The sequence below is a fragment of the Asterias rubens genome, chromosome 11 (genome assembly GCF_902459465.1).
Source record: "Asterias rubens chromosome 11, eAstRub1.3, whole genome shotgun sequence".
NCBI lineage: Eukaryota > Metazoa > Echinodermata > Asteroidea > Forcipulatida > Asteriidae > Asterias > Asterias rubens.
Window position 1 is genome coordinate 6,543,811 of NC_047072.1, and position 144,179 is coordinate 6,687,989.

General features: G+C 38.8%; 4 protein-coding genes, 1 long non-coding RNA gene and 1 other non-coding gene across 7 annotated transcripts; 4 read left to right on the top strand and 2 right to left on the bottom strand.

Moving 5' to 3' along the window:
• Positions 1-10,447: 10,447 nt before the first annotated feature.
• Positions 10,448-10,957, top strand: LOC117296661 (snaclec VP12 subunit A-like). Its single transcript, XM_033779689.1, has one exon. The coding sequence runs from the start codon at positions 10,448-10,450 to the stop codon at positions 10,955-10,957; it is 510 nt and encodes a 169-aa protein (XP_033635580.1).
• A 1,298-nt stretch (positions 10,958-12,255) lies between these two features.
• LOC117296662 (perlucin-like) lies at positions 12,256-12,741 on the top strand. Its single transcript, XM_033779690.1, has one exon. It carries the CDS (start codon positions 12,256-12,258, stop codon positions 12,739-12,741), a length of 486 nt encoding a protein of 161 aa, XP_033635581.1.
• A 454-nt stretch (positions 12,742-13,195) lies between these two features.
• LOC117296909 (S-crystallin 4-like) lies at positions 13,196-19,060 on the bottom strand. Its single transcript, XM_033780014.1, has 5 exons — positions 18,825-19,060; positions 18,081-18,173; positions 17,015-17,133; positions 16,012-16,122; positions 13,196-14,827 (listed from the first exon to the last, which is right to left on the bottom strand). Exons 1-5 carry the CDS (start codon positions 18,955-18,957, stop codon positions 14,669-14,671), a joined length of 615 nt encoding a protein of 204 aa, XP_033635905.1. The 5' UTR covers positions 18,958-19,060; the 3' UTR covers positions 13,196-14,668.
• Positions 19,061-21,075: 2,015 nt separating this feature from the next.
• LOC117296581 (E3 ubiquitin-protein ligase E3D-like) lies at positions 21,076-78,436 on the top strand. 2 transcript variants are annotated; one of them, XM_033779600.1, is made up of 10 exons: positions 21,076-21,212; positions 22,843-22,993; positions 23,601-23,767; positions 24,472-24,703; positions 26,467-26,530; positions 33,156-33,273; positions 37,410-37,521; positions 47,928-48,169; positions 53,438-53,576; positions 78,288-78,436. In XM_033779600.1, the coding sequence occupies exons 1-10, from the start codon at positions 21,097-21,099 to the stop codon at positions 78,330-78,332; spliced, it is 1,386 nt and encodes a 461-aa protein (XP_033635491.1). In that variant the 5' UTR covers positions 21,076-21,096; the 3' UTR covers positions 78,333-78,436. The 2 variants fall into 2 exon arrangements, with proteins under 2 accessions (XP_033635491.1, XP_033635492.1); XM_033779601.1 differs by lacking the exon at positions 78,288-78,436 and adding an exon at positions 58,785-59,269.
• Positions 78,437-95,031: 16,595 nt separating this feature from the next.
• LOC117296582 lies at positions 95,032-109,629 on the top strand. Its single transcript, XR_004519779.1, has 2 exons — positions 95,032-95,204; positions 109,271-109,629. It is a non-coding gene; the product is annotated as an uncharacterized LOC117296582 (long non-coding RNA).
• Positions 109,630-128,048: 18,419 nt separating this feature from the next.
• Trnac-aca lies at positions 128,049-128,121 on the bottom strand. Its single transcript has one exon. It is a non-coding gene; the product is annotated as a tRNA-Cys (tRNA).
• Between the last annotated feature and the right edge of the window lie 16,058 nt (positions 128,122-144,179).

The window sequence follows — 144,179 nt, forward strand, 5'->3', positions numbered from 1 at the left end:
ACATTTTACCAAGCCTTTGTAATGGCAGTGGGCACTATTGGTAATTACTCAAAATAGTTGTTAGCAGAAAAAATTACTTGGCAACGAGCAACGGAGAGCTGTGAAAATTGGCTCCCTCTGAAGTAATGTAGTTTTTGAAAAAGAAGTAGTTTCTCCTTAAAGTATCTGAATTAATTTCGAGACCTCAGCTGAGGTTTTGAAATCAAGCATCTGCGAAGTCTGTTTTGATTTTTTTCCATTATTTCACCCCCACTTTGACAATAAATTGAGTCAAAATTTCCACAGGTTTGTTATTTGACAATTACCAAAGGTGTCCAGTGCCTTTAACTTCTTGCAGTTACAATGTAGACTGAATAATCGTTCAACGAGACAACACATTACTACCACCATGAGAGTGTCATCATAACAAATCTTAATCTTATCAACATTAAGATTTGTTCTGTTTGTCCAGAATTAACCAAGCATATTTTATAATTTGAACTAATTTTTTTCAATATAAGATTTCAACAAAATGAACCTAAATCCATCCTACCGTTCATTGTTCTCTTCATGACAGAACTAAAAGTCTATCCAAGCATTGAGGTTGATGTAAATATGCTTTATTTATTCCATTTCTCTTCAAGAAATCAGATCATAAAACTGTTACAATCCTGCACTATTTTTTTAATTTTGTTTTCTTCTCTCTTAACCCATTAATTTACCAATAACTCAGAGCAACAAAACAAAACAATATTTATTGTCCCTGCTAGTACAGTGTACTTTAAAAAAATTAGTCATTTATTGTTATCGCTACTGGTGTTATTTGTTTGTCGCCACTAAGATTTATGACCTACTGTGATATCTTACACAAAACATGGGTTAGATCGTGGGAATTTGTGTTTTGGGTTTAAGAATTTCTATCGTTGTTTTAGTTTTTTAACCAAAAGCCTTTCATTTCGATCTCGACATCATGGTATTGTAAAACCAAAGATCAAAATGCTAGCATAGCATGGATGACTATGAACTCAAAATTAAACACTTTGTCAGTTGCACTGATTCAACAAGAATAGGTTGCTAATTCTTAGCTTGAATTAAACATTGGGTTGAGTGGACTTTTTGGCCGGTGAAAAATTCAATAAAATTGAGAAGAGATTTCTCATGTTCATAGGATACAAATATTTCGACAAGTATCAATCATGTGTTGGGTAGGCACATACAGTTAGCGGAGTTTGAATAAGGAGTAGGCCTAGTTCCTCATTATTCTAACAGATTTATGTGAAATACAGCATACAAATAAGGTGTTGTATAGGTTGAAAGAAGAGCAGTGCCTCAAACATTCCAACAGATATATAAGAAAGAAAGTATAGAAACAAAGGAGCTGTGGAAGGCTGACTGAAGAGTACTGCCTCAACATTCTAATAGATTTATAAGAAAGAAAGTATAGAAACAAAGGAGCTGTTGGAGGTTGAATGAAGAGTAGTGCTTCAACATTCTACCAGATTTATAAGAAAGAACGTAAAGAAACAAAGGAGCTGTTGGAGGTTGAATGAAGAGTAGTGCCTCAACATTCTAAAAGATTTGTTAGAATGAAAGTATAGAAACAAAGGAGCTGTGGGAGGCTGACTGAAGAGTACTGCCTCAACATTCTACCAGATTTGTAAGAATGAAAGTACAGAAACAAAGGAGCTGGGGGAGGCTGAGTTATGAAGAGCAGTGTCTGAACATTCTACCAGATTGTAAGAAAGAAAGTATAGAAACAAAGCTGTTTTGGGATTGAATGAAGAAGAATACTAGTGCTATGGAAGGATTGACTAGCACTTACAATTGTATACAAACTGTAGTCAACAGAATGAGGTGGGCTCTTGTGTGCAAACCAAAAAGTGATAGAACAGAAACAGACTGCTTATATTGTAATATACATGTGCATTTAATGATATAAACAGGTCTTATTTGGGATGGTTGAGATAAAACTTTACTAATTTGCAAGTTTAATAACATGTGATGGCTGACGTGTCCATCATTGTTGAAGCCTTTTGAGGTACGGCGGACGTGTAACGCCGCGCGTCAGACGCCGAGACTGATGCCACGCTCACCATGTTGGTGGTCAATAGGTTTACGTGTAAACGCCGCGTCGCCTAAAATGCGCACTTCACTGAACAACACGCGTTCTATTTCTCTGGTCAATACGCACAAATTAACCCAAACCTTATAGTGTTGTAGCATTGTGTCCGCCATACATGTATCTCAAAAAGGCTTATTGATTGGCTTGTACATGTAGCACTGGTGAATGGTTAAACCAAAATATTATTTTTGTATCCACAATGCAAATAATGTATTTAGTAACACTTGTAGTAACCACTGTTTATCACTGGATCCAAACTGGCCTCTTGTCCTAGGGCGTGTTTGGTGGTCAAGTGGTCCAGATATCTGCACAAGACTGCGTGCAGGGTTGTGCGTTTGAATCCCACCCAAGCAGGGCCCTGGATAGCTCTGGGTATACAGTGCTTATTACCCCTTGGAGTAGTAAGGCCTGGGTGACTTAATGTCTGGAAATACAGATTTTTTAAATTTCTTTTTGTGTATCCCACTTTAATAACGGTTGGAACATTAATTCTGAGCGCAAAATGTAAACATCCTCAATCCAACCAGTATCTCAAGTCACAAGTCTTAATTAGCACTACATGTTAAAATAAGTCTCATCATGCTACACGTAAATTATGGGGGTTGTGGTTTCGAATCTTTCCATCTCTGGAAAGCTTGAGCTGTATTCACTATTTCTTATTACATCTTGGAGTAAGCCTGGGAGACTTAATGTCTCGAAAGACTGTGTTTTATGTGTGTGAATCTCACTTTATCCTCAATCCAAGTAGTACCTCAAGATACAAGTCTGTAGCAGTAGGCCCTACATGTTAAAACTGCTTACTAATTAGTCTGATCAGGCTATGTAAACTTGAGATATAAAACAATGGGGGATAAGTTTTAATCCGCACCAAGCAAGGCTCTGGGAAGCACTGAGTATACAGCGCTTATCACACCTTAGTATAGTGAAAACCCAAAAAGTATTCTTTATCCTGTATGCAAATTGTTACATCTTTTATGCATTCCCTTTATGGTGGAACTCAACTTGGACCACCTAATTATAGAGTGTGATGATGGGTACAGTAATTAGGTGACACGTTTCAAAGTGCATTATTATGGTCGATGCAAATGTTTCAAATCAACTCACAGTTTAAGATTATTGCATTGGATCTCATGGACACAATTAAACACCATATATTATACTAAAGATTCTGTGAATTTACCTCTCAGTTTAAGGATGTACAGTCACTTTGTACATTTAGACTGAACTAATTTAAAGTTTATCACTTGACCAAGCATTTCACTATTTACATCTTAACTTTACCCCTTACCTTACATGGGATGGTAGGAATCTGGCTGTAACATATAAACAGGTTATTCACAACAATTGTACAAAGCCATAATATGGCACACATTTGCCAAACCTCATGAAAACAAAATATATCAGAAGTGCCACACACTGTTTGCCGATATTTCACCAGATACATACTTAAATCTTTGATTTGGAATGAGAATTACTTTTGGATCCTCTACAGGTCTAACCTCATGAAATGTAATCTCTGCAGAGGTTTTTTTGTTTCATAGGAATATCCATTCACATTTAAAGGAATAAAACATACTATATGAAATGAGTTTTATAGGCTACAACAAATCTTTGAAATGTTGACAGCAACTCAGATAATTCCATCAACCACAACAATGATAAATGTGTTGGGGCAACAACAAGATTGTGTATGTTTGTCAAAGATAATGAAAATCTTTCTTTTGAAAAAATCTCTTGTAATGAATGTACACTCTAGTACCCTCACTTCTTCATCAGTAAACTGGAACATTTTTAGTTTCACTTTTAGGACAGTGAAAGTTTTCACTTGAGCACGTCCATCATTGATCAGTGTTAAACCACATACCCATACTCATTAGATTGTGAACTCACCTGATATTGAAGATTGATGTCACAGCAGGAAGGTCATTAATGAGTGGTGACATCACACAGAATTACTTTCTTCTGGATGAAAGCTCAGATAAAACTTGATGACCGAAAGTAATTTACTTCGAAGAACAACTCAGTTGATCACTCATCGCCAGGACAGTGTGACATCCATGAGTAATTGTTCCTCTCAGACTCGTCAAGCCTGGCCAGTGTGACATCCATGAGTAGTTGTTCGTCTCATCAGACTCGTCAAGCCTTGTCAGTGTGGCATCCATGAATAATTGTTCATCTCAGACACAATGAGCCTGGCCAGTGTGATATCCATGAGTAGTTGTTTGTCTCAGGCTCAACTAGCAGGCCAGTGTGATAGCCATGAGTAGTTGCTTGTCTCAGATTCAACAAGCCAGGACAGTGTGGCATCCATGAGTTATTGTTCGTCTCAGGCTCAACAAGCAAGGCCAGTGGGACATCCATGAGTTATTGTTCGTCTCAGGCTCAACAAGCCAGGACAGTGTGACATCCATGAGTAATTGTTCATCTCAGATACAACAAGCAAGGCCAGTGTGACATCCATGATGAGTAATTGTTCGTCTCAGGCTCAACAAGCCTGGCAAGTGTGACATCCATGAGTTATTGTTTGTCTCAGGCCCAACAAGACAGGCCAGTGTGACATCCATGAGTAACTGTTCGTCTCAGGCTCAACAAGCAAGGACAGTGTGACATCAATGAGTAACTGTTCGTCTCAGGGTCAACAAGCCTGGCCAGTGTGACATCCATGAGTAATTATTCGCCTCAGGCCAAACAAGCCAGGCCAGTTTGACATCCATGAGTAATTGTTTGTCTCAGGCTCAACAAGCCAGGCCAGTGTGACATCCATGAGTAGTTGTTTGTCTCAAGCTCAACAAACCAGGCCAGTGTGACATCCATGAGTAGTTATTTGTCTCGGGCTCAACAAGCCAGGCCAGTGTGACATCCATGAGTAATATTGTTCGCTTCAGACTCAACACTCGAACAAGCTTGATCAGTTTGACATCACTGAGAAGTTAAGTCACTCTCCCTCACAAGCTCATCACTGCAGAATTAAAAAGAAAATGGATGCACATCAATGATCAGATAATCAAGAAATAATGTTTAATTAAAGTAAACCATCATAATTGTTCTGTCCCAATTTGAAATCAGCAAAGTTTCCCATCTCTTTTCACTTGAGTAGATTCAAAGCTTTAAAACTCAATCTCTCATGTTTTTTTCTTCAGAACCAGAACCAAGTCCCAAAGTTCTGGAACTGCCAAAACTTAATTATATTGTATCTTTGACATGATTGCTCATTGTCAATGATGGATAGAGGGATGAAGTACATTAAGCCTGGTAGACTAGTGCGACTAGTGTCAAAGTCGCAACTATTTATTGCTCAGTCGAGTCGTGACTGCCACTTTTCAACTGTGTGGTAAATCATGCGATCACGACTGCTACAAAAAAAAGTTGCGACTACCTGTTTGGTGAAGCACTTGTGTTGCTCATGACTATACAACACAATTAACTTACGAAACACAATCAGACATCAGTGACACAATTAATCCTTTCATTCTTTCAGTGAGAATTTCACTTTACTGCGCCTGCGGCAATCAATATGCTGCAATGCATCTTGAGAATGAAAAATTTGTCACGACTAGTGTCAAAGTCGCGACTATTTGAGGCACAACTAATCAAGTGGTAAATTTCACAAGTTTCCCAAGCCAACAGTACATCAGGCAACATGTTGGTAGATGGAGGTAAATATTATTCATCAGCCCTTATGACAGACAAGCATTAAAGGAACACGTTGCCTTGGATTGGACAAGTTAGTCTATAAAAAGCATTTGAAACCATTTGTTATGAAATGCATATAATGGTGTTTTAAAAGTCACTCAAAATTGCATGGTTTTCCTTTTACGTTGCGAACTAACACGGTATAAATGGCCGACCGTGATAGGCGACGAGGTAAAAAGAAAACCACGCAATTTCGAGGCATACTTGTATAGATCATTGTATTCTACTTTTACACTCATCTTTGTACCATTATAACAAACGGTTACAGAACGCTTTTCAAAGACCACTTGACGGATCCAAGGCAACGTGTTCCTTTAAATAAAAACAAGAAAGGACTGAGTTAGGGGTGACTTGACTTTACCGGACTGAGTTAGGGGTGACTTGACTTTACCAATGTCAAATAAATACTAAATGAAAATATAGTCACCTCGCTTTTGTTCATGAAGAGAGACATGTCAATGTCAGTTTGGTGATAAAGATGTTTTGTGCATTCTGAGCATTTTGACTTTTTGAGCAGAAGTTAACTCAAATGTTGTTCTTTTTATGCCTTCTTTACTTTGTCCCTTTCTTGCAAATTTTTAAAAAGTTCTTACAACTGCCTGCAAAAATAAATGGTCCAAAGTATGAACTAAAGACATGGAGGGTTAGCCAGATTTGTAAATTTGGGTCCAATTAGAGCTGCTAAGCACAAAAATGTGCTTAGCATGACTTTTCTTCCCTGATAAAAACCCTGTAGGGTTATCAAACAAATGTCTGTATTGTTGTGTATTGCTTGTTTCTGGTATTCAGCTGTTGTTTTTTATCCTGAAAATCACTTTGAAATTTGGTTGCTAATCCTGTTTTTGTCAAGGAAGAAATTTCATGCTAAGCAAATTTTTGTGCTTAGCAGATCTATCATGAAGCTTGCAAGAACGAAAACTTGCTAATGCTAAGCACAGAAAAGTATTGCTTTATAACAGAAACAGGTTTCAGTTTAAGTTAACATTGCTGTGACTGCCACTCAATAGTGGTACTACTACTTTAGTACTAGCAGTTAGTTGCAATATTAATATTATATTTTGGAAATAATATAACACATCCAACTGTCACAATACACAGCTGTCACGCCCCCCCCCCCCCCCCCCCTCGCCCAACCCCACCACATGTACTAATTCTCGTAACACCTGAGCAAAATAATACCAACAAATATTTTACACCGAGTTCCTTATCCTCAGGAATCAAGCAACAACATCATGGCGCCGCTATTGTCTGAAAATAATTTTGGCCCATGCTCGCACGGACCGTTTTGCAAAATGTCAAATTTCTGTATTCATGGCCAACTTGGCCCGCCAAAATATGGACTAGGTATAGCTTGAATTACAAACGAATAACTTAAATATGTCTCTGTGTGATATTGACTGTGACAATGATAAATAAAATTGGGTTTAAAAAAACTGTTCTTACCTTTTTAATTAAAGCAAGACGACGCCATCTTGTACAACACCAATGCCTAGGGCGCAGGCGCAGACGCAGGCGCAGGTGTTTACGTGTTGCATGACGACATTCTACATTAATTTGTCGTAAGAAAATAATCGTCTGCTCAACCACACCAAAATAAAGATGTTATGGTCAATTTATGTAATAAATTTTTTATGACTCTTCTCTATACAAAAATGTTACTACAGCAAATAAAATGTTTCACGGTTCAAAGGCAGTGGACACTATTGGTTAAATCATCATTAGCATAACGCTTTATCAGGAGAGAGCACTAAAAACACCCCCCCCCCCAAACAACAACATTCATGCAATGAGTTGTTTTAACAATAGTGTTCGAAAGGCACGTAAACGATTCTTTATACACAAAGTAGCGTACAGAAAACAGTTCCTAGTAGTAGGCAATCTCCAAGAAGGAAATTGTATGTTTGTAAAAAAAAAAAGAACTGCCCCTTGTACTGCCGAAATGTTCTTTTTTGTCATCAGTGCATGCAGTTGGTTGCCTCCAAGTCGCCTGAAAATTGTCCTCCGTGACTTTGTATTTAATTTGCCGTAGCAGCCTAACTTGACAACTCAACACTCGGCATAATGACATTGGACGATTGCTTGTTCATTTGCAAGCGTGTTGTGATGAAGAAAGTGCGCGTATTGAGGATTGGAGACATGTGTTTGAGACCCGCAACTATAAGGCTTGTGATTGGTTGGTAGTAACACACGGCAGCATGATAACATTGGACGAATGAACTTGTTTGTTTGCAACTTGTTGTGATAAGTTGGTGGAGAAAGTGCACGTATTGCCAAATGACCACAGGTGTTTGAGAGCGCAACTAAGGCCTGTGATTGGTTGAAAGTAACAAACAGGTGTTTGAGACGCGCGACTAAGGCCTGTGATTGGTTGATATAACACAAGGCATTATAACATTGGACGAATGAATTTGTTCATTTGCAACTTGTGATAAGTTAGTGGAGAAAGTGCACGTATTGCAAATGACCACAGGTGTATGAGACACGCAACTAAGACTTGTGATTGGTTAGTATAGTAATACACATGTGTTAGAGACGCGCGACTATAAGGCTTGTGATTGGTTGATACAAATTGTCGGCATGATAAAATTGGCCGAATGAATTTGTCTGTTTGCAACTTGTTGTGATAAGTTAGTGGAGAAAGTGCACGTATTGCAACATAACCACAGGTGTTTCAGACGCACGACTAAGGCTTGTGATTGGTTGATAGTACCACACAGGTGTTTCAGACGCGCGACTTCCCTTTGTCGGTGTTTTTTCGGTGGTTAGAAATAGATTAGAAAAGTTTTCTCATGCCATTTGCCATGCTATTTATAGACCTTCATCACGGTGTGGTGATCTTGATTTTACTCCATTCAAACTCACTGTAACCAAACTGAGGCTAGACGAAATAATAGTCTGGTGCCATGCGCAATGAATGTTAGCATTCATTACTGTTATTGAAAACGGAGAACATGACCAAGATTGTGACAGCGTGATAAAGGTCTATAGTACTATTGCATTTAATAACGAAACAACATGCCTATAAATACGTGTAAGAAAACATTTTAGCTTGCTTTCCCATGGATAAACATAGGGCCTACTGTCTATGATATTTGAAAACATTTTGCAAACAACCTTTTCAAGTATAACTGTTATAATTAACTGTCGAATTCTAATTTGTTTTCAATTATCCAGTTATAGCTTTTCAGTTCGTTTATGTTGCAAAATGGTAACTTCGTACAATTCTTGTTCATATACAGACATTTAAAGATACTGGACACTAATGGTATTTATCAAGACCAGTCTTCTCTAATAATGAAAGAAAAAACACCCCTGTCACACGACGCTGTTTTGTGCTTTCAGATGCTTGATTTCGAGACCTCACAATCTAATTACGAGGTCTCGAAATCAAATTCGTGGAAAATAACGTCTTTCTCGAAAACACTACGTTACTTCAGAGGGAGTCGTTTCTCACAACCTCTCCCCGTTACTCGTTACCAAGTAAGGTTTTATGCTAAATAGTTATTTTTAGTAATTACCAATAGGTGGAGAGCGCGTCACGTGGGTGTGTATAAAAACCTTTGTTTATGACCAGTTAAAAGGGTGAAAATTGGCGTGACACGCGAGCTTGCACCTGTTCCTATAAGACAGTTTCTTCATTCCTATTATATTGGTCGAGAGCAACGGCCGTGTGCCACATCACGCGATACGCGCGACGCGCGCAGCATTCCCTTATAGGGAGTTGTTTACCCGAGGGCGGCGGAGGGCCTTACCATTTCATCTGGAGGGGTGTTGTGTTGAAAGAAATCATTAAACAGTTATAATTTTTTGCATTTATTTTACTTTTTGACCAAAAGTGTTGATATTTTTTGACCGAAAAGGGATTTATGAATGGGAATCAAAAGGTGTTGAATCGGTTTTCAACTAGTGGTTTAAACCCGCCGAGGCCTGGTTCTTGATAATTTACCTCGACTTCGTCTCGGTAAAATTATCAAGAACCAGGCCTCGTTGGGATTAAACCACTCGTTGAAAACCTCTTCACCACACATTGATTCCCTTAATATTAATGGTAATGGAAGCTTTCCGATACAATTCTTTAGCGAGACTACGGTTGAGAAAGTGACATGTGCGTACATCGATCTAAGCTACATTAAGATGTCTAAACATGTGTTTTGACCGAAAAGAAACAAAAAGCCCGCATGAAATATTCAAATAGTAAAAGTCAATAGTTTGGATGGTGTGTCGCAGTATACCTGGTGCCTTGAAACCTCGAGTGACTCACCCCTGGGCTCACGTTTTTCAGTTGCGGCCTTTTCAGCCGGGTGCATCAAAAACGCACCACCTTAAAAATGTCCAATTGGCGTAAGTATTTCCATTTCGAAACTCATGCCACGCTCTGACCAATGAGTGTTTGAGTTCCATCAATACTTAATTTACTGTAGGCCTAGTGAATTAATATTCATAAATTGTCACAAAACACTCATCCACCGTGTATATGGTGAGGGGGGGGGGGGGTAATATATAAGGTGATGCTTGAGTTTTCTTCAATCAACTTTCGTAGGAAGTGAGGCAGAGCTGCTTTGGCGTTGTTATAAACTGGAGTTTAAGAAGATTGGATCGTCATTATAAATCGTGTACATACGAAACACTTGTCTATTCCATTTCACAATCGCTATGAAGTTCTTCATGATTTTGATGATGTTGATGTTGCCGTCTTCAGGGCATGCAAAGTGCGTTTGTCCCAAAGGCTGGTCCGTCTACGCCAGGCACTGCTATCTTTACGTGTCACAACCGGAATTCTTCTACAATGCCGAAACAATCTGTCTTAGCAAGAGCCTCAACGGTCGCGAATCGCACCTCGCTTCGGTACTGTACGTCGGGGAAGCGGACTTCATCGCAGGGTTAGCACCGAGGGACGAGTCTTCTAATTTCTGGATTGGACTTAAAGGCCACTACCCCTCATCATGGCAATGGACAGACGGAGAGCCGTACATATTCTTTAACTGGGGCACAAACTATCCATATAACTATCTGTATTACTCTGATGAGGACTGCGTTCGAATGTCTGACGGTCCCACTCACTACTGGTTCAATTACCCACATTGTTCTACCAACTACAAGTTACCCTACGTGTGCAAGATGTTACAGCGATACCAATACAGACCAAGTGCTCCATTAGCCTGAACCATATCTGACGTCACACTTCGAGGCTCTCATTGTCTTCATGGTCCTGGAGATTCGCGGTTAAATCCGACGTACATGTATTTACATATGAAGCTTTTAATGTACATGTAAGTTTAACACTATTAATCATTTCGTAGCAAGATATGACAACAATGTTACAATGTTCAGAGTGCACAGTTGTGTAAGGAACGCGTACAATAAGAACTCGTACAATATTTCTTTCTCATGTTGGACAAGTCAAACTTGAAACAGCAGATAGCTTGTTATGAAAGCTTGAATAAGCCTCAAGCACCACAATGGCAGGCTTTGATGTCTGTGTATACATTTTGCAAAATTAAAATACTGTAATATTGTGTTCTTTAAAAGCAGTGATGGACACTATTGGTAATTACTCAAAATAATTATCAACATAAAACCTTTCTTGATTACAAATTTAATAGTGGGGAGAGGTTGATAGTATAAAACATTGTGAGAAAAAGCTCCCTCTGAATTGAAGTGACGTAGTTTTCGAGTAGGAAGTAATTTTACACAAATTTGATTTCGAGACCTCAGATTTAGAATTTCAGGTCTCGAAATCAAGCATCTGAAGGCACACAACTTCTGCGACAAAGGTTTTTTTCTTCTTCCATTATTCTCTCGCAACTTTGACGACCACTTGAGTTCAAAATTGCACAGGTTTGTTATTTGTTTTATGCATAATGTTGAGAAGACTGGTCTTTGGTAATTACAAAAGGTGAAACTGGGCTCACGTTGAAATGATTCTCAGACAAGCAAACAGTTGCCATTTTCGCAGCCAGGGAGTTAGAAAGAGGCACATAACTTGCAGAATGCTGAATTTACTGTATACGAAATCGGATACAAAATTGCTCGAGATCAACAAAAGTCAATAGTCTGTTGTTTGTACAGATGGGTTGCTCCCAGGGTAATAAAACAATGACAGGGCCACTGCCAAAGTCTCTAGCATCGATTGTTTGGGTTTCTTATTTGATCAATTTTATAACCAGGCCCTCGTATAATATGGATACTGGAATAATTGTTAACGATTTCGAACCTGGTAGAACAAGTACAATGAATAATTGATTAATGATAGTCCTCAAACGTATATTTCGATTAAATTTGACTCCATTGTGGATCGATTTTACATGCATTAATATTAAATGCTGTCTCATGAAAATAAGTATCATTTTGTAAGGAGAAGACACTTAAACCCTGGTGTTCATTGTTTCAACAACTAAATCCACTGTCAATACTTGGAAAAAACTCAGATAAAACTTTATTTCACAACGACTCCTATAAGAATGCATTTCCTTGCCGACTTCAAGCTGTTAGCTCTACTAGCAGGTATCGTGCACTACGGGCACGCAGGCTGTCTATGCCCTCTGGGATGGGATGTTTATAGACGACATTGCTATCTGTACGTGGAACAACAAGAGACTTTCAACACCGCCGAGAGCAACTGCAACGCCCAGGGGCAAGGCGGCAGAGAATCCCATCTCACCTCGGTACTGGACACCGACGAAGCTGCGTTCCTCGCTGGGTACATTCAGCACGGTAGTGCCTGGATCGGGTTAACGGACATCGCCATAGAAGGTGACTGGGTGTGGCAGGACGGTCAACCCACCGGGCCCCAAGACTGGTGGTATCCTAACCAACCGGATAACGCAGCTGGTAACGAGGATTGTGTCCAAATGAGGGCCGATATGGGTTGGAATGATTACCCTTGTCATTATAAGTTACCTTACATCTGCAAGATGCTTCAACGATACCAGTACCGACCTAACTGATTACTCATTCTTGCCATGGTCACCACATCAACTTTGAGGAGAAGGTTGGAACAATTTGTACTATACTTTCAAATAAAAAGCCGGATCTTTTTCTGACCTCAGCTGCGAGTGAAGCAACTTGACAACACAGTGGCCGGCATCATCAAGGGAAATATTTATCTCCAAAACGCTATTTAATAGTAGTTGTAGATGACATCTTTTTTTCTTCCTAGAAGTAACCGTTGCGCAAGTAAGTTATGGTAAAAAAGATTACCGTTTTGCACAATCGGCCTGAAAAGCTAAAGTGACAGTGTCCCCGAATGACCATTGCTATACACAATTGAACTGCAACATCAAGACCACACCCTATACGTCATAATGACGGCATCATTAGATGTACAGAAGTTTGGACAACACAATGTTACTAAAGAGAAAAAAATACCATTTTGTCGAAATAAAACAGACTTGGCAATAATTGAGTTTGCAAAAATAAAGTTATTTATTTCATATGCTTGTTTTGCCTTGTTTTATGACTAACTATGTTATTATCATTTTTAACTCTCTCTCCTATCTCTTTACTGTTCTTGTTGTCTGTGCTTGAATTTTGACCTGTGAAATTAATAAATGAAATGAAATGAACTATTTTAAACATTTTTTTTGTTTTCTCTCAGAGCAGTGTATTGAGAGAGTAATAACATGGAGGGACCACTTTTCTTTAGTCACGTGGGTGGTGGCCGCCATTTCCAGTCCAAATGCATCACGAGCCAATGTACAGTCTGGTAGCCTGGGACAAAAAAGTGGCTTCTAAATCACAAGTTGAGAAACTCTCTCAATGCTCTGTTTTTTTTAACTACACTGGTATGCCCTCCATTGACACGAGAAAGTGGTGAACACAATCTTGGCTAAGCAATAATAACTCGCAATGAATTTCTCAGCCGTGATGCCTTTTAGGATTTAACTTATTTAATAGTACTGGACCTATACGGCGTTGAAAACAAAACTCCCGTATTTATTTAAAACTTGTTTTTCAGTAGTTTAACTTCAAAGAAGGATTGGTACAGAATTTTTGTTTGACTCACTTTTACTTTTCAGTTAACAAGATAAGATACACCAATGTGAGGCTATGTGAATAAAACAAAGTTGCTGGGTATTTTTCCTCAGGGATGAAGTTGTTGTGGAATCGTACATGGTGAATTAACCTGTATGCGGTGTTACTGCGGTGTTTTATTTTGAAGAAAAACAAAAATATATGCATGGATACTATAAACATACGCAACTATAGTTTCACATAGTCTACTAGTGTAACATAGCCATTAATATACAAAACTCATATTTCAAATACAGATGCTGTTTATAGTTGCATGTTACAACATTCTAACATTAACTTTTAGCTTCAGTTCGAATCCCCTTCAGAGTCCTCGTGTGCACCATACCAAATTGGTCAGTTGTCACCATTATCGAAAAACAGTCCCACACTGAAACCGAGTCAGATAGTTGATGAACTACAAGACCTTTGTGTGTAGAACCTTTAAAAAGTTGTTAAGGTGCTGGGTGCATTCAACAGCCATTACCATCATGGCACCCCCACACCCTTCCCCTTGTAAAAACATTGCCCATGTACAGTCCACTCTTGTTATAACCAGAGATCGCTTAGACTGGCCAAATTATCTCTTTATAACGATTATTATTGTTATAAGAGGACAGCAAACAAAGAAACACAAAGTAGAAATGAGATCCGAAGGGCTTCAGAATGTACTCGTTTTGAGGCAGAACTTTTTTTTGAGAGTGGCCCTTCTAACGAGGTTAGACTGTACATTTAACAATGCTCATTGTAGTCAAAACAAGTCCCCTGACTTCTCTACATAGGACAGTAAAATTAATACTATCCCAAACAAGCTGTTTAAAACTACTAAACTTACAGCTTCTTTGTCAAGTTATTTGTGTTAGTTTAAAACGAAGTTACTGGGCGCTTTTCCAAGTAAGCTGCAATTTTCTTGTCCTGGGCAACACGTCCCTTGAGAGCGAACAGTTTGGGGTACTTCTGAAGAACATCATCTCTGCCGTAGGCTTCTGCACCGCAGTAAAATACAATGTCTGCACGAGTTATCTGTAAGGAAAAAAATTGTTTCATTAATTCCTTTAAAGGGTAATACAGGACTGGTAAAGTCAAACAGAATCTTGGTTTAAAATCTTGAGGAGTCCCAGGTTCCTAATAAGAATTAAGGCCCGGTCACACAGGCCCTGATATTGAGAACGAAAACGAGAACGATAAAAATGCATGCCCTCGAGGGTAGAATAAGCGTGGGCGTATTCTGCATGGAGCATTTCAACCAATCAAGGGCGGGCATTTTTTTCGTTCTTTTGTTCTCCTTACTCGGGCCCGTGTGACCAGGCCTTATGGGGCCGTGACTTGAGCAGAGGAGATAAAGCAAAAGTTTAAGGCCAAGGCTGCAAAAGTCAAGATATATGACAGGTCGCAATTGATGTAATCTACAGACCTTTAGAAAAATACCCATTGCGCAAGAGCTGGTGATTAAGGTGCATGCTGGTCTAGCATAGGGATCGAACTTGAGCGCTACCTAGACCAGCATAATAATAATAATAATAACAAATTCTTATATAGCGCATTTCACAATAAACCGTATCAATGCGCTTTACATTAGTCCCCTAGTCTTTGGGCCAATAAACATCCCTTTAATCTTTCTCAGCTCCCATTAGGGAGTATACAGCCCCGAGCTGCCGTGGCGCTCCGAAAGCTTGTCATTCACAATATCAACCTCTACCCTCGCAGGTACCCATTTATACCCCTGGGTGAAGAGAAACAATTATAGTAAAGTATCTTGCTCAAGGACACAAGTGTCACGACCGGGATTCGAGCCCACACTCCAGTGAATTAGCACCAGAACTTGAATTCGATGCTCTTAACCACTCGGCCGTGACACTCTCACCTCATTCAACGCCGAGAGTGAAAATTACATAATGGGCCATATTTTTGACCGCGTGAGGGCGCTCTCAATCACTTCCGGGGGTATATTCATTCATACCCAAAACAGTTATTAAAGATTGGAACACATAACCACCACAGACATCTAATCCATCACGGACAATAAGACTTTTAAAGGAGCCGTTATAATCCACCTCTAAAACAAATTGAAACTACGGCGCAACACTAGTGACAGAACGCCTATTAATCTGTGCAGGGCGAATCGCGTATACCCCCGGAAGTGATAAAAGTACTATTTATAGCGCCCTCGCGCGGTCAAAAATAAGGCGCATTTCTTTTAAAAGTACCTTATCCCCGATAAAGAAACCATCACCGCCCTTGTTGAACACCAAGAACTTTTCCAAAGCATCCAGAAATTTGAGAGACTTCTCATTGTAGAATGCCTCCAGGTCTTTTTTCTGTAGGAAAACAAAAAAAATGTAATTGATGTTTCTTTTATTTTTAAAAGATGTAAGTTTTTTTAAATCATGAATAGTTTTTTAACCTTACACTGATGAGAATTAAGCACTGGGGGGGGGGGATATACTGAGTACTTTCCTGAGTTCTGTGGGGACAAATTCCACAGGCAAATCACTCAGGCGGGATTCGAACCCACAATCTTTCAATTGCTTGAGAAATATCTTACGACTTTCAACAATAATGTTATTTTTCACATTTGGTTCAAAATGCATTTTTTCTATTTATTTATTATATGAAGACAAATACAAACTGACTAGAATGGGATTGGAACCAATGACCTCCGAATTAAAATGTCGGCTCTCTAAACACCTGAGCTATCTAGCCCTGTTTTGTCAATATGTAAAGGTTTCAAAAGTCAAATGAAGTATTCAGATGCACTCAATTTCCAAAAGACAAGACCTCAAGAAGTCTAAACCCCTAAATGTCTTCTTATTTTGTACACTTTCAGAGCGAAATTCGAAACGTGACATCATTGAACATCAACAAAAAATTGGTTTGTACAAGGGAAATGTGTGCGCCAGTCAAAAGAATGTTTTGTTTTTTCTTTTCTTCAAACTGAATTTGACATTGGAGCTCTCTTCAATCCCAAACGCCAAAACTTCTTAAGGGAGACTTTTTGGGGACACTAGGTGGCAGCAGACTCACCAGATAAAAAATACGTTGTTCTCGTAGTTGTGAGCATGCTCAGAGCCACGTCAACAACATTATTGACCTGGGATGTCTGCTGCCACCTAGAGTTTTAAAGTCTCCCATTAGTGTTTGATAAGTCATTTGCATCATCCCTGAAAATCACTAATCTATCCAATAAATGATAACAACATGAAGACCAACCTTCTTTTCTTCATCTTTCTCGTAGAAAAGGATCCTTCCAAGTGGGTCAAAAATGTCCTCTAATGTTGCAATAATGATATCAATCTTGGTAGTTTCTTCATTATTGGCTCCATTCAGTCCTAAAAAAAATTATAAAAAATAGAGATGAAATCACACAGAGAAAGCAGGGGATATGAGTCTCAGTGACATTTGGGATACAGTGTAGTCAAGTGCTCCTTAAACCCCCCTAGGGGCCTGAATTGACCCACATTCAGGTCAAGTCGTACTTGACCCATGTCTTGGTCAGTATGACCCTGAATCCATGTCAGAATTACCAAGAACTTGATCAAAATAATTATGCAAAATCTGTGTTAAAATCAGATTTCTTCAAAGACCACTTTCAGGTCAGCCTGACCCAGATCATTCATCAAAATGATCATTTTGACCCAAAAAATAATCAAAACCCCTTATTATAAACCACTTTCTGGGTCAACCTGGCCCCGCAATTTGAGTAAAGTCTCATGGGACCTTGAATTTGGGTTAAATTCAGAGCTGTTTTGTTTTGTAACAATAAGTCGACTGAATTATCAGCAAGCTTTTAAAGACACTGGACACTATTGGTAATTGTCAAAGACCAGTCTTTTCACACTCGGTGTATCTCAATATATATGCATAAAACAAACCTGTAAAAACTTGAGCTCAACTGGTCATCGAAGATGCAAAATAGTAATTAAAGAAAAAAACACCCTTGTCACACAAAGGTGTGTGCTTTCAGATGCTTGTGACCTCATAATCTAAATCTGAGGTCTCAAAATCAAATTAATTTGTGGAAAATTACTTCTTTCTCAAAATTAAGGTTACTTCAGAGGGAGCCGTTTCTCGCAATGTTTCATACTATCAACAGCTGTCCATTACTCGTTGCCAAATCAGGTTTAATGCTAAAAATAATTTTGAGTAATTACAAATAGTGTCCACTGCTTTTAAATCAGTTTTTCAACAAAACACTACAAAGCATCACTCACAGACACATTTTCACAAATATGGTTTTCAGAATGTTAGATAAAAATGGGATGTAATTATTACATACCGTACTCTCTGGCGACAAATCCATGCATAGCTCTGCCTTGTGGAATCGGTCTGCTATCTACCATCAATAATGGCAACTGCTGCATTGGAGTTGCTATTGGAATGAAATTTAAAAAAAATCAATAAGGGGGCCTACAGAACAATAACATTCAACAAAATTTGTAGGTGGATACCTTTTCATGATTTTTGTCTGGGAGGGATGATAACATTTCTGTATTCGGGATGTCACTTTTTCATTCATTATGAAATAATAGTGTCCTATTATATTCACTCAAACAAGATCTTGTCTTTGTGAAAAAGTGGTAGTCCGATAGTGACTATAACAGAAATCTGTCCGTTGAATTTTGAGAAATAGAGTAATAATTATATTAGCTTATGTGTGGTTTATATAGGACTACATACAACTTAAATTTTAGACAGCAATATGAATGTATAATGGACCTTATCCATAAACGTAATCCGAGTGTACAGTTTTATGTCTTTCAAGTCAACAGTAATTGAGAATCACTTATCTGGCCAGCGCCACCATTAATCAGTCCGGCCCCACTCCAGTTACCATTATTCATAAGAAACTACTATTTTAATTTGTCTATATGCTGGTAGGCCTAAAGCCTTCTCGTTGAAAGCCTGTTTATGATAATAAAACACCAAAGATTAGAATGGTAACATAATGCGTGTACATTTCACGCCATAACTATTACACTAGATTGCTCTTTGAGCCGCGCCCCTGCCAAACTAAACTTACTAGCTTTGTTCTTTGCCCATTCCTCCGATGTGTAGCGAACATCCTCAAACTCCTGGCCGGCATGAGCTAACATCATACGGGTAGGCTCAGCCCGGCCGCGAGCGTCGAAATATATCACTTTGTAGGCAGGCATCTTTGAAGCAAGTTGTTGTTGTGCGTGAAGTACTGATGGGAGTATGAAACTGAAGTGGTGCTTGGCAAGTGTAGTTGCATGCAAGTGTACGTCTGATTTTATGTCTGGCTATTTAAACTACGTGAGCACCACTGTATTGCCAATTATACGATTGTATATAGACAGTCTACTGCGCATGCATGTACCTTTGTCCATCTCAAGGCCAAAGGTTCGTATCCCTGGATGATTTTTGCAAAATCATGCCCATTGTAATCATATTATTTTTAGCACAGCGTGTAGCGTGCCGATTCGACCATGATGAGGTAAATACATGTAGAAGTTTCTGGAAAAGTGTTTTGATTGCGAGAGTCGGTAGTTTTCTCCAAACAAAATAAAACCATATTATGGCATTGTTATAATAACAAAATCGGTTCACGTTTTGATATGAACTTAGCCTTGGGGTTTGGGGGTAACGAACCCGCCCAGTGAAAGTTCAAGTCGAGACCTGGGTTGTCAGAAAACAAGACCCCGACTGGCTGGATGCAACACTGGCCCAGCTTTGAAAATAAATAATTGCATCTCAAGGCCAAAGGTTCGTATCCCTGGATGATTTTTGCAAAATCATGCCCATTGTAATCATATTATTTTTAGCACAGCGTGTAGCGTGCCGATTCGACCATGATGAGGTAAATACATGTAGAAGTTTCTGGAAAAGTGTTTTGATTGCGAGAGTCGGTAGTTTTCTCCAAACAAAATAAAACCATATTATGGCATTGTTATAATAACAAAATCGGTTCACGTTTTGATATGAACTTAGCCTTGGGGTTTGGGGGTAACGAACCCGCCCAGAGAAAGTTCAAGTCGAGACCTGGGTTGTCAGAAAACAAGACCCCGACTGGCTGGATGCAACACTGGCCCAGCTTTGAAAATAAATAATTGCATTTCACAAACATCTCGTTCCCATCAGTGCTTCGTCCGTTATGAGGTAGTTTCATTCTTAGAATTAAAAGCAACTTTTGGTCAGAAGCCTATCCAAGCAGCTTGATATTCAACGCATTTTGAGAAACATTTCACAGTTGAATATTGGAAGCATTACTGACAGTAACGCTTCTCAGATTGTGTAGGCACCTATTCTTTTTAGGCCCCTATAAAGCCCCCATCCTGCGTGTACCCATTCACTCAATTTTTTTGTTTTTGACGCAAGTTTTTTTTCCGTTCAGCAGAAATAATATTCACGCTCTATAAAAATGATTCCATGCAATGATTAAAACAAGCGAACAGTCTTCGACTGTACCAACTTGACCATGATCACACACTCGGTGGCAAACGTTTAAGTTTACCAACCAATCGGTGTACGAGGAGAGGCGGCTAATGGACTTTTTTGCACATACGACACCCTTGCAAAACATTACTTTCAGCCGAAAGTCATTGGGTGCGTTCGTTTGGCTTCCCGCCAGGGGGAGCTCCTGACAAGAGCTGAACGAACGACCACTCACCGCTCTCGTAGTGACTTCGTTTACCTGGGGCCAGCCCCCAAGTGACCCACTCCAGGGAACTGGGGGCTGACATGGGTGAACCACTGGAATGAAGTCAAAAGCTATTCGAACGCACCGGGGCAGACCGGGGATGACCCAGGGATGACCCAGGGAAGCTAAACGACGCACCCATTATTTCGTGTTTTTTTTGTAAACAGAAAAGGCCTAAAGAGTCACTAATCACCAGGGCGGGCTTCAAATTATGTTTTTCTTTGAGCAGTACGTCTCTTTTCATTTATAGATTTTATTTTTACCCCATTCCCAGTTTTTATCAATAAAGCGTATGGGTGGATGGGTATGTCTTTGCAGACAACCTGCCCCAAAAGAGCGGGAAACTTTGCAAAAGTGTGACTTTGACTTTGAACATTGCGGCTGCGCACTTCTCGGCTATCCGGCCCACAAACTCAAAAAGTGACGGCCTTCGCACACAGGACACAATTTACGGCTATGTTCTTTGGTTCTGTACCACACACAAACACAAAAAGAGTGAAAATGCATACCGTTTTACCGCGTGAGTTAGGAAGTAAATTAGCTATTATTCTCGGGGAGAAGAACAAAATCCGCTATAGCAAAGTGAAATGCCGCCATCAAGAGTTTGGACGAGAAGAGAAAACAATACTTCAAAATGGCGGCGCCGAGTTGTGAGAATGTGCCCACGGTCTTCATTGAGGTTCGTCAACAAATTCGTGCAGTGCAGGTTGTTTTACAGATACAGACCTCGTGTGATGAAGACAAACCCTGGTAAGGAATGTGTAGGGTTATATTTACACGAAGAAACTGGCATGGTGTATCGTCTTCTTCCACAACTGGAGCTTTAGTTTTGTTCATTTTTGTATGTAAACAAGCATGACAATAATTGTCGTGACGTGTTGTCGTCTGCTCGACGAACAGGCTGGCTGCTGAGTGCGCATGCAGTGCACTGGCATGGCTGAGTGACTGACTTCAGATTGTTATTGTTTTGTTTACACTTCTATCGAAAAGTTGCCGTATCATGCCACTACCTTTTCATTCGATATGAAATAATTTACCTCAATAATAAAATGAGAATGAGATCCCTTTTTGTAAAAATGATTGAACAAGAAAGAGGTGGGCTGAGTGATATGGAAAATTATCATTTACTTTAGCCGATATTTTTGGGATAATACAAGGTACAAAATGTACAGCTTCGAGCAAAACCTTTGCAAGTCCCCTCAGCTTCAAAACTGTTGCAAACACAACTCCCTTTTATTTTAAAATCTAAGACGACAAGAAATTGTAAAAACATGTATCCTCCTCTTACCTGTTTTCATGGTATTTTTGTATGCCTTTTTCTTTGAATTGGGAACAAAATAATGATGCCATCAACCGATGCCCTAATTATCTTCATTTTGTTATTGTATGAAGTATGCAAACATATATCAAAACTTGATGGACATTGAAATTTTCACACCACACACCGATCTTCGATGACTTTAACTGGTCCCATTTCCCCCCCCCCCCTGTTTTCAAGGCAAAGTATGGTTTCCCGCTGAAGCCATACGCAGAAGAAACATCTGCAGTGACTACAAGTGTTCTGTGAGACTCTGTGTATGACTCTAAAGCCAGCAGTTGTCTTAATTTTATTCAATATATTTTTATATATGATGTTTTAAAAATTACCATTGTAATTTGAAAAAAATAAAAAAAAATAATCTAAATTAAATAAAAAGTGTGAATAATTATTGGCTTTTCAAATAAACAGTGATAATTGAATCACCAAGCCGATGTTTAAATTTAATGATATGAGGGTTAAAAAAGAAACCAAAACAAATATTAGAAAATGATATAAGGCACTTGGCTTCTTTTAAGCCTCTGTATGTTTTTCCAAGAATGCTCAGCAGAATGTTCAGTCACATGATTTGATCATCGTGAATTGTGAATTGAATGAGTGTTTGATGAAACTTTTTCGGTGGGCAAATTGTTTTATAGGCCTATGGCCTCAACATTATGACATATTTTTGTACCTTGTAGAAATGCCTAAAATACCAAACTTTTTGCATTTACAAGTGCAAATAACCAGTGGAGCCTTACGTGTTTCTAAGTTTTGGTCAAGGGAGAGGAGACTCTTTACTTGGCAAATAAAACCCCAACAATTATATTTAAGAGAAGTAAACGATTTGCCACGATTTTAGGGATACCTTGAAAACAGGACCTCCTATGATACGATGTACTCTCCAGATTACACGTGCACATCTGTTTTTGAAGTTTCATTTCTTATCTTCGTCATCTTTTCTTCAGGCCTCCAGGTCGCAGTACTAGTCGCATTTTTGGAAATTATTATCCCTTGGTTGCATTAGTGATATGATTAATAAAATAAAACTATAAAATACATCATTATGTTTTGTTTATACAGCCAGGATAAGTGTCAGATCACACCAAGTACTTTCCAAGTTGAAGTTCTTCCTCACTCCCTGAACATAAATTTATGGTCTGATAAATCGTGTGATGTCTTCCAGCTGAATGGAATTAAACTTCTTCCTAAAACCTGCAACGGACTTCACTGGGTAAGATGATCAACTCCTTGCAACCATAGAGGAATAAAAAACAAACTAGGATTGTACGTGGGGTCGATTTCCCAAAGATAGTCCTCACTAAGGATTAAGACCTAGGTTAGGACGAGTAACTCATTCTTACTCATGTAAGATAAAACTAGTCTTAACTTTTTGTGAAATCCACCGCTTACGACCTGGTGGGATCAATTTTTTAGAGTGCTGCTGAGCAATAAGCAAATTTGCGTGCTAACTAAGCCAACAAATTTGTTTGAGCTAAGCATATTTCACAGGTTAGCAAAATAATTAGGCGGCCAGCTTGCTTGTTCACCATGACATATAATATAACGTCAGTGTTCATTGCCATACAGAAACCAGCGAAAGGTCAGCATGCTTTTATGAGTGCTAAGGGTTAGGAGAAAAACAGACACAACAAAATTAGTCCTTGAAAACCTGTGACATAAGATAAGTTTTTAGAAGAGATTTGAATTTTGTGGGAAAGACAAGACCTAAGATTAGGTGGTAGAGAGTTCCAGATGCATGACATGGCTGAAAAAAAAAACCTGTCACCTTAGGAGTGTTGTGACTTGATGAGCATTTTATCCTCCTTTTTATCCTCCAGGTACCTGAGGAGGGTCTCCATATGAGGTTGCAGGTGGCGGAGGGTCACTCTAAAGACACCAGGGAGGTTTCTGAAGCCAGAGAGAAAGAAGAATGTGGATTCTTGAGCCAGGCTTCCTGTATCCTCACATGTGGGATGTGCAGAGCCAAGATTGCATTGAATCAATGGTGAGTCTTGTGCACTTTCTGGAGCAAGTTCGGGTGTGCACCGTGGGTAACTAAAGGTTGACTATTTTGACTCGAACGCGGGCTGGTCACCCAATGGTTGACTGTGGTCGACCATTTGGAACCAGCCTCATAGTGCATGGTTTTCTCACTGGTCCCAATAGCCTGTTTCATTCTAACACTGTGTAAAGAGCAGAGGGGAACCAGTGACACTTTTATCACGCTGTCACCATCTTGGTCATGTTCCCTGTTTCCATGATACTGAATGCTAATGTTCATTGCGTGAACATGGTACCAAACTATTAATTCGTCCAGCCTTTGTTTGGTTATGGTGAGTTGGAATGGAGTAAAATCAAGATGGCCACATCGTGATAAAGGTCTATAGTGAGAAGGCGGAAGACAATTGAGTGTTGAATACCATTGTATCGATGATTGACTAGGTTTCAAAATAAGTCCTTTAAGTGAGTGTGTCGCTGCCCATACGTTGCTGGTCAGTAGTCAACTAAACATGTGCACTCGAACTTGTTCCTGGATGCAGACAACTGGGAGCAGACTAGTGTAATGAAACTGAGCAAGGATAACATTTGGGGGGAAAGTCCACAAGACCGCAGTACTTTTAGCTCAAAATATTGACTGGACCAGAATTTCTTTTGAGTAGCAATCCTTGCAAAGTAAGTGAGATCTACTGTTCATGTATTTGCTTGTAGCACGTTTGACAGAGTTCTCCCACTTCCCTCTGAGAACTGGAGAGAGCTGTCTGAGAATTGGTGTTGCCATGGTAACAAAGAGACGGGGCGGTTTGCAAACCAGTCGCTATTGCCGTCGGACTCGGACTGCCTGGTGGGTGCTCTATACATTCTTTTGCATCCCAGCATGCTATGCAAGGAGGCTTTTATACTAAGGCGGCTGAAGACTGCAGATGCTCCTGTCACACGAAAGGTAAGTTGTCTTGATGTATGAAAATTAAAAAGCAGACAGGTAACTTCTTTCTTAAATGTACTGGACACGTTTGGTAATACTATCAAAAACCAGTATCCTCACTTGGTGTATCCCAACATGCATAACATATCAAATCTGTGAACATTTGGACTCAATTGGTCATCCAAGTTGCAAGAGAGTATTGAAAGAAAAAACACCCTTGTTGCACAAATTAGTGCGCTTTCAGATGCCTAATATTAAAAAGCTTCAGGCCTGAGGAGTTTTAATGAGTGAGAAATAACCTCTTTTTCAAAAACTATCGTTACTTCAGAGGGAGCCGTTTCTCACAATGTTTTTAACTATTGACAGTTCTCCATTGCCTGTTACCAGTAAGTGTTTATGGTAAACATTATTTTTAGTTATAACCAATAGTGTCCAGTGCCTGGATTAGCTGATTTTCTCTTTTATTTTCAAAAAAATGTGCAAGTCTTGCTCATATTCGAACAAGGAGTCTCGTTAAATTGTGTGAGTATACAGTATGCATTAAAGCAATGTGCGTGGGACCAAAGTGGTTCCCCAATTACCCAACAATCGCATAGTCTATTGTAACACTATACGTGTACATGTAGCAAACTGGAAACACTGTTCAAAGTTTTGTTGTCTGGACAGTTTCTTTGCAATAACTAAGTTCCATATCAAAAGAGGTCAATTTCAAGTCCAGGGATAAATGATTACCTGTGAGGGCAGAGATGGTTCTTGTGATTGGTTTTAGCTTAGTAGCGCATATAAATGTCGCACAGGCTGTATACTCCCCAGGGAGTTGAGATGGTTCAGGAATGATTTAAGGCCCAGTGATCAGGGGTAATAATGTCAGAAGCACTTTTAGATGCCATCGGGTGTGTAAAGCGCTTTATAAAAACTGGTTATTATTATTATTATTATTATTATTATTATTATTATTATTATTGTGGTGATGAAGTCAGTTTATGAATGGGGTCAATGAAAGAGGCATTGTAAGTTCTTGTATTCTTAATGCACGAGGGCACTGTTTGGTTGGACCACAAGTTTAACTTGACAGTGCATGCTAAAGGGTATTGTTCTTATCAATGTGTTAGCTGTGCAAAAACAAATCACAAAGGAAAGATAATCAGTCAATTCAAATTTATATTCAAACTTTCATGCAACCAAACAGAACCAACTTGTGGTGTGATTCAAGCACTCTTGTTAGTTGTTAATCTTTTAAGAATCAATTTTATGGCTCTGCTTGCTGCAAATGAATATGCTCAAGGTACTTAGCAAATAGTTTTAGCAGTGTAAAAGAAGATTACTCAGGCCAAACTGCTTAGGCCATATTCTGTGCCCAATTTCATGGCTCTGCTTGCCGTAAGCACAGAATCTGCTCTGTGCGTAGGGCTTGCGTACTCGGCATTCTTCACTTACAAGGCTAGCACAGAAATTTGGCGCTTGCACGTAAGCGGGCAATTGTGATCGTATGCACAGAATTCGGCGGTAAGCAGAGCAATGAAATTGGGCCAAGAGTTGGTGGATACAGCTGCGGCCGAGGTTGTTGCTGACGATGTTGCTATAAACGTTCTATATTTCACATGCATGATGACTGGGCAATTCGGCATGGGCCCGTATAGCCATGTGCATTAATGTGACAACTAATAGAGTTCTTTAAACTTTTAGCAACATTACCAATTTTGAGTATCTTATCTGCTTGTAGGTAAAATATTATGTTGTGGCTTAAACTTTAGTTTTTCTTCTTGCTTGATCTCTTCTAGGAGTCGTCGTTGTCTCTTCTATGCAGGCGATGCCGCTCTTCACTAGGAGAAGGTTTAACAAAAGGTAATAATAATAATAATAATAATAATAATAATAACAGTGTATTCTTACAAAGCGCCCATATCCATCAATCAGTGATGCTCAAGGTGCTTTAATGTGGGACTATGTTTAAGTTATGAGAGCTACATGTACATGTACTCCTTTTACATAGCACCATGTTATGGTTTACAAGGTGCTGCGCGCGATATGCCAGCCAAGTATGCAGCCAATCAAACTAGGAACACTGGGGTGAACCCCTGTTCTTTTCGTCTGATGCACTGGATTCTTTTATGTGCGTTACACAACACATGGGACTAACCGCTTTATGTCCCATCCGAAGGTCGAAGCATCATGGTTACATGTACTGTAGTGTTCTGCTGAAGTGTCACGACCGGGACTGGAACCCACCCTCTGTTGTTCAGAAGCACCAGATTTTGAATCCGGTGCACTTAACTGATGGGCCATCACTCGTCATGTATGACATAATAGTGTTATTATAATGAATAGGGTAGATGGCCTTAGCTTTCGATCCAATCCGGACCTTCTTCAGAGGCATAAAACAAGTACAAACAAATACATATCCATTTATAGAAAAAGAGAGGGGGAAAGGGATTAAGGAAAGGATCCAGAAAGAAGCGGGAAAATAACAGCCAATCAAAGTTCCTATTTCAGAAACAATATTGGTGGCTAAGAACCAATGGGAGTGAAGTGGCGAGGACAAAGGATGTTTAGAATGAAAGGAAGGGTTACTGGACCATAAAAGTGGTAAAAGTATTGTTCGACAACAATGCAGGGAGACATGAAAGGGTAGGATTAGAGAGCAAGTTGCATCATGATGCAACTAACAATGGTCAATTAATAAGAATAGCAAGATCAGCAAGATCAAAGGTATGATGATTTTAAAAATAGGTATGAGGGACCTGTGGAAAAAAAAAAGGGGGGGGGGGTTACTTACATCAGATAGTTACAGTGATGAATTTATAAAAACAACTTTAAACTAGGTTAATTTATACTTTATGTACAGAATATATACAACATATAAGTTCTTAGGCAGAAGTGAAGTGGAGGGTAATGAGAAGTTATTTAACACCAGTGTTTATGTTAAGTCCAAAGGGTTTGACTGTCTTGAGTTGGTGAATCCAGTGTGATTCTCTATTCTAATAGTAATAGTGTTATTATGATAGTGTTATTATGATATATTTCTGGAAATGAAACCAAGGTTGCCTCATTAATTACTCTAGCTTGCAAGCCTGAGGAAACCTGTAAACAAGAGTGCTTGCTATGTGAACCAGAAACTCTGGGCTCAACCCCTACTTATTATATACTTTTGGAGCACTTTATTTTCATTAAAAGTAATAAAGAACTATGATCCACAATTGTAAACTGGTCCTTGATGCTAAATGCATGATCAGTGGTCTTTGGTGTGTAAAATTTATCGAGCGTGACAGCAGTTTTGTCAACAATTGTGCGTGCTTAGAACTTTCCTCCTCAGTGAGCATGTACTTGCCAGAGGTTTTTTTTAATGAAACTGGTAAAGTGTTTAGTGCAGGATGGATGGATGATCTTGTATTGCAAATACAGCTCCTGTCCGCCTCGGATGAACAATATTATAACCTTTCTGAATCAAGCTCAGTAATAAGTTTTTCTCCCCAATATTTGCCAACACTCATCATTTGTACTTGGCTCATGTACTGTGTACATACTTCTTCATGGTGCAGTATGTTATTAGGTCTGATACTTTAGCAATATTTTTTCTCCTCATTAAAGTGCTTTTCTTTAAATAATAATAGCCACAATAACATGTTCTTATATAGCGCATTTTACAATAACCGTCTCAATGCGCTTTTCATTAGTGCAAAGGAACTTTAAACTTCTACTGGAACGTTTTAAGAGATTATGAACAAAAGAAAAATATATTGAGAGTTACTTGACAAGCAAAAGAGTTACTATTCTTGACAAGCCCATCAATCAAGAAACATGTGTTTATTTATGTGCCCGACTAATGGCACAGTTTTAATGTCTAACCCTTTCCAGTTATAATGCAGTAGAAAAAAGTAATCCTTTTACAGGCAAAGTAATTAAAGGAAGCACTGTACAGTGTTAGGTGAGGCCTGATGATGATCCAGTTAAAAGGATTTGGGTACCTTTTCAAAATGTCCATAGATTTACATTAAACTTACAGGGTTTGAAGATAATGATAGTGGAAAGATTCCCTTCAAATATTACTTACTGAGGTGCTGTAGTTTTTGAGAAATGAGTAAAACAATGTCATGAAAATACGTTTGTAAATAATTAAAATAATATTCGTCTCATGAGACGAAAATTATTTTCATGACATTGTTTTACTCATTTCCCAAAAACTACAGCACCTCAGCACGTAATATTTTCAGGGAAGCTTTCTACTATCATTATCTTCAAACTGTGTAAGTTTAGTGTAAATCTGTGGACATTGTGTTTTTTGTCCTACAAAAGTTACATAGACCCTTTAAAAGGAGGGTATTACTTTGGTAAAAACAAGTTTTTTCTTTTTTAGAAACAAATCCCTTCAAAGACATGTGAAATGTATTTTTTTGTTCAGCTCTATTCACACGACAGCACTTTATCTTGGATCCCTTGCTTAATTTGAGCATGGTTGTAAAATTTTGCAATGTTGGACAATATTTTACAAGGAAACTTGTACAGTAAAAACTGTTCATCCTTTCACACGAGGTACAAATTTACAACCATGCTACAGTGTAGCAAGGGTCCCTTGCTAATTTACTCTCGTGTGAAAGGGGCTTTCCTCTTTCATCAGGTAGAGCACAGTCCAATGTGCATAAACTTGATTGCCCACTAATACCCACATTAATCCAACCGGTCATTGGCTCTTGACCATTGTCCACCCACAACAAGGCAAAGGCAAATTACTATCGATCTTCTTGCCAGCTATCCATTTCAGACGTTAATTACTCCCAAGTCTAATCAATCCAGTTAGCAGGGCTATGCTTCTTAAGTCCCAAAGACAACCAATCAATAAACCGGACTCCCTGAACACCTTTCCAAGACTTAAATGACATTGATCATGGCATGATCCTAGAAAGTTACCGCATGGCTATCTTGGAGAGATTCCCTGTGTACCTGCTTGATGTTAATTTTGGTTTTAGATTACCCATATACACCGATGTGTGTTCGTACTAATCAATACTTTCCCAAGCTCTGTTTAAAATATCACAGGCATTTACTCAGGTGGGATTAGAACCTCAGACCCTTGCAACTTTACAGCAGTGTCATACCGACTAGATATTGTTGTCATAACATCAAAGTGGGCCTGACTAGTTTTCCCCACTATTTAGTTTCAATTTTGTGTGGAATAAAAAACCCAAACAGATGCACCAGTCAAAAAGCTTGTTGGATAGCTCAATATAGAATGTGGCTTGCTGCAAGTACCACTTATTCTTGGAAATGTTTCATGCAAAGTGCTTTCAGGGAATAGCAAATTGTCCAATATAGAGCAACATACACTTGTCACAGGTCCTTTGCGCACGCTGGACCATTCCTATGGAATCAGTTGCCAAAACACATTCGGGGTAGTGGCACCGTGGACACTTTTAAAGACAAATTGAAATTTCATTTGTTTCAAACAGCTTTTTCAGTAGTTTATTTCTTGTGTTTTCCTGATGTTCCCTCTTCCTTCTGTTGATTTGTTTCTGTTTTCTTCTTTTCATGCGCTTTGAGCACCTTTTTAGGTGGATACATGCGCAATATAAATTTTCCTTATTATTATTATTATTATTATTATTACGAATGTCTACTAATGTTGAGACCAATACTAAGAACTCACTCTGCAGTAGTGAATTTAATTACGAGAAGTCCCCACAAAAATAGTACTTGATAGATAGCTATCACAGTGACAGTGGCATTTTACACAGGTGAATTTAGAGATTCTAACTTTTCTCCCAATTCCATAAATTAGACTCTAATTTGAAAATGAGTGCATCACAAAACTGTACTTGACGTTCATGTTCTTCTGAAATGGGGTTAAAAGGAGAATGTTATCCTTTGATGTGTTTTATTTATCTAATTGAATCAATCTTGTCAGTAATATATCCTTAAAATGAAGACCGTTTTCCAAACTATCTTTGCTAAAAAAATACTGATTGCCATCCCTTCTCTGTTAATTTTGACAAACACTCTAAAATAATCTAAAACAGAGTGGGTCTTTAAAGGCACTGGACACTATTGGTTACTACTCAAACAAATTGTTAGCATAAAATTTACTTGGTAACGGGCAATGGAGAGCTGTTGACAAGACAATGTGAGAAAAGGCTCCCCCTGAAGTAATGTAGTTTTTGAGAAAGAAGTAATTTCTCACTAAAATATTGAATTCGGGACCTCAGCTGAGGTCTCAAATGCATCTACAAGCACACAACTTGTGTGGCAAAGGTGTTTTTTCTTCCACTATTCTCTCACAATTTCGACGACCAATTGAGCTCAAATTTTTTACAGGTTTGATATTGTATGCATTCTTGTTGAGATACACCAAGTGAAAAGAGTGGTCTTTGACATTTACCAAAGATGTCCAGTGCCTTTAAGACTGGAGGGACAAAGTGAAGTCAATGCTGGATGATTGGCCTAATGACATCTGGCAGATTTTTATTTACTCCAAAGAGGGCATGGTTTACTTTGAGCATTCATCAAGCATTCCATGTGGAACTTTATTTATACAACCCAAATGCACTTTATAGCTGAGCAAATGAAAAGAAAATTGAAGTTAACAGAACTCCCAAGGAACATGCGTATCATGCTAAATGTTACTAAAGTAACCAGTCACATGTACTGTAGCCTCCAGGACACCTCCAATTTAACGTACATGTACAGTATTATGAACAAGTATTCTGGAACTTACTGTAATTACCACTAACACCTCTCAGCTTCAATTTGGGGGGGGGGGGGGGGGGGGTAAAAACTGATATATTTTTCTCATACCACAATTCTTCAAAGTGAGATGATTTTCAAAATGCTTTAATACTATCAAAAGCTGTTGTATGATTTTCTATTCGTTAAAGGTTTTATTGCCATTGGTTTTAAAGGGTTTGGGTACTTTTTATAAGAAACAAGACACAAATATCCACAGATTTACCATAAACTGACATGGTTTAGAGATTGTAGAAATCTTCCCTCAAATTCTTACTTGCTGAGGTGCTGTAGTTTTTGAGAAATTAGTAAAACAATCTCATCAAAATTATTTTAGCGTGTATGTAACAGATATTACGCGACTCCCACTGTAAACATTGCTCTGTGGTTTTCACATTTTTTTTCTACAAAACTTGACGTTATGAAGCTGAAACTTCTACAGGTAAACTATATAACATGCATTCTCATTCACAGTGTGTAGGGATTCATGTCATAACCAAAAAATTGGTTTACAAAAGTTGCCAAAAGCCTTTAAGAGTGATTATGCTTCCCTTTAAAACAAGCTCTCCTATAATCAGTCCCCGCTGAAACAAACAACTCACAATCGTTATGAAAACAAACTCCACGTCCTTTGACAAAAATATTGGAACATCATTCCGAACACAACTCATATTCATACTGCCCAGCGACATTAGTATACAATGACCAACACAAATTGAGTAAGCATTGATTAAGCCATATGGTTCACACTAACACTAATTGCTCTTAGGCTGCTGAATCAATAGTTAGTACACTCATTTGGTAAAACTATCACACATGTAATTCTCCTACATGCGTCATCATTTTTCTTGTAAGGCTCAGTACATTCGATGTAAATTACAGTGTTTTTTTTTGTGGCCCTCAGTCTTTGCAGTACATGTTATTTTGTACGTAGCCGAAGCAAGCTTCCTTAAATGAGAGTATCCTACAGGACCATCAGGTATGGATTGGTTGCAATCCTAGAGTCCTTCACCGTGTTCACACCTTTGTTTTGATCTTTGACTTTATTTTTGCTTCAGTCTCAGGGCCCAATTTCATAAAGCATATTAGCATAACAGCTTGCTAAGCAAAGAAAAGTGATGTTTAACATGTAAACAGGTTACCAGCCAAAGTTACACTAAGTGTATATTGTTGTGACTGGTGTTCCCCTCCATTTTTACTTAGCAAAGACATTTGTCCAGCAGTATTTTCTGCTATAGCAGCTTTATGAAATTGGGCCCAGATCACGGAAGGCCCTTTTCGAAACTGCTGCTTATAGCACCGTCCGTCTGTTTGATGTCCCATAGCAAAAGTGTACCTTAAAAATTACTGTTGGAATCCAAGCCGGAGCCTAAGCCGAAGCCTGTGTGTGTAAGTCGGAGCCTAAGTCGGAGCCTAAGGCGTAGCCTAAGCCCAAGGGCCTATTTCTGTGATCTAAGACTTAAAGGCAAAGGTACAGCCCAAGACCTATGAAGTCCAGGATCAAAACAAAGATCTGAAGGTTTAGGATTGCGACCGACCCAGACCCGATCTGGATCCAAACTGATCTGGATCAAAACAGATCCAGCTGTTTTGTTTGAAATAGATATCTTTTCTCCAGTAAATCAACTTGCATAACTGGCAACTACATGTTCTTTAACAAAACGAACGTAGCCATTCAAGACTACAGATTTGCATTCATGTGATGCGATAATTTACCAAGAGGATAATGTTTTTTTTAAACTTGTATTGAATGCAGGTGCTGATAGTATACAACGGGGTCAAGAGTGGCAGGCAATCCACAGCGTCAAGTTATTCAAACATAGTCTTCATATACGATCATGTGATGAACAACTCAACCTCAGGAATTCCTTTAGGTAAGGGTCATTGTTCAGTGCTGGTTTGAAATGAAGTGTTCCTCCAGCCCTCTCTGACAGCAGAAGGGCCACCTTGTCATTATTTGTGTTATTTTTGTGTGTGTCGTGACCGAGCGAATAAGAGCACCGAACTCAAGCTCTGGTGTTTCTGGTCAGCAGCAGAGTCCGTTGGTTCGAGTCCCGGTCGTGACACTTGTGTTCCTGAGTAAGGCACTTTACTATAGTTGCTTTTCTCCAGCCAGGGGTAAGTGGGTACTTGTGAGGGCAGAGATGGTTCTTGTGATTGATTGAAATTTTTGGCAGCACAAGCTGTACTCCCTACATAAGGGAGCTGAGATGGTGAAAGGAATGAGTTTAATGAGTTTTATCCGACTTCTGATGTTGTTTGCCCTCCGAAAATCAGTTTAATTGTTATCAAATAGCCTGAGAGTCTAGTAAAGCCTACACCACAGAGTGTGCTTGTATTTTAAATTAAATTGTCTACTTTCTTCCAAGCACTAGCTATCATGCCAGCATTCTGTTGAGCCCTGAAATTGTTCAATTGTCAATGAACTGTCTTGGCCTTGACTTGCTTTTCTGATACACACACTTTTCCAGAAACAGACATGAAATTTGCAAATCTAATTTTTACCGGGATGGATGCAGTGAATGGATAATAAACAGGTGACTTCCTGCACAGAATGCAGCCTGCTGTTGATGAAGGAGGCAAGGCCACCTTCTCCAGTGATAAAAAACAGATCTAATATAATGCATGTCGCAAATGCTGACAAAGTACGCCATTCCCATTCTTGTCAGTGTCCATGTGAGGATGACTCAAAGGGCACCTAGATCAAGACATGTCAAAGACATAGCAGTCTCTATTGTATGTGTAACTTTCAATTCATATTGTTTATTTATCAAGTGAAATGCATGAAATCTGTTTTTTTTTCGTCCTTCATTTTCTAGTAGTAAAAACTATGTAAACAAGGTGCATGTAGTAAGGTTCTACATGTAGGTTATACCATGCACATTGAATATCTCTCAATAAGTTGCATTGGTTCTGAAAAGAAACAGTACTGTGAGGTTCCTTGTGTTGTTTAAGGCACATCAAACAATCTAGCTACACTTTTGGGGTTGTCCTGGTGTGTCTGGCAGTCGCTGCTATATGCGCCACAGCACCATGTAAACTAGTTTACAAGTTGCAATACATAATGTGTAAATGAGCGTCTTAATTTAAAATGTAGCTCTGTTTACTCTGTTGAGCCCTTAATAGGTCACGTGTTAAGGCGCTACACATAAGAACATTAATTCAATGTACAGTATGTTTACTATGTTGTATCTCCCCCAGTCAATATTTCAAATTCTACTTGCAATTAGAAACCTTGCAATCTAAAGCAGGCTTGATATTCTTTCTACTGTAGTCTGATTTCTCATTTTTTTTTAAAAATAACTTTTAATGTCCCTCAAAGCCTACACCATATGTAGGCCAGCCCTTGTGCTTGATAAAATAAAATATCATACTTTTTTCATTGGTATTCATTTTGCTTTTATTGAGTTACATTACCAAACAAAAAGTTCAAGGACTATTTGGTTTACAATGATGAAACTTACATTGACAAACACCCATAACAAAGTAACTACAAAGTTAATCAAGGTTAATATGGAAATATTGGGTTTACTTACAATAAAGCAGAAATGCTGAAGCAAAATAATTTTGGGTTGAACAAATAGTGAGACCGCCAACATAGAGCTAGGTACATGTAGCTCAGTTGGCAACGATTAATCCAGTGTTCGATGGTTCAAATCCCGCACTAGTAAATTTGTCTTTCTTCAACCCTTAATCATTTAAAATTTACCCAGTCAGTTTTCCTTGTGGCTCATTATTTGATAAAGTAAAATAAAAAAAACAAATATCCAAAAGAAGTTCGATGAGCTGGGGGAAAAAAAGAAAACAAATGGAAAAAAAATAAGGCTACAACAATGTTGGCGGAATTCATTGAAAAATGACAGCTGAGTACAAATCAAATACATTTTTAAAACAAATAATACCTTTGTTATAAAAAAACTTATCATATTAATGATAATCGGTTTTTATACCACACTTTACACACCCGAAGGGCGTCTCAAAGTACTTCCAACTATAATACCCCTGGTCACTGGGCCATTTAATTTATTCCTTAAACCATCTCGGCTCCCTGGGAAGTATACAACCTGTGTATAAAATATGCACTACTAAACTAAATCAATCACAAAAACCATCTCTGCCCTCACAGGTACCCATTTACACCTGGGTGGAGAGAAGCAATTATAGTTTAAAAGTGTCTTACTCAGGGACACAAGTGTCCCGCCCGGGATTCAAACCCACGCTCTGCTGAACAGAGACACCAGAGCTTGAGCCCTGTGATCGATTTCACAAAGAGTTAGGATTAGCCCTAACTTAGGACTAGTCCTAGGAGATATACAAATTGCATGGATAGTCCTAAGTTAGGACGAGTAACTGGTCCTAACTCGAGATAAGACAAGTCCTAACTCTTTGTGAAATCCACCACTGGTTCTTTTACATGCATTTACTCGGCCATGACACCCTGTAGATTACATTGAGTACCACAAGACCTACAATCCTCCAATCAAATGACAAGGATCTCCTCAGATGTTATAATCAAATAGTAAAAGTAATAATATACTAAAAGTCAGCATTGGAAACATTTGTCATAAAACAGCTGAACTTGTTCACTCATGAGATAACTGGCCCAATGCCCAAATCACTGGTCTCAGCCCTGAAGTTCAATGTAAATTTCAAGCCCTGCTAAAAGTCTGGTTTCTTGAGCATCAAGAAAAAATCAGTTCCTGATGATCCCTGCCAGATTTGCCCTTGAGGCATTTTGTGTGTCTGCTCTAAATAATGTTCTCATTGAAATGACACATGGTAACGGAGATCTACATCTGTAACATTTGCACCTAATGTTTTGTAGAAATGTGTCATTGAAATAAAGGCTTACTTTTATTAAAATAATTGTAAAACCTAAGATATATCTTGAATATCTGCTCATTAGTTAATAGACAGAATTTTGTTCTCCAGATGGAGTCACATCGTCAACATTGTTTAAAGGGAAATATACACGTAACCCCAATTAAAAAAAACAGGTCAAGCAATTGCTTGGGTACTCACATTACCATGGCCCAATTTCATGAAGCTGTTAAGTAGGAAATGGTGCTTAGCAAAACTGTTATGCTAAGCAAATATGCAGGGAACAAGTCATAAACAATATACAGTACATGGTATATTGACTGGTAACTTGTTTTTGCTAAGTTCAACTTTCTGCTAAAAGCATTTTGAAACTGTGTCCAGGTTTTAGGAAAGATCTTTAAAACACCCAGTATTAGTTTTGTTGCAATTCATTATTATTAATTCAGGCACATTGAAGTGCAGTGCCACCACAAAGTGTTTGCCCAAAAGAGGCCATGTTTCTCAGTAATGTACATACCATAGGGAAAAATGTTACATACATTTACATGTACTACGCAGTTTATTTTGAGGTACGTGTACTGTACATTGTTTAAAGGGAGGATATACACCTTTGTCAATTACTACACAAATCAATGACCATAAACAGTTACTTGTTAAAGGATGTGGGTACTTTTTGTAACGCAAAACACAATGTCCACAGATATACATTAAACTTACACTGTTTGAAGATAATGATAGTAGAAAGAGTACAATGTACCTTAAAATGTTAGTCACTGAGGTGCTGTAGTTTTTGAGAAATGAGTAAAACAGTGTAATGAAAATAATGATCACTGAGACGAAAATTATTTTCATGACATTGTTTTACTCATTTCTCAAAAACTACAGCACCTCAGCAAGTAATATTTTCAGGGAAGCTTTCTACTATCATTATCTTCAAAGTGTGTAAGTTTAGTGTAAATCTGTGAACATTGTGTTTTTTGTCCTACAAAAAGTACACAGACCCTTTAACGAGCACTGGAGAGTTATTTATATTATAAAACTTTGCTAGGAACAACACCATAGTTTTTGACAAACTGGTAATTTCTCACTAAAATTGTTGAGTTTATTGTTGAGTAAATCTGACAGGTTCACAATAGGTTCGTAAAAACTCTGTCAGGTAAACTAATTTGTTTATTATTCTTTGTTCCAGTTGCTATAACACCGAAACCTACCTCGCCCAGCACTTAGCCTCTTTGAGTCAGATGCATGCCACATTCAAATTCATCATTGAGAAGGAGGCTAGCCAGCAGCAGTGTCTACTGGTGAGTTGAACTTTACAGATTATCGGTTATAGTGGTGTACAATGTGCAAAAAGTGTTCAATTTAGCGACTGCTTTGGCATAAAGCTTTTTGTTGTAGTCAAGAAAAGCCGGGGCTAGTCTTTCATCTTAAGGTAGCCTATTGACCCCTTGCTCGTATGTCACACGCAGAGACTGTGCCATGCTCACCATTATGGTGGTCTATAGGTCTACGTGTAAACGCTGCGTCGCCTAAAATGCGCACTTCACTGACCAATATTTTGTATTGGTTTAAGATATTTATTCCAATATTGGTAACAACAAACAAAAATATCAAATGCAGATGATTCTGATGATGACGTCAGGGGAATTGGGTCAATAAGGCTGGTCACAATGAGCTACCTATTAAATTGTACTTTGAAATTATGATGCTGCCATCTAAGCAGTGTCTACTTGGTGAGTTGAACTTATGATCAGTTAAAGTGATGCACCGTGTGCATAAACAGCTGAATTTAGCTACTGGTTTGGTGTACTAACATGACCAAGGGTGGGGGGTGAGGTCTTTTCATTGCTTCTTAAGGTAGCCTAGAGGGCTGGTCAAAATGAGCTACTGTACCTACATTGTACTTTGAAATTATGATGCTGTGATATAAGAGGCTAGTCAAAGTTGACTCAGTCTAGTGACTCTAGTCTAATGTACATTACATCGTAGTAACCAGAAGGACTTGCAAAGAGAAAGAAGCAAGTGTCTTGTTCAGGGACACAAGTGTCACGACCGGGACAATAACCCACACTTTGCTGAACAGAAACACCAGTGATTGAGTTCGGTGCTCTTATCCTCTCGGCCATTACACCCCACTTACATCTGCTCAATTAGTTTGTAGATTACTTTACATGTATTACAGTGGATAACATTTTAATGAGCAAACTCATCGTTAAGAATCCGGGAGACTACAAGCACTCTGTCTTTTTTGTACAAAATATAACTGCACGTTACATGTAGGACAACTCACTTGTTGTTGTAATTGCGAATGCAAACCATTCAACCACAATCAAGTGATTCATAACAACCTACTGTGAACTGTAAACATCTGACACATTGGTCATACATGTAGACGTGATCGTTTCTTAATTAATTTAAGTTTACTGATGATGGGTAAAAATACCAAAAAATCAACTAAGATTAAAACAGACTTAGCTTAAAAAACAAAAAACATTGCTTGTTATTTTAGAAAACTGCAAATCTAGGGGGCCTAGTAGATTTCATTGCCTACAAGAATAAAGTGTTTATACTTTTTGATCGACATAATATACAAGAGACTAAGAATTATACAAATCAACCCAAATCAATCAAAATCAGACTGCATGTTTTGTGTGTCTCTGTAGAACCTAGGAATGCAGATCAGTGAAACTGACTGTGGAATCAGGAATAAATACAATCCTTGACCTTGAAATGTGAATATTGTTGGAGATTTGCATGTGCCACAGCTTTGTGAAGTAGATAATCTCAGTCTGTAAGGATTTAAAGGCAGTGGACACTATTGGTAATTACTCAAAATAATTATCAGCAAAAAACCTTACTTGGTAATGACTAATGGGGAGAGGTTGATAGTATAAAACATTGTGAGAAACAGCTCCCTCTGAAGTGACATAGTTTTCGAGAAAGAAGTAATTTTCCACGAATTTGATTTCGAGATCTCAGATTTAGAATTTGAGGTCTCAAAATCAAGCATCTGAAAGCACACAACTTCGTGTGACAAGGGTGTTTTTTCTTTCATTATTATCTCGCAACTTCGACGACCGATTGAGCTTAAATTTGCACAGGTTTGTTATTTTATTCATATGTTGAGATACACCAACTGTGAAGGCTAGTCTTCGACATTTACCAATAGTGTCCACTGCCTTTAAGTATGGGTTTCATCTATCCACTAGGTGCCTGTCTAGTTGAACAAAATGCAATACCTTCCCAACTTTTTATGAAGCAATTATGGTTAAGTGCCTTGCTCAAGGGCACAAGTGTCATGGCTGGGGTTTGAACCCACACTCTGCAGCTGACAACACCATAGCTCAGGTCTGGTGAACTACATGTAGACCGCTCGGCCATAACATACCACACAATCCATACAGAAATGCCAACTGAATGAAACTTCGCTTCAATGGTGCATGAACCCTACACTGTCGTCATAATACAAGGGTATCAATTGATTACTAGAGACTGACTGTAAACATCCACTCCAAATGTGAGTGAAATGAACCGAAAACAAACACTCAGAAAAGCTAACATTCAGTATTGGTTTTTATGCCAGTCTCGGAATCCAATGAAACATCTGAACAAACGATGGTTCTGATATATAAGATCATTGGTATTATCCTGATGACTAGGGCATCTCTTGAACCAATCGATAAACTATCTCTGATCAGCTCTTGACTCAAGTAAATTTATTAAAGCCACATCTGGCAAGTGGGTTTAGTTCTGTCTTGGATTGTTGAGTACCTTTTAATTACAAAGCACATACATGTACCTGTTATACATGTACAACAGTACAGAAACACAGCTTTGTACATGTATGTAAGCAATGTGTATGTTCATACAAAGTATTAAGTAGGGGCTTCTGAAAATTAGGAAAAGGTCCCCAACCTCACATTGTAAAACCTCAATTGTTGTATTGTTGTATTAGACACTCCTTGAGATTTGAAACATGATGTCATTGGACACCAACAACGAGTCGATTTGTAAATTTCAAAGAAGAATTCCTGTGGTTTAAAAAGGTCAAATTCAGTGCTGTTTTGATTAAAGTGTCATCAAAATTTAGGAATAGGCCTAAACTAAAAACTTCCTGTTCCAAAATGTACTCATTTGAAATGTGACATCATTGGATGTTTTGGGATGTTGACTAAATTTGCACTGGAATGGTATGTACATGTAGGCGGCCTATCAAAAACAACAGAGTTTTACACCATTTTACGAGAACTGAGAGACTTGGGATTTGTTTTTCTACTCGATCTGTTGAAAATTTACTGCATCAAAACACCTTGGAGCTTTCAATGTTATTTACCATTTTACAAAACTAAAGTTAAAAGTCTGTTTCCGCATGCAGACCTGGTTAAATAAGGCATACATGGGGTGTACATGTACAGACATAAAAGGAAAAATACAAGTAACTTCATCAAACTAGTCGGCAGCCTTCCTAGCAATCTAGACCTACATGAACATACCCAGATGTCATAGCGTGCCAGTCATTGCAATTGGTTCAAATTTGTAGTCAACTTTTGACAGTTAACATCATCACGATCATGTTCAAATGTAAGTCACAGGTATCAACATGATCAAGGAGGAATGAAGGTTGGTGTCGTAACCTAACAATGCAAACCTGACTCCATCATTACTCAGTTAATTGGGCTCTTTTTCAAATCTGAAGCCATCCTTTTTTTTTTAGAACGATGGTTCATCTTTCAGAATGATGGCAGACGATAGAAAAACAAAACATAATGTAAACAAAACCCATAGATGCAGGACGTGAGAACCCCCCCCCCCTAAATAAAAACCGCAAAACAAAAACCTCAACATAAACCAGCCGTGACGAAAGCAAACCCAAATGCTCCCCGGATCCACCCACGGATCACCTGGAAGTGGTATTTTGTCAAAATAAAGCTTTTGTCACTAAAATATGTGTTTTGATGAGTTGAATATGGATAAAAAGTTAACTAAGGTTCTAAAAAATTAATTTACATTTTATTTACAAATTTAAAAGTAGGCCCTACCCGAGAGGGCGCTGTTCGTGACGTCAATCGAGGCGCGATATTTGAAGAGAAAATGAGTAGTCTGGCCCCGTACACTACGCCTGGATACATGATCGGTATGATGCCTACATGCTGAATTGCAAGCAGTGCCAACACAAGATAGTGACGCTTGGCGCAAGCTAAAAACATGCCCTCAAAGTAATGAAACAATGTCCTATTTTTTTTTCACGATAGGCAATTGCTCCTTTAGGTTCGCCACGTCTTTCAGTACCTTGTTCGACTTCCCACTAGCTGGACAAGTTGTTGGGATGGCGTCATGTTTTAGAAAATAACTTTTCTCTTCATGTCAAAATATGTGGTGTATTCCGGATTCTCGAAGCACGTGTGTGTTCGATGTTCGATCGAGGCAAAGTCTGCCTCGATTGACGTCACAAAAGGGGTAGGCGGAGTCACCCCTAAACAACTTTATCGTTTTTTTTAACATATAAATCGTTACAAAAAATTACTCAAAAAATTATTTTATTGATCAGAAACATAGACTCTAATGTTTGAAGAAAAAAAATTCCAGGTGACTACAAATCCCAATGGAAAACTCACAGTGTACATGGCTGAATGTGCAATGTAGAGTTAACAGGTTTACATTGGGAACCAGTCAACTTTCCCCCCTAGCAAAGTTGCCCACTACAAAGAGTCGCCCCCTTGCAAAGCTGCTCCTCGCATACATTTTCGCCCTCTGTCACAGTCACCCCTGAGAAGGTCACCCCGGCACAGTCAAAGTTGCCCAGTCGCCCCCCTATAAAGTCACCCATTTGCAACAAAGAATGAGGGTGCTATTAAGAATTAACTTATTCTGGTAGTTTGTTAGATACATGTAGATTCTTTGAAAGATTAACTCTGTATGTTTCATTATTGCTTGGTGATGGGGAATGGGGGGGGGGGGGGGGTGGGGGGGGGGGTGTTGGTTGGTGAGTTCTTTACAGTATATTTTGCCTGCAGTTTTTGGCCTTCAGAACTGATATGGCAAAACTGAGTGTTGATTCTCTGCACGAGTAGGCCTACTTTAGAATCGGAAGATTCTCAATTTATTTTCTCTTTAAAGTCTTAAATGACAAGTGATTATTTTTTTTACTGCATGAAAGTTAACCCTTGGAGGTTTTACCCAAACCTAACATTTCTGATGAGCAGAGATATTGATACCGAGAAAGTAAAATTTGATTCCTGCTCTCTGTCTCCTTAATTGGACACATAACCACACTGTTCTCTCAGAGTCTCCCTAGTCTCATTTTCATCCTAAGTGTGGAGCGGGTTATTGCCACTCTACAAGAGAACTGGACACCCAGCCAGCAAGACCAGTTCTAAATCTCCCCCGTAGGCTTGCTGAATATTTGACTTCTTTTCTTTAGGTGCATACAGTGTATGGTTTGTATGCCATCATTGTCTACTGAGTTGGTTGTACCATGTATGCAAGTCGAGCTGCACATTTAGGACAGTTTAAAGTGGTTATCTTCATTTGTGAGGTGTACATGCCGAACATGTAGCACTCACATACACTTGTTTGACCTAGTATCTACATGTACATGTACATGTACATGTATGCAAGATCCTAGATTTTCTTAGGCAGAAAACATTGCCTAAAAGTTTTCTGTTAAGCACAAATAAGCAGGATAATTTTACCAAAATCAGGATGACATCAAATTTTCGAATGGTAGTCATCTTAATGATGTTAGCTTAGTCAAAGTTATAAAGAAAGATAAAAAGGTAATCTTTGATAGTTTCAGCTGCATACAGCTTCTACTTGCTGAGAAAAAAACACACACAAAAACTATCTTGTTAATTTCACCTGAACTCCGAATACATGCACGTTTGTTGCGAGCAAGGTGACATGTCCATAGAATTTTGACCTAGTAATCACTATACTCTACAACTAACATGGTTAGCATTTAACTGTACAACTAACATGTTGAAATAATCACACATTACAGACAAGTTTTAAACCATAGTGAACGATAACTAAACATACATTATGGGCTTGTGATTGTAAACACTAGGGCCTATTTATTGTGTTAACAATTATTCACCATTCACCAACTATGTAGTGTACAAGTGTGTCTTCCCTTTAAATTGATGGCACATTATATTTACCCACTATGATGTCTACACTGAAAATATAACTTGATCCTGTAACATCACTGAGCAAATAGTCCTGGCCTTATGTGTCGACCTAGGGGGATTTATCTGTAAAAATAAGGCTAGAGAGCCACTGTAACCGATACTCAGAAGCTATGGAAAGGGCTTAGCTTCTCGTTTTAAAAAGTAGGGCATTCAAATGAAGTCATTTAAATGACCATGGCATTCTTATTTTAAAGGGTTACTGGTGCCAGAACTGGGGCAGTTGAGAGGCCTTGTCTACTTCCCGTTTCAGGCCAGTGTCGAATGTATTGTCGCTAGAAATGTACAAAACAAGTTGATAAAATTACAATACAGTGATTATGAAGAAGTTTTTTCCCCTTAATTTTGAAGAAGAATTTACACTGTGATGGTTATAACCCTGTAATTGGAAAGTGTTTCCTATTCTTAAACCGATTTCTTTCTTTTGCACATATTCATATAGACAACATTTCACTTTTGCACACATACTTCATTTTCCATTAAAACAAAAACAATTACAACAACTTGACAAATTTCTGCCCCCAAAGTCAAAGTAATTTTTTCGTAATAAAAATAAACTAGGTCACTAGTCAGCCGTAAACTGTCATGCAATGGTTTTGATCAAGCATTTCGTTTCCCTTCACGTCAATCCAAGATGATGTGGAAATTTACTCTTGGTTGTAGGGAAGCAATTTATGTCAATTCTGATTGTACAATACACAGAGTCCCTGTAGCCTCAGTGACAAGGCTAATAACTTGACCTTCTGAGCAATGCTCGGATGCACTTTAAGGCAGCAATGACTGAAGTATTACAAATCAACACTTAATTAACTCGTTTGATGCACTTCCCAAGTTGTGTGCACTTAAAAGTTATTTTCTTTAATTGCACATCAACAGCAAGAATTAACAGTAGTCCATGTACACTGACCCCGCCACACAGTGATAAGCAACTGCTGGTTAGGCATACTTACCAGAGCAACAAGCTCACAACAGATGTTTTTAAGATTCGTTATAAAAATTCCTTCATTTCATTTCATCAAAATGCCATCAGATCCGGCACAAGTCCGATGCTATCGCATTTTACACATTGGGTTAATATTAAACCCGGAGCGAGGCACAGATGTGATAAATTGTGTTAGGAGAAATTGACAAAACGTTTCCAAGTCGGCTTGAGCAATCATCATCACTTAAACGTATGCAAATTGATCCTGGCGTTACAATATGGTCAATTCGTGAAATACCAGAGGAGGGAAAAACAAAAATTGAAATGGACAGAAAAACAAAAATTTTGAGTGGGGAAAAACAGCTGAGTATGCTATTAAAAGTGCATTGGAGTTTATCTGTATTTTATGATTTACAGTGATAGGTACGCAAGAACCAGATTATACTGTAGACACACTGTACATGTCTTGTTTCTCTTTTCAATACTGATTGAGAGATATCAACTCTTAATTGAAAGTGAAAGTGAAAGTGAACGCCTAAGATAGGAAAGTGTGTCCCTTGTACAATGTACATCCCCATGTGATGTGTCATATACAGTGTAAAATGGTAAGGTGGGTTTTGAGGCACAGCATGGAGTGGTGAGGTACATGTACGTGTATCAATGTACTAAGGTTGTGGTAACACCATTTATACTTGGGGGTTTTGAGGCATACATAAACAGGTAACATGGTGAGGTTCATATGTGCTGGATCAATATAATATTCAGTTTGTGGTAGCACCATAAATTAGGGCTTTTAAGGCATTTGGTAACTCCATAAAGTGTGAGGCATACATTTAGTATGGTGACTGGTGAGGTATCATTATGGTCTGTTTTCTTCCTCCATGGTTTGTCGTAACACCATAAGTTGTTGGTTTCGAGGCATACACGTACTGCATGTATTACATGTATTATGGTGAGGTATCAATGTATTCAGTTTGTAAACATCAAAACTTACATGTAAATTAATCTTCTTTGCTGTGTGGATTTTGTTCTTTGAAAACTCATCTTGCTGAACATATCCTGCAGCCTCAAAGTAGATGTCAGATTGCGTTCTCCCAAATTACTATTTTGTTTTGTTTTTTAATAGAAAGGGTTGACCATTGTTCTTAGTCTGTAACACTAAGAGATGATTTTGTACCAGGATAATGTGTTTTAACAGGAGAATGTGTCCATTTGGTTTCTGTAATGCAATTATAGTAAGTAAATGGCTTGTTGCAACACGCATCATTCAATACAAATCGGAATTGCTCTATTTCCCGGCAGTCATTGCCTGAAGGCTAATATCCCCTCCTCTTCTTCTCATCCTCCGAGTCTCCAGCTATCCTTCTCCAGTCCCCAACATCCTTCTCCCGGCCAGGAGAATCACTTAAATTGCACTTTGTCTCAAAACAAACGACACATAGAGTGGCTGGGGCATTTAGTGCGATATCTCCCACCTGCCTAAATATTACGACATAACGAGTGATGGATTTATACGGTGGAACCATAAAAAAAGGAGTGCCGGGTGTATAATACGTTCTGCATTTTGTCCCTCTTGATTGATCTGCAGTTTTGGGTTTGACATGATGTAAGTCAATATGGAGGTGGAGGCATTTACGTTCAGTGGATCTTGTTTCTTTCTGATGAGTGATATCACTAACGAGGGACCAAGAGGCTTTCTCTGTGCAGTGTTTGTCTTGATACAACCATAATATGACTCTTGCAGACCTGACCATGCCCACCCCCTCCCCCCCTTTCCATCTGCATCATTTAAGAACACAATAGCAGGGATCATGCTTATGGCATGTGGGAAGGTACATAAATCATGGATGGTGTCATTAACTCTTGATGATGCAGTGTCACTCTGAGCATGGAGCAATAAACTAGAGGACCTCAAGGTCCGTCTGCTTTGTACATTCACATTCACACATGAGGCAGGCCTGGAATCACACGGGAGGCCATGAGGCCATCTCCTTTGTTGTCTCTGTTCTTGGCCTTGGTGCCCCTTCAAAAGCTTCCTAAAGACTTTGAAGATTTTCCAATGGATGTGCTCTTTTCTAATAGACCGATCCAGTAGGCTCCGCCCACAACGCACGTGTGAGCAAGAACATGTGGGGCTCTCCAAAGCCTTTCTGCACAACTCGCGCCAAGCGCGCCAAGATACGCGCACGCATGTCGGACCTTAGTGTCGGACCTTCGTTGCGCTGTGATTGGTTAATACGCAATGGGGCGGAGCTTAGTGGATCGGTCTATTGAAACCAGCCTGACCTCTAAAAGATAACATTCTAAGCTTGGTGAGGCACAATGTACATCACAACACCCATGAATGTTTTCATCAACTTACAGGCACTGGACACCTTTGGTAATTGTCAAAGACCAGAAATCTCACTTGGTGTATGCATACAATTAAAAAAAAAGGTGAAATTTTGTACTAAATTTGTCGTAAAAATTGCAAGAGAGTAATGAAAGAAAATACAACCCTTTTTCACAACCTTGTGTGCTAAAAAAGGCTTCAGGCCTGAAGTATTTTGATATTTAAGTGAGAAATTCCCTCTTTCTCAAAAAAATAAATGAATAGTTGTAACAAAATGAAATCCCTTCCAGACATTACAGCTGACGTTGTCAAAACCTGTCACATGTGGATGCGACACCAATTAGATTCACCACAACCCTTACCCTGCTGCCCCGTGCTACTAATAGCTGATTGATCTACTTGGTAATAAATACAAGCCGGCCTTAACCATCCGTACACATTTATAATTACATTATGCGCTCAGCAGATTCAGCCAGCTTTACCACACTGTGCCCGTACCAAGTACACATTGGTTGATTGTTTTGATTAATTATTATCTTAATTACTTTCTTTGATTTATTGTAATGACGAGAACACTCCCTCATTAATTAACACCACGGGATAATCTTTGAGTCCCAAGCTTGTATGAAGCATGTATATCGTACGCGTACACATACAGTATGCTCATGTGGTGAATGCACCTCAAGAGTATACAGTCAACCCTCCTACCATCTGACCATTCAATATCATCAAGTTTGTTTTGGATGATAGATAAACTGCTATCTGTTTGAATGTTAGGGCAGTGTATCATGTTTTAGAAGAACGACTTCATTTCAATCCTATAAGTTTGCAATGAATACACTAGGCCTAACCAATGATATCAATTGAAAAAATCTTAAAATTAGTGTGGTTTTAGAAGCTGAAGAAAGAAAACACTAAACTAGAACAGGAATTGAATTTGTGACCTCTGGATTAACATACTGGTGCTCTACTAACATAAACTATGCCCAATTGTTTGCAGTCAGTCCCTGTTCAGTGTTTCCTGTCAGAAGCCCTGAAAGTGGGAGGGCACTAGGTTGTTAATCCAGAGGTCTCACGTTCAGATCCCGTGTTAGTCATTTTGTTCTACATTTTGTTCTACAAGGGCACTCCAATTAGGACCATGTAACTTTGTATTAGAACTTTGCAAAGGGCACCCCAGCCAAAACACTGCCAGTGCTGTGTGTTAAATCAATGCCTGTATGTTTGATTTAACTATTATTTCCAAACCGACTGAAACTTTAACAGGTATGGTTACTGAGTGCAGACACCTTGCTACTCACCAGTGATGCCCTCCCACTTGGCCAGCTCGGCAACCATTTCCATGGCAATCAATCTCTACCATCATGTTGCAGCTCATCATCATTTAAAGCAGCAGGCCGGGATAAATGTTGCTGCACCCCTCGGCAAAGAGTCAAGACGCACGACATGAACGCTCATAAGATTGTCAAGGTACTCTACCAGACTCAGTGGGACCAAGAGTGGAAAAGGTACAAGTATGATCAAATTTTGTTTGGTAAAAGTCAGGCCTGTGATTTATGATCAGTGTTTTACTGATTATTATTATGGTCTCTCTGCACCTAACATGGCAGTGAGGTGCTATTGTACATGTGTTACACAATCGGTAAGTGTAGTTAGTTTTCAAAGACTTGAGGTTTGGGATAAAATCGCAACATTCCGAAGTTTTAAAGTATCAAAATTACAATCAAATGATAAAATACACATTGTAAACAAGTTTAAAGGGAAGGAAAATGTTTGGTAATTGTCAAAGACCAGTCTTCTCACTTGGTGTATCCCATCATGTGAATAAAATAACAAGCCTGTGAAAATTTGTAATATTGCACCTTAACATTAACTTGAATTAAAAAAAGTTCTGCTCACAAATTTGTTAAACTCTGTGAAAAGGTTTGAAAGAGCCCAACGGCCGTTGAGATAAATCTTCTCATAGTTTTAGAAAAGTATAACTGTGGCACTGTGTTTATAATTTATTCTCAATTTTATTCTGGTTTTGTACCAATTAGGGGGAGGAGATATGGGGAAAGGACTCACAAACACATACTTTTTGTAAAACAAACAATGAAACACTCCAACAACGAACAAACACCTCAAATCCAAACTAGATGATCATACACAATCTACATTCTAAATGTACACATGTTCATATATCGTAGTCCAATCTTTAATGACAAAGAATGACACAAGCACCATAACACCCCACGTAGGCAATCATGATCATGGTTGGGTGTCACTTTACAGTTTAAATTTGAGAAGATCCCAACGACGCTGGAATTCATGTCTGTAATTGCAGACAAGTTTTCGAATGACAGTTGCCCCCACGCTGTTTAGGCTAATGGAAGTTGGTCTTCAAGTGTTGGACTTCGCTGTGATATTTCAATGGTGTAAAATGCAAGAAATGGATATACAATATAATAACCTGGTGAGAAAAGTGGACCGAGGACCACTTCTAAAAGAAATGGGCAGTATTCCATTAGTGGTTAGGGTATAACAGTAATGATTAGAACCAATATCCCACTGTGTTCAATTAATGGATATATTCAAGAAGTTTAAACCTAGTCATTTTTTTGGATCTGTAGATGTACGTGGGGATTTGAGCTACGGGAGTGGCCTAGTGTCTTGTACAACAAACAAAAAACAGTGTACCTCAAAAGATAATTCCTTGTTCAACCTGGACCACACAGGGGAATTCAAGAAAAGGGAAAAAAGGGAAAGGGGATTAGAGAAAAGTAAATGCAGGCCATGATTTTACAAAGCACTAAAATTCATCTTAAGACACTCAGGCAGTGAGGCAATTGTATCCGTAAACTAAGGCCATTTGTGGCTTCTATACATGTTGTTATAATTACCAAACTTTCACCATTTATTTGCTAAATGATCACCTTAAAGGCAGTGGACACTATTGGTAATTACTCAAAATAATCATTAGCACGAAACCTTACTTGGTAACGAGTAATGGGGAGAGGTTGGTAGTATAAAACATTGTGAGAAAGGGCTCCCTCGGAAGTGGAGTAGTTTTCGAGAAAGAAGTAATTTTCCATGAATTTGATTTCGAGACCTCAAGTTAAGAATTTGAGGTCTCGAAATCAACCATCTAAACGCACACAAATTCGTGTGACAAGGGTGTTTTTTCTTTCATTATTATCTCGCAACTTCGACGACCAATTGAGCTCAAATTTTCACAGGTTTGTTATTTCATGCATATGTTGAGCTACACCGAGTGAGAAGACTGGTCTTTGACAATTACCAATAGTGTCCACTCTCTTTAAAGCAAGACATAATATTAAGAATTCAAGCCATAATTCCCTATGGTGGAGATCAGTTATAAATATTAATCACTTTCTATTCAATTATTATTGTATCAACAAGAAAATAATCAGTCATTGTATCGAATACCAAGGAAGGGAATAGATACATGTGTGTATCACAATGTTTGACTTTTTTGTTGTTGCTGATATATAATTTGTGGGGTGATCAGGTTGCACAAGTAGGTTGCCCAAGGCAGCAATACGATTATTTAGGATCAGACAGATAACTTTTTGGAATGTACATGATGCATGTGTCAGAAGGTGTCGTTAACTATAGAACTATATAGCTAAAGAATTTCAATTTTAATGTTATTCATTTCATCACGACAGTTTACAAGTAAAAAAGGAAGTTTGAAGTACTCTTTTCCACTAGTTGAAGCTATTAATTACAAGCGTGAAGCGAGTTTTGTTGCGCTAAGTTCAACTGTTCTGAATTCTTCGCTGTGAATTTGTGACTTCAAAATTTGTACAGCAATTGCATTCGCAGGAACTATGAAACCGGGCTTTCGTCTTGCTTCAGTTTAACAGTCAACTGTTGCTCTTTAGTGTTGCAATTTATCATTGGTTACTTGATCTGTGAAGGGATGGACTTGTGACCAGTGCATTCATTAATATTCCACCGTTCCAAATTGCCTCCTTAAATTTGGATCCTAGTTTAAGACCTTTTGTTTGTCTGCCTCGTGAAAACAAAGCTTTTATTTTCTTCGGATTCAAAGAAATGCTCTTTGATCTACTTCTCTATCTAGGAAACTGTTCTCCAAATTTCCTTGAAATATGTAATAACTCCAGACTGGCACCTTTTCAACTTGCCCCCTTTAATTTGGATCCTAAGTTTCAGACCTGTTGGTGATCATTGACTCTTACCCTGTGCTGTTTGCCGATCCTTGCTTTAAATACTTGCTTTTGTCAGGCTTGTTGGGGCGTATATTTGACGAAACACTCCACTAGAATTTGTTCTGGGCGTGGGATAGTAGGACATTAAGTGCCTGAACCAGGTAGTGCCTTTATTAAAAGTACCTAGGGTGGAAGAGTTACATGTATATTACATCTAGACCTAAGTGTTTCTGCTTGGCAAGCAAACGCTTTCAGGCATCATTGAAAAACAGTGTACCACTCATTAATGTTGATACCTTTTACTTGTTTATTGTTCCCCCAACATACAAGTAAAGGAGCCGCACAAAGTGTACATCCCTACGGACAAGCTTCCATTAAAGACTGTTCCGACTACACATTATTGCAGTTGCTTGGAGCGTACGTTAAGACACTTTGAGCCTGCCCTTGAGTTTAGAATGTCAGCATCAACATTACTATCATACACAGACTCATCCTCTCCGCAATAAAAACATTTTAGTAAGACATTGATTAAAGTAGCCTTCAAGGATGCTTTTCACTTTCAAGTCGTTTCCCGCTGATGCTCGGATTGCATTTTGTCTTTCCTATAACATTGAACTTCTATACAGTGGATGTTTTAAAACTGTAACGTTATCATTGTATAAAACTGAAATGTTATCATTGTATTTTGGCAATTGTTTTATGTCTTACGATTTGAAAGTTTGCATACAACAGCATCCAACCTCGTAAAGTTTGCAGTTACACCATGTACTTGAGTGGGATTTAAAACTTTGCATGGTGTACATACATGTAAAACCTAGTGAGGTTTGTAGTACATTTGTAACATCATTACATGAGTAGGATTTGAAATTTTGCATGACACGATATTATAGTAATACATACAGGTATATATAAATGACAGAACAAAAATAATAAACTGGCGGAAAACGCGTGGAGGCAAGGCCCAAAATAAGCCAGGTAGCTTGTAGCGGCTTGCCTTTACATAACAAAATAATAGTTAAACTAAAGGTACATGCTTAGGACAAAACACAGACGAAACAGACAGACAGACTGTCAGACAAACAGACAGACAGACGGACGGACAAACAGACATACATACGAACAAACTACTGGAGAAAATGACAATGACAAAGTAAGCAAAAACTACAATGAGAATATAGGTAATTGAAACTATGTCACATTCTGGCAAATAAGGAACTTTTTAGAAGATATTTTGAACCTAGCCACAGCGAATGGGACATGCATGTTGTTACTAGTGTTGTGGTTATGAACGTCTTTATTGAAGGTGAAGTAAGACGTGAAAAGGCGAGGGAGGAAGTTATGAGTGTATATGTACCATTTTGGGTTTTCCTAGTTGGGATGTTGTGTAGTAAATAAATAAATAATAAAAACGTGTTTTCTTGATGAACAATGCATAGCTCCTACATGTATGTCAACCAGTCATTCATGTCAGTTGCTTTATCAGAAATAATGGCTTCACCATTATATAATCCAGCATAATCCACTGACTTCTGCCTGAAGTCTCTGCTCACTGCTCCCTGCATTGATCAGATTAGTTTGTTCAAAGTGACCTTCTGAAGGATTTGAGTAAGATCAACAATCTTAACTCAACTGACATGTCCGGGGCCAATATCTTAGGGCTGCTTACCGGTAAGCAAATTTTTCAGGCTAACTGCAACGGACAAATTTTTAAAGGGTAAGCGTAGTCCACAGGTTAGCAAGAAATTTAGGCGGCCAGCTTGCATGATCACCATTGATTTGCATTGTTACATCGTTTGAAGCGCTCACTAGATTTAGCATGCCTTGCTGTGGCGCAATATGCTGCCAATCTAGCCAAGAACACCGGGGCAAACCCCTTCTCTTTTTGATACATGCACTGGGTTATTTTACATGCGTTACACAACACAAGGGACAAACAGCTTAACGACACATCCAAAGGACAAAGCAATGGTTAAGTGTCTTGCTGCTTAAGTGTCACGAGTGGGACTCAAACCCACACTCTGCTTATCAGAAACACCAGAGTTTGAATTTGGTGCTCTTAACTGCTAGGCCATGACACTTCCACTTAGCAGCGCTATGAAAATCCACAGTAAGCACAAAATGTTCTGTTTTAACAGTTAGCTCCGTAAAATTGGGCCCAGGTTCTGACAAAATTTGCTTGTTTGTACAATAGATGTATGTCCGTGCATTTATGATGGTACACAGATGAATCCTAACATGTTAACACGTGTTACATTTCACAGACATACAATCTTGTAGTTCAGGGAAACAAGGGTTCGTCCGTAGCAAGTCATATGCAATAGAAGAAACTCTCTGTTAACATCAGAGGTTTTTATTTTTTTATTAGATATTAAAAAAACTTGTCAAAAACTTCCAGGGAATTGGCACTGTTGATTTTCAGAGCTTAACTTGTCAAAACTTACATTATGTGTAACCTTAAATATTACGAGTAACGTGTTTTAGAAGATTTGCTCAATCTTTTGTTTACACACTTGTTTTTAACCAACAAGTGTTTGCCAAAGTTATTTTTCAGTTAGAATCTTCATTTCTTAAATTTTCGACTCTTTGTTTGTGATTTTGCAGTGTGTATCAACAGTGGAGTAAAGATCTATCTATACAAGCGGTACCATTGCCCAAGACTACCTGCTTGGAGTTAATGATGTTATTAGCAGATAGCAACCAGCACACACCCGCCTCTCTTAGGCAAATGAATGGCTTTAAGGTAAGAGTCTTTTAATCCTTTTTGTTTCTTATAGTATGCTAACAGTTCTCAGTACTTTTAAGGTAGGGTCTGCCTCGATTGACGTCACAAAAGGGGTAGGCGGAGTCACCCCCACACAACTTTATAATTTTTTTAAAGCATATAAATCGTTAAAAACAATTACTCAAAAAATTATTTTATTGCCCAGAAACATACTCTAATGTTTGAAAAAATATATATATTTCCAGGTGACTTTAAAGATGGTAATAGTGGTAAGCATCGTACGGAAATATTTTGTCTTAAATGAGACAAAAAAAATATGTGGAAAGCAACAATTTTTGGTGACAAAATTTGCAGATAATTCAGCATTAACTTGATAAAAGACAATCTATGACCCTACCTTTAGGTTCCCAATGGTGTTTGCAATCCATTGTTAAATTTTCAATAGTGTCTTGCAATGTTGTCATATGTAAAAACATGTAGGGTGATAGCCTTGTAGGTGAAAAAACACACAATATTACCTTGCCCAAGGTAGGGTGCGATCTGTGGTTCATTTAGGTGAAAAACAGGAGAAGATACCACTGTATAGATCAACTTAATTCAAAGGAAAGAGACTTCTCGACTGTATAATGTATGCTTTTGTCTTTCTAAACAAACACTGCGCCCCTCTTATTGAATATAATTGCCCTACAATATCTTGTTTCACATTTTCTTTAATGTAAGTACTATCCTTTTACTATTAGTTTATCGTAAAAATGTTGAATTATGTTTGCCAACATAATTCTCTGTTCTACACCAGTAATTCAGTGGGTTCCTATTCACGTTTTGTCAAAAACCCTGTCTGCGTTTATTGCTTTAAGACGATGTGGAGAATAAAGAAAGTCCGCTCTGTAAGTGCCAACCAATTTGTTAAGATTTTAAGAATGTCTCAAAGAAACAAGATCCTTGAGGTAGAAAGTTGACCTTCCAATGATTTTTAACTAATGGCGACGGCACCTTGGAAATAAGATTTCAACTGACTGAGACAATTTATCTCAGGATGACAACATCTTGAAACAAACTAGACAGGAGTTCTCAGATTTCAGTATGTGGACATCCCACTTTACAGGATGTTGCCATCCTAAATTAACTTTTAGAAGTAGACATGTTGCTGATAGGATGTCCTCATCTTAGGATGTCCTCATCTTAGGATGTCTTCATCTTAGGATAGTAATAATAATGAGACTTGTAATGCGCACATATCCACCCTCCTGGGTGTTCAAGGCGCAGAAATGTCCTCATCTTAGGAGGTTCGCATCTCGTCTTGGGATGATGACATGTTTTTGTTTTGGATATCGTTCCTTGATATTTATATTGAGATGACAGCAGTCTGTATGATGTCATCGTTACGGGGTATCTTAACCAGTTGTATGGCACTGTTATAGCCCCGTAGTTTTGTCACAAGAGTTTGAGTTTAAATTTGTTCCACTCCTTCAACAAGTTGGTACAATTTTCAAGTTATTTTTGGAGCCCTCACAGAAAAACACTTGTGCAATTCTTTCAAAGGTGACATTTATTTACCAAAACAAAATACTAAGTTCATTTTGTAAACCCCGCAAATGGCGCGTTGACAGCCGAAATAGAGTAACACTGCAAAATAAGAGCGGGTGTTTCATTTGCTATCTTTTGGGCGCAACTGTTGCAGCTGCGATGAGAAATCATCAAATCAAACCCCAGACCCAACGACTGTTCCATGTGGCAATGAGAGTTGATCCCTAGGATCTTAAATGCAAGTAATGGTAGGAAGAAATAAATAAATATTAAACTTGCGGGTACAACCATGTGTAAATCTCTTTTGTGTGAGTGTTGGCTCCGAAAAGAGGTAATGTGGTCTCGACTTTTCGAACAGTATGAAGATGTTTCGAACAGTATGATGATGTTTGATATGAAATCTTGACGTTCATTTATTGAAGTTGTCATTGACGTAGGCATCAAACAGACGTCGGTGAGACGAGGGACGCTACTTTTGCACTATAAGACAGCGGGTTTCTGCGCCTCTCTGTGGCTACCTTGCATTCCAGGTGCTGCAATTACCCATCATATACCTTATCAATGATCAGGTATCTTCAATCTATACTGTAGATAGTTGTGTGGCCGAAGCAACCATCAAGGGAGTTGGGAAACCCGCCCTGTGATGCCCCCATGCTATGGTTGGTTTAACACCTGCGGACTGTCCGATGGTGCGAAACCTTTGGCGCGAAAACACTTTATTATCTTCGCACGATTTATACCGGCCGCTACATGGGGTTCTTTCCCTATCTAAAAATCGCTTGTCTCTTCAATCGACATGCCTGATAGATAGGAGAAAGTCCGAATCTGATGGCGAAAAAGAAAACCCTAATAAACCGATGACTTCAATGCAACAACCATGGTTTAAAGCTTGTGATTACCGGTTACGATGGAAGTACTGTTAAAACTTTGTTCACAACATGATGTAAGAAACTTTCTACAGTAAACTAAGTTGCTACCTAATGATGTAAACCAAGGTATCTTTACATAAAAAGTTTGCATGCCTCTTGTAACAAACTTTGTCACCATAACCCTGGTTTTTCATCATACAATGGTTGTGTTAAGCTTCCGAGTATAGGAGCATAGACAGTGTAAAGTCAAGTCAAATAGATACTTCGTTGTTTATAGGCCGTAGGGCAAGGCTGCTTTTCTTTTGAAAGAACACCTCTGTGAGAGAAAGTAAAATACCGTTTGAACATTTCAAAGGGCACTATTCGGTACACCAAGACGTGTTGCCTTTGTTGCCCCGTGAAGTACCAGTTCTGAGATGCAACCAACTCGCGTGTTGATGAATTAGTAAGATACACGTAGAAGATGACACTGATTGATAATAATTTACGCCCAGCCGAGAAGATGACTTCAATCACAGCAAGATACCATACGGTAGGATGCTTCACCACATCTGCACCCCTAATTTGTATAACGTTCGTCACAACATGCTTGTAACGATTAGAGTAAATTTTTTAAATTGAATGTCTGCGAGAGCCTCCAAAGTTTAGGAGTTTGACAGAGTTTTGAAACTGGGTTTAGAAAACGTGCAGCATTGTAAGTGACATAGAGAATGGGTTCTCTTTTCGTAACATGGTATCCCAGACACCCATCTGCATGCACTCTAAAATCTTCCGGTCTGAATTGACCCGGATCCGGTTCCAGTGGTGCCCGACCTATTTATGAGTTTAATATGATCTGTGTTAAAATGATCCGTGTTAAAACATCCATAAATGAGTCAAACTGTCGCAGAGTTAAAAATCACAATTTAAACTTTGTCCGAGGTCAGCTTGACACGGAAAAGGATCAGGCTGCCCGGGATCTGGGTCAGCTCTGACCCAGGGAGTTTTTAGCTCACAAAATGTGCTGATGATCTGTTACATACAAAGTGTCTCTCAACATCCCCTTTAAAGAACAGTATTATTTAAGTAAAGGCATTCGGGCGCGGTTAATTAGAGTAGGTATCTCATTTCAAGTCAGCATGTTTTCTTACAAGGAATCTTCCCTCTGTCTATACCGATACATGTTTGGACTGGCCGACAGCCAGGCATGGTACCTCCTACAGAGGCGCCTAACACACCCTTCTCGCGTTCCCATTCTTCAAACACTGTCTCGCCCTTAGTGCTGGTTGCGAGTACGTCATGTATATAGAAACAAAAATACAAGTTGATAACTTGACTCCTCAGTTGGTAAAGTTATAGCGCCTTTAAGACGCTATAATGTAAAACATAAACACATAGGTTGTCATTTGAGTCACAGTTTGTCATTGTTTCAAATCGCCCAATTACAAGTGTGTATTTTGAGGAACACATTTTTCCGGTTTAGTGGAAAGTGAGTCGGTGGATGGGCCAGGAGGAAGAACATTGAGTGTGCCAATTCGTGTATTCCGTTCTTCAAACACTCTCTTGCTTTAGTGCTGATTGCTAGTACGTCATGTATAGAGAAAACAAAAACACAAGTTGATAAAAACTTGGCTCCTAAGTTTGTAAAGTCTTAGCGCCTCACCTCAATACTTAGGTTGTCACTTTGAGTCAGTCTTTGTCAGTGTTTTAAATGCTCCTTTGCAAGTGTGTATTTTGCTGAATAAGTTTCCAGTTTAGGGGAAAGTGAGTAGTGGGCCATTGCGTTTTACTTGAAGACTGATCAATCAGGTTTATAAAGGTATCTATTGAGCTCATATTGGTTCACGTAACGCTTATTCCATACACCATTTTATTTTATGTTTGTCAAATGTTAAACCGAAATTTGTTCATCCCGAGATTGATAGGGGTATAAGCATCAATGTGTGGTCTACGACAACTAAATATTAAAAGTAAGTGACGACTCGTATACAAGCATCAATCATTTCAAGGATGAGGATTAAAGCAAACTCTTGAGCTTTTGAGAACTGAATTTGTGATAATCTTGATAATACGGGGGTTTTGGCGTCCTTTACGACATGACTTAAAGGTTGTTGACACCCAGTGTTACTGCTTCTTTTGCGATGGTCGTCACGTTGCCATTCTATGTGATCTTGATATGAATTCGACTGATTCGATTTTGCAGGATGATGTCTGCTGTAGGACTTCACAACAAAGTGTTGTGATGCATCTTGTTATGCATTGTTTCCTGTCATGTACCTCCATTACGGGGCATCTGGCATTAATGCTGAAGTCCTTGCTCTATGTGAGTGCCACATTGAGATTTAATTTGTTCGAGGTTCGTCATTTCTTTTGGTAATTGCGAATGTGTTTGATTGGCCAGAACAAGTTGATATTGATTGGTGGATAAAGGCAGCACGTGATTTGTACTCGTGTCTAGAAGCGCCTCCAATGTTAATTGCACACACCGAAACAATAATGTCTCTAATTTGTACTTGACAAGTCTAATTTTTCACAGGACAGGTTTTTTGTTCTTCAAAAGTGTCAGGTAAACTTTCTGGCAAAATCCAATTTGCACCAGCATTTGTACATTACCGTGTCACGTTTCAAGGGCAAAACACGGTGCCTCCAGCATGCACTTTGTATTTGGTGCCCCAAAGGTTGCACATCACATCACAGCTAATTGGTCTACATAAAAGTTAGGGGTCTTTCATTCTTTGAATGAATGTCCTGCATGCGGACAAGACAACAGTTTTATTTGGAATAATTATCTTTCCCCCTTTTAAGATTTCAGATAAGAATAAAACAAAAAATGTTTCAATTTTATTTCCAGGTTGGATACTTGCGCCTTTGACCGAGATTATCCCGGTTTAGCACTCGAGTTCATCCGATGGTATGTTTTTGCCCCGGCAGTTTACTCCGTCACCTGGTCAATTTAACTATTTTTCTTTCTTCTCATTTTCGAAGGGAAATGTCATAGATGCTTATAGGTTGAAAACCTTCACTGTATAGGCTAGTGTAGTTACTGTAGCCGTCATATTTCTCTATTAGAATCAGTTCCACTGTAATCAGGCTAGCACGAGACTTCACACCGGGACGAAGATGGGCGAGATTTGAAGAACTCTCTCCGCGGTGGTGAAGTTGATAGCGAGAAGTCCCCTCGATCCACTAAAACAAAATAAGTAGTCCCGGCCGATGTCCTATGCGTTCCGCCCAGTATAGAATAAAAATCATGATAATCCGCCCAGTATAGAATAAAAAGTATGGCCAAGCTATCAAAGAACATAGTCTACTCAGCAAAGTAGAACCGAACCGAATATACATCTAACCGTGCAATGCCTGCAAATTATATAAAAGAATAGTGTTTTGCGGGCTTACTAGTAAACACATTCAGTTACTTGGGGGAAAATGCTCCGTTTACCCACTTTTTTTTCCAAGGCTCAAGATCTCCATTCGATTGTATCTAAAATACGCCGGAAGGAAATTTAACACATGAATATTCTCGCTAGACGACCCATTTAAGTATCATTGATAGGCCTATCTATAGGAATAGATAGTGTTATAGATTAACCTGTAAAAATCAAAGGAAATGTTATCCCGATGACGTCCATAAGGGATGACCAGAGAGCGCCTGTAGACAAATTAGTATACTATGTTGTATAGGGATCAACCTATTAGTGTCATAGCATTGATCAAGATACTGTGATTGATCTCGCCACCAGAAACGATTTCTTCTCCAACCGAGGCATTACGTGCGTATAGTCAGGCCTGTGTCATGGTAGTTTTTGAAATGCCAAGGCACTAAGGCTTGATCCTTTGTCAAGGGCACCTTAGGAGGAAATAGTAACTTTCGACTGTAGTATTTTAAGGCCACCAAGGAATTGGAGGCAATCGCTTTGTCACAGTGAAGTATCAGGCCTTGAAAGTTAACCAGTTATAAGTTTTGTATGAACACCGAGCGTATACATTGTAGATGTATCAGAATTGACAATTTTGTCAAATCTAGGCCTATGATTTTAAAGGCAGTGGACACTATTGGTAATTACTCAAAAAAATTATTATCATAAAACCTCACTTGGTAACGAGTAATAGGGAAAGGTTGGTCGTATAAAACATTGTGAGAAACGGCTCCGTCTGAAGTGGAGTAGTTTCAGAGAAAGAAGTAATTTTCCACGAATTTGATTTCGAGACCTCAAGTTTAGAATTTGAGGTCTCGAAATCAAGCATCTGAAAGCACACAACTTCGTGTGACAAGGGTGTTTTTTTTCTTTCATAGTTATCTCGCATCTCCGATGACCAATCAAGCTCAAATGTTCACAGGTTTGTTACTTTGTACATATTGTTGTGATACACCAAGTGAGAAGACTGGTCTCTGACAATTACCAACAGTGTCCAGTGTCTTTAAACCTACCTTGTTGAATATTTAAGGCCAAGATAAACAATAACCAAGAGAGCTTGTTGGAGGAGCAAAGCGAAATACAATCCAGCTTTATTGAAACCAAAACAATAATAATCAAAACACAATAATTTGAACTTCACATTGATGTTCTAGAAATGTGTTAACTTTTATGTTGGGTTCTTGTCTTCATTTTTGTCGCTATTATTTGTATTCTAAAGCATAGGAACAGTTGGTAGTCCGAAGAGATAAAATACTATTAAACATTTCCCATCGAATTATTATTGAGTTGTAAGGTTCAGTCATTTCATTTTGTCTGTCTGTTTTATGTATTTGTCCATTTATTTGTCTGTTTATTTTCGTATTTTTCATTGCATGTATTTGTGTTTTGCCACACAAACAAATCATTGAACCTTATGTGGGAGAGATTTCTGATCAAAAGTGTTCACCACAAATAAGCATATAAGGCCGTGTCCGAAACGGCGACTTCGGCTACAGCTACGGCTAGATCGCGCGCGTCTGCCTATTCTTCAACACTGGTAGACTCGCTGATCTAGACGTAGCTGTAGCCGAAGTCGTCGTTTCGGACACGGCCTTATTTTAGCAACAAAAACCACTGCTTTCCTGGACAAGCATTAGCCCTCGCCTTTACGTGTTGAAATATAGAAATTTTGAAATGTAATCACCTCAACATCAATTTATTTCTTATTATTTTCCAATTACCTTTTCGCAGAAAATAATTTCGGAATATCAGTGTAATAATAATTGACCATACATTATTAATCTACCTTAATGAAAGTCCCCGTATTTTTGAAGCAGCACATGTTCATGAATGAGAGAGGAATAATTTGCCCGTAGTTTCAGCATGTCACATTTTGATCTGGACTCGGTGTTCATTTCTAACGGGTAGTCTAACCCAAGATAAATGTGATGAATGATACTTGCTTACCCTGGGCTAATTTAATAGAGCAAATGACTAATGATATCATACAGCACTGTTTAATCAATCCGGTGGTTATAGAACGTCTTATGTTCAGCCATGCCCAAAGATGATAACTCTAGACAGGCCTCCCCATCCGTCTATTAAAGACACTGGACACTATTGGTCATTGTCAAAGACTAGTCTTCACAGTTGGTGTATCTCAACATATGCATACAATAACAAACCTGTGAACATTTGAGCTCAATTGGTCTTCGAAGTTGCGAGATAACAATGAAAGAAAAAAACACCCTTGTCACACGAAGTTGTGTGCTTTCAGATGTTTGATTTGAGACCTCAAAATATAATTTTGAGGTCTCGAAATCAAATTCGTGGAAAATTACTTCTGTCTCGAAAACTACGTCACTTCTGAGGGAGCCGTTTCTCACAATGTTTTATACTATCAATCTGTCCCCATTACTAACTACCAAGTAAGGTTATGGTACAATTCATTTATAGTAATTACCAATAGTGTCCATTGCCTTTAAATGCACTGCAGCCGGTTCCTGAAAAACTAAGATTAATCCTATCTCGAGTTAGGACGAGTTAACTTGGGATGTGTTCAACGTAACTGGTCTTAAGTCCTAAGATTAATTCTAAGTAAGAAGGAGTTTGGTGAAATCGACGGTTGGACACGTTTGGTATAAATTGTCAAAGACCAGTATTCTCACTTGGTGTATCGCAACATATCCATAAAATAACAAATATGTTAAATTTTTGCTCAATTGTTCATCGATGTTGCAAGAAGATAATGAAAGAAAAAAAAACACCCTTGTTGCACAAAATGTGTGTGCTTTCAGATGCCTAATAAAGGCTTCAGACATGAAGTATTTAATTTTTTTTAATGAGAAATTACCTCTTTCCCCAAAACTACCGTTACTTCAGAGGGAGCCGTTTCTCACAATGTTTTATAATATCAACAGCTCTCCATTGCTCGTTGCCAAGTAGGCCCAAGTTTTCACGCAAACAATTATTTTGATTAACTACCAATAGTGTCTAGTGTCTTTGAGGCTCTTCGTTTCGTTTCAAGAAATTTTAATCATCATAGGGATTGTGAAGGCGATGTGCCTTCTTTATTCTCTGAAGCGCTTAAACCATGGAGTTCCTTCTTCCGTGCTTAAACTGTCTTCTTTCGAGAAATACTTCACTCAAGCAATCTGTGAAAAAAGGCATTCATTGAGAAATGTTCACAAGTTACCTTGCCAAAGCAAATTGATCACAACAGAAAAACACATCAGCAACAACTGAATAAAGAAAACAAACAATTAACGTCACACCCATTTTTAGATTTTATTAAATTTATTTATGCAAGATTTGGGTGCTAGGCCTTGGTTGTAATATTTGTGTGTTTTTTTGTTAACTTTTAACGAAGCTCTTTAGACCAAATACACACCTGCAAACATATTTCTTTTGATAAGCTGTTTTAACGAGGGGGACTTATATCCAGCATCGCTGATCATTTTGGGTCCGCACATAACTTAAAAATACATCAACAGAAAAAAAGTCATCAAGTGCAGCAACGTTCCATGCTTGGTGAACCATAAAGAAGTGACGTTATGATAATGGAGGGGGGGGGGGGGGGGTCGTGTTGACTCTGTTAAAAGTAACTTAACGAAATCAAGATCGAAATAGACAACTATTTGACAAATTTTTCGTCATTGACAATACATTTTTTGCTTAAAAAGATGCAATTGCATAGTTGTTGTGCAGTAGCATTAAAGAAATGGTCTTCGACTGCCCTTGGCCAAAAACATTGATTCGGTGGACCGCATTCTGTCTCAGAGCACATAAATGATACCTTAATGTTGTAATGATTCAGTGCCAGTATGACATATCACGTCTGATATTAATGTAAGATGAGCTCGATGCAGTTCCGGTACCAACTAGTCTAGATCCGAATCAAGTCAGTCCTGAGCGACTGATTGCTCGATGTCTGTTTTAAAGGGGTAGGAGTTAACAACATGCACCAAATATCAATTTCTCTAAACTATTCTAGAATCATTAGCAGTGATCAAAAGTACTAATACCCCCCCCCAAAAAAAAAAAAAAAAAAGAAAAAACCCACAAAAACACCCCCAAAAAATGAACTACATGAATATATTATAAATACATACATATTTTTAAATGAATTTAATAAACAAGTAAATAGATAAATAACATAAACTAAAATAATTTACAACTGTTACAAAATGTGAGTATAATTGTATAAACAATAGAATGAATACAAAAGTCAACTATACAACTTATGAACACTAAATGGAGAATTGTGGTTTATTTATTAAAATCAGTACCCTTGAAAGCCCTTTACCGGATGAAAAGCTCAAGTAGAAAAACGTTTCGCATTAAAACGTAATGCGTTCCTTGCCATCTTGGGTTCGGCGAAGAAATACATTTTGTCATTTTGTCGCTTAGTAGACTGACTTATGTTCTCTCGTGCTGTTGGATTAAAACCAAGTACATGGATGGAACTGAAAGGGAGATTCGTTTGAAAGTTAATCCACCAATATCATTCTAAAGCATCGTGGCAATGTGCTCGGAGTAAAATAAGTCGGCCAGAGACGTGATGCTGCATCGATCAGTGTTCTTCTATTTTGCATTTGTTCAAATCAATCAAGGTTATGAGAAATGCATTAGGAACATTCGAGCTGGAGATTTTCTCGTCTTTTTGTTGTAGGGTCAAATATATGAATAAAATAGACTTTTATTTTCAAAAACCGCAAATAGTATAGCAAGTTAATATTTAACACGGTGCTCTGTAATGAGCAACATGTACTTGTGAAATGCAATAATACAATTATTTGGTCCAATGTCTTGTGCAAGAGTCGTATTGTGCTATAGACCTTATGTATTGACGTCATCCAGCCGCCATCTTTGAGGTCAAACGGTGACGAAACAATCGAAACGCACATAGATTGGCCAATGAACAACCTCCTTTTGACCCCAATGCGGGTGCGCCGTACTGAAATGACGTCATGTGCATAAGGTCTATTGTGATGAGACTATTGCTGTTTATTGTGCACATTGCAACCTTGGCGGTTTATTTGTTTACAGCCTATCCAAGAAATCCTAGAAATGCGAGAGGTGAGTTCGAATCCCACAGGAGTAATATTCCAAAGTTGCACTGTATGCGATGTATTAATAATGAACACAAAGGGGATTAAACCGTAAAAAAAATTAACCTGCCCAAAATGAAACTTACAAAGCTTGACTTATCTCTGTTTGATTATTGTTTTAATCCGAGGAATGCAATTAAAATGTACATTCTGTAAAACCATTCCTTTGCACATTACTCGTTGGCCTCTCGCAGTCACATGAGGGCAGCAATCTGGAACATCCCCGCGAACTATGACCTCGTTACAACTTGGTTATTAACGAAACATTGTGAACTTGTTTGGTATCATGCGCTTAAAAAATGATGATGAATTTACCGATAATTGATGCACCAATTAGAACAGCCATACGGGCTGCATATAGAGCGATTCCCCCTCGGGAGGGGGCGGGTTGGGTACGCATTTTTGTCCTGGTTATCACTAACATGAAAAGGAGCTATATGTAAATGATGTTATTATTATTAACTGCCGGTAATGGAGGCGGCAACCAGTCCCCGATCGAAGTAAGCCAAGCACTTGCTATTTATTTCCAGGCAAGTATTTGCGAGGAAGCATCATACTGTTCAACTGATGTTAAACCTTTTTGCGCTTCCTGCGAAGACGAATGCGATGTAAACGTTGACGTCACAGCTCCATTTTCGCCGCAAATGTTTTGCAGGAGTTGAAAACAGATCAACTCCTGTGCGAATTTGTGACGTCCGAATTCATATCGCATTCTCATGAAGTATGAACCGGGTTAAAAACTTCATTTTTTAGTTCTTCGTGAGTTCTTGACTGTCCTTGGTATTTAACAAACTCGTGTGCTTCAAAATTTAGCCGTGTCACGTGCAAATGGCTTTAATGTGACGAATTTAGGTGTAAGATTTGCAGTCAAATTTCCGGTTCATTTCTTGTGTTAAGGGCAAGGATGATTTTGTTTCTTCTTATCCGGTGGATGAGAGCCTTCGTGAAGGGGTGCACCACGGCTTCACTGCTTTGGTGCCAGTCTGATTGTTGCGTGTTTATGATCGATTGTCTCTAATACCGACACATTTACGCTCTTTAGATGGCCTCCAGCCCCGAAGTCTAGTCATCGACTCGTCGCACTAATGGGGGTATTAAAGTACAACCTTTAGTACAAATTGTTCCTGCGAGCGCAACACTTAGTGTCCCTGTAACGGGCAGGATTTCTGGTGAACTGTACTAATATTGACTGTAGCTGCAAGTAGTGAAGGAACATCAATCCAAGATGAAATCGAATTCCCGTGTATTGCCTTCGTCTGTTATTGACTAACCCATGGGGCTGCTTGGACTGATGTAAAGACCCATTTTGATTCAATAATTTGCCACAGGTATCGTTTGGTATACGATATGGATGGTGTGGATGACCACTTGATGTGATGTTGATATAAAGCCAGAGTAATTTCGTGACGTCTGACTTTTCGAGTGTCCATTTTGTGGATTCCTATTTCGTCGAATAACATTCTAAATTGGTGATGTTTTTGCTGCCCAGTTGTTCATTTTCTGGAATTTTACAGTCGGCATGTGAACAATTTATTAGTAACTTGGTTGTACTCGTCGGTATCGCTTAGTAGTGGACAGATGGTGAAGGCCTATTTTGTAATTTTTGAAAGAGGGTGGGTGGCTGGTTAGTGAGTACATAAACCAAAGTGAAGCTCGACAATCAGTTTCAAAACTAAAGTAAGGCCGGGTCCTAATTAGCGGCTACAGCTATGGCTACAGCTAGATATCTGCGTCATCGTGCGTTTAAGTATAGGACGTCCTTAACAACAGCCGCAGCCGTATACACCATTTTGGACGGTCTAAGCTCAAAGCATTACAACAGTATTGATCTTTGAAATGGTGAACTGATATGGAGCAATAATATGACGCAAATCATCCTCTTCCCAAACCTCACCAGTTTGCCTTTACCCAAATCAATCAAGCGAATCCACTGACGTCACGTGCGGCAACTGATTTTTGGGGAAGTTAAATTGCGCAGACAGAACTGTCTGCGCAGTTTGACTCCCCCACTGTCTGCGCAATTTGACTCCCAAAAAGTCATTCTAAAAGTGTATTGTGAGCGTTTTGTGCGCAGAGTAAAGCAACACGGGAGAGTTGTATTCGCAAATTGGCGATACCAATAGTCATTGCGCATTTTTCTGCATGATGGATTTAAAAATTCCATAAATGTTGCACGCATAAATCGTATGCTGTTCCAGGCTCGGAATTCATCTTGGAGAGGGCATGGCTAGTTATCTGTATTTTGCAAAGGGCACAATGCAAAATCCGGAAGGGGCACCAAGGGCAAGGTCAACAGAAGCCATGATCTCCATTGCCTTAGGCTGTTCGCATGATAAACGTTTACTTTAATAGTGTATTTTTCTGTAGCGCAGCCACGAACATTGTATACGTAATAGTTCTCCAGACTGTAAAATCGTGAAAAAAAAGCAATTATCTTCTCTTATTATATATATAAGCGTTTGTAATTACCGGTTCGAAACGAAGTCCAATGTCTGTAATTGAAGGGAGGGGGAGGGGGGGGGGGTTGACGAGTCATTGCGAGTTGATTTGAAATTCATTGCCAATACTCGGAAGGCCTGTCTCCCCCAATCAATCATAACAAAGCGTCAGATAATACTGTGCAATGATGAGGCGTCATGCATCCTATATTACAAATCTGATAAAACAATAGGTGCCGCATTCCTTTGAAGTGACGCGAGTCATTATTACGAGAAACAATCAAAAGGCGCATCCCTTTCATTATACAAAGCACGTGTTTCATCATCAGTATAACCATTGGGAAGCAAATGACTAAACGATTGGTCACTTCAACGTACTTAACAATGGTACCTGTTCTGAGATGATTCTTAATTAAAAACAAGCAAGTTTTAACACAACCAAAACAAAACAATCAACAACATATTACATAGACTTGCATAATTCTAAATTCACTTTATAGTCATCTTTTATACTTATGTTCATCCTAAAAAAGTGACGTTGACATTAATAAAACACAATTTTCCTCCTACTTGACCCCCCTCATTTACATACAAATTTTACGAGGTGTCTGAGACTGCCTTGTATACTTTTGTAACTATGTTTCCATGAAATTATGCAAACATCGAAAACACGACTTTCCCCTTAAGAAAAGCTGACGTTGAGCAGTCAGTATACAGTCATCTTCTCTGCAATGTTCGTTTACAAATAAATATGTGCTTTTCAAAAAGGGGAAGGAGCGGGGGGTGGGGGGGGGGGATAACAAAATAGCCTGGTTCCTTTTGATGTAATAGTGATTACGCAGCTGCTCACTAGCGGGGAATCAGGTCATAAATGACTCTCGATGCAAGCGCATTTCAAATAGTACTTTGCCGTTTACGCGTCATCAGACACTGCTATGTAGAACGTGTATGCTTAGGGAACCATCCATCAATGATGCGTCGCAAGTGTTGTCTCGCATCCTCCCCCATCAGCACAATGCACATCTCTGTTTAAAATGTCAGAAGTATATAAGGATCTCCGCTCAGTGACCGTGTGCTTTATCATGCGAAGGAAATATAGCAGCTTCTGAAACAGTCACTATAGCACGAATGCAACGACTCCCGGAAACCTCAAATCGATGCCAAAGTCTTGCCTTACAAATAGAGAGGGCGGCCGGTACCAGTTAATGACGATGACGCGCTCTATCGTTCTCTCGTAGTATAGTCAATTCATTAAGGGGGTATAATACTTCCGGAGATTGGAAAATTTAGCGTGCGCTCGGTTTGCTGCTGTTAGATCGACGGGACGCAGTTGGACTTTCAGCTCCGTGTTTGTCTCGCCTGTGAGGGGAGTCGCACCCGGTGTCATGGTGATATAACACGGCCCCAGGCATTCGCATTCACGCTTAAGCCGTCATTTTTAACAGGACATCGGGGGGAGTCGACCGTCAGCACATTTTCTATTCGAACATCCAGAAAGTGAAAAAGGTAATTTATTCAACGAATGTTCACATCAGACGTTAGTATTCACGGTTGCACATGCCGGAATTGAGTGGTTTGAGAAATGTTTGCATGGCGACAAGCTGAAGGTAATAGCTTTAGTCTAGTCACTGTACACACATTGCATCGTAGTACTTCAGTTTAAAACTACCCTGGATCAGGTGTTTAAAGGCACTGAACACCTTTGGTAATTGTCAAATACCAAGAGTATCACTTGGTGTATCTCAGCATTAGTAAACTAACAAACCTGTGAAAGTTTGGACTGAATTGGTCATCAACGTTGCGAGAGAAAATGATAACAATTATTTTGAGTAATTACCAAAATGCCTTTAAACAATGTTTGAATGTACTTCGTGCGTGAGTTGAAACTATAAACAAAGACAATGTTTTCCATGGTTGAGGGAACTGTACAAACAAACATAATGTTTTAGCTGAGAAGCACTTCTAAACTGTATTTAATTAGTACTTGCATTTGTATACTTGGTTTGGTTTATGTGTCGGGACACAGAGACTTGATGCTCTGGATTGTTTTCTTGGCATTGGCCTAATCAAATGATTTGGCCTCTCCTTAATATTACACGAAACTATGTTAATTTCAATTTACAGAAATTGGCAATATCCATATAAGAACTGATTGACAAAGATTACTGGTCAATCTGACCCCAAAATGGTCAGCTTCGTAGCCCACATGCTTCGCAACAGGCATTGCTGCTCGATTTCACGAAGCACTAGGATAAATTGTCAGTGTCACCCCTTTTATAGTGATGTTTCTGTCCTTCGGACAGGACGTAAAGCCGTCGGTCCCGTGTGTTTTGTAATGCATAAAATAACCCAGTGCACTTCACGAAAAGAGAAGGGGTTCGACCCGGTGTTCCTGGTTTGATTGGCTGTATATTGAGCAATAGCACCATGTAAACCATTACATGGTGCTATATAAGGAAATAGGTTTATGCCTCAAACTTCAAAACGTAGCCCACATACCTTCCAGAACAACTGAGCTTTTTGATACGTCCCTCACGTACTAGGGGTGTGATAAAGCGCCTTATAAAGAACCTATAGTAATGTTATTTCTATTAATTTGTGTTGTCACACCACACTGTGCCTAGCAATTAAGGTTGATACACTGTTCAAATCAAGCTTAGCTCTTCATGATTATCTGCCCCTGTTTTAGATAAAATATTTGGAGTCATTTCATCAATGCTGCGGTTTTTAAATCAATTTTTGAGTTACTTTAATAGACCCTTAGGCCGTGTCCGAAACGGCGACTTCGGCTACAGCTACGGCTAGATCGCGCGCGTCTGCCTATTCTTCAACACTGGTAGACGCGCTGATCTAGACGTAGCTGTAGCCGAAGTCGCCGTTTCGGACACGGCCTAATAGACCCTAAACTGCACATAGCGAGTGCGCACTAACGTTTTGGTTAGGAACCAAAGGGTCTGTACGCATGCGTGAATGTGATTAGCATATTTCATGGGAAGGGTCCATTATCAGGACCAAATTTCACAATCTGCTTACGCACAAAAAGGTGCGATTAGCATATTTCATGGGAAGGGTCCATTATCAGGACCAAATTTCATAATCTGCTTACGCACAAAAAGGTGCTAAGCACAACAAAATTATGATTACCGGGACAGGGTTACCAGCCAAAATATAAGGTCACATGTTTAATTTGTGACTGGTATCCTGCTCAATTCAGTCAGAAAATGGTTAATCAATATTGTCTGCTTTTAATAGCAGCTCTATGAAATGGGACCCTGGTAAGATCTAACCATTATTTAGTCATTCTAAACCTGCTATCGGATTATGATTCAACATAACCCATGAATAGCAACTCCATTCAGAAGTTATGCAATTTAACCTTACATATTGATGTAGGTATCCTCTTGTAAACAATACATACTCGTAGGGTCGTTCCACTTCCTAGTAATTTCATCAATGCCAGTCCAAACCTTATTATGGAATTATGAAACACAGAGAGCCTTTCCTCAATGCAATATTAAACTTGTATAGGAAGCATCTTCGTCGGCTGAGCTCTGAGCTGAGCGACAGTTCCTTTCCACTTTAAGACATGAAGCTCAGGGCACTTTACATTATTAGTATTACTAACGGGGATCAAGTTTATGCACTCGTTGAACCATCAGCAGTCCATGCAGAATGTGCAGCCTATGCATGTAATTGTGTAATGAATGTTGAACGGAACCGTTTTCTCACTTCGCGGCCATGTTGTTTCTTCTATAGACATTTTGTGGCTCGTGTCCGAGTATTTACGGCTTTTAGCAGTGGTTACGGTAATTTCACAAAGCCTGTAAGCTCACAAACTTGCTTAGCACAGAAAGGTATTGCTATAAGGACACTATTGGTAAATACTCGTTGTTTAGCATACGTAACGATCAATGGAGTAGGATAATACATTGAGAGAAACGGCTCAATCTGAAGTAACGTAGTTCTTGAGAAAGAGGTTATTTCTCACTCAACTATTAAAAGACCTCTTGCAAAAACTTCGATGACAAATAATTGAGTCGACATTTTCACAGGTGTGTTTTTTTATGCATATTGTTGGGATACACCAAGTGAGAGTGGTCTTTGACAATTACCAAAGGTGTCCAGTGACTTTAAAATAAGCATGAGCCAAAATTTCATTGAGTTTACATTTTTGTGAATGGTGCCCCACTCAATGTTTACATAGAAAAGAAATTTGTCAAGCAGTATTTTCTCATTTTATTTTATGGATACAAACTTGTCTTGTGGATACGAATTCTATTATTGTAGGGATATAAACTGACATTACATTTGCCTCATGTTCTCGGAAGCATAACAGGATATGGAACTGTACAAGAAGCCCGTCAGTCTTTAAAGACCCATGTGTGAACCAATGAAGCTTAATTAAACTGCCTAGTCCCGAGGGAAACAAGAGATCAAATACCGCCAAGGCTCCCGTATTAAAGTGTGGCAGTGCCTTCTGACTGTCCTTGCTGACTCATTCTACAAATACAGTGTACGCACCATTTGTTTTGTTTTTATTAAACAACAAATTTCATGGCCATTTATCATAGGAAAAACCCTTCGCCCGTACTTTGCCACTGTCACAACTGTGTTTAGAGTGTACCCCCTTTTTAATCATGTTTGAATGATAAACGTGCTTTATCAAACTGACACCTACTCACGTGGTTTGTAGGATTCAAACACCCACACGATTCAAAACATGTTGTAGGTTATACATGTGAAACAATTGGGTACAAAAGTTATGCAAGTCTAAAATATAAATCTGAATAGAGTAGAGCATTATATAGACTTGTGACCTCCGACTTTTTCGTGCCAGAAACTGGGACAAATATTTAATTATTATTACCAGTTTTACTGCTGTTTCGCACCGTATGCTATACGATGGTATTGTGTACCTGTAACAGCTTACATGTATTTTGTATACAAGGTAAATTATAAATTTTCGAACTCGAATGCTAAATTGCAAAAGCTGTGTTAAATTCTCAATCGTCCAAGAGCAGTCATGCAACCTCCTCATCTGTAATGTTTATTTTCTGAATATGGGATACAGAAGAGTGGGGGGCTAATCATCCTTACTCGCAGCTAAGAGCTGAATTGCGAAGGACGCGGCTACAACGTGTTCGAGAAGCAGGCATGCAAGGGCGCCTTTGGCTGCCAGCCACATCAACCCATTATGACCACGGAGCACAGCCAAAGATCGAAAGTGTTGATTTTTCCCGAGGGAAGGAAAACCCGGGTAGTCTGGAAAACCCTCGTAGCACAGCAGAGAACCAACACTCAACTCACATATGGCCCTGGCCGGGAATCGAACCGCGGTCACCTTGGTGAGAGGCGAGCGCTTAACGCACAAGCCAACCGTGCCTATGGACGAGTTACTCGTCCTAACTGAAGACTAGCAATACGTTTTTAGAATCTCCATAGGACTAGTCTTAAGTTAGTACTAGTCCTAACTCTTTGTGAAATCGACCCCTGGACACCTTTGGTAATGGTCAAAGACCAGTATCATCACTTGGTGGTTTCCAATACTTTACATAACATTACATTATTTGTGAAATTTGTCTCAGTTGGTCATCGAAGTTGCAATAATATAATCAAAGAAAAAAACACACCCTTGTTGCACAAGTTTGTGCGCTTTAAGTTGCCTTTTATGTGTTTTTTTGTATGTGCAAATTATGTTTTATACATACTATCAAAATCTCCACGTTACTCGTTACCAAGTATATAGTTTTTATGATCATCGATATTTTGAGTAACTACCAATAGTGTCCAATGTCTTCAATTTGGTTGGTGTGAAGTACTGGGATCAGCGTGACAACCTCTTTCCCACCGTTTGTAGTGGAACCCCAGTGCCTCACCCCCTCCCCATCCAAGAATCCAAACCTCTAGAGGAATAACAATTCACAAGTTCAGCTTTCCCGGATAATTATTTTGTGTTTAGCTGTTCTCTTCTGTTTATCCCATTTATACCAAAAGTTGATTTTGGTATCGCGTTAAAGGGAAAGTACACGTTTGGTAATTACTCAAAACAAATATTAACTTAAAAACTGACTTGGTAACGAGCATTGGAGAGCTGTTGATAGTATTAAACATTGTGAGAAACGGATCCATCTGAAGTAACGTAGTATTCGAGAAAGAAGTAATCTCTCACTCAAATAATAAAAGACTTCTAGTCACAAGTCTTTTATTCCTATCTGAAAGCACACAAACTCGTCCAACAAGGGTGTTTTTTTCTTTCATCATTTTCTCGCAACTTCGATGACCAACTGAGCTCAATTCACAGGCTTGTTACTTAATGCTTATGTTGGGATACACCAAGTGAGAAAACTGGTCTTTGACAATTACCAATAGTGTACCTTCCCTTTAAAAGTAAAATTAACTATTTTTATTGACATATATTTTTAACGTGCGTATTTTAACTACCAGCAGTCCACAGTCGTATTGCCTCAGTTATTATTTTTTTATATTCTATTTTATTTTATAGACTGACCGAAAAAATGCAAGCAAACCTCGAATTGACTTTTGTTCATCGTATAGCTCCCGAATACGCCGGATGCGTTTGTCGTTAATTAGTGTGGTACCATCATTGCTTGCTCAAACCTTGGACATGTTAGCTTTCAAACACGTTGATAAGTCTAGTGCCAATAATGACAACGTAATTGGGATGTCATCTGGGGCAACTTGCAAATATCATTTTCAGAGAAAAAAAAAAACCACGGTTACCATCGATCAATTAAGTCAACATTTATTCTTGGGAGGGGGAGGTGTTGTTTAAATACCGAATTTAGACGCGGTTGATTGTTTTAATGATTCGGTTAAGTTATAATGATCCAACATCAATTACATTTACCGTAAATTTCGTAATCAAAATTAATCATCAATGTAAACCTTTGAGCAATGTTTGCTGTTTTGGAGTTAATTATTTGCTGGAGATCTACATTTAGGAGATATGCAATGTATGTAATACAGTGCATGATCATGCAGATGTTATATCGTATATCATGCTGCTGCAGTACAAAATGTACATGCACTTCCGGGTCAAAGTTGACCCGGATTGTTACAGCGGACCTGACCTATCACTAGGTCAGGCTGATCCGGAAAGCGGTAAAATGTTACTTAAACTCGGATAGCGTCAGTTTAGTCATTGAGACAATTGGGTTCATACTGACAAGGACTATGGTTGAACTTAAGTTACTTGGTTTTCAACGGAAACAAAAACAAATGGCTAAAAACAATTTTGTTGAGACTTCAGAATGAGAACTAACCCTTGATTGTTCTGTTGCGCTTTAAGGAGAGGGCCTGCGTCTTGCTTAATTTTTGATTTGCACAACGTTAAAGGCCATGTTTGATGGCTGTTTACGTTTCATCAATGCATGTTTCTCCCCCGCACGCTACTCGTACATCATCGTCTTGCCTGTTGACCGTACGCCAAGGTAGTAGTAGTCCGGCCCAGGGCCGGCCCAACGCCGGCCCAACGCTAGACTTGATTCAAGTCCCGTTTTCGTGCGAGAGGTCCCTAAGCATATACGCCGTCAGAAATGAAGCTATTGCGGCACAGGTTCGGGGAGTTTTCTGATGTTAGACGATGGGACTGAAACTAAAAGAACTCTCGTATAGGATCGGGACTTGAGTCAAGTCTAGCCCCACTTCCCGAGTATAGAGCCCGCAGCTCCGACAACAACAACAACAACATTAACGAAGTTCGGCTCTAAATATAGGTGCACCCTCTGAAAGCATGGATGAAGCAATTAGTCCCGCATCTAAAGGGCTTGCTCGGCACAGCCGTGTATAAGACTGGACGATCTGAAGATAGATCTAGGGTGATCTGATCAAGAATGATGGATAATGGATGTTGGATGTTGATGATTGATTGTTTGGATACACTGTTCTGATCTGGTTAACGTGGGATGGTCCTCACTTATGTTCTGACATTTAACACACCTACGTACGTGGATTACTTGACTATACATTATACGGTATCTTATGGTTTCCTTGTTAACCAGTTGGTCTATGGTCTGACATAATTCTCTCCCGGTCAGAATTGCTTTTCTTATGCCATCATACTGTTTCAATCTGCCCTCGTATATTTCACGCTGCTTTCATATTATTTCATTTGGCTTTCGTATATTATTGTCGTCTGCCTACATATATTTTCTTCTTCCATTATAACATTTCCCTCCCCTATTATATTTCCTTCTGCCTTCGTATTATTTCCCGCCTTCATAGATTGTCATTTGCCCTACCATAGGTTGTTCCCTCTGCATCCTATCCCTCTGCCTTCACAAACTCCATTCTGTCTTTACAAAATTTGATTCTAAGCTGTCTTCATGAAACCTCCCTACGACTTCATATTATTTCCCTTGCCTTCATAAATGCCTCTCTGTCTTCCTGGATTTCCGTTTTCCGTCCCATTAGATTTCTCTCCATCTTTATAGACTTCCCTCTGCCTTCATATTATCTGTCTCTTTTTTTATATAATAACCTCTGCCTTCCTGTATTTCCCTTTGCCTTCCCATTACATTTCTTTCTGCCTTGCACATAATTTCCCTTTGCCTTCATATTATTTCTCTCTGCTTTTATATAACCTCTGCCTTCCTGTATTTCCCTTTGCCTTCCCATTACATTTCTTTCTGCCTTGCACATATTTCCCTTTGCATTCATATTATTTCTCTCTGTTTTAATAGTTTGACCTATACATTTTTCTGAATTACAAGTCTTGTGTTGAAGTCTAGTTTTCAAAGACGTTGCTCGTTCTGCTATGTCCCCTTTATGTTGAGCACGATGTTTACTTGCTTTGTTTCTCACAGAATTGAGCTGAAGTTTCATGGTATACCACACAACCATGTTTGTGTATCAGAGTTTGCTCTCATATTATTGGTCAAAAATGGCATAAAACATGTAATCAAAAACACAAAAATATGGTCAGTGTATTGATTGACCTACATCTATTTTTTAAGTAATCAAAAGATAATCATGTTGCCGCAGGTGAGTCACTTGACCGCAAATTATTTGGGATTCTGGTCAAGCGAGTTAACAAAATAACAAGGAGGGGGAAAACAAGAGGAAATTGCGGTTTTCAAAAGGGGTTTTTCTCAATTGTGGAGAACCTAATTAGAACTTGATTGAAATTCACAAGATCAAGCTACAGACAATACAAAGGGTCTTTTAAAAAAAAAGGCACTTCTTGCTGGCTACGGCTCTGGCTTGTGTTGCGCTTAGTATTTTTGAAAACGTACACTTTCTATACGGGGCTAGAAGCGGACGGTGCCTATCAGCTGCAGCTGGATGCCGAAACGTGTTTTCGAAAGGGCCGCCATAGTGACAGAAGGCCGAACTATCATGTATGCATACAAACCAAGTTCAGAAGATGCCTTTATATGTACTCATTAACTGTAGCGTTGCGTATTGACCTAGTGACGTCACCACACGATAACTCTCGGTTGCGCCATTTTGTGAGTTATAATTCCTGTGTGTTAACTGTGCAGTGCGCATTGTAGGCGACGCGAGTGCACTTGAGATGCAGTTTGCACTCTTAAAACTGGAGAATATGAGGCAGAGAGTGACTGTTTGTGACGTCAGAGCTAAGGTCATTGTGAAATTAGAAACTAAGAGGTTCTTTTTGGTGTGCGTTTTGAGAGGGTTTTAATAGTTGATCGAGCCGTCCATTATATGGACGTGTTCTATAACATGTAGTGGCGTCAAAATTGCCAAACCTGTGTGCCTCGATGCTCGTATGTAAAGGATATTTTAAACAGTTAGCAAAATTTATACTCGGTTTCATATTGAAAGCAAGTTTACGTATAGTAGCGTGACTGGGTCTTAAAGGCAGTGGACACTATTGGTTATTACTCGAAATAATTATCAACATAAAACCTTACTTGGTAACGAGTATGGGGAGAGGTTGATAGTACAAAACATTGTGAGAAACAGTTCCTCTGAAGTGACATAGTTTTCGAAAAAGAAGTAATTTTCCGAGAATTTGATTTCGAGACCTTTATATCACTGCAGAAAGGACAAGTTAAACTGCGCAATTTGAATTGTCGTTATGTAGTATTAAAATAACACTTTTGAGTCTTTGTCAGGATTTGAATGAGAATATGATTTTTACACTAGAAATAAATACATTTTACATTTTACATTTTACTACTGGGAACCGAAATTACAACATAATTTCCTCGTGTTTATGATTCATATCTCGGAATTGAGGCTGGTATGATAAGAAATGGCTGGTCTATTATCTGCAGGCCAAAATAACAATAATTAACGCTAAGAACGCACGCATTTTAACGGGATGGAGACTACTGCATCGTCTGATACCTGGCCCCTACTGCTCACTCTACAACCTTCCCTGCTCCCCGCAACCCCACACTGCAAAACTCTTAATACACAAAAATCTGAATCCCAGATGAAATCCAACCACTTATCCACTAGCAAAGCAATCAACGCGTAATCAGTGGCACGTGCTATCAACGCGAGCCCCTCACACACTTTGCTTTCCCGTGTCTACGGAATTAACTTTAGCGGGGAGCAGAAAGGCAAGCCTCGCACCTCACCGATCGAGCAAGTGCGTAAAACAGGTACTTCTCTTGTTTAAGTGCTGTTTACTGGGTGAACGAGCCGCGCATCCGCACATTTACCTCGCTCCCGTAACCTCGACCACTGGTGAACTTTTTTTTTTAACGAATCACATGCAACATCGTATGGGATCTATACGATCATTAAACTACACAGGCTTTATACTGTCGCATCATCGTTTTGAAACGACCGTGCAGTTTTTATCTCTAAACGGGTCGGCACTATATTCAGAGAGTATTATATGAGGCACGTGGTAACCGAAGCGTGTTAAATCGCCGTTTGGACTTGGAGGTCGCTGGCGAACAGCACTCTCACTCACGCGCGACAACAATTACCGTTGCACGAGTGCTATTGTTTCTGCACTAGTAATAATTAATATTTCCTTTCGCCAGACACTATGGGTTTTTCATCATTACCGGCAGGGCGAGAAGGATATTTCAACAGGAAATAATACAAACGCACTGCGTGTTTCATGCTAAACGACATCGCATTGAATTGACACTAAATATGCTGTACATAACGATGCCACCTGGACAACGTGTTGCGTTATAATGTAAAACAACCCTGCTAAAACAGCAGTGAAACTAACTGCCAACTGAAAGCCAACCATACCGTATGTAACACAGATCTGCATAATAACCAAATATCGCCTTTGAGGACTATGGGGGTGGCAAGAGGTAAAGTCACGTCAGGCGGGTCTTAATGTGTTGCGTGGATGTCATCAGTCAACTACAAACACCATAAAGATTGGAACACCCTCAGAGAGAACTGCAGACTGTGCACTTGAACCATTTTTTACTTCTTCTCTTTCCTTCAGCAGCGATCTGATGAACATTTTTACTTGGAACGGCATGAGAATTGAGGCTAAATTGAATTCTACTTAGACTCATCAAGGAAATTGAGACTTCTTTTACCTGTTCGAAGAGAGGTCTCATTGCTGTTGGGAATTTTTCAGGTCGACTGGCTGTTAAGGTAAGATTTTGAAGGGGTACTCACGTTAGATGTTAAATTTGCATCGGGGATAAAGAATATCCATTTTGATTTCAGCCTTAAACACCGATGTGCAGTGTGAGTACTGTATACTCAGCACTTTCTCGAGTTCTATGAAAAACAAATTCCAACCGCAAAGAACTCGGGGAAAATACTGGTTATACAGTTCTAACACACATCGGTGTATAATGGGTAAAATCGAAATGAACATACTCACATGTTCAATAATTAGTATAAATCCCCGTACTACAAGACCTGGTCTAAGATTCACCAGCAACGTGCTTATTTTTTCCTGTCTCGTCTCGCCAGCTACGGGGACAGTGGGTTTTCCATTACAGCCCCAAGGCTCTGGAATTCACTCCCTGAAAACCTCAGGGAAATACATAACATCTCCATCTTTCAGCAGCAACAAAAGACACATCTGTTCGCAATTGCTTTCCCTAACGCTTGATAAATCCTCTTGTCCATCTTGACCGGCGCCTTTGAGTGGTTTTACACCAGATTTGGTGCGCCTTTATAAATGCAGTGTAACTGTTACTATTAATTATTAAATCCATCTTGGCAACTCCACACTATAGGGTCTACAAATAACTTGATATTAAAGGAATCAAGAATGAGAAAAAGTTACTACTTTTGTCGTTGTCCTTTCCTACCTGTACATTCGAAAGCTGTTCATGATTGTCCAAAGCAAAACAAAATTAGAAACTAATCCGTGACCATTAGAAATAACGAGGTCATTTGAAAAAAAAGCAGTGTTTCTTACGTTACAAAATAGAGACAAATGGACTGTTAATGGAAGATTAAAGACAGTGGACACTATTGGTAATTTTCAAAGACCAGTCTTCTCACTTGGTGTATCTCAACACATACATAAAATAACAAACCTGTGTAAATTTGAACTCAATCGGTCATCAAAGTTGCGAGATAATAATGAAAGAAGAAAACACCCTTGTCCCACGAAGTTTTGTGTGTTTAGATGGTTGATTTCGAGACCTCAAGTTCTAAACTTGAGGTCTCGAAATCAAATTCCTGGAAAATTACTTCTTTCTCCAAAACTATGGCACTTCAGAGTGAGCTGTTTCTCACAATGTTTTATACCATCAACCTCTCCCCATTACTCGTTACCAAGTAAGGTTTTATGCTTATAATTATTTTGAGTAATTACCAATAGTGTCCACCGCCTTTAAAAATATTACAACATATTTTGCCAGTAATATTATGTATTGTAAAATGCGCTTTATAAGTCTTGTTTAAAGATTGTATTAAAGCAGTAATGTGAGATATTGCCGCGGGCAGGCCTTTTAAAGGAAATAGCATAAGTCACGCACGAACATTGGAAACAAGCCTCTAAACGCATAAAGAGAATAATAAAATAATTGCAATGAGAGAAAGATACAAATTAAACCAAATAAGCAAATTACAAATAAGCAAGGTCAAACAATAGAGAATAAATCTTAACATCATAAGAATTATGTTGGCAGAAGATAGTTTAATTTTAACATGGTGTAAATTTTGTAACTTGTCGGTGTGTTGTGTGACTACACCTAAAGTGGGGTTGATTTTAACACGTATGTTTGTGCAGTGTTCCGAAATGACACCATTGTAACCCATATAAACACAAACAGTGCAGACAATACATGAAATCATCGGATCGTGCCGTTTTGCGAAATCGTTTGGAAGTGGGTCAAATTTATTATAATAATGAAAAAGTCAACGCGCTGTCAGGAAATCAAACACTGAATGCTTTTGCCGGAAATATTGACAGTTTGTTATGCATGGCAGCCCCTTTTTGATATTTACCACCTCGCGCTATAAATATACAGTGTTTAAAGTCATCCGGATTCGGTTTTTGACGAACAGTTTCAACAAAACCAACATACGCCGGTCGAGGTTTTGATTAATAGTATACCCGGTTAACTGAACATTACAGAATTGTTTTTTGCTAACAAAACAGTTGCTGGCACTTTGTGAAATCCACTATATATACATAAACTGACAAATCTGTAGAAGTTTGAGATCGATCGGCCATCTGGGTCACGAGAAAAAAAGTGAAAAAACGATTACACATTTTCATGACATCGATGCAAAAAAACGAAAACAAAAACGAATAAACCCCTCACTGAACGACAAAGTCACAACACGAATTGTAGAACATTTAAACAATAATGATTCATGCTCTAACTCAGTATTCAGCCCAGTACGAAAACAAAACCAACTTACACTGTCACTGTAACAACGAATAGGCATTTAGTATAACAACAACCTACATGTCAAATGAAGAATGAGTTTAGAAAATTTTTGATAAATAAAAATCCGGTAAAAAACTAAAAATCATTTCAGTTTACCAATATACACAGATGTGCGTTAGCACTACATTCAATAAAAAAAAAATAATAAATAAAAATCACAAGCATACTCTCATGTGGGACTCGAACCCGTGACCTTTGCAATTATAGAGCAGTGTCATACCAACTATAGATCACCGAGAGAAAGACGAAATGTGCAATACTCTAGATTTAGAGCACTAAATCACAAGGGAAACTGTTGAATACGTTTAAAATTGACACGCCGAAAGAACTATATTGATAACAATGGGAGACCCGTAACATTTATTAGTGCTAGAAAGCTCAGTGGACAGAGCAATGTATATCGCAGGTTCAAATCATATCCCTATAGTAAATGTTTCGTTGATCATTTATATTAACAATGCTACTTCTGATATACATCAACTTGATTTATGTGTGCGTTTTTATAATATTAATAATGCACGCCGATTCTCAAACTAGCATTGAAATCATCTTTATCAAAAACAGCTGTGTCGAATGAGCTATACAATTATACACCCACTCTATCGGCGCATTATGAATAAACAGTTAATTTTCTATTAAAGATTCCCATGATCCATACACGACACACTTCTGAACCTAAATCATTTAAGCTATTTCACTGTTATAAGACCCAATCCTTGACTAATAAAACAAGACGGCGTACATAGATGTCAGTTTCAAGTCGTCGAAATTTAATTCATGTATTCAGAAAATTCACTTTCATGATGAGCGACGGAAGTCTATAGAACTTGTTAATGTTTATGTTACCCTTTGTACCTATGTGTTTTAGCAATGTATACTCAGTACTGTCCTGAGTTCGTTGAACACAATCACATACTGATTTCGACCACGGCATTCGAAATAAGTAATTTTTAACTTGCCGGTTCTTCAAGTTTTGTTTCTGTCAACTACTTTAAAATAAAACAAACTAAAATGTTGATGTTTTAGAAATGTCTGATCGTTTTGATCACCCGACTCCTTTTCCCCCTGTTACCCTTTTTTTAGGAGGGAGGGGGGGGGGGGGGGGCTGTGCATTTGTACCCAAATGACTTGCAATTTTGTTGGCAAGATGTACTAATATAATTATATACAGTATTGGTAAAAGACTTGTAGTTAAAGTACGTACACACGTATTGTGTGTCTGTGTCTGCTGTAGTGGAAAAGGTCTAGTTTACAGTTAACAGAGCTCCCGATATCTCTTTTTCATATGAAACTGGTGAAGCGAAAATGGTGGGATGGCTGATGTTCAGTTCAATGGTTCTTATGTTTCACCGGCCTTGTGATTTTGTTAAATAAATATGATTTATTTTCGGCACATATTATTATTGTAATCATATAAAACGGATGATTAGGCCTGCAACGTGTGATGAACGTGTGATGTTTCTAGGTATATTTAAACCATGGGTTAGACGATCAAAAAAATAAAGAAGAACAAAATAAATAAACATCCAACCTCCTTGATTATCGAAAGGAATCAGAAAACGATAACGATTGTTTTCTTTTAATTGGCCTGTAGTACGGTATACACCGTAATTGCTATAACCCGTATTTTATCACCACTTTTACCCCTACTAATCATAATTGGTTTGACTCTGTGGCCCAACTCAATCACGAATCCTTCGGAATTAAAAGATGACGGATTTACATATTTTGGTTTTTGGTGATATACGGGCTTTGCGTGTACGTTGGTAAATGTCAGGTCAGCATTAATATTTCCTGGGTTTTTGTTAAAGTTATTTTCTAAAGGCATCGTTTACAAAGGCTTGTTTTAATGAATCTTAATTTCAAGTTCTGAGTCATAACCAGATAACCTGTAAACGTGTATTGTTCTCAATCTGCTATAAACTTCTACATTGAAATGATTGCGTATTTGCTTCAATTGCTAAGCAGAACTATATACGCGTGGGACCAGTCAAAGGTGGAAATCCACATGGCATTTTCGCTGGTAAACTAAATTGTGCTGACAGGTCTTGATCTCTTTAGCATGTCATTGCTGAGGTTTCGTTTGGTGGGGGAATTTACCTTTAATTGTATTTCTCTCAAGCGTTTTCATCATTGAAAGAATGTTGTCTTAAATATATGTGTTACTTTGTATGTATCTTTGTCTTTTCGAAACGATTTTCACAACGGATAAAACTCCACCTGAAGATGGTTCCGAACTACTACGAACCTCACCGCGCCTATTTTAGCATTTTCGAGGTATCCTAAACACAGCTATAGGGGTGTGCTGTTTAGTTTGGGTGTTTACAGATACAGACAAATTTACCCAAACCAAACAGTGTCATAGTATTATGTCTATGGTCTACCGTACCTCAACATGACGTGTTAGACACCACAGGTTTACTGACAAAGTGGTGGTGATATACGCATACTGCAACTACAATCCAATGTCGTCACACTTTTTTCAATTCAGTTGTATTGGTAATTCGAATGGCCTTCGTGTACCACGTGCCGCGGGATGAGTAATGCTTTACAAACAATATGGCTTTATTTGAATAATGAAGCACCTCTGAAACACTCCAGCTTTAACTTTCAAGTTAAAGCCATTATACACTTTCGGTAAACAGTATTGTCCAAGTCCCACACTTCGTGTATCACCACTCATATATAAAATAACAAACCTGTGAACATTTAGGCTCAATCGGTCATCGGAATCGGGAGAAAATAACGGGAAAACCCACTCTTGTTTCCGCGTGTTTCTCCGTGTCATGACATGTGTTTAAAATAAATCCGTAATTCTCGCTAACGGGAATTTATATTGTTTTAACGTTTTCTCAAAAAGTAAGTCATTTCATGCAACAATATTTCAAGAGAAGTCTTTCACCATTACCTGCTGTAAACCCATTACCTACGTCATTATACGCGTTTATTATAACAATTAACATGCAAATAGTCTGCTGTGTGTAATTGGGCTGTAACGTGAACAATGCTAAATGTAATAACCATTTCTTACTGCCTGGTCTTTGATACATACATGTGAATAATATCAACAATGTGTTGAGAACATGTGAAAGCGTGTACTAATTAGTTTGTGCATCTGTTTGATGCACCCGGGCCAAATTTCTGGAGCTGAAAAAGTAACTAAGCACGACAAAATTATTCTTACCAGAATAAGGTTACCAGCTACAATATGATGCAACATACACAAACATGGACAGGCATCCTGCTTTTTGTTGCTTAGCAGAAAGATGTTAAGCAGAAAGTGATGCTTAAGCAGCTCTATAATCTTCACTATTCTTTCAGTATACCGTATGTTTGGAATTCAGATTTAGGATTTGGTGTCCCTATTAAAAACATGGCCATGATGTTTTTTGCACAAACTTTTTTTTTTGAACATTAGGTAAACCATTCCAAATAAAAATAAAATAAAAAACAACTGCTTTGCGCTTAAAAGATACAGATAAGTGAAGTAATACCCATAACGTGACGTCATGCATTTTGGTACAGCGCCCTCTTTTGTTAAGGTAAAACTAATGAGAAGTTTGTTTGCTTGTCTGTCAGCCTGGCAGGAATCGGGACCTCAGTAAAGTGGTCAATGATTAATTAAGTACCCTATGTTCTTTTATTGTCATTTAATTATCATTTTATGTTTAAAGACACTGGACACTATTGCTAATTGTCAAAGACCAGTCTTCTTACTTGGTGTATCTCAACATGAGCATACAATTACAAACCTGTGAAAATTTGAGCTCAATTGGCCGTCGAAGTTGCGGGATAACAATGAAAGAAGAAACACCCTTATCACACGAAGTTGTGTGCGTTTAGATGATTTGGAGACCTCAAATTCTAAATCTGAGGTTTCGAAATCAAATTCGTGGAAAACTACTTCTTTCTGGAAAACTACGTCACTTCAGACTCAGAGGGAGCCGTTTCTCACAATGTTTTATACCATCAACCTCTCCCCATTACTTGTTACCAAGTAAGGTTTGATGCTAAGAATTATTTTGAGTAATTACCAATAGTGTCCATTGCCTTTAATAATCAATTGTACTTTGGTTATAATACAGGATCGTACAAAAAATGTAAATTCAAGTGCACGTCATAAAGATTCGTTTATGATTAATATTATAATAAACATTTTATTGTTGTCCATGCACTTTACAGGATGCAATTTACTTAGTTTAACATTACGTTACACTGTGACTAGTTATGGTAGGTAGGCCAATAAAATGCATACACACAAATATATACATTTAAAGGCAGTGGACACTATTGGTAATTACTCAAGATAACTATAAGCATAAAACTTACTTGGTAAGAGTAAGGAGTAATGGGGAGAGGTTGGTAGTATAAAACATTGTGAGAAACGGCTCCCTCTGAAGTAGCGTAGTTTTCCTAGAAAGAAGTAAATTTCAGAGAATTAGATTTCGAGACCTCAGATTTAGAATTTGAGGTCTCGAAGTCAAGTATCTGAAAGCACACAACTTCGTGTGACAAGGGTGTTATTTTCTTTCATAGTTATCTCGCAACGACGACGACCAATCAAGCTGAAATTGTCACAGGTTATAGTTATTTTATGCATATATGTTGAGATACACCAAGTGGGAAGACTGGTCTTTGACAGTTGCCAATAGTGTCCAGTGTCTTTAACAAAAATTATACAGTATGTAATAATAACAAAATGTCAATAGTAGTGTCTTCTTAAATATCCGTCACTCGGTGACGCTCCTGCCACTGTAAGAAACAGTATTTCCTGCAAGGTTTGCGGGACTATACTGTTTGAATGATGTTACCAAATATAGTCCTTAGCACCATAATGGTTTACAAGGTGCTGTGGTGCAATATGCCGCCAATCAAACCAGGAACACAGGGGCGGACCCCTTCTCTTTTCAACAAGTGCACTGGGTTATTTTATGTGCGTTAACACAACACACGGGACCAACGTATTTACGTCTCATCCGAAGGACGAAACAAAAAGCGGTAGGGCAATAATTGGGTTAAGACGAAGCAGAGGCACTACTTGTGTATTTAGCGTTAAAGAATCAACACTAAACACACAATTACAAATTGTGCAGATGATAGACTGGACAGAGAAACACGACAGAGGGCTATCGTATGGTGTGTATACATACTTCTAATAATACTGTCAGCCCCCCCCCCCCCCCAAACCAGCTGAAACCAGCTGACATGGACATGACAATAATGTTCGTTATTAGTTACAGTTCTCATAAACACAGCCTTCTTCCCACCCTGTTAACCAAATTATCCCAATTATAAAGCTTCTGTGCCACATCTTGTCCATGCACCAAGGCCCATAAATCACTCCCGTGGAATGCTTGCACACCCATATGAACAATGCACTTGACCGTCCCCATGACCTACCCGTCAATGTCACCATACTCTTCCTTACTTAGGACTAATGACTTAGGACGAGTTAAGCTCCGTATCCAAAGTCGTTAGGACGCACTGAATAATTATTCCTAAATTAGGACGAGTTACTCGTCCTAACTCGAGATGAGTGAAATCGGCTGCTGGTCAGTGACCAAGCTTTTCCAATTTCAAAATTGTCCTTAGTTTCATTCTTAGATTATTTGTATTCCTGAATTCGACTTGCTGTTCTGACTTCATAATCAGAGACTTGCCTCTCATACATTTACATCGAGATGTACATGTAGCGTAATATTGCAACAATGTAACTAGTCAAATAAGTATATTATACGGTTAACTTGTTTTTACGCTTGCTTCATCTCGTACGTTATTGTATTTATATTGAATAATTTATTATAAACTTCAAGGGAAACTGAGTGGGTAAACTTAAAACGATTTTTGGTTGAACGAACGGAGTTGACTAGTAAGAGTGGAACTCGAACCAACGACCTCCAGATTAACGTGCTGGCGCTTTACCATTAATGAGCTATCTAGCCCAATGTTGGCGCTCTCCATACCTTTGTACTGATGTTCATACTGCCGCTCTGCTCGCCGGTACGCGCTTATAAAACGTTAACGCCTGCCATACCCCACAATGTTTACCTCCATCCCAATTCCCCTCAATTTACAGTTTGGTTTTCTTGTTATGCTTGGAAGATGTGCGTGTGACGATTTATAATTGAACCCTCATTTGACACCCACACAGTAGATGCACTTGAGTAGCTCACTTCGTTTATAAGTCAAGCTCTCACTGACGGAAAGTTGACGTTGACTAAAAACAAATCCACAAGATTATTATTTTTAGTCAATGCGTCTATATGCGTAGTACTAAATGCCTTGTAGATAGGGCAGTAGTGTTATCGGCGTCTCTGATACACCGACAACCTGCGGGTAAAGTGCCCCTGGAATCGAAGCTTTCAACGGTAGCCATGCTCGAGGTTATCCGTCAAAGAAACGAAAATAGTTGCACAAAAAGAGAATAAGAACTAGCCGTAAACCTGGAGGCCTGCCAGGTGTTTGGATGTTACATGTGTAAATATCACTTAGTTTCAACAACCGGGGCAGATTTCCCCAGAGTACGAGGCATCAAAACCCCACCGTGATTAGGTGACACGTTACAAGGGGGGAAAGTTGAATGAACGCTCCCGGTAAATCTTTAAGAAAAACCTGCTATCTTAGGTTGATAAGCCTGCTAGTCGGAACCAATAGTCTATACGATTCCTTGTGTGTCGGGTGCATTAATGCCTTTAAAAGGTTTGTGACATATAGTCATGTATACGTGATTCATGTTGTCAGATTGTGTCAAAACGCGTTCAGTGGTGCGAAGCAATCATTCAGTTAAGAGTAAGCAGCCTACCTTTATACTGGACATTTTAACTATAGTGTAATGTTGCATTGGGGATCTCGATGAATGTTTAGAACGAGGAAAGGGGTGATAAAGGGTGATATCACACAAGCCATGCTATTCGGATGGGTCTTAATTATATATATCTTTAATGTGAGATTTACCTTTAGCGTGGAACGCAAAATTAATGTTCATGCCCTACTGGTTAATTATCATGGGCCGATTTCACAAAAAGCTCCGATTCATCTTACGATAGGTTGTTAAAGACAGTGGACACTATTGGTAATAGTAAAAGACCAGTCTTCTCACTTTGTGTATCTCAACATTATGCATAAAATATAAACCTGTGAAAATTTGAGCTCATTTGGTCGTCGAAGTTGCGAGATAATAATGAAAGAAAAAACGCCATTGTAACACGAAGTTGTGTGCTTTCAAATGCTTGATTTTTAGATCTCAAATTCTAAACTTGAGGTCTCAAAATAAAATTCTTGAAAATTACATTACTTCAGAGGGAGCCGTTTCTTACGATGTTTTATACTAGCAACCTCTCCCTATTACTAGTTACCACGTAAGGTTTTACGCTAATAATTATTTTGAGTAATTACCAAGTGTCCACTGCCTTTAACGTATAGTGATTTGTATTATGACGTCAGACAGCAGTTGAGAGTGACTTACAGTTAAGATCAATTTAGAACTCTTTGTGTAATTAGGCGTTTAGACTTCGTGCATATGACGTCATTTGAAAAGGGCGTCAAGGGTATAGGTTGTTTATCGGTCAGTCTTGTGTCCACTTTCCAACATTCGTTAACCTCCGTCACCATGATCTGGCCATGTGAATACAACCGCATGCATGATCACAAAGAACTATAAAACAAAAACACGTTTGTCTTGACTTCAAACACACGATTTGAAAATATCACCCTCTTACCACATTTATTGTCGAAAGTATTTGAAAAAATGAGTACTCTTTTAATCTCTGTAAGCCCGTTAACATCCTAATGTTTTAATTACCACATTAACATTGCAAAAACAAAACAGCATAACTACAGATTGTTATTGATAAGTTTGCTGTTAAATAACAACGCCATAACTCGCGATGATAAAATAATCACAATATAAATGAAAACATAAAGAAAACAAATAAGATTGATGTTCGGTGGCACAGCTGTTATCTCAACACCTTTCCAAATGGAAGTTTGTGTATCAAGGGGGAAAAGCGAAACCCTAATTTATAAGGCAGTGGACACCATTGGTCATTACTCAAAATAGTTATTAGCTCAAAACCTTACTCCGTAACGAGTAATGGGGAGCTGTTGATATTATAAAACATTGTGAGAAACCGCTCCCTTTGAAGAAACGTAGTTTTTGAGACAGAAGTAAGTTTTCTGCGAATGTAGTTTCGAGACCTCAGATTTAGAGTTTGAGGTATCGAAATCACCATCTAAACGCACACAACTTCGTGTGACAAGGGTGTTTTTTTCTTTCAATAATTATATCTCGCAACTTCGACGACCGATTGAGCTCAAATTTTCACAGGTGTGTTATTTTATGCATATGTTGAGATACACCATCTGAGAAGACTAGTCTTTGAAAATTACCACTAGTGGCCAGTGTCTTTAAAGATTAACGTATGACTAAACAAAAACTCTAGTAGATCTCTGTCTAAGTGTCGCATGCCACCTGCCTCTGACTTTTACAACCGTCATTTCATGATCGATTCCCCTTGAACATGTTATCCATTCTGTCGGGGTGCACGGAACAAGTCAAAGGCACTGGACACTTGGTTATTACTCAAAATAACTGTAGCATGAAAACTTACTTGGTAACGAGCAGTGAAGAGCTGTTGATGGTAGACAACATTGTGAGAAACAGCTCCCTCTGAAGTATTGTAGTATGTGAGAACTAGGTAATTTCTCACCTAAATATGAAAAGACTTCAGGCCTGAAGCCTTTTTAGGGCATCTGAAATCACATTCAAAAATTGTATTTTATCTTCCATTTTGTTTGCATTATTCTCTTGAAACTTCGATGACTAATTGAGTCCAAATTGTCACACATTTTGTGTATGCATATGTTTGGATACACCAAGTTAAAACACTGGTCTTTGACAATTACCAAAAGTGCCCAGTCAGTTTAACGCACGCTATATAGGGTGACATGGTGTGTGAACTCTATGGGTCATTCCGTGTCAATTCAACACGCTTTTGGACCTGACCCTCACGGATTTAAATGAAATTTGGTGTGCTGATTGGACTCCCTGAGAAATGCCCAAATCCCAAATTTTATGTAATTCGGATCATTATTTTGGGAGATACGGCTTAACGAACTTTTGACTAATTAGCATGACCTGCTATGTTTGGACAATCATATCTCCAAAAGTAAAACACCTACCGAGATAATATTTACATCATTTTGAAGCTCTTGACATGGCCCACATTTGATAACATAAAATCAAAAAATTTCCATGCACCACCGAAAAAATACGCAAAAATTTGACCTTTGACCTTGATTTGCGAAAATGCGTATTTTTCAAAATGCGTAAAACAATTTTATTGCAAGTTTAAGATGTAAGCAACAATATTCTGAAAAATTGTGATGGGCACTCTTACAGTTTTTTTGTTATGATTTTTTGAACATTGGCTATCAAGGCCAAAACCATAAAAACGCATTGTACATGTACATGCATTGTGCAATGTACATGTACATGTACATGTACAGTGTAATGTGTACATGATACATGTACATTAGATGTACAGTGTAATGTGTACATGATACATGTACATTAGAAATTCAAAGAATAAATAATCATTCACATTTTGAGTTTCACATTTTGATGTACATGTGTAGTACAAACACAACCGAATGCATTCCACTAGATCTGGCAAGGATGCATTGCTTCAGCCCAAGTTCAGCAAATTTTCAGCAAAACTTTGAGGAGGATTGTTTCCTTGAAAAGTTCAAACACTTCTTTCAGAAACAAAGAACAAGATGTTTCTGGAGGTGTTTCTTCTCACCATCAACAGTAACCGATAGAAAGTCTTTCATCCCTGGCATTTGTCTGCTGACGGACTCGAACAAGTAAAAGTCTCTCACAGTTTGCACCATTTTTAATGAAAGAGCTTTCCAGCCTTTGGATTTGGAATGGAAAGCATTCCCTGCTAATTCACCAGTTTCTTTGCTTTTCTTGGCATGTAGTTTGATGCTCCAAATTCATCTTCTATTCAATTGATACTCCAACTCACTGGTAAGACGGTCAAGACTTGAACTTTTTCACTTTTCTTGGTCAAGGGAATGAAACTTTTGTTTCAACTGAGTTACATGTACATGTATCAACTCACTTTCATCATCACTGAACCGTTTTCCTGTAGCAGTTTCCAGTTTCTGCTTAATTGTTGTCTCTATTCTCTTAACTTTGTTTTCCATGTTACTTCCATGAGCTTTCTTCTTACTTATGATAGGAGATACACCAATAATTGTTAATGATGTTAATGTCGGTATTTGGCTGCACAAAAACATCCTGATGTGCAGATGACATTGATGGTCCCTGAACTTCTGGATCATTGCTAGAACTTTCAGTTTTTGAGAGTATTTTCTCAGGCGACAGTTCAGATATCTTCTTGCGACAGCCGGTGCATAAACTGTGTGCTCGAGTGAAATAAAGACTTGGATGCTCAAGTATAAACCTTTATGATACCTGCTTTAAGCCTGCTCTTTTTCTTGCTGTGTGATTTAAATGGGTCACAACACATTTTTCTCTATAATCATCCTCCAGGGAATTGACTTTTAAAGCACTATGTGAATACTCTGTACACTGTACATTGTATAACATGTATACAGTATGTATACAGTGTCTCCTATATTAAATTAAGAGGATGAAATAAATTAGCTCATTAAGTCATGTCATGCAATAAACTTTTGGACTTCATATTATTACCAGGGCGACATGGTTTTTAATGTGCGTGTACACATTACCACACAATACTCTGAACACTGTACATTGTGTATGTTGTACAATGCGTTTTTATGGTTTTGGCCTTGATAGCCAATGTTCAAAAAATCATTAAAAAAAAACTTTAAGAGTGCCCATCACAATTTTTCCGAATATTGTTGCTTACATCTTAAACTTGCAATAAAATTTTTTTTACGCATTTTGAAAAATACGCATTTTCGCAAATCAAGGTCAAAGGTCAAATTTTTGCGTATTTTTTCGGTGGTGCGTGGAAATTTTTTGATTTTATGTTATCAAATGTGGGCCATGTCAAGAGCTTCAAAATGATGTAAATATTATCTCGGTAGGTGTTTTACTTTTGGAGATATGATTGTCCAAACATAGCAGGTCATGCTAATTAGTCAAAAGTTCGTTAAGCCGTATCTCCCAAAATAATGATCCGAATTACATAAAATTTGGGATTTGGGCATTTCTCAGGGAGTCCAATCAGCACACCGAATTTCATTTAAATCCGTGAGGGTCAGGTCCAAAAGCGTGTTGAATTGACACGGAATGACCCATATTGCTCACCGCGCACCCGCCACCCTCGGGCACCATCACCCCTGGAACACTATACCCGGTCTCCCTTTCGATACACACACCACACAGGTAAATCAATCACCCATTACTCCCTGCGCTCTTCTCTTGAGACGGTTCAACAAATGACATTATCTTGGACTTTTTACACCTTTTTTCAGTGCCTTTTTTTCTGTGGTGTTATGTTGTTGAGTGTATCTTGTTGGTGTTTGTCATTGTTTGTTTGTTTTTGTCGTTCTTATTGTCGATGTATAGTAATGTTGCTGTAGTTTGCTTACTCTTTTTAGCTGAATGTTTATAATATGTAAAATACCGTACAGTGTTTTGAGATTTTTTTTATAAAGACGCTATATTAAAAATAAATTATTAATGTTCTTATTATTATTAACAAGAGAGAATGGAACTATAGAAATGTTCCTATAAATTGATTTACAAGCAATTTAATTAACGAACAGTAAACTCCAATTGCGGTCTTTACCTGTTAAACTATAGGAAATCGGATTAATGTAGTCAACAATGGGATTATTTATTTCGATTGGTATTTGGCAAGTTGTTTACTAACTGCATTTGTGTCTTACAGATCTAATTTGACATTTAAAGGCACATAACCATTTCGTTACGAAATAATAATAATAATAATAACAACCGCATTTCTATAGCGCCTAAAACCTCCAAAAGAAAGTCTCTAAGCGCTATAAGGAGGGATGATGTTGGTCTGTGTTCATCGGTTTTAAAGGCAGTGGACACTACTGTTAATTACTCAAAACAATTGTTAGCATAGCAACTTGGTAACGTGCAAAGGAGAGATGTTGATAGTGTAAAACCTTGCGAAAGGCGGCTCCCTCTAACGTAAGGTAGTTTTTGAGAAAGAAGCAATATCTTACTCAAAGCTTCAGGCCAGAAGTGTTTTAAATATCGTTTTAGGCAAATGTGAAAGCTCACAGACTTGTGTAACAATGCTATTTTTTCTTTCATTATTCTCTTGCAGTTACGATGACCAACTGGTTTCAAATTTTCACAGATTTCTTTTTTATGCGTATGTTGGGATACACCAAGTGAGAAAACTGATCTTTGACACTTACCAAAGGTGCCTTAAACATACACAACCTCCTCGAAACTACATTTATTAATAGTACAGTGTTGACCCGACCCACATAACGTACTCCACACGATAAATGTTGCACCGCACACGCTTTCTCACCTGCTACGACACGTACAATGTTTTGTGGCTACTTCCTGCTCCAAATCTGGTATACGTTTTTGGTGTAATTTTTTTTACCACAGATCACTTAAAGTTATCACTTTTTACAGATCACTTAAACTTATCACTTTTCACAATCATTCAAAAGTATTTTTTTATGAAATAAAAACTGGTTTTCTTAAAAGACAGTAGGACAACGCAAAATATAGTGAAAACGGTCCCCAGGGGTTCTATGGGCTTCTGTAAAAATATTATTAGAGTCAGTTACTTTGTGTGAAGTGGGCTTTGCTCACAGTTGAACTAGTGTCACACACTATACGAACTAATTTCATAGCTCCGATTATAAAGTGTAAGCAAATGTTTGTAATAATGTCACTATAGTATAACACACTGCTCAATAGTAAGCGTTAGTTATACGGTTTGCTTGTGAGTTCGCCATGTATTTGCATTGTATAAACTGCATTAATTCCATGCAGAAAGCACTGGGAGGTTAGCATGTCCTTTCGTGTGCTATGAAATGGAAACCCACGCAGTGAGTACAAAATCAGCCGTTAACGGCAATGGGCGCTGTTGGTAGTTACTCAAAATAATTATCAGCATAAAACCTCACTTGCGAGTAATGGGGAGAGGGTGAAACGGCCCCCTTTGAAGTGACGTAGTTTTCGAGCAAGAAGTAATTTTCCACGAATTTGATTTCGAGACCTCAGATTTAGAATTTTAGGTCACAAAATCAAGCATTTGAAAGCACACAACTTCGTGTGACCAGGATGTTTATATTTCATTATTATCTCGTATATGTTGAGATACACCAAGTGAGAAGGCTAGTCTTTGACAACTACCCATAGTGTCCAGTGTCTTTAATAGCTCTATTATTTTGGGCCCAGATTCCTTTAAAAGTGTTCAACAAACCTCATCACTGTACGTGTAAAAATGCTGGTATCCGGTCCCACCAGGATCTGACGGTTGCTTGTCCTTGTGCAAGGTATTATTAAAAAATGCACACAGTCGTACTGCCCCACATCTGTAAAAAAAAATATATATACACTGCTGGCACTTTTACGTAGCAAATTCGGTGGAGCTTTCTAGAAATGGTTTTTATGAGCAGACCATACTACAATAACATTTTTAATTGCTGCTTCTGCATACTCGCCACAAAAAAGGCTTTTAAAAAGCCACTCCTGGTATGGGGGCCGGGGCTTCAATGAATGTAGGAATTTGTATTCCCCTTAAAACAGTCCAGATTGTAGTATAGAGGGGGAAGCATGAACCAGGCAGGGGGTTCCAAAGAGATGCAGTAGGTGGAATAAAGCTGTTGGAATGGCTCAGTGTTCTACATTTCCAAGAGTGCATGGTTGTGTAAGGTTTACAGTGTACGACAATACAGAAGCATCGTGCTCTTTCTCATTTACAAAAAGTGTACTGTGTTCTTTTACGTGCATTGTACAACACACGGGACCAACAGCTTTAGTTCCAATCCGAAGGACAAAGCAATAAGTTGTTAAGTGTCTTGCTGAAGGACATAGGGTCACGACCGGGACTCAAACCCACACTCTGCTGATCAGAAACAACAGAGCCCGAGTCCGGTGCGCTTGACTGCTCTGCCACGGCTCGACAACTTGACGACAAAAGTTTGTTGCGTGTTTACTTCGTTTTTACTTCGTCTCAATGGGAGCTTTCAATGAAAGCACCAAATATGTTTTTTTCCAGTCATCCATAAACTCTCAAAACTATTTTGTTGTGGTGCACAATGTATTCAAAATACATTTTAAAATATTAGTGAAAGCACATGACTTGTTTTGGAACAACTCAGCCGTTGCTCCAAACGCTCTTACATAGCAGTCTGTTTGTGTGTTTCAAAGCGATGGTTGGTGATCCACGTAGAGGTAAAACCTATATTGTAAGAAGACTAGTCATATGTACATCCAAACTTATCGTTAATATCATCAGCTTTCAGGAGACCTGGCAAAGCATTTTACACGGGTGAGAACTTGTATACTTTTATCGAAATATATATATTTTTTAAAGCTTTTTTTTTCCACAGATAAATGAAGGTATCGTTTTTTTTAATTAACTATTATTGTGGGTGAAGAATCCACTCCGCAATGCACTTTGAGACCAACGCCAAAACTTTATATGGTTTAATTTGGTTATATTGAGGAGGGGGTGGGGTTGATTAGAATAAAGACTTTACTGCTGAATTCATCAGTATTGGACATGTACTGCTGAATTCATCAGTATTGGACATGATCTCCCCACTTTGATCAGGACGAAACCGATTAACTCTCAAAATACGTTCACACACTACGGCTACAAGCATTGTGGAGGTCACGTCAAATAAGATCACAACTTTCAAAAAACAAAACAGTAAACTTAAAATCAATAAATATATTATGTAGAAAAAGGCTCAACATTTAAGGATCACAATATTGCCATAGTTATTGTTTGACTCCAAGGTTATCGCGGAAAATAGTGGTTGATAGGCCTACTGTATTTATGTTTATTCACCAGTCTGCACCACAATGCTATTGAAGATTAAAACGAATGAGTCAACCGACAGGTTGTACAACATGCTGGTAGATTCGCAATGAGTGTATTAAAAGGTCGACTCTCTATACACAGACGATGGACAGTTTTCCTTTCATTTCAACGGGCTTAACAGTATTTGTGATGTACAAGTGTGGCATACAAGAATTCAAACTCCGGTGTTTCTGATCAGCAGTGTGTGGGTTCGGATCCCCAGCCGTGACACTTGTGTCCTTAAGCAAGAACCATGTATTGCTTTGTCCTTCGGATGGGACGTAAAGCCGTTGGTCCCATATGTGGTGCAATGCATGTAAAATAACCCACTGCACTTATCTAAAAGAGAAGGGGTTCGCCCCGGTGTTCCTGGCTGTGGCTGCTGTATGCGCCGTAGCACCTTGTAAACACTTAGGTGCTTCTAATTGGGTCTCTGAATCCATCACTGCAAGAACCTATCTTTCTGTAAGTTTGTATTATACTCAGCGCCTCGTTTGGTAAATACGTGCGCTATATCAGACTACGATATTATTATTATGTTTGCAAAACTGTGTCTGCATATACGGTTACAGTGTCATTCGAATACGGTACAAAGAGTAGGTGCTCTCCACTGCTTATTAGTTGCAGTCGCTTTCATTCGAAACACATCCAGGTCAGAATTGAGCCGTACTCCGGGTCCCAGGGGCGCGGTCAATATCTGGGTCATGGCTGACTCGGAAAGTGGTTTAAAATGATGGGATTGTAAGTAATTGAATTAGTCAGCTAATTTTTTTTTTTTAAACACATCCTGTAAACAATATAAAAAATCAAAAAAAAAAATAATAATCGGGGACCTGCCCCCCCTCTAAGATACATGGAATGGTCAATTCTAGGATATCAATGAGATTGAGCCCCCTAGGACACTGCACTTTGGAGACATTAACTAAGTAGTGATTATGTTCCAATCAACTGCCTCTTGCCCTCACCATGGATACGCGTGATCAAGGCTTCCAATTTGGGATAAATACGACCTGTATATTGTATGGTTAACTAAGGGAATCAATGTGTTGTGAAGAGGTTTTCAACTAGTGGTTTGATCATTTTACCAAGACGAAGTCGAGGTAAATTATCAAGAACCAGGCCTCGGCGGGTTTAAACCACTAGTTGAAAACCGATTCAACACACTTTGATTCCCATTCATAAATACCTTTTCGGTAAAAAAACATCATCACTTTTTGGCCAAACAGTAAAATAAATGCAAAAATTATAATTGTTAAATGATTTCTTTCAACACAACACCCCTCCAGCTATGAAATGGTAAATAATTAACTCCTTATAAGGGAATGCTGTGCGCGTCGCGCGTATCGCGTGATGTGGCACAACTGTTTTAGCCGTTGCTCTCGACCAATAGGAATGAAGAAACTGTCTTATAAGAACAGGTGCAAGGTCGCGTGTCACGCCAATTAATTAACACTTTTTACCCGTCATAAACAAATGTTTATACACACCCACGTGACGCGCTCTCCACCACAGGAATAGCGAAACTGAGGTATTTATGAATCATAAATAATGCCAAAACAGTTAGAAGGTTTACGGTTTGGTTAAACCGATCAAACAACCACAACAACAACAACAACAACAACCACAGTCATAACGAAACCACAGTCGGAAACTTGCATCAACACCAACAATCGACCACAAAGCTGCGCAAAAAATGTACCGAACCACACGGCAACGGTAAAAACATTCGCAATTTTTTTTTCTGATTTAAAAAATCGAGTGTGACAGGTTCGGAATGGATCTGTAGTTTAGACACAAATTGAAGGTCGTTATAAACAATCAACATGTATATGTCTGATACAAAGAAAACAGTTCTATTTGTGACAGTTCTGGGTCAGGCAATTTGTTTGCAGCACGCCATAAACCAACATAATCAAATTGGTACTCGTTTCGTGCTTAAAGGGTTTTGGTAACTTTTTGTAGCACAACACAAAATGTTCACATAATTATGTACATTCAGCTTACACGGTTTGAAGATATAGTGAGAGTATAATGCTTTTCTTTGTTTACATTCGTCCCGGGAGACGATTAAAACGTACAACGTATTTACCAGTAGGCCTATTGGTATTAAATACGGTTGGTGTTGAATTAACGGCAACACAACTAGGGCAAACTACACTAACTTCTAATAACTACAGTATAGTAAAGCCTTGACCTAGTTGAAAACAAACTTGTTTTAATGCACCCATAATTCCCACTCTATTGTCATTGGATTTTGAACTGGTACCTCCTTCCAAAGGCCTATAAAACTCTAGACAACATTTTAAGGACACAAACTTTCAAGGGGATAGCTCAAACAGAATTCAAACGTTTTCGACAACGCAACATACTGTGTAAGTCACTCGAAACGTGCACGTTTGCCGATGAGTTGACGTGATACATTAGATAAAGGATGTTTGCCATGCTGAAGTTTGGAACATTGTTCTGATTTTCTTCTTCGTCCAACTATGTCTACTGCAATCGCCATAGTCGTGTTTGATTTGACTGATAAAGTAAAACAATATAGTCGCAAGAAGATTTAAATACTCTGTGTGTGAACGTAGACGCGTCTCTACACTAGTGCACACCGTATTCAGTTTGCCATAAACCTGAAACGATTTCAATATTTCAGTAACATTCCATGTGTTGTCAGAAATGCAAGTTATTGTCGATTTTTATGGCGTTGCTTTAACAAAGAATAACACAGGTATCATGAATATTGTCTCTCTCTTTTGACATTGACATTGACATGCCCATAAACCGCCACGTTTTAGGCACTGCACCACCAGTAAATTCACACCACTTGTTTAGTTTATATATATTCCATCATCTATACACACGTCATTGGTTTTCAATGTTGCAATACTGCAAGGGCAAGGTTACTCTTAGCTTTTAGTGTACATGTATATGCAAAGTACGTAGAACTGATATCAACCTGGGCTCGATTTCACAAAGCAATAAAATCCATCATAAGACAAATTTTCAGTATCACCATAGTGATTTGCATTGTGACATCACACTTTACTAAGCAACTACGACTGATTTGCAGTAACGATCAATTTTAGCTCTTTGTGAAATCGTGTGCCTAGATGGACCGGGTGCATGCACGTTTCAGTATGGTGTAACTAGTTACTGACACTCATGCTAACCTGGCAGACGAGGTAGTAATTTGTGTTGGTAAGAGCTGTGACATTTTGACCCTTTTTGTTGGTAACTACTAACGGCAATGTGGAGTATCGGATGTCTCATTCGTATTAAATTTTATTGGGACTACTTTGGACGTTACAAACAAACAAACTCGCACACTTTAACGGGTCCCACTGTTCTAGTTCGCGCGAGTGTAGCAACTACCCGTCTTCGTATAACTCGACGTTTCGATCAGACCCGAGTGTCCTCACCAAGAGACGGAAATGTCATTAGAAGAATACAGCATTTGCACAGATATTCACTCCTTATATTTAAACGCATTAATATAATCATATTGCGGACGTTCCATCATTTGTTAGAATCGAGATATATCGTCGCCTCAACAAGTCTTCTTAACTTTTCTGAGCCACTGAAAGCTAAATGTTTCTGAGCCCGTGCACAACATTTGTAGAATGATTAGATACACAATTGAATAGACATGGTAATACTCGTACTTTTCCTTTTGTTGTTCACTATCTCAATTAAATTGTACTTTTATGAGTGGGGGGGGGGGGGTGTAATTCAATACTTACCATAAATATAATATCATGGTATATTTTAATGTAACAATTAAAGTGGAGGCCATCTGAATTTATGTGTGCGCATTCTCGAATATTACATCCCCAACTGATACAAATAATTTCAATCAAACACAGTTTAACTTTTTTCAAGTTTGTTACCAAAACAATGTCTGCAACATCTCATGATGCCTAACACAGTATGATCTGTGGCATCTGTGCAAATCTTTGCACTATATCTCTCACCATGGAGGTCTCATTCAGACACATTTATTTACCCAGTGCGATAGTCTAGAGCCCCGCCGAGGCAAACCCGTTGAGTGTACGCCCCTGGTCATGTACGGTACATCAGCGGCTACATTAACCCTGTGTTAACCACCCTCTTTATTTCTCTCTTGCCGGATGTTTTCATAGAAAACCCTCCCCGGCAACAAAAGCTTCTTATTCAGGGGGGCGGCCCACATCGTCGATAAAGATGGAGGAAGACGGCGATCGGTTTTACCTCTTAGCGGGGGAAAAGATAATAAAACCTTGCAGCCAGGGAATGTCTGTGTGTGTGTGATAGAAAAGACCGGAGCGAGCGAACTCTTTCCATGGTATCCCCCCCCCCCCCGTAAAGAGTATCGGTTCCCCGGGCCCCATTACCCGATGTAGACACGGCCCTTAAGGTTACACAAAGAGTAGGATATGACATGTTATGCTGGTGGCGCCGAGTTATATTCTTTCAAAACAGCAGAATTTTTTTTTGCAAAAATAACATTTCGATAATTGATTAAATTTCTATCAAAAGAAAGAAAACATCCTAAATTTTAATTTGAAACTAACATGTTAACAGTCCAAAGCGGGCCATCTCTTTAAACTGCAAATTCTAGCAAATGTATTACTCCCTATTGGCCGAAGATCGGTCACCTCTTGAATTACCAAATCACCTAAGATTTGTCATAATTGATAACACCTCTTTCAACAATAATAATCCAAAAATTTAAAATTAACACATAATTGTTAAAATATATTATTTGAGAAGAAAAAAAAAAAGCAGGCGCAAACAGCTTCTCATACAAAAGGATCTGTATGGTATAAACGTTAATGGCCCGACGTTTTTCTCTAAGGCTAAAATGGCAACACAATAAACGTGAACGGTAACTAAGTGTAACGTAAGTAGTGAAACTTAATTTGCATACAGTAGCCTGTGCTTAATAAGCAGTTCCATGAAATCGGGTTCCTGTGTATAGGCGAAAACGAAAAAAAAAAAATGTCATCTACAAAATGCCAAACCTTAAGCCCACGCAACAATGCCCCTAACTCCCGCCCACCACATACAACCATGTTTGTACAATCACCATTCACTACAAGATTATGTGTAAAACGCATGTTTTGTATTCCCTCCATTTTCACAAAATGAATGATTGTCTATAATTGTGTGGCTGTAAAAACGTCTAACCGGTAGCCAGATAAAATCCCCTATTGACCATTCCCACGCAGTCTTCCTGGTCCAATCTCCAACACTGCCCCTCGGGAAATATATATGATCTGTTTAAATAAAACAGCTGATGGTATTGAGGATGAAGGGTCATTACGTACTAATGAGCGGTATAGTGGATCTTACCCCCATGTACAAATGATGTGACATGTAATAATAGCATGACACAAATATTGATGGAAAAGCATGTACATCATCATTTAAAGACACTTGACACTGTTGGTAGTTGTCAAAGATCAGTCTGCCCACTTGGTGTATCTCAACATATACATACAATAACAACCCTGGAAAATTTGAGCTCAATCAAAAATGGAAGAAAAACCACCCTTGTCACACGACAATATGCTGAACACCTTTCCTGCTTGGAAATATTCGCTCCGGACTTTTGGCGATAATTATCTGAAAAACGCGAACACATTTTCAGATGAATTTTTCACCGGTTAGTTTAATTGCATACACCTACAATTACCAGATGCAAACAATCGAGTGTTCTATGGTATGATGTTCATGTAGACCTATTTTGCGAAGCGTCAATTTAAAAAAAAATATATCTTTAGTGAGTAAGTTAGCTTTTTTTACAAAGAGACAAGAGGTATTCAGATGTAATTTCAACAGTGAGTTGTGGTTTATATTGACATTAACAGTGAGTGTTAAATTAATCATTAGGTCTGGTTGACCTTGCACAAGTCAAATCAATCAAAACATTTTTTTCCATTGGTTAAACAAGGAGATTAGAATCAAATCTTGGTATTCTATTCTTTGTTAGCTGTTGATATTTTTTACAGACTATTTTGACAACAAAATTCTAATTGGCAGATCACTGTTCGGCTAGCTAAAAAGCCCCAACAAAACGGATCTTCTTTCGACAAGAACTATAAATCATTCAAATTTCAGAACTGGTTCAAAACACGATTGCAGATGATGACCTCAAAACACCGCCCTCGCGTCTCCTGTCTAATCGTTGCGTAAATAAATGTGATATAAATGTTCATTGTTTATCCTTAATTACAGCACCAATTAATTCTGCCCCGTGCAATTAGTAGCAGTTCATGGATAGACCTTCCCTCGGGGTATTCTTATAAGTTAGGGCTTAAGAATTCCCGAAATGCGATTGAGTTTATACCCAGTTCAGCGGCGTATAAGAGCAATACGGTTTAACTTAAAGTTCAGGGCCCAATTTCATAGAGCTGCTTTTGCACAGAAAGTAGTTAAGCACAACAAAATTGTGCTTACAAGAACAAGTTTACCAGCCAACGTACTATGTGACATGTACAATTTTGTGACTGGTATCCTGGTTTTATTTTGCTTAGCAGAAAGGTTTTAAGCATAAGTCACTGCTTAATCAGCTCCATGAAATTAGGTCAAGATGCAGATGCCATGATCGAGGCATCAGAACACTGGCCTTTAAACGTGTGTATTTTAGCCATATCGCGTGTGTCATTTAACAATACATTTAACCATAAATCGCTTCTCTGTACTTATGTTTATATAAGTGCGCACCGTCTAATATCGTGCTATAATTTGCAAATTATTGTAACGACACTATTCACATAATTAATTTTCTCGAATCATGTCCATGACTGTTTGGCAAGTCTGTTATTTTGTTAAGAGTTGTTTTGACAAGGTTTCAAATTAGACGTCTGGATTGTAAACTAACAGATGACATGATCAAAGTTCCGGAACACTCTCTTGAATCGTGTGTTTATTGGCCGTAGTACCAGTGTCATTGAACAATATACGATTAACCATAAGTTGCTTCTCAGTGCCTCTTTGTGTATTTATGACATTATGCTATGGTTTGCATTCTAAATATCTTTTATCGACTGCTCGATACATGTTAACGAATGTTTTGCAAGTAATTGTGTGACGGTTTTTTGTGTGAAAACCATAAGTTCCGGATTGTAGTCATTAAATTATTCTTCATACCAGCGACGTTTCACCATCATATCATGAAATACCTCTAATGTATCTCTTGTTCATGGTTAAAGCCATTGGACACTTTCGGTAAACAAAATTGTCCAAAGGCCCACCCTTCGTGTATCACAACTTATATATAACCTAACAAACCTGTGAAAAGTTAGGCTCAATTGGTCATCGGAGTCGGGAGAAAATAACGGGAAAACCCACCCTTGTTTCCGCACGTTTCGCCGTGTCATGACATGGGGATTGTGTTTAAAATAAATCCGTAATTCTCGTTGTCGAGAATTAAGTTTGTTTAAATGTTTTCTCAAAAAGTAAAGCGTTTCATGGAATAATATTTCAAGAGAAGTCTTTCACAATTACCTTCTGTAAACCCTTCTGTAAGTTATTTGTATATCTGTGAACTTTTTTGTTCTGTCCCGAAAGTGTATAATGGCTTTAAAGTAATTTATAGAGAGACAGCAAAATAACCACCAGAACTGTCATAGAAAGTAACGCAGTAAGCTGACGTCTTCATCAAGATAATTCACCCGAGTTTACTGCATAAAGGTTCCAAACGAAACATCAGTTCGGCAAAATATTAAATGCCTCCAACCTGCCCTTAATTGTTTTAAATTCCTGCTAGATAATGTTTGACTTGCCACACCTGCGTGCAGTCTCAAAGTGTCATCTTAGGAATGTTCACTTTCATTTCTAGCCTTGTTTTGCCGAGCCTCGCGTCATTCCAAACAGTTGTACTTTTAAAATAGAAATTGATAAACTTCTGAGGTGATCCAAAAAGTGCGATGAACCCTTCCTCAATGGACGAACTCAACCTCGAGTCCCCTCGTAGAAAACAGTAAAATATATAATATGGATTAGTGGCCAACAATTAACAACAATCAGAGGAATTTGAAGTATTGTACACACAAATGAAGGTTTCCACACAATATACAACACAATACAATACATAATATACCAACTTCATACACAAACTGTATACTATGTTTTATACTATCAACCTCTCCCCAATACATAATATACCAACTTTATACACAATCAGACATTAAAAATATTACCCCAAAACTACAGTTAAAGACACTGGACACTATTGGTGATTGTCTAAGACTAGTCTTCACAGTTGGTGTATCTCAACATATGCATAAAATAAAAACCTTGTGAAAATTTGAACTTAATCGGTCGTCCAAACACCCTTGTCACAAGAAGTTGGGTGCTTTCAGATGCTTGATTGCAATACCTCAAAATTCTAAATCGGAGGTCTCGAAATCAAATTCGTGGAAAATTACTTTTTTCTCGAAAACTACGTCACCTCAGAGGGAGCCGTTTCTCACAATGTTTTATTCTATCAACCTCTCACCATTACTCGTAATCAAGAAAGGTTTTATGATAATAACTATTTTGAGTAATTACCAATTACTGCCTTTAATACTTCTTACATGAGAAACTCTCATTGAAAACTCACATGGCAAATTGTATACAATTATTCTGAAGATCGAAAGTGTTTGGTTTTCCCCGAGGAAAAACCGGATGGTCTGGAAAACTCTAAGTGGCACATAAGAGAACCAACGCACAACTCAACTCACATTATTATGGCCCTGGCTCTGTCCGAGAATCGAACCGGGGTCAAATTGGTGAGAGGCGTGCGCTTTACGCACAAGCCAACCATGCCACCATACATGTCTATTTAGGCCTATGCAAAGAAAAGTAGATTAGGACATGGGCGGACTCTAATGAGTAATAAATTAGAAACCTAATGAAACGGAAATAATCATAGTGAAGGACATTCCAATCTTCCAGCAACCTTTTAATAAAATGTCAGGGTAAAACATTTGTCTTATCAAAGTGGTGGTCATTTTTATCATTATTTATTTGTTCTGCAACTAGCAGGCCATGTGGATGTGGTATCTTTGTTATAACAACATATTAACCCATCCGTGGTCAGCTGGTCAGCGTGGTCAGCGCCTGGAAATTGGTGTGCGATGCTTAAAGGCACTGGACAGTTTTTGGTAATTGATCAAAATATTGTTAGCATAAAAACTTACTGGGACGAACAATGGAGAGCTGATGATAGTATAACACATTGTGAGAAATGGCTTACTCTGAAGTAATGTTTTTTTTTTGAGAGAGAGAGAGGTAAATTCTCACACCAATAACTTAAAGACTTTAGGCCTGAAGAAATTTCCTCAGACAAAGAAAGCACACAGATTTGTACAACAATGATTTTTTCCTTTTCATTATTCTCTCGCAACTTCGATGACCATTTAGTCCACATTTTCACATATTTGTTATTTTATACATATTTTGGGATACACTAAGCTAGGATACTGGTCTCTGACAATAACCAAAGGTGTCCGGTGCCTTTAATTGCATTGATTAGTTTTTAACAGTTTATCAGGCGGCGTGTTTGTGTCATCTGATACACAAAACAGCGTTTGTGAGAGAGATGTTGTCAGTAATTGGTTGCTCACTTTTAACAAACGAGAATTGCGTTTTAAAATTAAGTAGATCAAACTCATAGCTGGTCCCACAAATTGACTGTGAAAAATAATTTTGCAAATAAGTTTTTATTGCAAATTAGTTCTTATTCATTGCTGTCAATACAGGGGATACTTTCAGTTGCTAACTAATACATAGCTTCGTTTCATACCTAGCTTCATCAACAACAGTTTATGGAAAACATTTTGTTTATACTTATTTCAATGTATACACTTGAGATGCCGGTAGTGCGTACAACTTTTATTGATGTTTTTTCCACAGAACTCAGGTACTGAGTATAACTAAATACAGTGTTAAAGCCATTATACACTTTCGGTAAACAGTATTGTCCAAGTCCCACACTTCGTGTACCACAACTTATATATAAAATAACAAACCTGTGAAAATTTAGGCTCAATCAGTAATCGGAGTCGGGAGAAAGTAATGGGAAAACCCACTCTTGTTTCCGCGCGTTTCGCCGTGTCATGACATGTGTTTAAAATAAATCTGTAAACGAGAATTTATATTGTTTTAATGTTTTCTCAAAAAGTAAAGCATTTCATGGAACAATATTTCAAGAGAAGTCTTTCACCATTACCTTCTGTAAACCCTGTAAATTATTTGTAAATCTGTGAACTTTTTTTTTTCTGTACCGAAAGTGTATAATGGCTTAAACGCACATCGGTGTCGGGGTAAAACCGGAATTAGTACAACTTTCAAGTTGGAAAGTGATATTGCTTTTCCAAGTACCTACCACATGGTACCGTCGCGCGTTGACGCAGATCGTTCATAAATATCCAGTGTTTGACATTCCGAATACAACAACAGCATAACCCTTCACATAAGGTTTGTCGCTTAAAATTTCACATTTGGTAGTCGTTGCCCCCAGCGCAATTTACACCCCATTTCCTCGCTCAAGTTCCCCGGCCGGCTTACCCCTGTGCGCGCTCCTGAGTTCCCGTGTCTGTGCTTGAACTAACTTAAACTTTTCGCGCCCCCCCCCCCCCCCTCTTCACGGTAAATGCCGTCCTTGACGGTGCAGACTTTGTAAAAATGCGTATTTGCTTCTCAAAATTGCCAATCTGAAGGGTTTGTATAGACTCATCACGCTGTCTCGTACACGTGTACTCGCGTGTATTTCTGTACACATCATTCGACGACTGCACTCCACTTGCAATTTACTCTGGTCGGGACTGTAATTGAAAATGATCTGTGTCCCCTCCGTACGCTGCGTTTGGATTGCACTCGAACGGCACAAACGGGCACCGATCTGTGAGTCAAATTACAATGATGCGTTGTTGATGTTTTGTGGGTTGCGTTTTCGCTCGAGGTTGTGGCTGGCTAGGCTAGCAAGTCGCTGTTCACAACAGTGTGGAAAAACAGCCGTCAGCGAATGAAGAGAAAACATGCATTTTTTTATGTTGATTGCATAGGCCTACATGAGAGTGGGTTGGAATAAACGACTATTGATTCTATTTGATATTATGAAATCCAACCTTGACAAATAAAACTCTACATGCAAATCCAGTGACTTTCAGTATTATGCTTTATAGAAAGATACAAAACCGATTGTATTGATTTGATCGTTTTTTTTTTACCCTGACACTGATGTGTGTTAGCACTGTATTATCAGTACTTTCTCGAGATCTAGAACAAAATCACAGGCATGGAGTCGAACCCACCAGAGCAGTGTCATACCAATCAGACGACTGAGATTGCCCGGAACCTAAGGGTGTAGTTTGAAACCGAGCGTTGTAAATTTGCATATTCATGAGTCTTATTGTTTAACATGTTTTCAATATGTTGAGATCCCTAGTTAGTTTTCCTTTCCATAAAAAATGTCCCTACCCCAAAATCCTACCAGCCTACATTACACTGACACTGCATCGACGCACTGCTGTAATACAATGATGACTAATAAAAAACAGTTGAAAGTCACAACGGGTAGATCTTTGACTGACTTCCTTTGCATTTTTCCAAGAGAGTCTGAGCTGCCCATCAAGTGACTAGAGAGAATTAAAGGGTTACGTAAACACAATTTAAACGGAGCCATAGATACAATATTTATGTATGGTTGTTTCTCAGTAAATTAAGAAGGGTACATCGTACGCTCTTAACTAAATTAAAATACAACTACTTTGAGATCGACTGAGCCCATGAATGATTCAAGCGTTACTGATGCATTTCTAAGCAGCCAGGTTGGGAATTTATTAGTTTTTGGTTTAATGAGGGGGGGGGGGGGTGTATAAGACAGAGCTTGGGTCCATCTTCTGATCCGATTACTAAAGTGTGTACGTAATCAAGCGAAGCTAACTGCATCTTAACCCTAATCATTAGCAGAGGGTAATGACGACTATGCGGAAACTACTTGATTTCAAAAATTGTGATAACTTTTTCATTTTTTTTAAGCAGTTGGAGGGAAGTGAACAGGTTTTTCCTTACTGTATAACCCAATCATTCACCCTAGTTTTAAAGGAATAGTTGCAGAGTTGTTAATAGTACATTTATTTTTACAGTATAATAGTTATATTTGTCCATCAAAATTACAATCTCGGCAACTGGATGACTGGTATCACTGAATATGAAGATTGGATTGGGAAGTGTTTCCATTTTGTTCTTAAGTTTCCCCGAAACCGCAACCACTGGAACTTTTACTTGTTGATAAAACGCTACTGCAAGGGTTTCAATGTCCCTACGGTAAACGGTAAAATTGGTTAACATTTTATTTTTAAGTTTTGTTAAAGCTTTGTCGACGCTTCTTTAATCTACGTGTACTGTTTTAAATATTCAGGTTGCCTTGGTTAAATAATTTAAGTTTATTTGTTTGTTTAATTAATCAAGTTTGATAGTTTGGTTTCATCTACTGACAATTGCCCCTACCGGTTTTGTACTCAAAGTACCCTGCCTCCTCCCAGCGAAACTGTTATTCCATGTTGATTGACACCCCTCTATGACGCGTGGTACGGTCCATCATAGGATATCATGTCATTATGTTTTTTGTGGGACGTGTCTAAGACAATGGTACATTGTTAAAAAAAATATGTCAGTACGTGCTGCAGCGGCTCCCATTGCAGGATTTAAGAAAATCACAACTGAATGTTCCCTTGCATGTTTTAACTAAAGGCTTCATGTGCTAACAAATCCACAAAATATATATGCTGAGTTGGGTTTATCTCAGATCTTACATCCACCCCATGCACGGACTGATATTTATGATACTGCACAGACGTAATGAAACACTGCTTCGATAATTTATCCCTTTTTCAAACATTTTCTCGTCCTTCGTAACACGCAGCTGTTACTACAAACCCGCATTGTACTATGAGTTTGTTTGATTCTACTCTCTACCATCGTTGCTTCCTTAAGCCTCAATCGAATTGTCAAGTGTTATTATCCGTAGACAGTGTTCTTTCTTTTCAATCGGATTTAAAGATTTGATGTTTCCTGAGTCCACAATCCTTAAACGTTGTAGTTCCCCCACGTATACACAGAGCAATCCGGATTGCGATATATCAGAGGGAATGCCGTGACGTGCTCGGATAGCTCTGTATATTATAACCGGGTACCATGCTGGTGAAAAAAAAGGAAACCCGGCATTAATCCCCGGGGTTTTTGTGTATTCATCCCTGCAGTTGTCCATCCCATGCATTATGGATGCAGTCATGTCAGCCATTTCAGTTTAATTATCACGTGCCTGAGGAGTATACTTCTCATGACGTCACGCGTGGCCGGGCGTCTCCTGTAGTAGAACGTTAACGTGGTTAGAGACAAAGTGTGGCCACCGCCAGGCCGCGCGGCCGGTCCAGTTTAGTCGAGTCAGTTCACGGGAGATGTGTCGTTAATAAACAGTGAGGGAAGAAAACGTTGAGTCGGAGAGATGCATTCGTCAGTTTCATATGTGTATTTCTCTTTCGTATCGCATTTTTTTGCAGATCGGCTCAGGGACGTTGGAGCATCAACCGTGGAGATAATAATTCGGTGTGGAGTCTTCCAGTGAGGTGTGGTGGAGTGTGATCGTAAAGCCATCCGGTCAAGTATCTTGTTCTTGGGGTAGTTGGTCGTAACGAGAGGGTGACACCGCGACGTTGGTCAGGCCAGACAAGTGGAATAACCAACTCTATTGTGTGGATCTATTGCCAACGAGAGGATAACACTCTGCTGGTTGCTCACCCACCAAGGAAAATTGCTCAACTTCACCGCCCCGTCTTGCCGGATTTTACACTCTCGGGAGAGGGGAACCTTGGTTTGAGCATCTAGGCTTGAGAAGAAGCCCATTGGCGAAAAACTTGTGTAAAAGAAATATAAAAAAAATGAGGAGAATTTTTATCACGATGGACTGCAGACAGGCACTGTTCCTGTTCTCTTTGGTGATTACCTACTTCCAATCTACACACAGCCTTCCAGAGAGTATCAGAATAGGTAAGTCATTTTGATTATATTCTCCTTATCATATATTTGTTTTAACACACTGTATATCGTGTGTTCATTGTGAACGGGCTTCTAAAACGTCTACAATAGTTGACAAGCTTTACAAAAAAAACCACAAAAAACACACTAAATTATAGGTTTGTCTCGGTCGAATTCGGCAAATGAGCAGCAAATTTAATTGTCATGCGTTCGAATTAAAGCTGTTTTGCCTCCCCAGTCATTACTGCGTTTCAAATTCAGAAAGTCGAGTCAAATTCCTTTAGCACTCTGTTCAATTTAGCGAACCGTCATTCTATTTCGTGACAAACACGCCTCAAGAAGCGTCTGCGAATTTGAGTGCTGCTTTGATGAATTGTTAAATTGAATGATTATTTTGTTAAAATTGAATGACGCAACATTACATTTGACTAATCACAAAACAAAATCGAATGACCCTTTTCAGTAGAACTCGATTTCATGCGAAATAGAATAGCTTGTTGGTTAAATTGGCTGCTCATTTGCCGAAATTGACCGAGAAAACCTATATTTTGGTGTATATGGAATGTGTAAGCGTATGGATTTTATAAGCCAGGTTCATACTGCGACTGACAAAGGGGAAACATCTTTCAAATTAGACGATAATTTAGGCGTCATGCCAGATTAAAGAATGATTGTAGTGGCAATCTCAATCACTTCCAATAAAGCCCCCTCTTTCATCATTACTCTTCGCTCTTGTGCAATATAATTTGCGTATCTGGACGTGCCGTAAAGCCGACCTAGAGGCGGGGAGGGAGTTGGGACTGGGAAGGGAGTTGACGACATACGCTCCTTTTTCCACGAATTTTTCGTTGGTGTATTGGTTTATTCAAAACTTTTCAAAAGTCACCGCCGGAGGCTGAATTGAAACTGAATTATATTGTTTGAAAAAAATATTTTAAAAACATGAAATTAGAGGCATAAAAGACCTTCTATCACAATAAAGAAACACTAATAAAAAAAACATTAAAAAAAAACATTGTTATTAGGCCCTCTAGAATAAACAATGTTTTTTTAGATCAGGTCATTTCATTTTTTTCAGAAAAGTCTGGTTAAGGGTGACTTTCTGGATCTCAAAGCTGGTCAGCATAAAACACACAAATTTATGTGGAGGTGGCTATTCCAATCTGTGGCGACGATCGTATTGAGAAATCTGCTTCTCAAAACATGAACTTCGGTTTTATTCACTTTGTGTCGAGGGAGCTTTGCCTAAATAATAATTTTGGATTTACTCTTCAAACGAAGGCTGGTAGAAAATGTTATCGACGACTATAGTAATCCGTTTGTCAGCATCAGGGATGATTGATTATTGCTTAGTTATTTCAAACTTTTGGATCGAGTGCACTTTACCGGAAGTCAACGATGAAGACCTATACATTATACCATTCTGCCGGTCACATCAGCCGTTGTTAAATGCACTGGACACCCTTGGTAAATGTCAGCAACCAGTATTCTCACTTGGTGTATCCCAACATAAAATGTATACTTAATAATGTTAAATTTGCATCTGAGAAAAAGAATATTAATTTCGGTTGCCTTTGGGCTCAGTTGGTCATCGAAGTTGCATACACGAACAATGACAGAAAAACAACAGCATTGTTGCCCATTTTGTGGTTTCAGGTCTGAAGTATTTCTCATATTTAAATGTTTGAGTGCGAAATTACCCCTTTATCTAACACTATACATTACTTCAGAGGGAGTATCAAACGTGTCCAGCCGTCAATTTCACAAAGAGTTAGGACTCGTCCTATCTCGAGTTAGGACGAGAAACTCGTCCTAACTTAGGATTAATCTTCAGGTCTGCATGCTACAGTGCATGGTCAATATCCGCTCTAAGTCATAAGATCCATCCTAAGTTAGGAAGATTTTTGTAAAATCGACGGCTGTGCCTTTAAATATCCGGTGGAGTTACACAAATATTTTAGAGAATTGGACGAAAGAACTTAAACCCCAAAACACCTTTCCTAGAAAATTACTCTGAGATTGATGGGCAGATTTCCGTTGGGTGCCGCATCTTGATTTATATAGGAAACAGCCGCTAGATTGGTACATCCTGAATATGAAAACAGATGAAGGGATGATGGACTCCTGAGAAAATTCCTGGTGATGGTCTCATAATTGATGGCATCAGGGAAAGAAGTATGGTGTCATCATCATCGATAGTTTGACATGAAAACCAGCCTTTTGAAAAGTAGCTCCAATCACGGGGAGGCGTGTGGGTGAGGGGAGAGGGCCGGGCTGAAAGGCATACTCATTTTCAATATATCATTCTTCCTTCTGCAAGTCGTGCATGCATGGCTCTACTTTACAGTGATCGAGTCTTTCCGTAGTACTCAAACAAATCAAAACAAAGACATTTAATTTATGGTTTATTTATTTAAACAAATGCCATCGCAGCATACCGCTGAATTGCGACATAATTTACAATCATTACAAATATTACAATAATTATTAAACAAAACTCTACAATAGAAAATACATAGTGAACATTTGATTAAAAAAAATCACAAAAACAAGGGCCTGCCAGAAATGTACAAACAGTTTGACTACATTTATACAGTATGACTACAGAAATATAGCAATTATATTAAAATGATTTTAGGAGTTCAGGAGCATAGACGACATAGACGACAAATAGTACACAATTATTTAATTGTTTTCATGTAATTCAAATTCGTTGTAATTTGACTGCGATTCAGCCTTTGGCTGCAATGGTCTTGGTTTTAATCAAACTTTTTCAAATCAAATCAAATAAAGAGTATGAACGTAGCTAAATACTGATTGGAAATTAATGATAAGGCATGAATGACCAAGGGAAGGAACGTAAATCATTCTGGATAAATAAACATAGATTTGGAGGAAAAGTATACAAACCTCTGATTTTGTTTCTTCAAATAGTTTAACTGTCACACTTCTCTCGTTTCCACGAAAATATGGTGTACGTTTTGTCTTGACTTGATGTCAATCGAAATAAGTAACTTGGTGTTTTGGGGAAGTCTTCAAATTGGTACATGTATATAGAGCTGTAAACTATGAGTAAGCCCTTAGATTGAAGTTGGTGCATTTGTTTTACTCAATAAGCAACGATCATATTGCTTATCTTTGAATTTTTAAGAAGTTAGACATTGCCCCGGTCTTAGTGCCCCGTGTAAGTCTGTATGCTGCTTAAGCACAAAACATAGCTAGGCATATTTTTTGTTTTATTCATACCAAATTAATGTTACAAGTTAAACTACTACGTCACTAATACAACTTGTTACTGGTTTTCTGCCTATTTCTGCTTAGCAGACAATTAGTAAGCAACAATGTTTCATGTTTATGAAATTGTGCTCTTCTTATAGAAATGTCCCTTTTGCGTGCCAGATTGACTCCAACTCCAACTCGGTTGTTGTAATCGAATTCGTTACACACGGACAGTCGTATGCGAGTACAAAGTTTGAACTCTGATGATTTATTGTTATTTACTTGTAATAAATTGAGTTTAACTGTCCAAGTATCGCTAAACTTCATGCCATAAGTCATAATTTAAAACGGCTTTGCACTTGCGTGTAGACACGACCTCGTCGTTGGTGTGTGTGACAAGCAAACATGGTTAAAGGAATATACAGAATTTGAAAGAAAAAATGTCTTAGAACACAGATTTATATCAAACTTACACGGTCTAATGATGATGACAGTAGAAACATCCCTTGAAGTTTCTGTCTGAAATGTCATATTTGATGAGAAATGAATAGAAACTAAGTTCCCGTTTGGAATTTATCTATGTTTTTTTTGTTAATCGATGTCATGCAAAATGTGTTTTAGGTTTTTCACTGTTTGCTCGTGACCCAGATGGCTGATCAATCGCAAACTTCTACAGGTTTGTCAGGTAATGTTTCAAGATTAGAGAAAGTGCGTTCACTGCCAAGAACTGTTTTTTATACTATTCTGTAATGCCCCTTTAATGTTTGGGTTACATTAGTGATATTTGTTCGTCTATTTCTCATTGTGGCAGTTGTCGTTCTGGGGGGTGCGCAAGCAAACACATTTCTTTCTTTGAAAAGTAATAGCAATGTAAAGAAGTGCCGATATGTTTTTGTTATAGTCTTGCGTCGACATTTCTCAAATTGATACCACTCTATTGACATTATGTTTGCATTAATTGATAAACTACTTGTCTCATTCATTGTTTGAATGAAAAGTCTCATTGAAGAAAAGGAGAAGGGTAAATTAAAATAGTAAACTAATTTTTAAAGTTTGTGAAAACTTTTTATGTGAGAAGTTTTTAATATGATGTGTGAGAAATCTACACTCTAAAAACTTCCGGGTAGAAAAGCCAACCAGAATTTCGTGTCACAGGGGCCTGAACATTTTCCAGGTAAATTTGTCCACAGATTCCGGGTCACACTGACACAGACAATGTGTCACGTCTTACGGGACCCGGATCTGGGTAATTTCTGACCCGAATGTTGTTGGAGTGTTCCCCACTCCCAACATTGGCGCGCTGTAATACTTATAGGCAAATGTAAACATGGACAATATGTCATCTGACAAAGAAAAATAAACTGTTCGTTATAAGTCAGAATATTCTGGAAGACACGCTCATTTAAACTTGTGTCGGAAAAGTTTTATGTTGTTTGTTAGGCCTATGTTTTTAAAGTTTGTTTTCTCTCTTTGAAACCAAAATGATCGAAATCAATTTCCATTACCTGTGACTGTTGCCTTAACGGTCACCTGTATGATTCTCACGAGATAAACCTGTCACTTTGGCCCGCGGGGGATTTGATGTCCCTCTTAGACAATCATGGTTGGGCAATTCCTCCGTTACACCCTGTACAAAAACCCCATATCGATCCCGAGATCCCTGCGTGTCAAGATGACTTAAGTAGCCTTATTGTCCACAAGAGTATCTTATATTTACCTTTTAACGTATATTTGAATAGAGATTGATTATTTAAACGTGTATAAAGTGTAAAATGTCACCATTTGATACAAATCTAAACAACATGCAGTGTTGTGTGCACAACCGACACCATACGCTCTCAGATTCTCACAAATGCATAACTTTTGTTAACGTGTATTTGAATAGAGATTGATTATTTAACGGCCCTTTATAAACGTGTAAAATGTAACCATTTGAAGTATAGGGCCTAAAACACATAGGCAGTTTGTTTGTGCACAACACACACATGAGCTACCCGATTTAAAATCTCAAATTTAGAATTTTCTTTGTGTTATTTAAAGGAGTAAAAGGAGTAGTAAAAACCCGTGGTGTCGCAGAGCTGTCTAGTGCGATGGACCCAAGTCCCCAAGTTATCTACTTTACATAATGTTGGTTCGAATCCGGATCTTGTAAACGTAAGTCATGACAGCGTGTCCTTGAGCAAGGCACTTTATAAAAACAAATGCATCCCATAGCCTGATGCGAAGACCATTGTTCTTTCCAAACGACATCTCCCGTAGACTTCGAGCAAGTTCGGGTGGCGACCATCCGTCAACCATGGTCAACCATTAGTCAATGTTCCATGGTTACCTATGAATTCAATACATCCCGGGTACCAGGAAAAAAATCAACCAATGATCCACTATCTTGCTTTTTGAGCACCCGGTCGGTCCCCTTTGCTGTAATGGTTTCTAAAGGCCTACATCAAATTGCTAATATGTCATATTATTTTTTAATGGGGTAATGTTTTTTTTCCTTCTAAATCGATGCAAAAAAGGGAATCCTTAAAAAAAAAAACATTTTTGAGGATGGCAATTCTATACTACAGAAAAAGAAATTGCACTCTGCCTCCAGAAGGTACCATGAGCTCTTGGGGCGACCGTCACTTCTTGTCAATGTGTGTGTCACTGCACTCTGTGCTCCCACGCGAAGACAGCGTTGCAATGAACGACGAATGCTAGCAACACAAGTTCAGTTTAGTAATGATTCTACAGATTGCTATGGAGTTAAATCTCATCAGTACAATGTGTCTGCTCGGTAATTGTTTATGGTTATAATCAGGGATAGAGGGTACACCTCTGTGTTTGTAAGAAGAGTACAGTCATTATCAGTTTTACTTTTTTGTTTTAACAGTTGGGATGATACTGGTCTAGAATCGCAAAGGTCGTGGGTTCGAATCCCACCAGAGTAATATGAATGTGACTTTTTTTCACAGACCTCGGATAAGTACTGAGTTTACAGTGCTTAGATACATCGGTGTATATGTGTAAAAACCCAAATCATTACTCTTTATCCCCGATGCAAAATTATTTCAAAACAGCAAAATTTACAGATTTCAGTAAAAGCAAAAAAATATAAAGTTAGAGTCATAATATAGACGTTGTTTTGTAAAAACTCCAAGTTAAAATGTCCCTACATCAATATACCATTTGAACTATGCTGAATACACCTCCAAACAACGGACATCTACAATTTCAATCAATTTAGGAATACATTCCCTTTTGCATGTTTGTGCACATTTTTGATTCATAAATCGACGGACATGCGCGTTGTGCACGGGGTCAAGTGTCCATGTTTGACCCGAAGTTTTCTTTGTGATTTTCGATAACATTTATATGAAGTATTATCTAAGTTCATTCTATCGTTGGCATATTTTGTGGTGTGAAACCAATAATAATGGAAAACATGTAAATATAATATAAAACCATACAGAGCAATCTCGGTCAATTCTTTTGATTGTCAACCTTTAAGAGGTTAAGGATAAAAATGTTTATTGTTTCCACAGTTACGTTGTAAAACAGGTAATAATATATACCTTGACGACTATCGTAATTAGCACAAAGAGATTGAGAATAATGTGTGCTTTAAATATAACATCAATTAGGCTACATTTCTGGTGTGGTATATATATTTCTTTGCACAGTTATTGGATGGCATACTCATATCCGGTTTATACAACAGAATGCGAACCGTTCTGAATGTATACTTATGTACCAATGTTTTATAGGTTGATATTTTAAATGCACTGACATTATTATTCTGTACTATTATAAGTCACTCTGATTATTGATATAGCTCGACGGTATACTCCCTACCATTCATTCACTGCACACATGTGAACTTACCTACCATAGGAATTCAGTGAGATATCTCACTCAGACAGCGGGCTGAGTTGAATTATTTATTCCTTGAACGTTTGTGAGAAGAATTGGCGTCACTTTGAACTAACACGTCCGTTGCAGCCAGCACGCAATACTAAAATGAGACATCATCACTATTATGTTCATTATTTAAAGACAGTGGACGCTATTGGTAATTGTCAAAGACTATAGTCTTCTCATTTTATGTATCTCAACATTTTGCAGAAAAATTAGATCAATTGGTCGTCGAAGTTGCGAGATACAAATGAAAGAAACAACACCCTTATCACACGAAGTTGTTTGCGTTTAGATGGTTGATTTCGAGACCTCAAATTCTAAATCTGAGGTCTCGAAATCAAATTCGCGGAAAATTACTTCTTTCTCGAAAACTATGGCACTTCAGATGGAGCCGTTTCTCACAATATTTTATACCATCAACCTCTCCCCATTACTCGTCACCAAGTATAAGGTTGTATGCTAATAATTATTTTGAGTAATTACCAATAGTTTCCACTGCCTTTAAGTGTTATAGACGGGGCTAAAGGCAGTGGACACTATTGGGAATTACTCAAAATAATTGTAGCAAAACAACTTCCTTGATAACGAGCAACGGAGAGCTTTTGATAGTATAACTTATTGTGAGAAACGGCTCCCTCTGAAGTAACGTAGTTTTTGAGTATAAGAGGTAATTTTTCACTCAAATATTAAACATTTTCAGGCCTGAGCTCTTTATTAGACGTCTGAAAGTCTTCAAGCTATCCGCTCAAGTGGGAGTCATGGATTCTAAAACAAATACTCTCGTTCCCAACTTATTGAAAGCGATATCAAGAAAATACCTCTGTTGTTAATTTGGGGTTTTACCCATACACGGGTTTTACCCATACACAGATGTGTGTTAGCACAGTTTACTCAGTATTTTCCCGAGTCCTGAGAACAAATATCACAGGCATAACTTTCCCGTGTCCTGTGAAAAAAATATCACAGGCATATTACTCGGGTGGGATTCCAACCCACGACCAATTCTAGAGCAGTGTCTTACCAACTAGACAGGCGGTTCTTATCCTTAATGTTTTCATTTGTTGATCCTTTTTATTTTAAAGGTATAATAACGTAAAATGAAAATCTCCTGAATAAAGCAGAATAACAGTTTTCTCCCACCCACCCGATGTTTATCTATACCGTGAATTGCAAAAAAAAAAAAAAAAAAAAGAGATACAGTGAGATACAGTGCTTTGTACCTGCAAGTTACACGTAGAAAAACAGAACACAGACAGTTTGTATTCAAAACAAAGGTATAATAACGTAAAATGAAAATCTCCCGAATAAAGCAGAATAACAGTTTTCTCCCACCCACCCGATGTTTATCTAGACCGTATCTTGCAAAAAAGAAAAAAAAGAAAAGAGATACAGTGAGATACAGTGCTTTGTACCTGCAAGTTACACTTAGAAAAACAGAACACAGACAGTTTGTATTCAAAACAAAAATATGTTGCACGACTTTTATTGATCTTTTATATATTGATAGGCCTACATCACTCAGTCGCTCTGGCTAGATGAGCCTTGGAATTGTTAGACCATAAATAACTCGCTCTCAGTTTCACATTTTCCGGAGAAGATCATAAAAAAACATTGTGGGACAATTTATTAGACCGGAAATCTGTAGTCACAATTTGGAGAAATCGCAAATTGCGTTTTGTGGTATTAGTATAAAAATGTTTATGCTCGCAATAAGAAGTGTATCCCTTAATGGCCACGACGATGTATATAGGCCAACGGAACTATGTTAGAGGGTTATTTATTTGCAATCATAAATAGCATCATTTCAAGCATACCAAATATACCTCGTCCTAACTTTGAGCAATATTTAAAGAAGATTTGTCTGATATTTAATTTAGATTCAAAGTTGATATCAATCAAGAAAGGTATATGTTTAAAGTTAAGGTATTGCTCGCAAAACGTAGTGCTTACATAAATGCCATTAATGTTATCAAACTTGCGTAATTCAGCCTACTTGTACGAACAATTGAGCTTATTTCGTGTATTATGCAATTGCCCATGGCATTTTATGCAGAGTTTTTTTTTTTCAATATGGTTTTCATTTTAAATCAGAACATCTGTCAAAATTCCTGCAGAGAAACAAATCTTAGCATTAATTTATTTCGGGAAAATCAAATCATTCAGCTATAACACGCACAAATTAAATATTAAACCTACAACTAATAACATTAATTATCCTATAAAATTTGCCGCCCAAAGTGATATGGTCTCATCCGGCAATAGGTTTGTCCCCCTACGACTAGTACAAGAACGTTACCAGTCAATATGTTGTCGTGGATACGTATCTGAGTATAAACCTCATTTGGTAACGAGTAATGGGGAGAGGTTGATAGTTTAACACATTGTGAGAAACGGCTCCCTCTGAAGTGGCGTAATTTTCGAGAATCACACAACTTCGTGTGACAAGGGTGTTTTTTTTTCTTCCATAGTTATCTCGCAACTCCGACGACCAATCAAGCTCAAATTTTCACATGTTTGTTATTTTATGCATATGTTGAGATACAGCAAGTGAGAAGACTGGTCTTTGACAATTACCAACAGTGTCCAATTAAACCTACTTGGGCTGACTTCATTTTTTGGTGAGAACACGGTATACGGCCCACTCGATTTCACCATACAAAACTCCAAATGATTCGCTACACCAACACCTCTCTTAATATTCATCCATTACATCACAATTCTAGCCACAAATGAAGCCATCGGCGCACGTCACCACCAGGGCAGTGGCTGCGACGAATGCCTGGTTTCGGGTTAGAATGTTGACGTCACGCATGAATATTAAGAAAAGCGTATGGCTGTGACTGGCTAGTTTGTTTTGACAACACCCCGTTATAATGCGTCCGTTATATTCAGTTCAGCCACGCGAGACGTCCACCCCATCTTGATTATGGGCAAAGAAGACAAAGTCCCAAACAAACACACGAAATGTGCATGCATAATTAATGGTATGTTACCATTGGACATCTGCAGAACACTTGGTATGTTCGATTGATTTATTGATGATGTTATCAGACAGCGATTGTTAACTGTGGTTTCAGCCTCATGTGTTACGCAGCCCTGTTAAAATGTTATCCATATGAGATGTTTTAAACTTAAAGTTGAGATAAACATTGAAGGTACAATTAGCAATCTGTAGGCAAAAAATTTGTACATGGTCTTTCCAGCAATGGCTTCTTAAATTTGGAACAATCAGTCATAATGGTACTAAATACTTTGTAATTCATAGCCACCATGCCACCGCGTATGTGCACTGTGTTAAACTGGTAAGCTCGCAATTTTGATTTGCTTTGCTAAAACAATATTATCGGCACAATCTGCCATAGACAAATTCCCTAATGGTATAGATCGAGCACTTTCAAAGGTTCCTTCGACTATAGTAAGGGTTGTGCAACAGTAAACCGAACTCCTTTTAAAACACAATTTTTTACGCAAAATCAATGAACTCCTGACAGGGCTCGCCAAACGGTATTCACTCAATCGCTGGTGTGGCATCAAACAACATTAAACGTGGATACCTTTTGAAACAAATTCCCGACAATGTTGGCTTTTATCTCCTAACGATTTATCTTGAAATCATAACTGTGTATACATAACGTGCTTAATTCATTTAGGGCTGCTATTAATGTTCAATCATGGAGGAATGATTCCTCATAGTTCAATATACTCCAGATTTGCATATAATCGGCCTGGATGGTATCTCCACGCTGAGAGATAAAGAGCTGAGATGTTATTGCTAATGGCGCCGGGTCTCATGGGGCATAGAGGGAAGAGGGGATACATCCAGCAAGACAACACTGACCCATAGACCTGGGGGCTAAACAAGTTCCATTAACGGGTCGTCAGTATCTATTGTTAGGATCTGGTATGTGCTTGTCTTATCCATGATGAGACTGCACAGAAAACCTCTAATTGATTCCACAACAAAAACAACATTGACAATTGTTGAGTGGTTTAAAAGGAACATGTAAAGAATCTTAATGGCTTTGAGATTTAAACCTAATTGCACAAATTAATTTAATTTTATCATTTAGTTGTTGTTATTTACTGTTTCAAACTACCACTTTGTCCAAACTAAGCTTAATTCCTTTGAGGGAACAGTAAGTTTTTGTTTTGCTTTAAAGGCAGTGGACACTATTGGTAAATACTCTAAATAATTATCAGCATTAAACCTTACTTGGTAACGAGTAATGGGGACAAGTTGATAGTGTAAAACAGAAACCTCCCTCTGAAGTGACGTAGTTTTCGAGAAAGAAGAAACTTTCCACGACTTTGATTTCGAGACCTCAGATTTAGAATTTGAGGTCTCGAAATCAAGTATCTGAAAGCACACAACTTGTCTCGCAACTACGACGACCAATCGAGCTCAAATTTTCACAGGTTTGTTATTTTATGCATATGTTGAGATACACCAAGTGAGGAGACTGGACTTTGACAAGTACCAAAGGTGTCCAGTGTCTTTAATGCACATTCAATAGACGGAAAATAAAATACAATTTTAGTTGGCTGCACTGGTCCCGTCAAAAACGACACATAATAGATGTGTAACGTATTTCGTAATGAAATCAACCGTAATACCTTTCAATGCCAACTCAGTGCAAAGATCAAACGGAAAATGGACTCTTTACTCTCTTAAAATCCCAGGTCAGAACTGACCAAATTCCGAGTGCGGGGAGCCTGATCCATTTGGGGTCAGGCTAAATCGGTATTTATTTATTTTTCTTTTATTTTTTATTAACTCAGATTCTTCATAACGTTGACTCATTTCTGTGTCACTTCGCAAGATTTTCCTGGTCATATTAATCCATAAATGGTTCAGGCTTTCGGAGTACCCAAATCAGGGTAAATGATTGTTGAAAATGGGATTTTAACTCGAAGTCCTGAGCATTTGAATCAATTTTTTGTGTAATATTGACAGAGATTCAGGGTCATGGGTTTAGGCCACATTTACGGGACCCTAATCCGGGTCAATTCTGATCCGAACTAGTCAGAGCGTGTACAATGGTTGAAACATCACATTTGAGTGTCACCACTGTGCAATGTAGCCGTGACATGAAGTTTGATTGTGAAATGCCTCCCATCTATGAATACAAAGCAGAACAGTGCGGTCCCCAAACAGTGCTAAAGAAGTGCAAGATAGACCCACGGGAAGACGGTTTTCTCCAACACGTCTTAAGACTTTTCATTCCAACTACAGATCCTACCCTCGGATCCTTCATTGAGATTTGATTACCCCATGGTTTTGTTTATGTATGAAACCCTCAAGTATTCTAATTGATTCTGCTTCAGGTCTTTGTCTGTGAAGATTGTTTTTCCATGGGAATAATGATATTTCTTTAGAATTTGTATTTTTGCATTTGGCGTATGGCCAGATAGAAAGTATCTAACGTAGAAACGAATGTCGACAGTTTAGACGTCGTTCCTAGCTGTATAACATCTCATTTGGGGTCTATTTTAGGTAATGTTAAGTTCGCTATTATATGATTCACATATACAAGGACAATGTATGGGCATCGAAAATTATTTCAAAAGATATTGTTATCACGTAAGGATGACTCAATAATAATAATAGCCCTGTCTTGTGTACGTTATTCATGCACTACTTTGATGGGAAAACTCTAGCGTTGATATATCCTGACCACGTCCTTTGTTGACCAATATAAACTTTCCCTTTTGCGGGAAGGTTGTCTGTCTGTAGAATTGTCCCTCAAAAATATGTTTGCATTTGCTCTAACCAGAAAATGTGTCAGTTTTTTGTACAAGTACATTGAATGGCTATTTGTACTTCATGGATAATTGAGGATCATAGTGACAATGTATGGTCCTTTTTACCAATGTATAAACTTGCCCTTTTGTGGGAAGGTTGTCTTGCTATACACTTGTCACTTAAAATGTTTCACTTGTTTTGCTCTTACAAGAAACTCTGTCAGTCTTTTTGTGTATCTGTGTACTCCATTTTGATAAATCACAGTGACAAGGTAAGGGAAGTGCTGATGGAATCATGACAGTGTACTCTGATTTATAGCCACATCCGATGCTTTAAACCAACGGCTCTTGGTTTTCTTCCTAGACTAGTCACTCGAAATGTTGTCATTTAATTAGCTCTTACCAGAAAATATGCCAGTCTCTTTGTTCATGTACTCCATTGATGTTTAAGGATATATCAGAGTGACAATATAAGGGAAGTGCTGAATAGTGTACTCCGATTTATACCCCGTCCGATAAACCAATCAGTCTAGGTTGTCTTTCTATGTCACTCAAAATACGTAAGTTTATTTGGTCCAAGTGGTCTTTTTCTCTATGCTCTAACCAGACAAATATACCAGGTTTTTTTTTGCTTTTTTGTACCTCAATGTACTTCATTTGAGGATAAATATCAGAGTGACAAGGTGAGCGAAGTGCTGATGGAATCATGACAGTGCACTCTGATATATAACCCATCCCGATGCTAAACCAACCGGTTGGCTCTCTATCTCTCGCTCGTCATCCAGCGTCGCTCATTTGACATGCAAGCAGCGTTAGCATCGATGCCGCTTGCAAATGAGTCGGTGACTCCCTAATGCCCAATTTGAATGACGGGACCGATAATCTTACACAATCGCTCCTCCTGGAGTATGTATAATCATACTTAATTGCATTCAGTCATTCTTTTTCTCTTTATATATAATATGGGGATACCACAGGGTGTATGTGGATAAGATAGCATCCTATATTATACCACAGAAACCTTTTACATTATACAAAGTCTGCAGCTATAAGCAGACTGACCGCAATGTCTGTGTTTATTATTCGTTCTGTGACTGATGGATTATTATCGTAGGTGGAGTGGCTTTTTTTGAATAACCTTATCTTTCATCATACTCTTCGTTAGCTGCATGACCTTGCGCAATATATCTTCAGTCATGTTATGGCAATGTATGGTAACCTGCATGCAACAGTTGCAGTGGTAGTTATATTTCTCACATTATTAACGGAACCAGACTGTCCTTTCCATACAGACTCGGTTTGGCAACATTAGGTCGTATCATAGAGTTATCTATAAGAACTGAAAATGGCTGCACTATGAAAAAGGTCATCAGTTTACAGACACAATATGTAACCTTACATATTGAATACCATTCTGGTGACGTATAATAAAAACCCTGCCCTGTGTTGATCTTGGTATCTCGTGATACGACAGTGCAATGGCGACACAGGTAACAAAAGAGCCACATTGTAAAATATAAAAAAATAAAAACAATTCAATTGTTATTTTATAATGTTTATACCCGATATATATTTAATACACCACAAGGGAAACTATTCACCATACATTTCAGACTTTCTTGAGATTCACCAAATTAACTTGCGAGAAGTATGCAAAACCATGGAGGTAGCCAAGATTATTTTGTCTTCCACTCATGAATTTAATATACCGACCAGTGATTACAATGCACTCGCCTTCGTCTCATACATTCTGTTCACGAATCTACACTTACTCGTCCATCTTCCTTAACATAAATCAATACAAAAAATAGCTATTCTATTAATTACTTTAACATCTGTTGATGATTACTTGTGTGTTATTCATTTACGTACTAATTTTCTTATTAAGTAAGATGTCAATTATATAACTAAAGTTAATAAATCTGTCTGCTTAATCCATGTACCATTGAAGTCCCCAAGGGGACATATATACTGTGGGCAGTTTTACGTTAATTGACACTGCAAAGTTCTTAAAATGCCATGGATTCCTTGAAGATGTGTTATCAGTCAATATGTGTCCATCTTCATCTGTTGAAGCAATAGAGGTAGACATTTCCACCTCCGTGGTTGGAGGCACTGGACACTATTTAATTGCCAAACACCAAGTTTCTCACTTGGTGTGATCCCAACGTATGGATTAAATATAAAATCTGTTAACATTTAGACTCAATTTGTTATCGAAGTTGCAAGAGAATAATGAAAGAAAAACAACATTGTTGCACAACTGGTGTACTTGCAGATGCCTCAAAAGGCTTTTTTTTTTAACTACGTGTTTTACAGTAACAACAACTCTCCACTGTTCGTAACAAGTACGTTTTTGTGCTTACTATTATTTTGAGTAATAACTCAGTAGTATTTGGTGCCTTTAACATTCACATACAATTGGAAAGTAATTTGTATATACCTACAATACGATTGCAGTAGATTGAATCTGTCGAGATGTGCCCTCTCCCTAGTCTTCCCGATCACAAGTAGTTCTTACTTTGAGTGTTAGTCTTATATAGTTGCATCATTGATTCATCAGTGACAGTCTCCGGGTCTGCTTGTTCGCACTTTTGGTAGTCAATAATTGTCTGTCCGTGCCCTAGCAGATTCTTCCTTGTTTTAAAGACACTGGACACTATTGGTGTTTACTAAAAATAAATGTTAGCATAAAAACTTGTGGTATCAGGCAATGGGGAGCTGTTGGTAGTATAAAACATGTCGAGAAGCGGCTACTGAAGTAATCTAGTTTTTGAGATAAAAGGTAATTTCTAACTCAAATAATAAAAGACTTAAGGTCTGAGGCTTTTTTTAGGAATCTGAAAGCACATACACAGTGCAATAAGGATGTTTTTCTGTCGTTGTTCTCTTTCAGTTTCGATGACCAATTTGAGCTTAAATTGCTAAGATTTGTTACTGTATGCATATGTTAAGATACACCAAGTGAGAATAACTAGTTTTTGACAATTCTTAACCAAAGATGTCCCATGCCTTTATAGTCTGTATGCATTTCTACCACTGTCCCGCACTCTCGCACCACGAACAAGTAAGCCCCGTCGCCAGCACTAAAACTATCTCGCATGAGCGCGTCACAAGGAGGCGAGATGATGAGACGCAATTATCCATTTCTCCCACTAGCCCTCTTAACAATCCCCTGGAGTCTTAACGTATCAACGAGAACACGATGACGCTCCTTATACCTATCATCATGTATAAGTCATATACAGCCTGCATGTAACCGTCTGGCCTAGCTCTACTTAAAGTAAACTCTCTCCTCCCAAGGATGGGGGAATAAAGACGTTAGTCGTCACTTGCAATGTGCCTTGCCTGCGTTTTGCCTTCATGTCTTCTGTGATTGATCCATTTAACTGAAGGAATAATCAGTGTACTCGGCTTGATGGGAGGTTATCAAAGTGTGCATGACTGCTTTCAGGGACCGCCAGTGGGGTAACTGGAACGCTCCCTGTTTGATTTGGAAGACAAAACCAAAGAGGAGTCCGAAAAGCGCATAAAAGAGGACCAGACGTCGATTTCACCAAACTCTTCACAGGAAAAAGGGTGTTTGTGAAGTTTATGTCTGTGATATACTTCACCGGCTTCCAATATGAAAGTACATTCTGTCAGGTAGTGGGGTTGTTGCAGACTTTTGTATCAGAACCATATAATACTTCCAAAGCTGTTTGCTTCCTTAAGAAACATATTTTTAATATCAGATACGGATGTATTTTTCGTTCAACTGTGGATCTGCCAGGACAACATACGTTTATGATATGCGAGGGTAGAGGTTGATATTAAAAAAAAAAAAAACATTTGAAGAGCCACGGCAGCTCGGGATGTATATACTCCCAGTGAGCTGAGAAAGATTACAGGAGTGTTATTGGCCCAATTACAAGGGCACTAATAAAGCGCATTGAAACAGTTATTGTACAATGCGCTATATGAGGACTTATTGTTGTCATTATTTCTTGTCATATAGTATACCGTGATAGCAATTTGTACTTAGAAAACATGTTCTAACCAACGAGTAATTTGAGGATTGTTTAAAGCACGACCTTCGAGATGACAGTTGAACCTGTTAATAGATCAACAATTTTGTCTGCATCTGCGGGACAGGATTTCTGGGGAGTCAGTTTACTAGCAGGGAAGTTATTGAAAGCACAAAGTGCGCGTTACTGGAATATCCTGAGCGTGGAATGGAATTTCCATCCATGTTACATCGCTTAATGGATTGTGACTGCAGATGTCATCGGCAGCTGCATGTTAGAGTGTATGAGAAGGGTCATCAAGACTAGCAAACTGTTCGCATATAAATAGAGAGTTTTTTGAAAATGTCTCTGACCGTTTATTCATCAATAAACACACGTCTATTTTGAAAGGCTTTTGACGCATTTCATAAGGCATAAAAAAAAAGCGGTCAAAGAGAAATTCAAATAATATTGACTACATATACAAAATATAACACAAAGAAAAACGCAAACGGTGTGTAAGTTGTGTTTTTACAGTTGATAAACAAACGTTAGTGAGTGCCACGAGCATGCCAGATAACTAATCAACACCTAGGCATATTATAAACGGTAATGACGACAAGAGAAGACAACACTAGCCCTCCTATGAATATAATATGAAATTGAGGGGAAATGTTTATTTTTGTTGTACAGGGATGATGATGGCATGATGCATACGCGTTTGTGCGTCTTTGTACTGCACAGCATGTGTGCCAATACATGTACTCATGTGCGAATGTAATTAGCATATTTCATAAAAAAGGCTTGGTGTAATCTTTTTGACACAGGTAGATAAATCATGAGGTTCCAATTGTTAACCTGGAATGTTGTTAAAGGGATGCTGCAGTGAATACAATTAAAACAGTTAATTTTGCTGTCATTTATTTCTGATATATGTATTAAACACCAATAAAATGTGTTTTGTTTATTCCCGACATATCTGACTTGCGTAATTAGCGAATAAGTCATGCCCCCCCCCTTTGTGGATTGTTACCGCCCCCTACCATCGACGTCACGTCGGGAATTCAAACATAATCGTCGGCAAAAAGAGTCTGGTCCATAACTACACGCGCCTAGGTACCAGGCCACACAGTACACACGTCTCTATATACACACAGCCAGGGGGCCCGACGGCTCGGGTTACCGACATGACGTCACGTTTATGCAAAGGAAGGCTCCCTTTAAGGGGCGGGGTGGGTTCCCCTAATCTCTTGAAAACCATTTTTACATAAAGACAAAATTTGTACAGTTTTACATTGTATAAAAATCCCACCACCATACTTCGAGTAAGACTAGGCAGCTGAACAATTGACATGGGAAGAAGGCTTCATCTTTTGTTTTTTTACCAATACATCGATGTGTGTTAGCACTGTATACTCAGTACTTTCCCGAGTCCTGTGAAAAAAATATCACAGGCATGTTACTCGGGTGGGATTCGAACCCACGACCCGTGCAATTGTAGAGCAGTGTCTTACCAACTAGACTACCGAGGTTGCCTCGGTGTATCAGTAAAAAAAAAAATAATAATAATAATATTCTTTATCCCCGATGCAAATTTAACATCTCTTAAAAGGCTTCATCGTTTTTAGTCTAGAAGAATCAATCAACCAATGAACATTTATTGTTTCGTGTCGACAATACTAATTTTAGCATACACTAGAAAAGAAAGAAGCATTGGCAATGAAAGAAAGAGAGGCTTGGGGTCCCTAATGTTTAAAGACAGTGGACACTATTGGTAATTGTCAAATACCAGTCTTCTCACTTGGTGTATCTCAACATAACATAAAATAACAAACCTGTGCAAATTTGAGCTCAATCGGTGGTCGAAGTTGCGAGATAATAATGAAATAAAAAACACCCTTGTCACACGAAGTTTGTGTTTTTAGATGGTTGATTTCGAGACCTCAAATTCTTAACTTCAGGTCTCGAAATCAATTTCGTGGAAAAATAGTTCTTTCTCGAAAACTATGGCACTTCAGAGGGAGCCGTTTCTCACAATGTTTTATACTATCAACCTCTCCCCATTACTCATTACCAAGTAAAGTTTTATGCTAATAATTATTTTGAGTAATTACCAATAGTGTCCACTGCCTTTAACGTGGCAACTTAAAAGCATAATCCACATGTTGTATTCCCCTCTATGGTGGGAGCTGTCATCAGAGGCCAAAATTCATACCGTCCACCAACCTGATCCTGTCATTTACTTCTTTCTCTTAAAACCCACAACGTATCGCATGCCTTTAAAGGGGGGAATTGAATAAACATTTTATGCACCGGAAATGAACGAGAGGGGAAACTGAAGAGAGTTTCCCCTCCACAACTTCGGCTGCGGATGATTTGCATTCAGAGTCCTCGGTGAGATTCCTGACTGTTTAACTCTCAGAACCATCTTCGGTTCGATTGAAGAGTGTTGAGTTTCGACGATTTGCACTTGACCTTTAACGTCCCCCACTTTTGCTCATGTGTGATTTATCCATCTGCGGTCCCGGTTTGATTGTTGTGTTCCTTGGGAGGCAACTTTCGGAAGAAGAAACAAAACTGATTGACACACACGAGAACAACAGTCATGCGTCGAATGATGTGTTTTCCTTGAGGGCTGATGGTACGAACTTCTGGTAGATGATCGATTTCTGTCATGATACTTAGACTTGCTTCAAGTCCCGTTTCCGTGCGAGAGGACGTCCCTAAGCACTATTCGCCGTCAAAATGTACCTATTGCGGCACAGAATTGGGGAGTTTTCTGATTTTAGGCGATGGGACTGAAAATTAAAGGACTCTCTCGGGGTTGGGACTTGAGTCAAGTGTACATGATACTCGGTGTTCCGGAATTCTAAAAATTACCGGTCAGAATTGACCCGGATTCCGGGTCTCATGGGACATAACCCCTTTCTGGGTCAAGCTTACTCAGAAACTTACTTAGAAAACGGGCTGTTGACTCGGATTCTGCGCCAGTTGGACACAGTTTGGGGTCAATTTGACCCAGATACCGTGTCATATCCATCATGTTACCCGGGTTCTGGGTGAATATTACGCAGTTTGACACAGAATCTGGGTCATGGTCAGGATTCATTGTACCCTGTATCCGGGTCAAACATACGTCAGTTTGATACATAACCTGGGTCATACTGACCCATACATGAGTCATACCCTGGGTCAGGTTAAATTCTAACACGGGAATTTGAGGGTGTTTTTGCAATTTTGTCTTCCGAGCAGTCACCATAATGCAAACTGCTTGTCAATAAGGATAACTATTGCTGTTGCAAATGTCTGTGCTGAGCATCTTCAAACAGAGTTTAGACATAATGTCTTGGTCGACATTCTTACAAGCATGGTTGTAATTTTACGACACGAAAAAAAAAAAGAACAGTTTAATTTTCGTAAGTTATATTCTCGCCCTATGTCTGAACTGTATCTAGAAACAATTTTTAGATGTTACTGTAACTAATTTAAAAAGTATGTACTTTGGCCATTCTGATTGCAGGCCAAACCAAAGATGATGTAACATATCGCTTGTTAAAAAGTACTAACTAGCACGGCATTTTGCGTATGTCTGAAGTCTGGTAAATTAAAGAGGTAAATATAAAGAGAGGTAAATGATAATGGTCATCGAGTCTGGGTTATAGTCTTGTTTGGCGACGTTCGTTTAGTACACGTAGTCGACTTATACAAAAAGACTGTACGTTGCCAATCAAAGTCTGAAAGGGAATGAACGGACGGTTAAAGCTTCATCTTAAAAAAATAAAAATCATTCATTTTCTGGTCGACTTCAATTAGGTTTGTGGATCTTGTATGAGATTTTGGAAATTACCAATTAGGGTTTTGGAATATGACCCATAAAGTGAACTATCCTTTACGATTAAAATGTCCCCAGGTGATTATATTAATAACATTTTAGACAAAGCAGAGTTGATGAAGAGATATTCACAGAGGCCTACATATCGAGGCCGTTACCCCAGTTTCACGAGCCCCTCGGCCGCCAGCCGTCCCTAGTTTGTAATTACAAATTGTCAGGGTATACTTCTTCGCTTATTTATAAGTCCCCTCTCTCCCCCGTGCTTCATCACTATTCAACCGTCACTTCACTATCAAAAAGTCATGCGCTGCATTTTTTGTTTAACGGATGTGATCCACAATCGAAATTGACTTGCCCAGGTGAACGCTTTTTTACCGGTCATTGCGTGTGTTGCGCGCTGGATAGGGTTAAAGATGTACCACAAACTACTTGTGTGTTTCGTTGTTATTATAAATGTCGTTTATTGATTGATTCGAAACATTGCAAAATGTGCAATGAACATAAAGACAAACGAGGTAAATTGAAGCAATAAATAATATAGACAAAACAAATTAATACATAGCAAGTAATCACAAAAAAACAACGCAAAGAGCTTAATAAAATACTGATACGTAATTAATTAAATGAACAAGAAACACAATAATGGGATATGAAGATAGTTGTCACCCCTTCACATCCACAAAGCGCTGGGTTGCATTTACTTTGTGGACTTTGTTTTAAGCGATGTGTTGTACACTATGTGGACAATGCATTTGTATTCTCAGCATTTGCATATGCCCTCTGCTGACATTGTTTAACATCTGTTGCATGCACTATGTGCACGTTTGTTCTACGCTCTGGGCCTATGTTGGATGCACTTTGCTGAAATTGTTTAACCTCTGTTGCATATACTCTGTGGACATTGTTTTAAGCTAAGTGTTGTACACTCTGTGGACAATGTTGCGTATACTCTGTGGACATTTGTTATATGCACTCCAGCAGAAACACATCATTTAGCTCTCGACAAAACACTGTATGTACGTTTGTAAGTCAATGAAGGGTTTTACGCCCCCCACCTAAAAAAAAAAAAAAAAAAAAAAAAAAAAAGTGGTTCCGATTTAAACGGAATAGACTGCCTTTCATTTTAGCCTGTCATGTTTCCTGTATTTGCAGATCGATGAATGAGTGCATTGTTTCTCACACGAAGGTGTCAGACTACTTCCCTTGCCATACTGATACTCAATTTGAACAGGGCGATCAATAATGTGATATACAGAAGAAGAAAAACCAAGAGTGCTGTGCTCCATCATGTTCAAAACCACCATCAAGATATCATAGTTCATCTGTATCTTTCCTATCAAGCTTATTATTGTAAAATTTATTCTGAACAGTCTAGCTGAGTCATGTCTATGCGGGTTGACGTACGTTGTAGTAAATAGCTCAACTGCTTTTTAGTTCACAATTTGATATCAATCTTCCACATGAAAAAATGTTTAAACAAGATGCAGAAACACATCCCTGTTGTAAACAGGGATGCGTAATGTATGAATGGACGTTTCGAGGTTCGAATCTGTCAGCATAGGACTGTAAAACTCATAACTCGTCCTTAATCAAGCTGTCCTCGTCCAGAGATTGGAAATATGACAGTTGTTTAAGAGAAGGCGGCAGTCTCGTTTTGTTCTGAACGATAGATTAATGGTATCGACACTGGCTTTGGAGAGTAGTAACTCGTTAGGAGTCAATTAGGCAAAGACTGGCCCACCCTGTAATTACCGGCCGCCGGGGTGGAGAGAGTATTCCCTGGTTTGCACCTCGTCCCTGAGCGTGGAATGTACCCGGCTCGCGTGCCGGTACTCACCCTTTAGCCCCGCCCCCGTTTCCCACACGCTACGAAGTTCGTCTGGTGTCATTAAACCGGCGCGTGCCACGTTGCATGGTGCCCCTCCGGGCTATTGGTTAGCCCCCCATCGGGTATCGCTGGTCTTTATTTTGCTTGGCAATCATTGTTTCTAATCAGAAGTTGATACTCGTTCAGAGGTTTTCAGCCATAAAAATAGCTTTCACCTTCTGGTCACAGTAGTCGCTGAATGTTGCGTATATTGACTATAAAGGAGAGGGCATTTTTACTGATTTGGTGTGTGATGGTAAATCTTGAGTTGATACTTGGAGATACCAAAACGAATACAGCATTACCTTATGGCCAACTGTGAATTCACAAACTCATTGGCCGTAGAACACGGTTAGATTGTTTTATCTACCCATGGGCAAAATAATATAAGAAACACATCTTATACAAATCTCTTCCATACAGGTATAAGTTCTGATCGGAGGTGAATCCAAATTGAGTTCAGTCTCGACGATTCAAACGGTTTACTTGTTCTCTCCTGGGCCCAAATCCATAGAGCTGCTATTAAGCAAACATTTTGCTTAGAATGACATTTTTTTCCTTGATAAAAACACCAACCATATTCCCATTTGTTGCATATTGCTTGTTTCTGGTATTTAGCTGTTGTTCACTTATCCTGAAACAAACGGATCACAGGAGACAAACGTGAAACAAACGTGAAAGTAGTCCTACAGGAGACAAACGTGAAAGTAGTCCTACCAATGGGCCAATTTCATAGAGCTGCTTAAGCACACAAATTTGCACAGCATAATTATGCTTACTAGAATAAGGTAACCAGCAAAATTACCACGTCACATGTGCAATTTGTGACTGGTATCCTGCTCATTTCTGCTTAGCAACAAATGTAAGAAATATTGTCTGCAGTTCTATACAGTTGGGCCCAGGTCCGCACAACTACCATCTAGGAAGATAAGCTAACTAGTCAACATGCCCATCGTCTTGCTTCACGGCAAACAGCACTCTGTGGTACAGTTTTTCCCATTAAAGGCCTTGTATCATAAGGGCTCTACTGTACGCACTTCAAAACGAACGCACCAAATTCAGCCGAGAGGTGACCCGTAGATCAGTGGCCGGACTCGAGCCAATTGCAAATCAAGCTGAACGGAGACGCTGTGTTTAATAATGTCTGTAGGCATTGACCATCACCTGTGCATGTCTCTCCACGGACGTACCACAGCTGCGGGTTAATACTCTTATTTTCCTCATCCGTGGTTGTATATTCAACCGCAAAAATACTGCAACACTTTCAGTTATAATATTCCTGGAACAATAATTTTCCTGTTTGAATTCCATCACAGGCCAGTCAGACCTGCCACAAGTTCATTCTTCTGTGTTTACAATTCCGGACAGGAATGTGTGACATTGGCGCCAGTATTTTGTAGTGCATGGGTAGGGTGATATTAATTAATGTATAGCAGTGGAAGGCGCTGTGTGTGAGACACAAATTAAAAACGGCGGCAATGGAATAATTTGTTTTTCTAATCCTATTAATTCAAGAGTTGAAAAAACAAATACTTCAAATTGTCTTCTACAGGTCGTCCCTGGAAACGACCTGCTGTGAATTTCGCATTTTTCCCAACACTCTATTTTAATGAAACCAGACTTATGAATAATATGAATTTGGTACACGATTGAAGTAATTACAAACTACAAAGACACATGATTATTGTTTGTAGTTATAACTAACCTAAACGTTGACTGTCAATGCGAACATAAAAGACCTGCTACTGTTCTTGGTGTACACCTAGAGCACATAGACCTTTTCGCAAATACTGGGGCGCGCGTGTAGAGCTTGGAATAAGGTGCATTGTGGTCTAGCTGGTGATCAATTTTGATCCATATCTATCCCACAATGCACCTAATTCAACAGTCTGCGCTTGAGTAGGGCACCCTTCCTTGGGTGGAGGTCAAATAAAGGTAGTCTGGTCCCATGTCCTTATCCGCAAGAATAAGGACAGATAGTGGTTTATGTGTGCACGTGTACATCGGATTTAACTGCGATTCTCATGAAGGTCAAGTGAAATGAAGCGAGATCAACAGTGATTAGGCACCTGATGGGCTCAACGGAAGATCTGGCAGAATTTATACGAGCCCCGAAGTGTGGCCTCGGATGTGGGGCTAAAACAAATATTGCTTCATTGACCAAACCTTGTGCACCGTGCGTTGTTTCATAGTCGTTTTAAGGTAAAGGCCAGCGCGCTCGTGCTATATGTAGGCCTACCTATGGGAATCAGTTAAAAAATCTTGTACATCACGTGATGATCAATGCTATACAAAAAAAAACCTCAAAACCATATCGTTATTTAGAATTGAACCGGATCCCTTTTTGTTTCCGGGTCAGCCTTGAAGAAGGTCAGCCCCCCCCCCCCCCCTCGCCCGACCCGGAATCCGGGTCAATTCTGATCCAGAAGTAATTAGCTTATCCCGACATAAAGAAGGGAGCATAAGAATCCCCTCACTAAAAGTTTGGTCTTTTCATTCTGACTATCCTCGTGATATCTTCCATTTTAATTATGCGATATCAACTCCGCTAATATAAAGTAGGTTTCACTTTGGGTGCGTTCGTTTAGCTTCCCTGATCGACCCCGGCGTGTGGCGTTTTTTTTTTCTTCCAGGACGAACGTGTGCAGATAATTACCCACGTTCGTCCTGGGAAAAAAAACCGCCACACACCGGTTAGACCCAGGGGACCTAAATTAACGCACCCTTTGTTTGCAATGTCGAGTTGTATGGATACCGCACACCCGTATACCTGAGGGCGCACTCAGCCATGGACATCACTCCCGAGTCCCCCGGTCAAGAATCGAAACGGCAGCAAACACTCAAGTCACAACGAAATCGAAATGTACATAAAAGAGCATCTTCTGGAGCTCTATTCTGATCTTGTTTTTCCTATGCAAACCTTTCCTCCCTCCGGGTACTGAAATCGCGCAAAAGCCAAGCAAGCAAATTGAGCGTCCGGTTCAAACCACGTTGTACCACGACAACATGACACCCCAATGGCTGCAACGAATCGAATTCCACGGTATGAACATGTATGGTGTGAACTCGAAGCGATTGAAGCGATCAATTGTACCGTTTATCACTGATTGGAAAACAAACCTCTGCACGGGATGGAGTGCCCCGTATCGACCTGCGTCACCCCCGTCAGAAGACGCTGTCAAGCGGGACACGGCTTCACATCATTTCATTCGTTTCAAAGTGGATGCTGAGAATGCCTTTTCGAATGAGTTCAGTCGAATCAGGGAGATGTGATGAAGCAAATCATTAATTGATACACAACACAACAGTCGTAACGAATGTTGAATCGCAAGATTAATAAAACTCCAAATATGATCATTGTAACTCGTATTCCATGACTTAACAGTAGAAACTGGATTTGTTTTTCAAAAACCAATGCGAGTCTGCCTGAAAAGGAGGTACGACACTCAAAACAAAGCATACGTCATTACGTGCAAAGACACCATGACGTCTTCACTGATAGAGTTGATATAATGACATGCAGTCCCATGCACTCCTCCCATAATGGAAAACAGGAAGGGAATTTTGATATCAGGGCCTGTTCAGTAATAAAACCCATATTTTAATACACACTTGATCTGCTCTCTCGTCTTCCATGTGACATGCACACGTTAAGAGTGTGTTTGTTATTCGCGGTCAAAGTATGTTGTCCATCAAATTATGATACTGGAGTTTTATATTCACACCATTGCTTACTGTGATCGCAGTGGGGTACCACGATGGGTTGAATAGGCACCAACTGCGGGCCTGCGACAGCCCTCCCGAAGCCTCAAGACCGAAGCCCCGAATCACCCGGACTCGGTAAAATGAGTACCGGAGTCATTGGGCCGAATCAAGACCCAAATTCCCTGTGATGGATCCATGTCTTTCAGACCCAATGTGAACCTTGCGATTGTATCCCTCCCCCTTATCGACTAAACCTGCTGAGTTGTGAAATCAGTTCATTTCCGCGGATTAAAAAATTTCGATCTAACATTCACCATCTGTCCGTTCCTTACTATTTTGAGAACTTTGGTATGGAGAGCGAAATGAGACATAATGGAATTTTATGATGTTGTTGTGTTGAGCTAAGTGCTCTATAATAGTCTCGTTTGTCACTGATTAGTGTAGATCGAGGCTCTGCGTGATCGAAACAGTTCTAGTTCATTTAAAGGTAAACACCACTTCAATATCACACTTGGAAGGGTGGCTCTGGACTGATTCGCAGTTGCATTAGGTCAACTTAAGATTCAGTGGATTAACCAGTGGGGGCAGCCCCCGCTTGACCCCCAAATCTGGTTAAAGAACTGCTTTATCTGATACATAGCTACATGCTCCTCGATCGGTGGGGCAGTATAGAGAAATTTGTTGTCAAACTGATGTAACGGTAGCTCACGAACAACATGTAGTGCTCAATAATTCCGCACGAAAAGAGACCAACACGGAAACAGTCTTGGGTTTTTTTGGTTTTTTTCCGATTTGAGTGAGCTCACCTAAGAAGAGAGATTTTCACGAGTAATTCATCAACCCTCGTGTGGAGTCAACCAATAGAAATGCTCGCAGAAAAATAAATCATTACCCTTTGCGTCGAGCTGACCAGTACAAATGCTCGCAGATGAAATCATCAAATCAGCTAAACCTAGTGCAACTTCCAACGGCACCGGGGAAAGGGATGACTGATGTCTTCAACAAAAACTGCAGTGTTGCCTCTTGCAAACTTAACATTTCGGGAGAATGTCCATTTTGAAAATGGCTCGCAATCAGATATTCATGAGGCTGAAACTTATGTTGTTTACACGCTCTTGTTGTCAGTGTGCGATTGTAGACTGAAAGTTGTCTGACATCGTAAATAGTTCACGGTAGGCTTGTGCGTAAAAGCGTTCGCCTCTCACCTGACCCCCGGTTCGATTCCCGGTCAGGGCCAGGGCCATATGTGAGTTGAGTTGCGCGTTGGTTCTCTGCTGTGCCACGAGGGTTTTCCTCCCTCGTGAAAAATCAAACACTTTCGATCTTTGGCTGTGCTCCGTGGTCACAATGGGTTGATGTGGCTGTCAGCCAAAGGCGCCCTTGCATGCCTGCTTCTCAAACTCGTTGGAGCCGCGTCCTTCGCAACCAGCTCTTAGCTGCGAGTAAGGATGATTAGCCCCCCAAAAAATTATATTGGCAACAAGCAGGTTTTGAATAATAATTGAGTACCTGTACACGAGTTGTTTTAATTTTGGAATTACCCATATACATCGATGTGTATGCTAAGGGGCCTTTATCATTATCTGCAGTTCGGCATCTGTGAAGCCACGTGCGCCCAGCTTGTGTAAAGGCAACCATAAGAGAAGAAGAGGCCTGAACGTGGCCAATTTCATAGAGTTGCTTACTTTATTTGGAACAATTTCTGAAAGTTTGTGTACTCAGCAATACTAAGCATTCAAGTGGTCAATGATACTCATGCCTTCACATGACTGTGAAGGGAGTATACTCTGTTTCATCCTTATGGGTAGGTGACAACGTGCCCTGGCAGTTGGTTTGGATTGATAGCTCAAGTCGGTTTAGTGTAGCTCTCGCCTTTAAGTTGCCATCTTTATAAAAAAAAATCACAAATTTCGGTTATCAATTTCCAACATGAATAATGTTCCAATGGTCAATGATAGTGATTCATCATTCATGTTGGAACGTCACTCAACGGTTGACAATTTCCTCGTGGCCCCTGAGGTTGGTTCGTCGCAGGATAACGGCCTAGTTTATTGTATGCAAAGAGAGCAACCGTGTGAATGTTCCAATTGAACATTCAGCAAACACATGAAATAATGTATTTCGCCTTATCCACTGGTCATGTTAAGGGCCCATTAGTCACCAAAGCTGAAGAGACTGTGATCGAAATAACAGTCTCTACGCGTACGCACTCCACAAACAAGTGGCTGTTTAATGTTTATGATTCTACTCGCTCGGACCATTACTGATGTTGACTTTCTACCGAGAGGACTCGACGACGAGTCGTAGGTTGCTGGATATCGGCTTTACGGTCAGTCCACGATTCACGATGTCATTATTTAGACGGGGTAGCGTTTAGGAATCAGCCGGGTGGACCTGTGAGAGCGTGTATGTTGATTATGATTAACTTGGAAGTCAGTAGGTCGTCAGTATGCGATTTGCTGGCGACGTTTAGTAACGACATATTTTATGTCCTGCTCTTTATTAAGGAAAGCCCAACAGAAGGCTATGAAATAAAAAGAACCTTCAGTTCAATGAATTTTTTAACCAATGTTGGTTCATTATAAGATACTTGGCATTATTTGACAAACCATCTGAAGCCAATTCTAAATACGTACAATTTTCTGCCTTTCATAAACCTTTCTTAATAAGGCAGTTGACCTTTTGTCTCAATCTCATTCTAAAGGCCACAGTTTCTTGTCAGAAGCCAAAGCAGGTGCTCAAGCCCATTGCCATGAATATGCGCATTCATTCCTCGTTAAAACAAAGGGTTATTTCCTATATTCATTCCAAGGCAATTTAAAATAAAAAACTTTGGCATTGGCTTTTGGGTGAACAGAAGTTTCCTATAAAAAAAATCAGTCTCAGTTGAGCAAATATCTTTAAAATGCTGGCCTCAACCACTTGCTTCTTATACCAGGTTCATCGCATCGCATAATAAAAGGCACTTGTCGAAAGAACACCGATGCGTCAAAACCAGTGCTTATACAGATGTCACCACTGGACCCATCGTACATGTTTGCAATTACCTTCATTCCTATTGTTTATGCCCAAAATGTACTGATGCAGTTGAACGAATCAGATAAACTAGCTGGTTCTGTTCCGAGATAACATCTGTACTTATGAAATGGTTACAGTGTGTAGGCCTACTCGAAATAATACTTTATGACTATCTATAGTCTGGTGCCCACGTACAACATTTGAACAACAAGTGTTAATGCGTGTGTAGACCGCGTGTTAAATCACCATATGAAAGTGCGTGGACACTCGAACAATCAAAGCATATATTTATAGGCATATCTCATAAGATAATTGCCACAATACTGCAATACCTTTTACAATTTATTGATAAGTGATTCAATTACATGGTCTATTGACCATTGGTGTGACCAATGTGTACAGTATGTAGGTACTCGGTAATCTACCAAGGGGGCCTCATGAACACGTTCCGGGCTCTAACGAGTTAAGTGAATCAATGCAATTCCGATCCAAACTGGAGATGATGGGATGTAAAAATGATAGATGGATTCACGCCCATGCCGTCGTTTTTAAACCCTGTGTCATTGTTTGTTATCTAAAACATCTGCTGTGAGATACAACGCAAGCAACCCCCAGTGAGTGGGAGACAACACAACATTAACTTCTCATAATTATACTTTCAAATTCTCACCCTCTCGCCGTGTGTCTAAACTCGTGCCCAGATAATAATATGAAGACGTCCTGGCCCTTGGGTTATATTGGATCTTGTATTCGCAACCGCACACAATCCGTGATCTCAGTTCACTTTCCAGTAATTAGACACAAAGCTGTAGGCGGGCGAATTAAGACGCAATTACACCGTCTCAAGCACCTGTTTGTCCCGTGAGCTCCGGTCTACAGCTAATTGGGTGCGAACATCTCACTGGTTCCTCCATGGTATAACACACCGCGTGATTTTACCCGCCGGTGATGTGGTGAAATTTAATTATAACATTACGTCCGATCATGTACCACACTGTTGAGAAGAGAAGACAAAATCGAATCGGGGAGAAAGCTTCGTGACTCCTGAATAGCAAAAAAATGCTATCATGTAACGGAAGGGGGCTGAAACAGAACCGGTGGACGTGCATATACATTTGCCCTGATAATGATGTGAAATTACCTTTTATCTTGACCGGATATCAGATTATTTTGGTTCCTAGGCTATACTCGATCATGATCAAACACTCCACTGATCACAAATAGTGGTTTAGTTACAATGATATATGTATACCTGAAAGCTGTCTTGTGGTACGTGAAGTGGACAAAGTGGGAATCACTACGTGATACACAGCGAGCCATTGCTTAGGGCGTTAACAGAGGATACCATTAGTTAGCGTGAGTTAGATGTGACTTACACCGTCTAATGGGACTATGCGTCAGGGTGTGTGCTTTCAGTGCTGGGCAGGCGATGGATTACAATAAAGACAAAGTAGAAATCTCGGCTTGATATTAGTCGATGTTTCAGTGCCATCGTGCTTGCGAATACAAACCTTGTGTTGAAATCACAAAGTCTTTGCAAATATTTCATCGATTTAGAACTTGGTTTTCAAATTGTACAATCGTTCGAAATATATATCATGCGATCAACTTAAATGTGCCTCCTATTTCTTGAAAAGGTATCTTATATAACACGAAATAAAGCCCAACGAATCTTGTTGACGTCATCTTGATAAGGCATTTATTCATATCACATCCCTAAGACGCCAAGTATGTTAATACAACCATACAACACTCATCATCATCGCGACTTGATACTTGTATTGGCAGATGAACTTTATGCAGTTGGGTTCAGTGGCTATGTTTATTATATGAGCTAAGCCTTTTCAAGTTTTGTATATTATGATACAAACGTTATAGAGAAACGAGTTACTATCCGCAACACAACCTGGTTTATTAGGCTATAATTATTGTCTCCCCTATTTTATAAAAAAAAACATGTTGTGGGTTGTGCATAACTTTGTTACGAATACAACGTTTTAACTGTGTGGTGGAAAATAGGCCCTTGTTTTACTAAATAACAGTAGAGGCGAGTTAAGGCACACGTTTTGTGCCTGAAATGTTTTATTTTTGTTGTTCAATTATTTTGTTAAGAAACAATTAAAACTTGCAAATCTCAACTCCATTGTATTGCCGATTTTAAATGATTCAAATTGTCACAGGTTCTGACCCCGGACCTTAAGTCTTGGAACCGTAATGAATCGTTAATACAATATTCAAATTGAAATGTTTTACTTTGTTAATAGGTGGGATCTTTTCCAGAGGAAGCAAAACAGAGCGAGCTTTTAATTTTGCCGTGGACCGGATCAACAGACATAAGTCAGACAATGACACCACTTTGGTGGCTGCGGTTGAATACGTTAAAGATGAGGATAGCTACGATGCAAACAAAAAAAGTAAGTTACACTTTCTTTTTGTATTTTAAAGTTTTTAATTATAGGGTAGAATTAATATTTTAAGTGGCCTCTTCTATACTCGTTAGGGACTTCACTGACACAAGGCTAAGTTGCAAATCACTCTTAATAGTCTTGGGTCAGAATAGACTTGGATACGAGTCAGAATTAACCAGGTTCCAGATAAGAATTGACCACGGGCTGGAATTGACCCGGATTCCGGGCTAGATTTACTCTGGGTTCCAGGCTAACATTTACCAGGAGTTTCAGGCTAAAATGGACCCGGGTTCCGGGCTAGAATTGATTGGTTCCAGGGCAAATAATAACCAGGGTTCCAGGCTAGAGTTGACCATGACCTCCAGACTAGAATTGACCATGAGTTCCAGGCTAGAACTGACCTTGGTTCCAGGCTAGAATAGACCTTGGTTCCAGGCTAGAACTGACCTTGGTTCCAGGCTAGAATAGACCTTGGTTACAGGCTAGAATAGACCTTGGTTCCAGGCTAGAATAGACCGGCCTCCGGTTAGATTTGCCCGGGTTCCCATGACCCTTTTATTACTTTCCCACTTTCTGGATCAGGCTGACCCGGAAGCTAGTTGGTTTCTGCATTGGTTTGACCCTGTTCTGCGTCGCTATGATACAGAGCCCTGGCCATACTGACCCTGAAATGGGTCATGCCCGCTCGGACCCTTAATCCGGTTCATTCCTATACCGGGAGTGTTTACAGTGAAGTGGCTCTGCAATTCACAAACGTTAAATACATCTCAACTAAACATTATTATGTTTTCCTTTTCGCAAAAAGGTACTAACAGGTTTTGAATCCTACACAGTCACAGCGTTGCTTCCCTCCTTGATTTAGGTCAAAAATAAATGTCTTGGACACGAAAGGGATCAACGAATCCGCAGTTTGGCTTTACATGTTGGACACTGATAAAAAAATACCATTCAATCCAGTACCCAAGGTTTTATATACCATGAAATGTAGAATTTACAGTCACACTCTCTTCTGGGATTCTGGGTTTATTGATTCTACCTCTGCAGTCATTTTTATGTTTCGTTGGATGCTCAGTCTATAATGGCGCAATTGGAATGCAACGCGACCTACTTACAGATTGAAATGGTGCAAACTGACATCACTAATGATCAGGGACTATATGTAGTTTAGTTAATCCAACGGGGAATATATGTTTTCAAGTGTGGTTTTGACTATTTCAAGAGTCTTGAAGAATTGTCTTAATCTAGGTCATCTTGCAGCATGGAATTTCATCTTAAAAAGGGCATGTCCATTTTAATGTTCAAAAGGGCACATCAATTTGAAGTATTTAAAGTCAAGATAATCAGGATATAGTTTATTTGGTCACACGGGGAATATGTTTCCTCTTTCTCGAAAACTATGACTATGGCACTTCAGAGGGAGCCGTTTCTCACAATGTTTTATACATCAACCTCTCCCCATTACTCGTCACCAAGTAAGGTTTTATGCTAATAATTATTTTGAGTAATTACCAATAGTGCCCACTGCCTTTAAGCGTTGTCGTTATTAGGGTGTTTCGTTGATGTTTTTGACAAGTCAGCATCGATGACAATTACTTATAGTTCAGCCTCGTCCGTTTCAGTTTCGATATTGATTTCGAATGAAAAATACTAGATCAAGTCATAAACAGTTAACTTAAGAGTAACTTATATTTGTATTGCCAATTTAGTCGCACTTGTCTCTTAACTTAAAGGCATAGCGAAAGGACTACCGAACATTTAATTAATTTCCACTAAACCAGTCAACCACAAAGCCATAATGACAATTTCAAGTAGCTTTCATAAAAACCAACAGCAACCATAGGTAACATTCCAATTGGATTTGTTACTATTTTTGTTTTGCCGCAGAGCTTATCAAGATAAATGCGGGTAGGCCCATAGTTGATTATGTTTACCGTACCATTACAAATGCACTCCTACAAAGATAAACGGTTTTAGTTTAGCTAAAAGTACAAAGACCGGAGCGAAGCACGTGGTATGCAATGCTGACATAGAGCCCTGCTTTTTGTTTTTTAAAGCCATTGGACCCTTTCGGTAAACATTATTTTTCAAGGCCTACACTTCATGTATCACAATTTCTATATAAAATAACAAACCTGTGGAAATTTAGGCTCAATCGGTCATCGGAGTCGGGAGAAAATGACGGGAAAACTCATCCTTGTATCCGCACGTTTCGCCGTGTCATGACATGTGTTTAAAATAAATCCGTAATTCTCGCTATCGAGAATTTATATTTTACTGTTTTCTCAAAAAGTAAAGCATTTCATGGACTAATATTTCAAGAGAAGTCTTTCACCACAACCTTCTGTAAACCCTGTAAATTATTTGTAAATCTATTAATTTTTTTTTCTGTACCGAAAGGGTCCAATGGCTTTAATGCAATTCTCTTTATTTTTAAGATTACAACTGTATTTGTGTACGTATACGGTTGCAATGTTTTGCAAGTAAACAGTTGCCATATAGTAGGTTATTCAGTCTAAGTATGTATGTCTTGGAATGTACTACTACAAGTAGGCCTATACATTCGTAGCCTGGAAAAGACACCCGTGTTTCTGGTTCAAGTACTTAGAGTGGAACTGTTTCCTCGGGCTTTTGTATGTCTTAGCTGCTTTTATAAGTGCACGCGGTGAGATATGCTATGGGTCCGTCCAGTCAAGATTTGAATACAACATCACGGAGAGTGATCCACGAAGACGACGAAGATCAACGATTAGTCAAGAAATA

Bases quoted from the DNA above. Each gene is read 5' to 3' on its own strand.
- LOC117296661 (XM_033779689.1), top strand. From the start codon at position 10,448: ATGAAGTTCTTCATGATTTTGATGATGTTGATGTTGCCGTCTTCAGGG.
- LOC117296662 (XM_033779690.1), top strand. From the start codon at position 12,256: ATGCATTTCCTTGCCGACTTCAAGCTGTTAGCTCTACTAGCAGGTATC.
- LOC117296909 (XM_033780014.1), bottom strand. From the start codon at position 18,957: ATGCCTGCCTACAAAGTGATATATTTCGACGCTCGCGGCCGGGCTGAG. The intron at 17,134-18,080 runs GTATGTAATAAT...AATTTTTTTTAG, and splicing joins ATTTGTCGCCAGAGAGTACG to GACTGAATGGAGCCAATAAT. The intron at 14,828-16,011 runs GTACTTTTAAAA...TTTTCCTTACAG, and splicing joins GTTTCTTTATCGGGGATAAG to ATAACTCGTGCAGACATTGT.
- LOC117296581 (XM_033779600.1), top strand. From the start codon at position 21,097: ATGGCGGCGCCGAGTTGTGAGAATGTGCCCACGGTCTTCATTGAGGTT. The intron at 22,994-23,600 runs GTAAGATGATCA...TTTATCCTCCAG, and splicing joins CCTGCAACGGACTTCACTGG to GTACCTGAGGAGGGTCTCCA. The intron at 33,274-37,409 runs GTAAGGGTCATT...TCTTTGTTCCAG, and splicing joins AACCTCAGGAATTCCTTTAG to TTGCTATAACACCGAAACCT.